Genomic DNA, 144,179 nt, shown 5'->3' on the forward strand with positions numbered 1-144,179 from the left:
ACAGCTTTTGAACGTTCTGAATTTTTCTTGAGAGGCGGTAGAGAAAGGTTAGAGAAAAGAAAGAGAAATAGGAAGAAAATCAAAGAGAATTGAAATTCATCCTTTTCGATTTGAGAATTGAACACGTAGGAGATTTAGAAAACCTTAAATGACGTGTTTAAGTTAAACTCATATCATTAAGCTACAATTACTCATAAAATTCTCTTTCTTACAGGCTAAGCATGGTTTTGTTTGAGTTAAACCGGGCCATTTAAGCTAATGAAAGAATTATTGGCCCAAGCTAATTAGTTCGTAGGATAAAATAGAGAAGGATGGAGAAGGCCAGAGAAACTTGGGGAGAAACATTCTTCTTGACAAGTAGACGAGAAGTCAGAAAAAAGAAAAAGGAAAATAGAAAGAAATTCAAAGGGATTTCAAATTCTTCCTTTTGGACTTGAGAATTGAACACTTAGGTGATTTAGAAATCCTTAAACAAGGTTCTTAAGTTAAACTAATCTCGTTAAGCTGCAATTACTCCTAAAATTCTCTTTTGTAGAGGCTAAACAAGGTTAGTTTGAGCTAAACTTGGCCACTTAAGCTAATCAAACGCCTAAGCTAATTAGTTCCTGGAACAAGATAGAGAAAGATACAGAAGGACGGGGAAAGTTATGGAGAAACATTCTTAAGTGGATAGAGCATCTTGTTGCCGCTGACAGGCGTTGATGAGCCGGATTAATGGAGAAACTAAATAGGGTGCTTAAGTGGATACTAGAGTCAAACATGGCCACTTAAGCTAATGAAATAATTAGTGGCCTAAGCTAATAAGGCCGGAGAAAGTTAGACAGAAACATTCTTATTGAGAGCTTAGAAGAGAGAGTTAGAGAAAATAAAGAGAAATAGGAAGAAAGTCAAAGGGCATTCAAATTCATCATTTTGGACTTGAGAATTGAACACTTACGTGATTTTGAAAACATTAAATGAGGTGCCTGAGCTCAACTAATATCGTTATGCTACTACAATTACTCAGAAAATTCTCTTTCCTAGAGGCTAAGCAAGGTGAGTTAGAGTTAAACTTGGCCACATAAGCTAATGAAAGAATTAGTGGCCTAAGCTAATTAGTTCCAAGAACCAAATGGAAAATGATGGAGAAGGACGGAGAAAGAGAGAAACATTTTGTTTTAGAGCTAGAAGAAAAAGTTGGAGAAAAGAAAGGGATTTTAGAAAGATAATCAAAGGGCATTCAAATTCATCATTTTGGACTAGAGAATTGAACACTTCAGTGATTTTGAAAACCTTAAATGAGGTGCCCAAGTTAAACTAATATCGTTATGCCACAATTACTCAGAAAATTCTCTTTCTTAGAGGCTAAGCAAGGTTAATTTGACTTAACACATGGCCACTTAAGCTAATGAAACAATTAGTGGCCTATATGCTAATTAGTTCGTAGAATAAAATAGAAAAGATTAGGAAGCACGGAGAAACTTTGGGAGAAACGTTCTTCTTGAGATGTAGAAGAGAAAGTTAGAGAAAAGGAAGAGAAATATAGGAAGAAAATCGAAGAGAAATCAAATCCATCCATTTGGACTTGAGAATTGAACACGTAGGAGACTTAGAAAACCTTAAATAGGGTGCTCAAATTAAACTAATATGGTTAAGCTACAATTACTCATAAAATCCTCTTTCTTAGACGATATGCATGGTTAGTTTGAGTTAAACCTGGCCACTTAAGCTAATGAAACAATTATTGGCCAAAGCTAATTAGTTCGTAGGACAAAATCGAGAAGGATGGAGAAAGTTTTGGAGAAACATTCTTCTTGACAGGTAGATGAGAAGTTGGAGAAAAGAAAGAGAAATAGGAAGAAAATCAAAGGGATTTCAAATTCTTCCTTGCGGACTTGTGAATTAAACACGTAGGTGATTTGGAAATCCTTAAATGAGGTTCTTAACTTAAACTAACATCGTTAAACTAAAATTACTTGGAAAATTCTTTTTCTTACAAGCTAAGCAAGGATAGTTTCACTTAAACCTGGCCGCTTAAACTAATGAAACAATTAGTGGGCTAAGCTAATTAGTTCGTTGAACAAAACAGAGGAAGACGGAGAAGGACGGAGAAACATAGAGGGAAACATTCTTCTTGAGATGTTGAAGAGAAAGTTAGAGAAAAAGAAAGAGAAATAGGAAGAAAATCAAAGAGAATTCAAATTCATCCACTTGGACTCGAGAACTGAACACATAGGAGATTTAGAAAACCCTAAATAAGGTGCTTAAGTTAAACTAATATAGTTAAGCTACAATTACTCAGAAAATTCTCTTTCTTAGAGACTAAGCAAGGTTAGTTTGAGTTAAACTTGTCCCTTAAGCTAATGAAACAATTAGTGGCTTATTAGTTCCTAGAACAAAATAGAGAAGGATGGAGAAGGACAGAGAAAGTTACAGACAAACGTTCTTTTTTTTGGGTGAATAAGTCATAAATAAAACAGAAGAATAAACAAGATTACAAGGGGCATGCCCCAGGCCCTACAAAGCTATACACGAGAGAAAGAAAAGCAAAGCCAAGAAAAGCACGACTGAATAACCAGACGCAAGATGTTCAAACACTACATCAAAGAGAAATAGCTATTGAACATCAGCGGAAGAACTAACTAAAATCAATAATGAAACAAAGTAATAGCTATGAGCCACCCATCCAAAAATATCAAACGCCAATAATGAAAGTAGTAACCAAGGTAACCCATCCAGAAATCACCGAAATCTGAATCAGCATATTCTTGAAGCATAGCCCACACGGAGTGTAACAGTATTCCTAAAGTGCGCTAGAGGAGAAACCTGCAATCTGATATATGCATCCAGCAAATAGCTATGAGTAACAAAACAGAGTCCCTAGTACATCCCACTAGAGTAGGCAAAATAAGTATGTAGTTATAGTAGGTGTAGAACAAAAAGAAAATAAAGGACAGCTTTTCAACGTTCTGAATTTTTCTTGAGAGGCAGTAGAGAAAGGTTAGAGAAAAGAAAGAAAAATAGGAAGAAAATCAAAGAGAATTGAAATTCATCCTTTTTGATTTGAGAATTGAACACGTAGGAGATTTAAAAAACCTTAAATGACGTGTTTAAGTTAAACTAATATCATTAAGCAACAATTACTCATAAAATTCTCTTTCTTACAGGCTAAACATGGTTTTGTTTGAGTTAAACCGGGCCATTAAGCTAATGAAAGAATTATTGGCCCAAGCTAATTAGTTCGTAGGATAAAATAAAGAAGGATGGAGAAGGCCGGAGAAACTTGGGGAGAAACATTCTTCTTGACAGGTAGATGAGAAGTCGGAGAAAAGAAAAAGGAAAATAGAAAGAAATTCAAAGGGATTTCAAATTCTTCCTTTTGGACTTGAGAATTGAACACTTAGGTGATTTAGAAATCCTTAAACAAGGTTCTTAAGTTAAACTAATATCGTTAAGCTGCAATTACTCTTAAAATTCTCTTTTTTAGAGGCTAAGCAAGGTTAGTTTGAGCTAAATTTGGCCACTTAAGCTAATCAAACGATTAGTGGCCTAAGCTAATTAGTTCCTAGAACAAGATAGAGAAAGATGCAGAAGGACGGGGAAAGCTATGGAGAAACATTCTTAAGTGGATAGAGCATCTTGTTGCCGCTGACAGGCGTTGATGAGCCGGATTAATGGAGAAACTAAATAGCGTGCTTAAGTGGATACTAGAGTCAAACATGGCCACTTAAGCTAATGAAATAATTAGTGGCCTAAGCTAGTTAGTTCGTAGAACAAAATAGAGAAGGCCGGAGAAAGTTAGACAGAAACATTCTTACTGAGAGCTTAGAAAAGAGAGTTAGATAGAATAAAGAGAAATAGGAAGAAAGTCAAAGGGCATTCAAATTTATCGTTTTGGACTTGAGAATTGAACACTTACGTGATTTTGAAAACATTAAATGAGGTGCCTGAGCTCAACTAATATCGTTATGCTACAATTACTTAGAAAATTCTCTTTCCTAGAGGCTAAGCAAGGTGAGTTTGAGTTAAACTTGGCCACATAAGCTAACGAAAGAATTAGTGGCCTAAACTAATTAGTTCCAAGAACCAAATGGAAAAGGATGGAGAAGGACGGAGAAAGAGAGAAACATTTTGCTTTAGAGCTAGAAGAGAAAGTTGGAGAAAAGAAAGGGATTTTAGAAAGACAATCAAAGGGCATTCAAATTCATCGTTTTGGACTTGAGAATTGAACACTTCAGTGATTTTGAAAACCTCAAATGAGGTGCCTAAGTTAAACTAATATCGTTATGCTACAATTACTCAGAAAATTCTCTTTCTTAGAGGCGAAGCAAGGTTAAGTTGAGTTAGCACATGGCCACTTAAGCTAATGAAACAATTAGTGGCCTATGCTAATTAGTTCGTAGAATAAAACAGAAAAGATGAGGAAGCACGGAGAAACTTAGGGAGAAACGTTCTTCTTGAGATGTAGAAGAGAAAGTTAGAGAAAAGGAAGAGAAATATAGGAAGAAAATCGAAGAGAAATCAAATCCATCCATTTGGACTTGAGAATTGAACACGTAGGAGACTTAGAAAACCTTAAATAGGGTGCTTAAATTAAACTAATATGGTTAAGCTACAATTACTCATAAAATTCTCTTTCTTAGACGATATGCATGGTTAGTTTGAGTTAAACCTGGCCACTTAAGCTAATGAAACAATTATTGGCTACTCACCCCAAAAAAAAGAAACAATTATTGGCCAAAGCTAATTAGTTCGTAGGACAAAATCGAGAAGGATGGAGAAAGTTTTGGAGAAACATTCTTCTTGACAGCTAGATGAGAAGTTGGAGAAAAGAAAGAGAAATAGGAAGAAAATCAAAGGGATTTCAAATTCTTCCTTGCAGACTTGCGAATTGAACACGTAGGTGATTTGGCGAATTGAACACGTAGGTGATTTGGAAATCCTTAAATGAGGTTCTTAACTTAAACTAACATCGTTAAACTAAAATTACTTTGAAAATTCTTTTTCTTACAAGCTAAGCAAGGATAGTTTCAGTTAAACCTGGCCGCTTAAGCTAATGAAACAATTAGTGGGCTAAGCTAATTAGTTCGTAGAACAAAACAGAGGAAGACGGAGAAGGACGGAGAAACATAGAGGGAAACGTTCTTCTTGAGATGTTGAAGAGAAAGTTAGAGAAAAAGAAAGAGAAATAGGAAGAATATCAAAGAGAATTCAAATTCATCCATTTGGACTCGAGAACTGAACACGTAGGAGATTTGGAAAACCCTAAATAGGGTGCTTAAGTTAAACTAATATAGTTAAGCTACAATTACTCAGAAAATTCTCTTTCTTAGAGGCTAAGTAAGGTTAGTTTGAGTTAAACTTGTCCCCTTAAGCTAATGAAACAATTAGTGGCTTATTAGTTCCTAGAACAAAATAGAGAAGGATGGAGAAGGACGGAGAAAGTTAGAGACAAACATTTTTTTTTTTTGGGTGAATAAGTCATAAATAAAACAGAAGAATAAACAAGATTACAAGGGGCATGCCCCACGCCCTACAAACCTATACACGAGAGAAAGAAAAGCAAAGCCAAGAAAAGCACGACTGAATAACCAGACGCAAGATGTTCAAACACTACATCAAAGAGAAATAGCTATTGAACATCAGCGGAAGAACTAACTAAAATCAATAATGAAACAAAGTAATATCTATGAGCCACCCATCCAAAAATATCAAACGCCAATAATGAAAGTAGCAACCAAAGTAACCCATCCAGAAATCACCGAAATCTGAATCAGCATAGTCTTGAAGCGTAACCCACACGGAGTGTAACAGTATTCCTAAAGTGCGCTGGAGGAGAAACCCGCAATCTGATGTATGCATCCAGCAAATAGCTATGAGTAACAAAACATAGTCCCTAATACATCCCACTAGAGTAGGCAAAATAAGTATGTAGTTATAGTAGGTGTAGAACAAAAAGAAAATAAAGGACAGCTTTTGAATGTTCTGAATTTTTCTTGAGAGGCGGTAGAGAAAGGTTAGAGAAAATAAAGAGAAATAGGAAGAAAAGCAAAGAGAATTGAAATTCATCCTTTTCGATTTGAGAATTGAACACGTAGGAGATTTAGAAAACCTTAAATGACGTGTTTAAGTTAAACTAATATCATTAAGCTACAATTACTCACAAAATTCTCTTTCTTACAGGCTAAGCATGGTTTTGTTTGAGTTAAACAGGGCCATTTAAGCTAATGAAAGAGTTATTGGCCCAAACTAATTAGTTGTAGGATAAAATAGAGAAGGTTGGAGAAGGCCGGAGAAATTTGGGAGAAACATTCTCCTTGACAGGTAGATGAGAAGTCGGAGAAAAGAAAAAGGGAAATAGAAAGAAATTCAAAGGGATTTCAAATTCTTCCTTTTGGACTTGAGAATTGAACACTTAGGTGATTTAGAAATCCTTAAACAAGGTTCTTAAGTTAAACTAATATCGTTAAGCTGCAATTACTCTTAAAATTCTCTTTTTTAAAGGCTAAGCAAGGCTATTGTCAGCTAAACTTGGCCACTTAAGCTAATCAAACGATTAGTGGCCTAAGCTAATTAGTTCCTAGAACAAGATAGAGAAAGATGTAGAAGGACGGCGAAAGTTATGGAGAAACATTCTTCTTGAGAGCTAGAAAAGAAAGTTAGAGAAAAGAAAGAGAAATTGGAAGAAAATCAAAGGAAAATCAAATTCATCATTTTGGAATTGAGAATTAAACACTTAGGTGATTTGGAAATCCTTAAATGAGGTGCCTAAGTTAAACCAATAACGTTAAGCAACAATTACTCATAAAATTCTGTTTCTTAGAGGCTAGGCAAGGTTAGTTAGAGTTAAACATGGCCACTAAAGCTAATGAAACAATTAGTAGCCTAAGATATAATTAGTTCCCTAAGATATAATTAGTTCGTAGAACAAAATAGAGTAGGATGGAGAAGGACGGAGAAAGTTAGAGGGAAACGTTCTTCTTGGGAGGTAGTAGAGAAAGTTAGAGAAAAGAAAGAGAAATAGGAAGACAATAAAAAAAATAAAATAAAAAATTTTGTCTTTTTGGACTCGAGAATTGAACACGTAGGTGATTTAGTAAACGTTAGATGAGGGGTTTAAGTTAAACTAATATCGTTATGCTACAAATACTTTGAAAATTCTCGTTCTTGGAGGCTAAGGAAGGTTAGTTTGAGTCAAACATGGCCACTTAAGCTAATGACATAATTAGTGGCCTAAGCTAATTAGTTCCTAGAACAAAATAGAGAAGGTCGGAGAAAGTTAGACAGAAACATTCTTATTGAGAGCTTAGAAGAGAGTTAGAGCAAATAAAGAGAAATAGGAAGAAAGTTAAAGGGCATTCAAATTCATCGTTTTGAACTTGAGAATTGAACACTTATGTGATTTTGAAAACTTTAAATGAGGTGCCTGAGCTCAACAAATATCGTTATGCTACAATTACTCAGAAAATTCTCTTTCCTAGAGGCTAAGCAAGGTGAGTTTGAGTTAAACTTGGCCGCATATAAGCTGATGAAAAAATTAGTGGCCTAAGCTAATTAGTTCCAAGAACCAAATAGAAAATGATGGAGAAGGACGGAGAAAGAGAGAAACATTTTGCTTTAGAGCTAGAAGAGAAAGTTGGAGAAAGACCAATAAAAATATAATAAGAGCTTCTCTCTCTAGATTCTAGAGAGAGAAAGCTCCCCCCGGTGGTGTATCACGGTGGTGAAGGACTGGTGTTGTTCTGGCCAGCTTGTTTAGCTCCTCTACCCAGATTCTGCGGGTGAGTGAGTGTTGATTCAGATCTATTAAGCCCTGGTTTGGGTGTTTGATGATCTATGTTCTTGTTTTGTTAATTTTGTTTGGAGTTCTTCGGTTGTTTCTAGAGGTATTCTTGTCCCAGCTTACTTCGGCCTCCATGGTTTATATTAAGTTGCGGTTGGCCTCATCTGTCAACCTCCGTTGGGCAAATTATCCGTGGGCCAGTGCCTGAGATGGAGTTTGGTCACTGTTGGTGGGTATTGTTGTGATGGTGGCTTTCTGTTCTTGTGTAAGCTGGTTGCTGTAAGGTAGGGCCTTGTAATGCCAACGGACTGCTGACGTCTCTCTGTGGGTTTGGTGTGTTTGTAAGTGTGTGCCTTAGTTGCAGAGGTTTGGTTATGAGCACTGGTCTGGGTTTTGATCTAGATTAACGTGCAAACCAAGCTCTGTTTCAGATGGTGCTGTGTTCACTAGCGTTGGGTTGATGTCCAACATCGTCGTCATGATGGGTTTGTTGGGTTGATGTCCAACGTTTTTTTTTTTTTTTTTTTTTTTTTTTCGTGCTTCGAAGATGGCTTCTACCATGGCAAGCTTGCTGCAGGTGGGGTCATGGTCTCTGGGTTTTACTCTGATTATCATGGTATGGGTATCTATTTTTAGGTACTAGGTGCCGGTGTCGTTGTTGCTGCAGGGTGGTGTTGCTGGCGGATGGATCTTTTGTCCGTTGTTATAATATGGGCTTCTCTACGGGCTGGGTTTTGCTCCGGTGCCGTTAGCTCTGTAAATTGAATTTTGGAGGAGATGAGTGGGGTCCACGCGCAGCATTGAAGTGTCGTGAATTGAGTTGTATCTGATTATTTGTTGATTTCAACTTTCCCGCCAATGTATGACAGGAAGGTAGAAATCTGAGTTGATTGGATGGTATCACATGGGAGAGAGGATAGCCCACGGTTTTGTTACAATCAGCACATGGTTTTGCTGCTGGTTTTGACTCAAGGTGGGGCCAGCCAATTGATAGGTGATCATGTTTTTGATTTTGGTCATAATATATGTAGTTTATATATATATATTCGGGTAGTGGCTGGCTTTGGAGCCCACATGTTTTGCTTTTGCTGAAGTAGTTTCTATTATGTTGGTGGTATTGTGAAGAGTGGACGGTGGGTCCCATTTGTTTGATTTTGAGGGACTCACGTAGGTGCCCATGGGTTTTTGTATAGGCCATGGGTTTTTTTGCTATTTGGCCGTGGGTTTTTTTTGCCCACGTTGGACTTTTGTTTCTTTGGTTTTTTTTTAGTGACCCAGTTTATTATTCTCAGCAGTTTGGGTTATGCTATATTGGGTTTGTCTAAGTGGGTTTTGGTGTGCTTATTTATTTCTGTTTAGCCACATTACAGCGGACTATTCATAGTTGATTTTTTCATTTTGATTGATCGTGTGATCCTCATGTGACTCGATACAAGGTGAGTTTTGAGCCATCTCCGCCAAGAGTGATTGAGGGGTCACTGCTTTGGGGAATAGTGGTTTGATGACTTGCTGAGTTAGAGACTGGGAGATGAGCGGGAGGATAGCTACCGGTTTATGGTAGCTTCTTGTCTTCATGTGACCCATCCTAATTGATTGTATTGCCACGCCTGACATGGAGTGAAGGGCACACTGCCGTGGGGTTTGAGGCTTGCGATCTACCAAGGAAGGGACTGGGGGATGTGATGTTTGATCTTATGTGATTTTTGACTATGTATTGGGCTGTTGCTGTGGGGCTATTGTTTTTGCGCTACAACTCCTAAGACCGTTGATTATGGCTACTACTCGTGCTAGCTTCATGTGACTTTGTCGGGATGTGTCGTGGGATAGATTTTTTCCTCTGTCATGGCTTTGGTTAAGTGGTAGGATGTCACGGCTGTGAAGAGTGGAAGGCTTACTGGACTCCATGTGCTCATCTTCGGTAGAGACTGGCGGCTTGTGGGGGTGACTATCCGTTTGGATCGGGCTTTTGGGTTGCAGCCTTGTGTGTTTGTTTTGTTATGTTTAAATAGCTTTGTGGTGTTGTTTGTACCTTTGCCCATATATCCACCCCTAGTTTGGGGACAAAAAGAAATACGGGCAAAGTTGGGGTTTTTTTTTGGTTTTCTGTTGTTCTTGTGCTTTCCCCCCATCTTTATGGGGGTACTTTAGTAGTTTATGTTGGTTATGTAATTTTTATTTATTTGTTGTTGGGTGTACCTGGGGTATGCCCCTTGTAAACTTGTATATTTCATTGTCTTTATTTTATGACTTACTTATCCAAAAAAAAGAATGTTGGAGAAAAGAAAGGGATTTTAGAAATATAATTAAAGGGCATTCAAATTCATCGTTTTGGACTTGAGAATTGAACACTTCAGTGATTTTGAAAACCTTAAATGAGGTGCCTAAGTTAAACTAATATCGTTATGCTACAATTACTCAGAAAATTCTCTTTCTTAGAGGCTAAGAAGCAAGGTTAATTTGAGTTAACACATGGCCACTTAAGCTAATGAAACAATTAGTGGCCTATGCTAATTAGTTCGTAGAATAAAATAGAAAATATGAGGAAGCACGGAGAAACTTAGAGAGAAACGTTCTTCTTGAGATGTAGAAGAGAAAGTTAGAGAAAATGAAGAGAAATATAGGAAGAAAATCGAAGAGAAATCAAATCCATCCATTTGGACTTGAGAATTGAACACGTAGGAGACTTAGAAAACCTTAAATAGGGTGCTTAAATTAAACTAATATACTCATAAAATTCTCTTTCTTAGACGATATGCATGGTTAGTTTGAGTTAAACCTGGCCACTTAAGCTAATGAAACAATTATTGGCCAAAGCTAATTAGTTCGTAGGACAAAATCGAGAAGGATGGAGAAAGTTTTGGAGAAACATTCTTCTTGACAGGTAGATAAGAAGTTGGAGAAAAGAAAGAGAAATAGGAAGAAAATCAAAGGGATTTCAAATTCTTCCTTGCGGACTTGCGAATTGAACACGTAGGTGATTTGGAAATCCTTAAATGAGGTTCTTAACTTAAACTAACATTGTTAAACTAAAATTACTTAAAAAATTCTTTTTCTTACAAGCTAAGCAAGGATAGTTTCAATTAAACCTGGCCGCTTAAGCTAATGAAACAATTAGGGGCTAAGCTAATTAGTTCGTAGAACAAAACAGAGGAAGACAGAGAATGACGGAGAAACATAGAGGGAAACGTTCTTCTTGAGATGTTGAAGAGAAAGTTAGAGAAAAAGAAAGAGAAATAGGAAGAAAATCAAAGAGAATTCAAATTCATCCATTTGGACTTGAGAACTGAACACGTAGGAGATTTAGAAACCCCTAAATAGGGTGCTTAAGTTAAACTAATATAGTTAAGCTACAATTACGTAGAAAATTCTCTTTCTTAGAGGCTAAGCAAGGTTAGTTTGAGTTAAACTTGTCCCCTTAAGCTAATGAAACAATTAGTGGCTTATTAGTTCCTAGAACAAAATAGAAAAGGATGGAGAGGGACGGAGAAAGTTAGAGACAAACGTTATTTTTTTTGGGTGAATATGTCATAAATAAAATAGAAGAATAAACAAGATTACAAGGGGCATGCCCCAGGGCCTACAAAGTTGTACACGAGAGAAAGAAAAGCAAAGCCAAGAAAAGCACGACTGAATAACCAGACGCAAGATGTTCAAACACTACATCAAAGAGAAATAGCTATTGAACATCAGCGAAAGAACTAACTAAAATCAATAATGAAACAAAGTAATAGCTATGAGCCACCCATCCAAAAATATCAAACGCCAATAATGAAAGTAGCAACCAAAGTAACCCATCCAGAAATCACTGAAATCTGAATCAGCATAGTCTTGAAGCGTAACCCACACGGAGTGTAACAGTATTCCTAAAGTGCGCTGGAGGAGAAACCAGCAATCTGATGTATGCATCCAGCAAATAGCTATGAGTAACAAAACATAGTCTTTAGTACATCCCACTAGAGTAGGCAAAATAAGTATGTAGTTATAGTTGGTGTAGAACAAAAAGAAAATAAAGGACAGCTTTTAACATTCTGAATTCTTATTGAGAGGCGGTAGAGAAAGGTTAGAGAAAATAAAGAGAAATAGGAAGAAAATCAAAGAGAATTGAAATTCATCCTTTTCGATTTGAGAATTGAACACGTAGGAGATTTAGAAAACCTTAAATGGCGTGTTTAAGTTAAACTAATATCATTAAGCTACAATTACTCATAAAATTCTCTTTCTTACAAGCTAAGCACGGTTTTGTTTGAGTTAAACCGGGCCATTTAAGCTAATGAAAGAATTATTGGCCCAAGCTAATTAGTTCGTAGGATAAAATAGAGAAGGATGGAGAAGACCGGAGAAACTTGGGGAGAAACATTCTTCTTGACAGGTAGATGAGAAGTCGGAGAAAAGAAAAAAGAAAATAGAAAGAAATTCAAAGGGATTTCAAATTCTTCCTTTTGGACTTGAGAATTGAACACCTAGGTGATTTAGAAATCCTGAAATAAGGTTCTTAAGTTAAACTAATGTCATTAATTCTTCCTTTCTTAGACAATGATTGGGCCGAAGGCCGATTGATATTAATGATTGGGCCAAAGGCCGATGGACATAAATGATCGAGCCGAAGGCCGATTGACATGAATGATTAGGCCGAAGGCCGATTGACATAAATGATTGGGCCGAAGGCCGATTGATCCAAGTGATTGGGCCAAAGGCCGTCTGCTGTAACTGTTTCAAAGATTGCTTATGTATTTATCTTATTTGATATTATTCACTAGGCTTTCGTTCACGCTCATTCATATACATGTAGGTGAGCCAAGGGATGTTCAAAACCAGCCTCGGTGAAATTGTGAGAAACAGTCAGAGTTTTGAGGAGTCAACCTAAACATCTCACGCACGAGACTGTTCACTTTTGTCCTTTGTTCATAGTTTTAGTTATGTTGGCGAAAACATTGGACTACTTTTATATATAAGTCTTGGGTTCGACTGACTTAAACTTATATGATCCTGTATGCACAATGTTCTGTGTTGGTATATATTTTGATGTGAGTTATTAGCACATAAATGTTTAGATTGTGATGGTGTGCATATAAGCACAGCTCTATTGACAAAGTTTTAAATTTGCTTCCGTTTGACCCCTTTACTCTGATGAGTTTTGTTTTAGTGGTTTGAGGCTGTAGGTAATCTCGTGATTACTAACTGGTTATGGCCTTAACCCATAGGGGCGAGTTCGGGTCGTGACATCAATGATATTTGCATGTTCACATAGCCAATACTGTGATGAAAATTAAAGTAATTAAATTTTGCTAAACGCACAAATTTGTAAGTATGATAACTGCAAATTTGAATGGATATTGTACTTACCAGCAATGCAATGACACACCCCGTAACTTTTTATGGAGTTTTGTGCAATGCAATAATAGAGTCAATGAATGTTGATGTGATTGCTTCTGGCCAATAATACTATTTTATTGATTTATGAGGTTCCACATACTTTATAAAAACTCACCCTATTGAATTCCCACTTGTTGCAAAAAATAGGGTAAGGCACAAGTACAATGTAATAATCATTGCTACATCTTTGAAGTCAGTTGGTTGCTTGCCTTTCATTGCTTTGACCAAGGCATTTTTAAGAACAGGACCAGTGAGCCTGGTATCTTTTTGGAATCTTCTCCTTAGGAATGCAGATTTTGGCGTTTTAGAGTATCTTAATGACATGGCTCATTTACATCCTTGCAAACCAAAAATTAAGGTCATGTCATTGGTTGTAAAGGTCAAGTTCTTTTTACCAACTGTGAATGCTTTTGTTTTTTCATTGTAGCATTGGATTATTGCAACTACATCATCATCAAATTTCCTAGATTTCCTTGGATCCATCCTTCTAGTGGTTAGAGCTTGGATCAAATACCAGAATGGTTTCTTTTGAAGCTGTACAAGTTGGTTTGAATTGAATTTAAGTGTTCGAAAAAAGGAGACAACAGATGAAAGGTTGGATCGGTATTGAATGCTGTAGTGAGCTTTCTTTCTTTGGAGTTTAATAGGTTTTTTCCCCCTTGAGCTTGTGTCTATTGAAGTTGGGGTACTCATCTTGACACTAGTTGCTTCATCACCCTGGACTTGTGTGTTTTGACAAGGAGTGTGTGGTGTTTTGCTGCTGGCTTTTGATCTTAGATCATAAGAAGATCGAGAGAGTTTCTGTTTCTTGCTTGGTGTTTCCAGTGTTTTGCTGCTGGTTTTTTATCTTAGATCATAAGAAGACTGAGAGAGTTTCTGTTTCTTGCTTGGTGTTTCCGGTGTTTTGTTGTTTTTACGTTTTGCTATTTTTAGACAATGATGAAAACATAAAGATGTCAACATTAAATCCTAGAGAAAATTGAACATGCCAGAGAAAATTACACATAAGGGAGAAAACTAAGGTGGCTAATTGTTTTCCTGTGGAATACATCTAGCCACAGAATTTCCATTGCTAGAGAAAATCAACAAAGCATCATAAACATGGCAGATAAATTTTCAATAATTGTTAAAATTACATATAGAAGTAAAATATAGCCAGAGAAAATTGAAAAAAAAAACATATATCTAGCAAGTACATAAAATGAATGACAGAGAAAAGTAAACATTGCAAGCGAAAGAAAATTTTCATTCCACAATTAGCAAGATAAAATAAACAAAGTAATGTAAATATGCCACTGAAAATTATACCACATTAAAACCAAGAATTGAACAAAATAAACATATTAGAGAAAATTACACATTCTAGAGAATATTACACATTCTTGAGAAAATTCCAGAGAAAATTTTAAGTCCATAATATTAAAATGCCAGAGAAATTTACATACACAAGCAGAGAAAATTAAACATGATAGAGACACACAAGGGAGAAAAGTGATGTAGCCGAGAAAATTACAACTTAGACACAGACAAGAGAGTAATAGACATTCTAGAGAAAAATACATATTCCAGAGAAATTTCAGCAGAGAAATTTATAGACAAAATCACATAAACATGTTCAAGAATAAGATCAAAACACAGAGAAATAACTTTTTTTCAAAATAAACATGTCAAAGAAAGTTCAAAGAAGAAACATAGATTCCAGTCTATAATATTAAAATGCCAGAGAAATTTACATACACAACCAGAGAAAATTAAACATGATAGAGACACACAAGGGAAGAAAGTGATGTGGTTAGAGAAAATTATAAATACCAGAGAAATTTAGACAGAGACAAAAGAGTAATAGACATTCCAGAGAAAGATAGACATTCTAATTAAAAATACATATTACTGAGAAATTTACAGAGCAGAAAAATTTATAGACAAAATCACAGAAACATGTTCAAGGATAAGATGAAAACAGAGAGAAATAGTTTTTTTCAAAATAAACATGCCAAAGAAAATTGAAAGAAGAAACATATATCAAGCAAAAATCAGAAAAATTCAAATACCAGAGAAATTTACAGATAAAATCACACAAACATGTTCAAGAATAAGTTCAAAACACACAGAAATAATTTTTTTCAAATTCAAGTAGCTTTTTATTTACGAAATTGAAACCCTAATTTATGAAAGGTTAATATAAAATGCAATTAACTGTGTTTCCAGAGAAAATCTAGTTGTATTGTAGAAAAACTTACCAGAGTTAGGATGAAACTTTAATGACGAGCTGATATGTCCTGAGATGAAGATGCGACATGACGAAGATGAATTGAGATGACGATGAACAGTGAAAACGGGGTCAGAGAAATTTGTGAGGAAGGAACGAGAATGATTTTTGCAGAAGATAACGAAGCTCTAATGTTGATGGTGGAGACGATATTGAAACGCTAGTTCTGCAGTTCTCTTGCTCGTGAAGATGGTTGGATGCTTGAAATGGAACTCAGTCGTCGGAATCAGTTTCGTCTCTGTGTTGATTTTATGAAGGGTATTTTGGTCCACAAAATAATTAAAAATGCACGCCATGTTGTTCAGGGACCTTATGCATGACTATTTTTTTTTTTTTTTGTGTGTTTTATCCTCTAAATTTCTATTATTAGGGACCTTAAAAAAAAATTCCCAAGTTTTCTCCTACCAATATATATCTATATATATACTGATTAGAAAAGTAATTTTATTATTTCTATTAACTTAAATCATACAAATTATTTTAATTCTATAAATTTTTATATATTTTAGATTATTAATTTAAATTTTTATTAAATATGTGAAATATTAGTTGCATTTTAAAATTTTAAATATATTTTTAGAACAATATCAATTTTTTAAAAATAGAATTTGTATATTAAATATTAAATATATTTCAATTAAATAAAATAAATTTAAAAATATAAAGATAAATTTTATTTTATTTTTGTTTTTTTTTTATTAAAAGAATGAGGTGAGTGTATGTGTGATGGATATAACTAGAAGAAGATTATAGTACTTCTATATATATATATATATATATATATTTTTGATCGGCAATATATATATATATATATATTATTTTATAAATAAAATAGTATCTTAGTATAAAAGATATATACTCCATTATTTTCTCATCTTAGATATATACTCCATTATTTTCTCATCTTTTATTCTCTATTATTTTTTTAGAAAAAAATTTATTCATTCTATTAGAGATTGTTTATATGATATTAATTTTTTTTATGTGTATATATATAATTTATATATCATACTGTACATATATGTGTATTTGTCTATACGGTAAAAAAATATTGTTTATCTTTTAACACCTGCAGTAATAAAATTTTAATTTCATCTCTGTATGAGAGAGAGAGAGGTGTGAGTATGTGCAAGGTGTATAAGTGAGTGTAAGAGTTAAGGGTAAAATCCGTTTAGTTTAATTTTATAATTATGATTTAAATGTGAAATTGTGATTTTAAGTGTGGAGTTATGAGTTGAGTTTTGAAAAAATAAAAATTTGTTTAGTTATGAGTTTTGAAAAAAATTTTGAGTTTGGAAAAGAGTTTTAAGTTGTATTTTGAATTTTAAGTTTTTGAATTTTGAGTTGTATTTTGAAATTTTTTTGATTTATTTCTTTTAAATATTTAAAAATGTTTAAGAAAATTTTATTTTTTATTTTAAATATTTTATTTCATTTTTGTAAATATTTTAAATTCAAAAAATAACTCCACACTCAAATCAGAAGTAAACACATAATTCAAAACTCAATTCAAAAACTATTTTTAAAACTCATAACCAAACACATAATTCAAAATTCAATTGAAAAACTTTTTAATCAAAATATTTTTTTTTATTTTTTTTTGAAAAATAATTTTTGTTATTTTTTAAAGTATTGGCCAAATAATTTGTTATGGTTTAGTTATATATGGCGATTGAATTTTTTTGAAATTTAAAAAAAATTAAATATTTAAAAAAATTTAAAAAATATTAAAATATTAAAAAAATATTTTTTAAATAAAATAAAATATTTGAAATAAAAAAAATAAAAATTATATATTTAAAAAAATACAGTGCACAATTGTATGAAATACAGTGCACATTAAAAACATACAACTCAAACTCTTTTCAAAATTCATAACCAAACAAATTTTTCTCTTTTCAAAACTCAACTCAAAATTCATAATTAAAAATACGACTCTACACTCAAATTATGATTTTAAAAAATAAAATAAAAAAATATCTTTTAAAATTTTTCTTTAAATAAAACTTTGAAAAGAATTTGGTTGTGAGTTTTGAAAAGAATTTTGAATCAAATTTTGATTTGTATGTTTGGTTACACATTTGGAAAAGAATTTTGAATTTTTTTTTACTCAGTAGTGTTACATGTACTAATTAGTGTACTAACTAGTATACCAACACTAGTTATGATATTATTATTGACCCTCCACTCATTAATAACATTACAAATACTAAACATATCTTAAATTATGTCACATCATCAATTGGTACATTAATTAATACATATAATATTATTCTTATTTATTAGAATCACAATTCCAAAAATAAACCCACATGCAACCGAAATCAATACAAAAAATGTCATTTTCTTGTATAATTTTTGTACTCTTTACTGTTGTTAAAAAAAAATCAGTGATTGTTAATAACTTTTCTCAAAGTCTACAATTACGTAATTCTCCCTTATTTTATTGGGTTGTAGTCAGCATTAAGTTGCCAGCGAGTACGAACATGTGGAAGACGCCTAATTGTGTATCAGGATCCTCTAAAGTGGGATTCCTTGAAGTGATCCCTGAAGTGAGTGATCCAACGGTTCAAAATAAAACTAGCCAAAACAACGTCGTTTTGGTTAGTAATTTAGAAAAAAAAAAAAAAAAACCAACAACAACAAAAAACAGAAATCAACTTTCTAGGTTTGCTTTAACTAGTTCGTGGGAGAAGGGACCAGAGCAAGAGAAGGGACAGAGCTTTGATTTTGAGTTGAGACTCTACTTCATTTTAGAAATCTTTTGATTCAAGTGGATAGTGAGTGGTTCTTGTTATTGATCTATACACTGATTTTTTTTTAACAACAGTCCTTGATGATGATGATGAGGAACATCCCTTGTTGAAGACCTTTTGTCACCGATTTCCTTCGCCGATCTCCATGTCCGTTGATCGGATCTGCTGATTTTGTTGCTCACTTTGATTTTAATGATAATGATGATGATATAAATTTGAATCAATCTTTGGTGCTCGTACTATGGGGTCTGTAAATATACATATATGCATATAGAAATACATATTTGAATCAATCTTTCTATGATGAAGATGATAAAGATCTGAATCAATTTTATTATCGAATCGATTTAATCTTCTTCGCAGGGTCTGTAAATATATATATATATATATATGCATATAGAAATACATATCTAGATCAATCTTTTGATGATGATGATGATGATACAAATTTGAATCAATCTTATTATCGACGAATCGATTTAATCTTTTGAAGCCTCTTTCTCATTTTTTTCATGGGTTTTCTTCAATCTTTTGATGATGATGATGATACATATCTGAATCAATTTTATTATTGAATCGATTTAATCTTCTTTTTTATTTATTTAGATTTCACAGATCAAAATCCATGATAATGATACAGTTTGAAGTCTCTTTCTCATTCTGTTCATATTTTTTTCTTCAATCTTTTGATGATGATAATGATGATACAGTTCTGAAACAATTTTATTATCAAATCGATTTAATCTTTTTTTTTTATTATCAAATCGATTTAATCTTTTTTTTTTAATTTATTTAGATCTCACAGATCAAAATTCATGATAATGATACTGTTTGAATCTTCTTTTTCACTCTGTTCACATTTTTTTTTTCTTCACTGTGTTTTTTTTTTTTTATAATTTCCCCCACCAAAACGATATATTTTGGCAAGGATTAATCTCCACCTTTCGTTCCATTAGTGAGACACGTGTCTCTAGCGATCACTCTAGAGCATCCTAGCGATCACTCTAGAGCATCCTAAAGCCCTAATTGTTATTGTTTTGTACTCTCCCAACCCAACAACGGCTATATATCAACCACCGCCGCCGCCCAACGGTAGATTTCTCTCACAAAATTGCAACGGAGACAAATGTTCCTCTTACAGCTTTCTATCCTCCTCTCTCCTCATTACGATTAAGCTCACATCCGCATGCAATTCTTCCGTCTCCTTACACTCGAATCCACTTTTGCCGATTCCGATCAATGTATTTTTCACCCAATTCGATTTAGGGTTTTTCAACCACTCAAATTCCACCCCCAATTATCGAATCATTAGGTTTTAGAGGTTTCGCGGTTGTCTTGATCAGAATCGGAGTTAGTGTTGTGGTTCTGTTACGATCGGTGACATGAAGATCGAAGAGTTGGACGAGGTTGAATCTGATGGAAGGAGTTACAATCACAGTGACGACCATGTTTCTGGAAGAATGATTGTTCGGGTCGATGCAAAGAGAGCGCTAGTCGGAGCTGGGGCTCGGATCCTGTTCTACCCGACCCTTCTGTACAATGTTTTCCGGAACAAGATTCAAGCTGAGTTCAGATGGTGGGACCAAATTGATCAGGTTTTGGTTCTAAGTCCCTTCATATATATATGTATGTATATTTGTGTATGTTGTTGTATCTGTTTTTTGTGTTTTCTTTGGTCTTGTGTTTATATCACTGTGATTGTTGCCGTATGTTTTAATTTCTGGAGTTGTTTTTGTTTGATCTGTTTGGTTGCTGGGAAAATGGAGGACTACAAAGAAAAAGAGGGATTTTTTGTGTTGTTTTAATGGGTGGTAGTTTAGTTGCTTTTTGGAATTGTTCTTCTTGATCCATTTGGTTGTTGAGAAAATAGAATTCCTATGTATTTCAGTTACTAGAGAAAATAAAGACCTTGTATGACTGTCACTGTATGTAATAGTTTCTGGAGTTGTTTTTCTTTGATCTGTTTGGTTGCTGGGAGAAAAAACAAAAAACAAAAACAAAACAAAACCAAAAAATTGAAAAGTGAAGTAGTTCAGTAGAGCTTTAAAATTGTTCTTCATGATTCATTTGGTTGTTGAGAAAATAGAATTCCTTTGCATTTAAGTTACTGGAGAAAATGTAGGAAAAAGATGGGATAATGGGGCCTGTTATTCTTAGAATTCTGATTATCTGAATTGGAGAAAATGAAGAGCTTCGTGAAACTTTGACCAATGCAACTACTTTACATTTCATTTTCTTGGTGTTCTTGGTGCACAGATGGAATGTGAGCTTAAATTAAAGGGATCATGATTTATTGATTTGAGTTTTTATTTCTATTTTGATTTTTAAACAGTATCTTCTGCTGGGGCGGTTCCATTCCCTAAGGATGTTCTGCAGTTGATGCAGCTTGGTGTTGGTGCTGTCATCACCCTTAATGAGCCTTATGAAACCTTGGTTCCAACATCATTGTACCATGTGAGTGATGTCGTCTGCGCTGATTCGGCGGCTGGGGATTGGGAGGTCACGGCTCAGGTCTAGGGATTGGGAGAACATGTCCATTTTCGCCACAATTGACAAGGTTAGTAATTTTACATACATAATATGTGCTATATATTTGCATATATACAAATTAATTGTGCCAAATTTAGTTGTTTGAATTCTCAACTTATATCTGTAGAATTTGATTCTCTTGACTATTCTTGTGTATGTATTTTTATCACCACAACGAAATAATTGTTGTATTTTTTGTCATATAAATTAAGTTCTGCCCTCAAAGTTGTCTTTTATGGAGCTGTGTGTGACTTAATTTGATTATCCATTTTTCCCATTCTGATTTATAAAATCCAGTAAACATTTTGTCGTTGGTAAGCAATATTGATCTTGTGACAACCCTGTTAATCATTGGTTTTGAATGTTATTTAAGTGCTTTGTATGAATTTGAATGCTTATTATGTGTTTAATATGATTTTTAGGTTCATATCTGTTAACCGTAGGAATATCTGTTGTGATTTCTGTTATAATCTGAAATTGAAGGCCTTAATGACGTCAGAAACCAAAATTGGCTAGTTTATTGTATGGTTTAATTTTTAGAGCGTAATGAGAAGTTTGATTAAAATTTGATTCAGATTAAATTAATTAGATTAAATCAATTAAATTAAGCCTTGATTAATTAGCCATAAGCTCTATTTAACTAACTTGATCCCTAATTAAGGCCCTAAGCTAATCTATGAGAAATGTTAATTAATCTCATTTAGATACAAAAATCTGCCGACAATTAAGTTTAGAGAGAGAGGAAACTCAATTTTAGAGAGAAGAGCTTGGAAGCTTGGAATTTTGCTTGAGAATTGAAGAATTGAGGAAGACAACTTAAGAAATTGCTAGAATTAGTGTTGTTGAAGACTTTAGGTATGTGTTTAAATTCCTAATTCATGAATTGAAGTCATCTAATGAGTGAATTCAAGAAATTATGTGATTAATTGTGTGAATTGAGGTAAGATTGTTGAAATTGAGATCAATTCATACATGCATGCATAATTTTGCATTTCATAACTTTGAGCATGATTTATATTATCTATTTTGAAATTAGAAGTTATATCATACATACATTCATAATTCATCAGGTTTTGAAGTTAAATTCTATGTTTTGAGAGTTTTGGAAAAGAATTTGAAAATAAAGTTAACTACGAGAGGAGGTTAGGGGTGAAAGTGTTTTCCAATGAAGATTATTAGTTGGAATGTGAGGGGGTTGGGTTATCGGAGAAAGATGAGTGTTATTAAGGATTTTCTAAGGAGTCATCAATCAAACATAGTTGTTTTCTAGGAATCTAAAGTAGAAGTGTGTTATAGGAGGTTTATGAAAAGTCTGTGGGAGTTAAACATGGGAGATGGGCTTGTTTGCCTTCCGTTGGTAGATCAGGGGGAGTTTTGCTTTAACCTTAAACACCTCGGGAGGGACAAATGTAAATTTTGGATACTTACAGAACTACTACGGGACTCCCGGTTAGAAAACTAAGTGAAAAAATGCACTTTTCTAACACTTAAGCTTGAAAATAGGCCATCGAGGACAAAATCGTGTAACAATCACGAGAAGGTCCGGGAAAAACCTCCAACACCTTGGGAGAGACCAACGTAAGTTGTGCAAACTTACTAAACTTGTCCGGGACTTTCGGTATGAAAACTAAGTCAAAAAAGGCACTTTTTTCATACTTAAGTTTGAAAATAGGCCATCGGAGTCCAAAATCGTGTAACATTCCCAAGAAGGCCCAGGGCACGCCTCAAACACCTCGGGAGGGACCAACGTAAGTGATGGAAACATACGGAAGTAGCACAGACTCTTGATTTGAAAACTAAGTAAAAAAATGCACTTTTTTCACACTTAAATCCCCACAACTTACCTTGGACCCTCCCGAGGTGTTTGGGGCATCTTCCGGTCCTTCTCGTGACTGTTACACGGTTTTGGCCCCCCGATGTCCTATTTCCAAGCTTAAGTGTGAAGAAAGTGTCTTTTTCCAATATAGTTTTCAAACTGGAAGTCCCACGCTAGTTCCGTAAGTTTCACAACTCACGCTGGTCACTCCCGAGGTGTTTGAGGTGTTCCCGGCCCTTTTTGTAAGTGTTACATGATTTTGGCCCCCCGATGGCCTACTTTCAGGCTTAAGTGTTAGAAAAGTGTATTTTTCGGCGTAGCTTTCAAACCGGGAGTCCCGTGCCTGTTCGTTAAGTTTTCACAACTCAAATTGGTCCTTCTTGATATGTTTGAGGTGTTGGGCCTTCTCGTGATTGTTACACGATTTCAGCCCGCCGAGGTGTTGGGCCTTTTTCGACCTAATTTTGAAACCGCAAGTCCCGCGCTAGTTCTGTAAGTTTTCACAACTTACATTGGTTTCTCCCGAGGTGTTGGAGGTGTTCCACGGGCCTTCTCGGGACTGTTAGAGGATTTTTGGCTCCCGATGGCCTATTTTCAAACTTAGGTGTTTAGGAAGTGCATTTTTTGACTTAGTTTTCAAACCGGGAGTCCCATGAAAGTTCCGTAAGTTTCCACTACTCGCGTTGGTCCCTCTCTAGGTGTTTGAGGTGTTCCCCGGACCTTCTCTTGACTATTACACTATTTTGCCCCCCCGATGGACTATTTTGAAGCTTAAGCGTGAGAAAAGTGCCGTTTCGGGCTTAGTTTTCAAACTGGGAGTTCCGTAAGGTCTCACAGTGTTTGATGTGTTCCCCGAGCCTTCTCGTGACTGTTACACGATTCTGGCCCCCGACGGCTTATTTTCGAGCTTAAGTGTCAAAAAAAATGCATTTTTCGATTTAGTTCCCAAACCGAGAGTCTCGTGCTAGTTTCGTAAATTTCCACAGCTTACCTTGGACCCTCCCGAGTTGTTTGGGGCATCTGCCGTTCCTTCTCGTGACTGTTACACGTTTTTGGCCCCCTGATGTTCTATTTCCAAGCTTAAGTGTGAAGAAAGTGTCTTTTTCCAACTTAGTTTTCAAACCGGAAGTCCCGTGCTAGTTCCGTAAGTTTCCCAACTCACGCTGGTTGCTCTCGAGGTGTTTGAGGTGTTCCCGGCCCTTCTTGCGATTGTTACATGATTTTGGCCCCCGATGGCCTACTTTCAAGCTTAAGTGTCAGAAAAAGTGTATTTTTCGACCTAGTTTTCAAACTGGGAGTCACGTGCTTGTTCGTTAAGTTTTCACAACTCAAATTGGTCCCTCTTGATATGTTTTAGGTGTTCCCCGGGGCTTCTCGTGATTGTTACACGATTTCGGCCCGCCGAGGCCTATTTTCAAGCTTAAGTGTGAAAAAAGTGCCTTTTTCGACTTATTTTTCAAACCCTAAGTCCCGCGCTAGTTCTGTAAGTTTCTACAACTTACATTGGTTTTTTCCGAGGAGTTGGAGGTGTTCCACGAACTTTCTCGAGACTGTTACAGGATTTTTGGCTCCCGATGGCCTATTTTCAAACTAAGGTGTTTAGGAAGTGCATTTTTTGACTTAGTTTTCAAACTGGGAGTCCTATGCAAGTTTCGTAAGTTTCCACAACTCACGTTGGTCCCTCCCTAGGTGTTTGAGGTGTTTCCCGGACCTTCCTTTGGCTGTTACACGATTTTGGCACCCCGATAGACTATTTTCAAGCTTAAGTGTGAGAAAAGTGCCGTTTCAGACTTAATTTTCAAACCGGGAGTCCCATGCTAGTTCCGTAAGTTCTCATAGCTTACATTGGTCCCTCCCGAGGTGTTTGATGTGTTCTCCGGGCCTTCTCGTGATTGTTACACGATTTTGGCCTCCGACGGCTTATTTTCGAGCTTAAGTGTGAAAAAGAGTGCATTTTTCGATTTAGTTCCCAAACCAAGAGTCCCAGACTAGTTCCGTAAGTCTCCACAACATACCTTGGACCCTCTCGAGGTGTTTGGGGCATCTCCCGGTTCGTCTTGTGATGGTTACACGGTTTTGGCCGCCCGATGTCCTATTTCCAAGCTTAAGTGTGAAGAAAGTGTCTTTTTCCAACTTAGTTTTCAAACCAGAAGTCCCGTGCTAGCTCCGTAAGTTTCACAACTCACGCTGGTCACTCCCGAGGTGTTTGAGGTTTTTCCGGCCCTTCTTGCTACTGTTGCATGATTTTGGCCCCCGATGGCCTACTTTAAAGCTTAAGTGTTAGAAAAGTGTATTTTTCAACCTAGTTTTCAAACCGGGAGTCTCGTGCCTGTTAGCTAAGTTTTCACACCTCAAATTGCTCCGTCCGGAGACGTTTGAGGTGTTCCTCGGGCCTTCTCGTGATTGTTACACGATTTCGGCCCGCCGAGGCCCATTTTCAAGCTTAAGTGTGAAAAAAGTGCCTTTTTCGACCTAGTTTTCAAACTGCAAGTGCCGCGCTAGTTCTGTAAGTTTCCATAACTTACATTGGTTTCTCCCGAGTTGTTGGAGGTGTTCCACGGGCCTTCTCGGGACTGTTACCGAATTTTTGGCCCCGATGGCCTATTTTGAAACATAGGTGTTTACGAAGTGTATTTTTTGACTTCGTTTTCAAACCGGGAGTCCCATGCAAGTTCCGTAAGTTTCCACAATTCACGTTGGTCCCTCCCTAGGTGTTTGAGGTGTTCCGCGGACCTTCTCTTGACGGTTACACAATTTTGGCCCCCCGATGGACTATTTTCAAGCTTAAATGCGAGAAAAGTACCGTTTCGGACTTAGTTTTCAAACCGGGAGTCCCGTACTAGTTCCGTAAGATTTCACAGTGTACCTCCCGAGGTGTTTGATGTGTTCACTGGGCCTTCTCGTAACTGTTACATGATTTTGGCCCCCGACGGCTTATTTTCGAGCTTAAGTGTGAAAAAAGTGCATTTTTCGATTTAGTTCCCAAACTGAGAGTCCCGTGCTAGTTCCGTAAGTCTCCACAACTTACCTTGGACCCTCCCGAGGTGTTTGGTGCATCTCCTGGTCCTTCTCGTGACTGTTACACAGTTTTGGTCCCCCGATGTCCTATTTCCAATCTTAAGTGTGAAGAAAGTGTCTTTTTCCAACTTAGTTTTCAAACCGGAAGTCCCGTGCTAGTTCCGTAAGTTTCACAACTTACGCTGGTCACTCTTGAGGTGTTTGAGGTGTTTCCGGCCTTTTTTGCGACTGTTACATGATTTTGGCCCCCGATGGCCTACTTTCAAGCTTAAGTGTTAGAAAATTGTATTTTTCGACCTAGTTTTCAAATCGGGAGTTTCGTGCCTGTTCGTTAAGTTTTTACAACTCAAATTGGTCCCTCTTGATATGTTTGAGGTGTTCCTCGGGCCTTCTCGTGATTGTTACAAGATTTCAGTCTGCCGAGGCCAATTTTTAAACTTAAGTGTGAAAAAAGTGCATTTTTCGACCTAGTTTTCAAATCGCAAGTCCCACGCTAGTTCTGTAAGTTTCCACAACTTACATTGGTTTCTCCTGAGGTGTTGGATGTGTTCCACGAGCTTTCTCAGGACTGTTACAGGATTTTTGGCTCCCGATGGCCTATTTTCAAACTTAGGTGTTTAGGAAGTGCATTTTTTGACTTAGTTTTCAAACCGGGAATCCCATGCAAGTTCCGTAAGTTTCCACAACTCACGTTGGTCCCTCCCTAGGTGTTTGAGTTGTTCCTCGGACCTTCTCTTGACTGTTACACGATTTTGGCCCCCTGATGGACTATTTTCAAGCTTGAGTGCGAGAAAAGTGTCGTTTTGGACTTAGTTTTCAAACCGGGAGTCCTGTGCTAGTTCCGTAAGTTCTCACAGCTTACATTGGTCCTTCCCGAGGTGCTTGATGTGTTTTCCGGGCCTTCTTGTGACTGTTACACGATTTTGGCCCCTTACGGCTTATTTTCGAGCTTAAGTGTGAAAAAAAGTGCATTTTTCGATTTAGTTCCCAAACCGAGAGTCCCGTGCTAGTTCTGTAAGTCTCCACAAATTACCTTGGACCCTCCCGAGGTGTTTGGGGCATGTCTCGTTCTTTCTCGTGACTGTTACACGTTTTTGGCCCCCCGATGTCCTATTTCCAAACTTAAGTGTGAAGAAAGTGTCTTTTTCCAACTTAGTTTTCAAACCGGGAGTCTCGTGCTAGTTCCGTAAGTTTCACAACTCACGTTGGTCACTCTAGAGGTGTTTGATGTATTCCCGGCCCTTCTTGCGACTGTTACTTGATTTTGGCCCCCGATGGCCTACTTTCAAGCTTAAGTGTCAGAAAAGTGTATTTTTCGACCTAGTTTTCAAACCGGGAGTCCCGTGCCTGTTCGTTAAGTTTCACAACTCAAATTGTTCCCTCCTGAGATGTTTGAGGTGTTCCTCCGGCCTTCTCGTGATTGTTACATTATTTCGGCCCGCCGAGGCCTATTTTCAAGCTTAAGTGTGAAAAAATTGCCTTTTTCAACCTAGTTTTCAAACCGCAAGTCCTGCGCTAGTTTCGTAAGTTTCGACAACTTGCATTGGTTTCTTCTAAGGTGTTGGGGGTGTTCCACGGTCCATCTCGGGACTTTTACTGGATTTTTGGCGCCCAGTGGCCTATTTCCAAGCTTAGGTGTTTAGGAAGTGCATTTTTTGACTTAGTTTTCAAACCGAGAATCCCATGCAAGTTTTGTAAGTTTCCACAACTCACGTTAGTCCCTCCTTAGGTGTTTGAGGTGTTCCCGGACCTTCCCTTGACTGTTACACGATTTTGGCCCCCCGATGGACTATTTTCAAGCTTAAGTGCGAGAAAAGTGCCGTTCGGACTTAGTTTTCAAACCGGGAGTCCCGTGCTAATTCCGTAAGTTCTGACAGCTTACATTGGTCCCTTCCGAGGTGTTTGATGTGTTCCCCGGGCCTTCTCATGACTGTTACACGATTTGGGCCCCCGACGGCTTATTTTCGAGCTTAAGTGTGAAAAAAGTGCATTTTTCGATTTAGTTCCCAAACCGAGAGTCTCGTGCTAGTTCCGTAAGTCTTCACAACTTACCTTGGACCCTCCCGAGGTGTTTGGGGCATCTCCCGGTCATTCTCGTGACTGTTACACGGTTTTGGCCCCCCGATGTCCTATTTCCAAGCTTAAGTGTGAAGAAAGTGTCTTTTTCCAACTTAGTTTTTAAACCGGAAGTCCCGTGCTAGTTCCGTAATTTTCACAACTCACGCTGGTCACTCCTGAGGTGTTTGAGGTTTTCCCGGCCCTTCTTACGACTGTTACATGATTTTGGCCTCCGATGGCCTACTTTCAAGCTTAAGTGTTAGAAAAAATGTATTTTTCGACCTAGTTTTCAAACCGGGAGTCCCGTACCTGTTCGTTAAGTTTTCACAACTCAAATAGGTCCCTCGTGAGATGTTTGAGGTGTCCCCGGGCCTTCTCGTGATTGTTACACGATTTCGGCCTGCCGAGGTCTATTTTCAAGCTTAAGTGTGAAAAGTTTTCAAACCGCAAGTCCCGCGCTAGTTCCGTCTGCTTCTACAACTTACATTGGTTTCTCCCGAGGTGTTGGAGGTGTTTCACGGTCCTTATCGGGATTGTTACAGGATTTTTGGCCCCTGATGGGTTATTTTCAAACTTAGGTGTTTAGGAAGTGCATTTTTTTGACTTAGTTTTCAAACCGGGAGTCCCATGCAAGTTCTGTAAGTTTCCACAACTCACGTTGGTCCCTTCCTAGGTGTTTGAGGTGTTCCCCAGACCTTCTCTTGACTGTTACACGATTTTGAGCCCCGATGAACTATTTCCAAGCTTAAGTGCGAGAAAAGTGCCGTTTTGGACTTAGTTTTAAAACCGGCAGTCCTGTGCTAGTTTCGTAAGTTCTCACAGCTTACATTGGTCCCTCCCAAGGTGTTTGATGTGTTTCCCGAGCCGTCTCGTGACTGTTACACGATTTTGGCCCCCGCCGGCTTATTTTCGAGCTTAAGTGTAAAAAAAAGTACATTTTTCGATTTAGTTCCCAAACCGAGAGTCCCGTGCTAGTTCCGTAAGTCTCCAAAACTTACCTTGGACCCTCCCGAGGTGTTTGGGGCATCTCCCGGTCCTTCTCGTGACTGTTATACGGTTTTGGCCCCCCGATGTCTTATTTCCAAGCTTAAGTGTGAAGAAAATGTCTTTTTCCAACTTAGTTTTCAAACCAGAAGTCCCGTGCAAGTTCCGTAATTTTCACAACTTACGCTGGTCACTCCCGAGGTGTTTGAGATTTTTCCTGCCCTTCTTGCGACTGTTACATGATTTTGGCCCCTGTTGGCATACTTTCAAGCTTAAGTGTTAGAAAAGTGTATTTTTCGACCTAGTTTTAAAATTGGGAGTCCCGTGCCTGTTCGTTAAGTTTTCACAACTCAAATTGGTCCCTTCTGAGATGTTTGAGATGTTCCCCGGGCCTTCTCGTGATTGTTAGACGATTTCGGCCCGCCGAGGCCTATTTTCAAGCTTAAGTGTCAAAAAAGTGTCCTTTTCGACCTAGTTTTCAAACCGCTAGTCCCGCGCTAGTTCCGTAAGTTTCCACGACTTACATTGGTTTCTCCCGAGGTGTTGGAGGTGTTCCACGGGCCTCCTCGGGACTGTTACAGGATTTTTGGCCCCCGTTGGACTCTTACAGGAAGTGCATTTTTTTAATTACTTTTCAAACCGGGAGTCCCGTGCAAGTTCCGTAAGTTCCACAACTCACGTTGGTCCCTCTCTAGGTTTTTTAGATGTTCCCCGGACTTTCTTTTGACTATTACACGATTTTGACCCCTCCGATGGAAACTTAAGTGCGAGAAAAGTGTCGTTTCGGACTTAGTTTTCAAACCGGAAGTCCCGTGCTAGTTCCGTGCGTTCTCACAGCTTACATTGGTCCCTCCCGAGGTGTTTGTTGTGTTCCCGGGCCGTCTCGTGACTGTTACACGATTTTGGGCCCCGATGGCTTATTTTCGAGCTTAAGTGTAAAAAAAAGTGCATTTTTCGATTTAGTTCCCAAACCGAGAGTCCCGGGCTAGTTCCATAAGTCTCCACAACTTACCTTGGACCCTCCCGAGGTGTTTGGGGCATCTCCTGGTCCTTCTCGTGACTGTTACACGGTTTTGGCCCCCCGATGTCTTATTTGCAAGCTTAAGTGTGAATAAAGAGTCTTTTTCCAACTTAGTTTTCAAACCGGAAGTCCCGTGCTAGTTCTGTAAGTTTCACAACTCACGCTGGTCACTCCCGAGGTGTTAGAGGTTTTCCTGGCCCTTCTTACGACTGTTACATGATTTTGGTCCCCGATGGCCTACTTTAATGCTTAAGTGTTAGAAAAGTGTATTTTTTGACCTAGTTTTCAAACCGAGAGTCTCGTGCCTGTTAGCTAAGTTTTCACAACTCAAATTGCTCCGTCCGGAGACGTTAGAAAAGTGCATTTTTCGATTTAGTTCCCAAACCGAGAGTCCCGTGCTAGTTTCGTAAATCTCCACAACTTACCTTGGACCCTCCCGAGGTGTTTGGGGCATTTCCCGGTCCTTCTCGTGACTGTTACACTGTTTTGGCCCGCCGATGTCCTATTTTCAAGCTTAAGTGTAAAGAAAGTGTCTTTTTTCAATTTAGTTTTCAAACCGGAAGTCTCGTGCTAGTTCTGTAAGTTTCACAACTCACGCTGGTTACTCCCAAGGTGTTTGATGTATTCTTGGCCCTTCTTGCGACTGTTACATGATTTTGGCCCCTGATGGTCTACTTTCAAGCTTAAGTGTCAGAAAAGTGTATTTTTCGACCTAGTTTTCAAACCGGGAGTCCCGTGCCTGTTCGTTAAGTTTCACAACTCAAATTGTTCCCTCCTAAGATGTTTGAAGTGTTCCCTCGGCCTTCTCGTGATTGTTACACTATTTCGGCCCGCCGAGGCCTATTTTCAAGCTTAAGTGTGAAAAAAGTGCCTTTTTAGACCTAGTTTTTAAACCGCAAGTCCTGCGCTAGTTCCGTAAGTTTCGATAACTTACATTGATTTCTTCTGAGGTGTTGGTGGTGTTCCACGGTCCTTCTCGGGACTTTTACAGGATTTTTGGCCCCTGATGGCCTATTTTCAAACTTAGAGGTGTTTAAGAAGTGCATTTTTTGACTTAGTTTTCAAACCGGGAGTCCCATGCAAGTTCCGTAAGTTTTCACAACTCACGTTGGGCCCTAGGTGTTTGAGGTGTTCCCGGACCTTCCCTTGACTGCTACACGATTTTGGCCCCCCGATGGACTATTTTCAAGCTTAAGTGCGAGAAAAGTGCCATTTCGGACTTAGTTTTCAAACTGGGAGTCCCGTGCTAGTTCCGTAAGTTCTGACAGCTTACATTGGTCCCTCCCGAGGTGTTTGATGTGTTCCCCGGGCCTTCTCGTGACTGTTACACGATTTGGGCCCCCAACGGCTTATTTTCGAGTTGAAGTGTGAAAAAAGTGCATTTTTTGATTTAGTTCCCAAACCGAGAGTCCCGTGCTAGTTCCGTAAGTCTCCACAACTTACCTTGGACCCTCCCGAGGTGTTTGGGGCAGCTCCCGGTCCTTCTCGTGACTGTTACACGGTTTTGGCCCCCCGATATCCTATTTCCAAGCTTAAGTGTGAAGAAAGTGTCTTTTTCCAACTTAGTTTTCAAACCGGAAGTCCCGTGCTAGTTCCGTAAGTTTCACAACTCACGCTGGTTACTCCCGAGGTGTTTGATGTATTCCCAGCCCTTCTTGCGACTGTTACTTGATTTTGGCCCCTGATGGCTTATTTTCAAGTTTAAGTGTCAGAAAAGTGTATTTTTCGACATAGTTTTCAAACTGGGAGTCTCGTGCCTGTTCGTTAAGTTTTCACAACTCAAATTGTTCCGTCTTGAGATGTTTGAGGTGTTCCCCCGCCCTTCTCGTGATTCTTACACTATTTCGGCCCGCCGAGGCCTATTTTCAAGCTTAAGTGTGGAAAAAGTGCCTTTTTCGACCTAGTTTTCAAACCGCAAGTCCTGCTCTAGTTCCATAAGTTTCGACAACTTACATTGGTTTCTTCCGAGGTGTTAGAGGTGTTCCACGGTCCTCTCGGGACTTTTACAGGATTTTTGGCCCCCTATGGCCTATTTTCAAACTTAGGTGTTTAGGAAGTGCATTTTTTGACTTAGTTTTCAAACCGGGAGTCCCATGCAAGTTCCGTAAGTTTCCACAACGCATGTTGGTCCCTCCCTTGGTGTTTGAGGTTTTCCTGGACCTTCCCTTGACTGTTACACGATTTTGGCCCCCCGATGGACTATTTTCAAGCTTAAGTGCGAGAAAAGTGTCGTTTCGGACTTAGTTTTCAAACCGGGAGTCCCGTGCTAGTTTCGTAAGTTCTGACAGCTTACATTGGTCCCTCCCGAGGTGTTTGATGTGTTCCCCGGGCCTTCTCGTGATTGTTACACGATTGCGGCCCACCGAGGCCTATTTTCAAGCTTAAGTGTCAAAAAAGTGTCTTTTTTCAAGCCGCCAGTCCCGCGCTAGTTCCGTAAGTTTCCACGACTTACATTGGTTTCTCTCGAGGTGTTGGAGGTGTTCCATAGGCCTCCTCGGGACTGTTACAGGATTTTTGGCCCCCGTTGGACTCTTACAGGAAGTGCATTTTTTTAATTACTTTTCAAACCGGGAGTCCCGTGCAAGTTCTGTAAGTTTCCACAACTCACGTTGGTCCCTCTCTAGGTTTTTTAGATGTTCCCCGGACTTTTTCTTGACTGTTACACGATTTTGACCGCCCCGATGGACTATTTTCAAGCTTAAGTGCGAGAAAAGTGCCGTTTCGGACTTAGTTTTCAAACCGGGAGTCCCGTGCTAGTTCCGTAAGTTCTCACAGCTTACATGGGTCCCTCCCGAGGTGTTTGATGTGTTCCCCGGGCCTTCTCGTGATTGTTACACGATTTGGGCCCCCGACGGCTTATTTTCGAGCTTAAGTGTAAAAAAAAGTTCATTTTTCGATTTAGTTCTCAAACCGAGAGTCCCGTGCTAGTTCCGTAAGTCTCCACAAGTTACCCTGGACCCTCTCGAGGTGTTTGGGGCATCTCCTGGTTCTTCTCGTGACTGTTACACGGTTTTGGCCCCCCGATGTCCTATTTCCAAGCTTAAGTGTGAAGAAAGAGTTTTTTTCCAACTTAGTTTTCAAACCGGAAGTCGTGTGCTAGTTTCGTAAGTTTCATAACTCACGCTGGTCACTCTCGAGGTGTTAGAGGGTTTCTCGGCCCTTCTTGCGACTGTTACATGATTTTGGTTCCTGATGGCCTACTTTAAAGCTTAACTGTTAGAAAAGTGTATTTTTCGACCTAGTTTTCAAACCGGGAGTCTCGTGCCTGTTAGCTAAAGTTTTCACAACTCAAATTGCTCCATCCAGAGACGTTTGAGGTGTTCCCCGGGCCTTCTCGTGATTGTTACACGATTTCGGCCCGTCGAGGCTTATTTTCAAAGTACCTTTTTCGACCTAGTTTTCAAACCGCAAGTCTCAAACTAGTTCCGTAAGTTTCCACGACTTACATTGGTTTCATCCGAGGTGTTGGAGGCGTTCCACGGGCCTCCTTGTGTTTGTTACAGAATTTTTGGCCCCGTTGGACTGTTACAGGAAGTGCATTTTTTTAATTACTTTTCAAACTGGGAGTCCCATGCAAGTTCCGTTAGTTTCCACAACTCACGTTAGTCCCTCTCTAGGTGTTTTGAAGTGTTCCCCGGACCTTCTCTTGACTGTTACACTATTTTCCCTCCCCCCAATGGACTATTTTCAAGCTTAAGTGCGAGAAAGGTGCCGTTTCGGACTTAGTTTTCAAACCGGGTGTCTCGTGCTAGTTCCGTAAGTTTTCACAACTTACATTGGTTCCTCCTGAGGGGTTTGATGTCTTCCCGGGCCTTCTCGTGACTGTTACATGATTTTGGCTCCCGACGGCTTATTTTCGGGCTTAAGTGTGAAAAAAGTGCATTTTTCGATTTATTTCCCAAACCGAGAGTCCCGTGCTAGTTCCGTAAGTCTCCACGACTTACCTTGGACCCTCCCGAGGTGTTTAGGGCATCTCCCGGTCCTTCTCGTGACAGTTACATGGTTTTGGCCCCCCGATGTCCTATTTCCAAGCTTAAGTGTGAAGAAAGTATCTTTTTCCACCTTAGTTTTCAAACCGGAAGTCCCGTGCTAGTTTCGTAAGTTTTCACAACTCACGTTGGTCAGTTCCGAGGTGTTTGAGGTTTTCCCGGCTCTTCTTGCGACTTTTACATGGTTTTGGCCCCCGATGGCCTACTTTCAAGCTTAATTGTTAGAAAAGTATATTTTTCGACCTAGTTTTCAAACCGGGAGTCCTGTGCCTGTTCGTTAAGTTTTCACAACTCAAATTGGTTCCTCGTGAGATGTTTGAGGTGTTCCCCGAGCCTTCTCGTGATTTTTACACGATTTCGGTCCGCCGAGACCTATTTTCAGACTTAAGTGTGAAAAAAGTGCCATGTCTGACCTAGTTTTCAGACCGCAAGTCCCGCGCTAATTCCGTAAGTTTCCACAACTTATATTGGTTTCTCCCGAGATGTTGGAGGTGTTCCACGGGCCTTCTCGGGACTGTTACAGGGTTTTTGGCCCCCAATGGCCTATTTTCAAACTTAGGTGTTTAGGAAGTGCATTTTTTGACTTAGTTTTTAAACTGAGAGTCCCATGCAAGTTTCGTAAGTTTCCACAACTCACGTTTATTCCCTCCTTAGGTGTTTGAGGTGTTCCCCGAACCTTCTCTTGACTATTACACGATTTTGGCCCCCCGATGGACTATTTTCAAGCTTAAGTGCGAGAAAAGTGCCGTTTCGGACTTAGTTTTCAAACCGGGAGTCCCGTGCTAGTTCCGTAAGTTCTGTCAGCTTACATTGGTCCCTCCCGAGGTGTTTGATGTGTTCCCCGGGCCTTCTCATGACTGTTACACGATTTGGGCCCCCGACGGCTTATTTTCGAGCTTAAGTGTGAAAAAAGTGCATTTTTCGATTTAGTTTCCAAACCGAGAGTCCCGTGCTAGTTCCGTAAGTCTCCACAACTTTCCTTGGACCCTCTCGAGGTGTTTGGGGCATCTCCCGGTCCTTCTCGTGACTGTTACACGGTTTTGGCCCCCCGATGTCCTATTTCCAAGCTTAAGTGTGAAAAAAGTATCTTTTTCCAACTTAGTTTTCAAACCGGATGTCCCGTGCTAGTTCCGTAAGTTTCCCAACTCACGCTGGTTGCTCCCGAGGTGTTTGAGGTGTTCCCGGCCCTTCTTGCGACTGTTACATGATTTTGGCCCCCGATGGCCTTCTTTCAAGCTTAAGTGTCAGAAAAAATGTATTTTTCGACCTAGTTTTTAAACCGGGAGTCACGTGCCTGTTCGTTAAGTTGTCTCAACTCAAATTGGTCTGTGTTCCCCGAGGCTTCTCGTGATTGTTACACGACTTCGGCCCGCCGAGGCCTATTTTCAAGCTTAAGTGTGATAAAAGTGCCTTTTTCGACCTATTTTTCAAACCGCAAGTCTCGCGCTAGTTCTGTAAGTTTCTACAACTTACATTGGTTTCTCCCGAGGAGTTGGAGGTGTTCCACAGGCTTTCTCGGACTGTTACCGGATTTTTGGCCCCCGATGGCCTATTTTCAAACTTAGGTGTTTAGGAAGTGCATTTTTTGACTTAGTTTTCAAATTGGGAGTCCTATGCAAGTTCCGTAAGTTTCCACAACTCACGTTGGTCCCTCTCTAGGTGTTTGAGGTGTTTCCCGGACCTTCCTTTGACTGTTACACCATTTTGGCATCCCGATGGACTATTTTCAGCTTAAGTGCAAGAAAAGTGCCAGTTTCGGACTGAGTTTTCAAATCGGGAGTCCTTTGCTAGTTCCGTAAGTTCTCACAGCTTATATTGGTCTTTTCCGAGGTGTTTGATGTGTTTCCCGGGCCTTCGCGTGACTGTTACACGATTTTGGCCCCCGGCGGCTTATTTTCGAGCTTAAGTGTGAAAAAGAGTGCATTTTTCGATTTAGTTCCCAAACAAAGAATCCCGGGCTAGTTCCTTAAGTCTCCACAACTTACCTTGGACCCTCCCGAGGTGCTTAGGGCATCTCCTGGTCCTTCTCGTGATGGTTACACGGTTTTGGCTGCCCGATGTCCTATTTCCAGGCTTAAGTGTGAAGAAAGTGTCTTTTGCCAACTTAGTTTTCAAACTGGAAGTCCCGTGCTAGTTCCTTAAATTTCACAACTCACGCTGGTCACTCCCGAGGTGTTTGACGTTTTGTCGGCCTTCTTGCGACTGTTACATGATTTTGACCCGCGATGGCCTACTTTAAAGCTTAAGCGTTAGAAAAGTGTATTTTTCGACCTAATTTTTGAACTGGGAGTCTCGTGCCTGTTAGCTAAGTTTTCACAACTCAAATTGCTCCGTCTGGAGACGTTTAAGGTGGGCCTTCTTGTGATTGTTACACGATTTCGGCTTGCCGAGGACTATTTTCAAGCGCAAGTGTAAAAAAAGTGCCTTTTTCGACCTAATTTTCAAACTGCAAGTCCCGCGCTAGTTCCGTAAGTTTCCACAACTTACATTGGTTTCTCCCGTGTTGTTAGAGATGTTTCTCGGACCTTCTCTTGACTGTTACACAATTTTGGCCCCTCAATGGACTATTTTCAAGCTTAAGTGCAAGAAAAGTGTCGTTTCGGACTTAGTTTTCAAACTGGGAGTCCCGTGCTAGTTCTATGAGTTTTCACAGCTTACATTGGTACCTCCCGAGGTGTTTGATGTGTTCGTCGGGCCTTCTCGTGACTGTTACACGATTTTGGCCCCCGACGGCTTATTTTCGAGCTGAAGTGTGAACAAAAGTGCATTTTTCGATTTAGTTCCCAAACTGAGAGTCCTGTGCTAGTTCCGTAAGTCTCCACAACTTACCTTGGACCCTCTCGAGGTGTTTGGTGCATCTCCCGATCCTTGTCGAGACTGTTACACAGTTTTGGCCCCCCGATGTCCTATTTCCAAGCTTAAGTGTGAAGAAAGTGTCTTTTTCCAACTTAGTTTTCAAACCGGAAGTCCCGTGCTAGTTCCGTAAGTTTCACAACTCACGCTAGTCACTATCGAGGTGTTTGAGGTGTTCCCGGCCCTTTTTGCGAGTGTTACATGATTTTGGCCCCCGATGGCCATTCTAGCTTAAGTGTTGGAAAAGTGTATTTTTCGACATAGTTTTCAAACCGGGAGTCCCGTGCCTGTTCCTGAAGTTTTCACATCTCAAATTGGTCCCCCTTGATATGTTTGAAGTGTTTCCCGGGCCTTCTCGTCGGACCTTCTCGTGATTGTTACAAGATTTCAGCCCGCTGAGGCCAATTTGCAAACTTAAGTGTGAAAAAAGTGCCTTTTTCGACCTAGTTTTCAAACCGCAAGTCCCGCGCTAGTTCCGTAAGTTTTCACAACTTACGTTGGTTTCTCCCGAGGTGTTGGTGGTGTTCCACGGGCCTTGTCGGGACTGTTACTGGATTTTTGGCCCCCGATGGCCTATTTTCAAACTTAGATGCTTAGGAAGTGCATTTTTTGACTTAGTTTTCAAATCGGGAGTTCCATGCAAGTTCCGTAAGTTTCCACAACTCACGTTGGTCCCTCCTTAAGTGTTTGAGGTGTTCCCCGGACCTTCTCTTGACTGTTACACAATTTTGGCCCCCGATGGACTATTTTCAAGCTTAAGTGCGAGAAAAGTATCGTTTCGGACTTAGTTTTCAAATCGGGAGTCCCGTGCTAGTTCCGTAAGTTCTCACAGCTTACATTGGTCCCTCCGGAGGTGTTTGATGTGTTTCCCGGGCCTTCTCGTGACTGTTACACGATTTTGGCCTCCTACGGCTTATTTTCGAGCTTAAATGTGAAAAAAAGTGCATTTTTCGATTTAGTTCCCAAACCAAGAGTCCCGTGCTAGTTCCGTAAGTCTCCACAAATTACCTTGGACCCTCCCGAGGTGTTTGGGGCATGTCCCGTTCTTTCTCATGATTGTTACACGTTTTTGGCCCCCCGATGTCCTATTTCCAAGCTTAAGTGTGAAGAAAGTGTCTTTTTCCAACTTAGTTTTCAAACCGGAAGTCCCGTGCTAGTTCCGTAAGTTTCATAACTCACGCTAGTCACTCCCGAGGTGTTTGAGGTTTTCCCGGCCCTTCTTGCGACTATTACATGATTTTGGCCCCTGATGGCCTACTTTCAAGCGTAAGTGTTAGAAAAGTGTATTTTTCGACCAAGTTTTCAAATCGGGAGTCCCGTGCCTGTTCGTTAAGTTTTCACAACTCAAATTGGTCCCTTTTGATATGTTTGAGGTGTTTTCCCGGCCTTCTCGTGATTGTTACACGATTTCATCCCGCCGAGGACAATTTTCAAACTAAAGTGTGAAAAAAGTGCCTTTTTCGACCTAGTTTTCCAACAGCATGTCCCGCGCTAGTTCCGTAAGTTTCCACAACTTACATTGGTTTCTCCCGAGATGTTGGAGGTGTTCCACGGGGCTTCTCGGGACTGTTACAGGATTTTTGGCCCCCCGATGGCCTATTTTCGAACTTAGGTGTTTATGAAGTGTATTTTTGGACTTAGTTTTCAAACCGGGGGTCCCATGCAAGTTCCGTAAGTTTCCACAACTCACGTTGGTCCCTCTCTAGGTGTTTGAGGTGTTCCCCGGACCTTCTTTTGACTGTTACACGATTTTGGCCCCCCGATTGACTATTTTCAAGCTTAAGTGCGAGAAAAGTTTTGTTTCGGAATTAGTTTTCAAATCGGGAGTCCCGTGCTATTCTGTAAGTTTTCAAAACTTACATTGGTCCCTCCCGGGGTGTTTGATGTGTTCCCCGGGCCTTCTCGTGACTGTTACACGATTTTGGCCCCCGATGGCTTATTTTCGAGCTTAAGTGTGAAAAAGTGCATTTTTCGATTTAGCTCGCAAATCGAGAGTCCCGTGCTAGTTCTGTAAGTCTCCAAAACTTACCTTGGACCCCCCCGAGGTGTTTAGGGCATTTCCCGGTCCTTCGCGTGGCTGTTACACAGTTTTTGCCGCCGATGTCTTATTTCCAAGCTTAAGTGTGAAAAATGTGTCTTTTTCCAACTTAGTTTTCAAACCAGAAGTCCCGTGCTAGTTCCGTAAGTTTTCACGACTCATGCTGGTCACTCCCGAGGTATTTGAGGTGTTCCCGGCCCCTCTTGCGACTGTTACATGATTTTGGCCCCCGATGGCCTTCTTTCAGACTTAAGTGTTAGAAAAGTGTATTTTTTGATCTAGTTTTCAAACCGGGAGTCCCGTGCCTGTTCGTTAAGTTATCACAACTCAAATTGCTCTTTCTTGAGATGTTTGAGGTGTTCCCCGGGCCTTCTCGTGATTGTTACACGATTTCGGTCCGCCGAGGCCTATTATAAAGTTTCAGTGTGAAAAAAGTGCATTTTTCGACCTAGTTTTCAAACCGGAAGTCCCGCGCTAGTTCCGTAAGTTTCCACAACTTATATTGGTTTCTCCCGAGATGTTGGAGGTGTTCGATGGGCCTTCTCGGGACTATTACCCGATTTTTGGCCCCCGTTGGCCTATTTTCAAACTTAAGTGCGAGAAAACTGCCGTTTCGTACTTAGGTTTCAAACCGGGAGTCCCGTGCTTGTTCCGTAAGTTTTCACAACTTACATTGGTCCCTCCCGAGGTGTTTGATGTGTTCCTCGGGCCTTCTCGTGATTGTTACACGATTTTGGCCCCCGACGGCCTATTTTCGAGCTTAATTGTGAAAAAAGTGTATTTTTCGATTTTGTTCCCAAATCGAGAGTTCCATGCTAGTTTCGTAAGTCTCCAAAACTTACCTTGGACCCTCCCGAGGTGTTTGGGGCATTTTCCCGTCCTTCTCGTGACTGTTACACGGTTTTGGCCCCCGATGTTCTATTTCCAAGCTTAAGTGTGAAAAAAGTGTCTTTTTCCAACTTAGTTTTCAAACCGGAAGTCCCATGCGAGTTCCGTAAGTTTTCACAACTCACGTTGGTCACTCCCGAGGTGTTTGAGGTGTTCTCGGCTCTTCTTGCGACTGTTGGATGATTTTAGCCCCCGATGGCCTACTTTCAAGCTTAAGTGTTCGAAAAGTGTATTTTTTGACCTAGTTTTCAGAACGGCAGTCCCATGCCTGTTCGTTAAGTTTTCACAACTCAAATTTGTCTCTCCTGAGATGTTTGAGGTGTTCCCCGGGCCTTCTCGTGATTGTTACACGATTTTGGCCCCCAGATGACTATTTTCAAGCTTAAGTGCGAGAAAAGTGCCTTTTTCGACCTAGTTTTCAAATCGGAAGTCCCGCGCTAGTTCCGTAAGTTTTCACAACTTACATTGGTTTCTCCCGAGGTGTTGGAAGTGTTCCCCGGGCCTTCGCCTTCTCGTGACTGTTACACGATTTTGGCCCCAGACGGCTTATTTTCGAGCTTAAGTGTGAAAAAACTGCATTTTTTGATTTAGTTCCCAAACTGAGAGTCCCGTGCTAGTTCCGTAAATCTCCACAACTTACCTTGGACCCTCCCGAGGTGTTTGGCTCATTTCCCGGTCCTTCTCGTCACTGTTACACGGTTTTGGCCCCCCGATGTCCTTTTTCAAAGCTTAAGTTTGAAAAAAGTGTCTTTTTCCAACCTAGTTTTCAAATCGGAAATCTTGTGCTAGTTTCGTAAGTTTTCACAACTCACGTTGGTCACTCCCGAGGTGTTTGAGGTGTTCCCGGCTCTTCTTGCGACTGTTACATGATATTGGCCACTAATGGCCTACTTTCAAGCTTAAGTGTTAGAAAAGTGTATTTTTCGACTTAGTTTTCGAATCGGGAGTCTCGTGCCTGTTCGTTAAGTTTTCACAACTCAAATTGGTCCCTCCTGAGATGTTTGAGGTGCTCCCCGGGCCTTCTCGTGATTGTTACAGGATTTCAGCACGCCGAGGCCTATTTTCAAGCATAAATGTGAAAAAAGTGCCTTTTTCGACCTAGTTTTCAAACCGGAACACCCGCACTAGTTCCGTAAGTTTCCACAACTTACATTGGTTTCTCTCGAGGTGTTGTAGGTGTTCCACGGGGCTTCTCGGGACTGTTACATGATTTTTGGGCCCCCAATGGCCTATTTTCAAACTTAAGTGTTCAGGAAGTGCATTTTTTGACTTAGTTTTCAAACCGGGAGTCCCATGCAAGTTCCGTAAGTTTCGACAACTCACGTTGGTCCCTCCCTAGGTGTTTGAGGTGTTCCACGGACCTTCTCTTGACTGTTACACGATTTTGGCCCCTCGATGGACTATTTTCAAGCTTAAGTGCGACAAAAGTTCCGTTTCGGACTTACTTTTCAAACCGGGAGTCCCGTGCTAGTTTCGTAAGTTTTCACAACTTACATTGGTCCCTCTCGAGGTGTTTGATGTGTTCCCCGGGTCTTCTCGTGACTATTACACGATTCTAGCCCCAGACGACTTATTTTCGAGCTTAAGTGTGAAAAAAGTGCATTGTTCGATTTAGTTCCCAAACCGAGAGTCCCGTGCTAGTTTCGTAAGTCTCCACAACTTACCTTGGACCCTCATCGGTGTTTGGGGCATTTTCCGGTCCTTCTCGTGACTGTTACACGATTTTGGCCCCCGATGTCCTATTTCCAAGCTTAGGTGTGAAAAAAGTGTCTTTTTCCAACTTAGTTTTCAAACCGGGAGTCCCGTGCTAGTTCCGTAAGTTTTCAGAACTAACGTTGGTCCCTCCCGAGATGTTTGATGTGTTCTCCGGGCCTTTTCGTTACTGTTACACGATTTTGGCCCCCGACGGCTTATTTTCGAGCTTAAGTGCGAAAAAAGTGTATTTTTCGATTTAGTTACCAAACCGAGAGTCCCGTGCTAGTTCCGTTAGTCTCCACAACTTACTTTGGATCCTTCAGAGGTGTTTGGGACATTTCCCGGTCCTTCTTGTGACTTTACACGGTTTGGTTCCCGATGTCCTATTTCCAAGCTTAAGTGTGACAAAAGTGTCTTTTTCCAACTTAGTTTTCAAACCGGAAGTCCCGTCCTAGTACCGTAAGTTTTCACAACTCACGTTGGTCACTCCCGAGGTGTTTGAGGTGTTCCTGGCCCTTCTTGTGACTGTTACATGATTTTGGCCTCCAATGGCCTACTTTCAAGCTTAAGTGTTAGAAAAGTATATTTTTCGACCTAGTTTTCAAACTGGGAGTCCCGTGCCTGTTCGTTGAGTTTTCACAACTCAAATTGCTCCCTGCTGAGATGTTTGAGGTGTTCCCTAGCCCTTCTCGTGATTGTTACACGATTTCGGCCCGCCGAGGCCTATTTTCAAGCTTTAGTGTGAAAAAAGTGTCTTTTGCGAGCTAGTTTTTAAACCGGAAGTCCCGCGCTAGTTCCGTAAGTTTCCACAACATACATTGGTTTCTCCCGAGATGTTGGAGGTGTTCCACGGGCCTTCTCAGGACTGTTACATGATTTTTGGCCTCCGATAGCCAATTTTCAAACTTAGGTGTTTAGGAAGTGCATTTTTTGACTTAGTTTTCAAACCAGGAGTGCCATGCAAGTTCCGTAAGTTTCGACAACTCACGTTAGTCCCTCCCTAGGTGTTTGAGGTGTTCCCTGGACCTTCTCTTGACTGTTACATGATTTTGGCCCCCCGATGGACTATTTTCAAGCTTAAGTGCGACAAAAGTGCCGTTTCGGACTTATTTTTCAAACCGGGAGTCCAGTGCTAGTTCCGTAAGTTTTTACAACTTTCATTGGTCCCTCTCGAGGTGTTTGATGTGTTCCCCGGGCTTTCTCGTGATTGTTATACGATTTTGGCCCCAAACGGCTTATTTTCGAGCTTAAGTGTGAAAAAATTGCATTTTTCGATTTAGTTCCCAAATTGAGAGTCCCTTGCTAGTTTCGTAAGTCTCCACAACTTACCTTGGACCCTCCCAAGGTGTTTGGGGCATTTCCCTGTCCTCGGGACTGTTGCACGGTTTTGGCCCCCGATGTCCTATTTCCAAGCTTAAGTGTGACAAAAGTTTCTTTTTTTCTAGCTTAGTTTTCAAACAGGAAGTCCTGTGCTTGTTTCGTAAGTTTTCACAACTCACGTTGGTCACTCCTGAGGTGTTTGAGGTGTTCCCGGCCCTTCTTGCGACTGTTACATGATTTTTGCCCCCGACTGTTGCATGATTTTAGCTCCCCGATGGCCTACTTTCAAGCTTAAGTGTTAGAAAAGTGTATTTTTCGACCTAGTTTTCGAACCGGCAGTCCCGTGTCTGTTCGTTAAGTTTTCACAACTCAAATTTGTCTCTCCTGAGATGTTTGAGGTGTTTCCCGGGCCTTCTCGTGATTGTTATACGATTTCGGCCCGCCGAGGCCTATTTTCAAGCTTAAGTGTGAAAAAAGTGTCTTTTTTGACCTAGTTTTCAAACCGGAAGTACTGCGCTAGTTCCGTAAGTTTTCACAATTTATATTGGGTTCTCCCAAGGTGTTGGAGGTGTTCCACGGGTCTTCTTGGGACTGTTACAGGATTTTTGGCCCCCGATGGCCTATTTTCAAACTTAAGTATTTAGGAAGTGCATTGTTTGACTTAGTTTTCAAACCGAGAGTTTCATGCAAGTTCCGTAAGTTTCCACAACTCACGTTGGTCCCTCCCTAAGTATTTGAGGTGTTCCCTGGACCTTCTCTTGACTATTACACGATTTTGGCCCCCCAATGGACTATTTTCAAGCTTAAGTGCGACAAAAGTGCCGTTTCAGACTTACTTTTCAAACCGGGAGTCCCGTGCTTGTTCCGTAAGTTTTCACAACTTTCATTGGTCCCTCCCGAGGTGTTTGATGTGTTCCCCGGGCTTTCTTGTGACTGTTATACAATTTTGGCCCCCGACGGCTTATTTTCGAGCTTAAGTGTGAAAAAAGTGCATTTTTCGATTTAGTTCCCAAACCGAGAGTCCCGTGCTAGTTCCATAAGTCTCCACGACTTACCTTGGATCCTCCCGAGGTGTTTGGGACATTTCCCGGTCCTTCTCGTGACGGTTACACGGCTTGGTCCCCGATGTCCTATTTCCAAGCTTAAGTGTGACAAAAGTGTCTTTTTCCAACTTAGTTTTCAAACCGGAAGTCCCGTGCTAGTTCCGTAAGTTTTACAACTTACCTCGGACCCTCCCGAGGTGTTTGGGGCATTTTCCGGTCCTTCTCGTGACTGTTATACGGTTTTGGCCCCCTGATGTCCTATTTCCAAACTTAAGTGTGAAAAAGTGTCTTTTTCCAACTTAGTTTTCAAACCGGGTGTCCCGTGCTAGTTCTATAAGTTTTTAGAACTAACATTGGTCCCTCCCGAGGTGTTTGATGTGTTCCCGGGCCCTCTCGTGACTATTACACGATTTTGGCCCCCGATGGCTTATTTTCGAGCTTAAGTGTGAAAAAAACTGTATTTTTCGATTTAGTTCCCAAACCGAGAGTACCGTGCTAGTTCCGTAAGTTTTCACAACTTACATTGGTTTCTCCCAAGGTGTTGGAGGTGTTCCACGGGCCTTCTCGGGACTGTTACAGGATTTTTGGCCCCCGATGGCCTATTTTCAAACTTAGGTGTTTAGGAAGTGCATTTTTTGACTTAGTTTTCAAATCAGGAGTCCCATGCAAGTTCCGTAAGTTTCCACAACTCACGTTGGTCCCTCCCTAAGTGTTTGAGGTGTTCCCCAAACCTTCTCTTGACTGTTACACGATTTTGGCCCCTCGATGGACTATTTTCAAGCTTAGGTGCGAGAAAATTGCCGTTTCGGACTTAGTTTTCAAACCGGGAGTCCCGTGCTGGTTCCGTAAGTTCTCATAGCTTACATTGGTCCCTCCCGAGGTGTTTGATGTGTTCCCTGGGCCTTCTCGTGACTGTTATAGGATTTTGGCCCCCGACGGATTATTTTCGAGTTTAAGTATGAAAATAGTGCATTTTTCGATTTATTTCCCAAACCGAGTGTCCCGTGCTAGTTCCGTAAGTCTCCACAACTTATCTTGGACCCTCCCAAGGTGTTTGGGGCATCTCCCGGTCCTTCTCTTGACCGTTACACGGTTTTGGCCTCCCGATGTCCTATTTCTAAGCTTAAGTGTGAAGAAAGTGTCTTTTTCAAACTTAGTTTTCAAACCGGAAGTCCTATGCTAGTTCCGTAAGTTTTACAACTCACGCTGGTCACTCCCGAGGTGTTTGAGGTGTTCCCGGCCCTTCTTGCGACTCTTACAAGATTTTGGCCCCCGATGGCATACTTTCAAGCTTAAGTGTTAGAAAATTGTATTTTTCGGCCTAGTTTTCAAATCCGGAGTCCCGTGCCTGTTCGTTAAGGTTTCACAACTCAAATTGGTCCCTCCTGAGATGTTTGAGGTGTTCCCTGGGCCTTCTCGTGATTGTTACACGATTTCGGCCCGCCGAGGCCTATTTTCAAGTTTAAGTGTGAAAAAAGTGTCTTTTCCGACCTAGTTTTCAAACCGCAAGTCCCGCGCTAGTTCCATAAGTTTCTACAACTTACATTGGTTTCTCCTGAGGTGTTGGAGGTGTTCCACGGGCCTTCTCGGGACTGTTACAGGATTTTTGGCCCCCAATGGCCTATTTTCAAACTTAGGTGTTTAGGAAGTGCATTTTTTGACTTAGTTTTTAAACTAGCAGTCCCATGCAAGTTCCGCAAGTGCCTGCCTTTCTGCTTCATTCTTCATTTCTAGCAGAGATATGAGTTAGGAGCTACGGGCTATGTAATTGTGGGAGGTAGATGATGATGGCAGGAAGTAACAATCATGGTGTGTCGTGCATGCTTCTTTTTCATGCTTACAAATCATGGTGTCTCAAGGACAGGTTGCTCAACCTGTTGGAATTTGGAACTTTCTCAACTACCCACTAGCATGCTTGCAAATCTGCTAAATCTTAAATATATAGGCTATTATCATCTATGAATTTAATACTGCTAATATAAATTTTTTATTTTCATGCTCTTCAATGGTTTTCTATGACTTGCAATTTCTAGAGTGGAGATGTATCTTGAAGATTCTAAAAAAATTAAGGCTCTGTTTGGTTGTGCTCTGTAATCAGTTTTCTACCCGTGTGTTGGAGCATGATGTTTGGTTTCGTTTTCAAATCAATTTTCTACACTCTGCATAGAGAACTCTGATGCACAGGCGCCTTTTTTGTCCACCCGGTTGTCCACCCGGTAGACCACCCGGATGACCACCCGGTAGACCACCCGGATGTCCACCTGATTTCCAGATTTTTTTTTTTTTTTTTTCTTTTTTTTTGCAATTGATTTACATAATCAGGACAAATATTTTCTGAAAATTTTTAAATTTTTTATGTGCTTTAAAATAATTTTGAGTTGTATGTTTAGTTATGAGTTGTAAATTTTTGTATCACATATCAAATGTCACATCAATAATTCCCCACTCAAATCAAACCTCTTTTCCAAAACTATTTTCAAAACTCGTTACCAAACAAATTTTCTACACTCAAATCATAATTCCATAACACACAAACTCAAAATACAACTCATACTCTCAAATCACATTTACAAAACTCTACCAAACGCTACCTAAATTTTCTTGAATTTTATAATTTCAGGAAGTTATTTATTCTTCTTCTTCTTCTTCTTCTTCTTCTTCTTCTTAACTCTTATTTTATTATTTTTTTTAAAGAAACCATTTTCCCAAGCATTTTGAAGTGGTGAGAATTGATATGATGTGTGGAGGCAGTAGGAAGTACAGGGAATTATGGAAGCTGGTTTCTTTGATAAAGGTGGATAGGGATGTGAACGGGGAAACACGAACAAGAAGGTGGATAATGGTTTCATGGAACATTAGAAGGTTGAATGACCTTGATAAACAGCAAGGTCTGAAGAACCTGCTCAAGGAGTGGAGGGTGGATTTCAGGGAAAACCTAGGAAATTATATGGTTGAGGGTGGAGGCTGTGAGTTATAAAATACTTTTTTATTGCATTTTCATATTAAAGTACAAATAAGTGAAGTTTGTTTCCGTGTACAAAGAGGCCATTTCCATGGCTTGATTCTTGAACCCGTGATGCCCAAGTTGCAATGAAAAAGCTTTACCACTGTGCCAAGCCCATATTTAAAGACTAATTTGATTGGAAAGGGAGAACGAGTAATCATAAACAAATAGACTTATCAAAAAGCAACCATAATCAATATGCCTAATGTCTAGCAGCTTGAGGGCAATTTGATTCATCAATCATGGTTATAATAATTGAATTTTGTTATTTGAAATGCTTAGACATGGTTCAAGATGTGTGTGGGTACTTATATGACACCCAACACATGGCGAGCCCTCTGGGTGCCCCATCATTATCATCATACTTCCATGTGACAAACCCCCGTGGCACCACGATGTCGTCACATGACTAATTAGGGTCGTATGCCTAGTCTAAGCGGGGTCATAGTCATACACACCACCAAGTATGGATACTTAGATTTCTAGTGCGGCTGTAGCCCTAGCAAGCGAGAGGTCCAAAGAGAATGAGTTAAAGCGTGAAGAGTCCGACGTGGCTCTAGCATATACAGTAGAGCCAAGCTTATTGCTAAGCCATAGCCCGCTTGGTAGCACCATGGTTCTGGAGCATCATGACTCACCTAGAGCTTTCACTTATCATGATCCTTCATACCATATTCTCATAGGGAATGGTTGGGAGTGACTATCTCCACACAATCACTCCCGCGCAGCTGCAACGTAGATTGGCCCTTGACTTGCTTATGTCTCCCCTATGCACTCACTCCATAAGTAAATGATCACTCTGCTCCTTGGATATTGGAGCAGAAGCTACATGTAGACAAGTGGCGAGTTGTGCTTAGCTGGATGAGGGCCCAAGTGGCCCTAGTCCACACAGTCACATGTATCCTTCTCCTTATAGTCAGAACCAGGTCCAAGTATGATAAAAAGGAGCAGTACTCTCTTGTCATAGCTGAACTGTCCTTAACTTATGTTTTCTATCAACCTATTGCTTCTCTCGAACTAGTGAACTTTGCATTGGACTCCGACCCCCTCCTTTTTCTCCATGTAGTTGATTCTATAGTAGCACTTGAATAAACTACCAAAGTATCACTTTTTCCTGCTAAAATAATGATTTCACTCATTTAACTTGGTAGAAAACATGAAATTGTATTTATTTGGTAACTCCCTAACTGTTGTTATCTTCTTCTAACTTTTAAGGAAATTTTATACTTGATATTGCGTGCATTCCTGATTTTTTTCCCCTCTTCGTCCTATTCTTCTTTGTAGGTTATTGCAGGTATTTGTGTATTGGTATGGCTTGTAAATATTGGTCATTTTCGTGATCTTGCTCATGGTGGTTTCTTACAGGGGGCAATCCACTACTTTAAGGTAATGATTTATGGATGAGTTTCCTTCTTTTCTATTGCATACATGTGCATATACATATATATTGAACAATGCTAGAAACAGCCCTTATGGTAAACAGTGTGTAAAAAGTGTATTGAAATGTGTATAAGTGTTTTGGGACATATGAAAAGTGTATTGGGATTATAAATATTTTGGCATTTTGTGGTGCTTTTTGACAGCCCTTGGGCTGTCATTAGCAGGACCCATATATATCTATATGTTTTTAGTATTTTTCTATTGAGGTTGTATCCTACGCTAATATGATGACTTGGTTGTTTTGAACAATTTAATTTAATTTAATTTTTTGAATACAATCACTGTCTTGAGGTGTGATGTTTGGAAATACTTTGATGGTGGGGGGAACAATTTAATTTTTTGAATACAATCACTGTCTTGAGGTGCGATGTTTGGAAATACTTTGGTTGGGGGGGCGCTAGATGCCTTTCTTTTACTCTGAAAGATATTCTGAAGCTGAAGATATGGATGTTCATACTTCATATTTATGATGATACTGCCTCCAAGTGATTGTCCAACCTTGGTACTTTTCATTGAACCATTGAGTCCTTTTACAGTGACATCTTTCTTTCTTTTAACAGCTTTTGGGCCAAGTTGCACCTATGTGAGGAGGTAAAACCATTGAAATATGATCTCATTGTTTTCATAATTTTCACGGCTGGCTTAGAGAGTATTTTGAACTTCTGTTTCCTTGGTCGATTTCATAGGAGCTAAATTTTATTGATGGCTTTTTGTCCAACTTGTATACTCCTAGTGTACATAGGTTGTTCCCTTTTGGCACCTTTAGTGGAAACTTTATCCATCCCCCTCCCCCTTCTGAATATGTTAGTACAGTGTTGTTATTGTTAATTGTTTCTAGATAGCCTTTGTTTCTGGAGGGATGAGCACGTTGGAAGGTGAAGGGCAATGACAGCAATCGAGGCAAGAGATTAATGCCTTCTTGCCAAGCCTGAAAGAAGAACTTTTTCTGGTTGAGGGTGATTCATATGTTAGGGTGGCTGAATGAGATTATTATTCACCGGCATGGTTGTCAAATTGCAAATCGAATCGTTAATCAATTTCTCAAAAAAATTAATTTTGAATCGAATCAAATCATGAATCTTTCACATCATTATATATATATATATATATATATATTTGAATATATATATATATATATATATTTATATACATATAAAATCACAAATATAGTGATTAAAATGAAAAAAATAATAATCTAATATAAATTTATGAATCACTATAATGCTATATATAATATATAATTTACTTAAAATATATTGTATTTATAATTAATTACTCCCTCCTTCCCATATTGATAGTCCAAACCAAACCAAAGCAAACGAAATCAAGTTTTAAGTCCCATCAAATGGGGTCGGTTGCATGAATAATTTTTCTTCACTGGACTCAATCCAAGGCCATTTCATTAGCGAAATTAAGGAGGTTTGCATCTCTATTTACTACACTAGTCCACGTCAATCTAGGTCTACCCCTTTCCCTAACACTCCCATCTACTGTCACTGTATCGCATCTCTTCACTGCTGCCTCTGTTGGTCTCCATTGTAAATGATTACTTTAGAAGGGGTAATTTTCGAAACTTTACAATTACTTTACATGGGGTAGTTTTCAAAACTTTCAAAATTAAAGTCTTTGACTTTTCAAAGTGGACATATATTTTGGGACAAAAAAAAGAAAAAGAAATAATGGACCAACAAAATGGGACAGAGGGAGTATAAAATATATAATTTAATTACTTATTTTGTAATTTAATTATTAAATATATATAATTTATATAAAGTATATATATAGTATATAATTTATATAAAATATATTGTACTATATAGATATTATTTATTAAAGCGTACGTGTGTATAACTACAGAATGTAATATAGATATGTAGCTATATAATATTATTAAAGGATTACGGAGACCCACAAAGAGACGAGGTAGGCAACAAAAACTTGCCCCCACACAACTTTTAGGTAACGAAGGAGAGAAGATGAGCATGGGAGAGTACCGAGAATCCCTAGTTTGATTTCTTTACATTCCTTTAGATTTTGGGTATGAAGAAGCAAAATTGCTGCTTGATTTTGTCAATGGCAGGTTCTTTCCTCTTCTTTTTTCGATTCCTCTCTTCACAAGCCATAGCTTGATCTTCAACATGTATTGATCTTTTCTTTTCTTTTTCTTTTTTCTGGTTAAAAGATGTCAAACGATTTCGTTTCAGACATCAAAAAATGAAATCTGAATTGTTTAGAATTGGGTGCATCGGTGATTCTGACAGATTCAAACGATTTAGAGTTCGAATTTCAATTTTCCGATTCCAAGGTGCGATTTGTATTGTCCTAAGCAGAAATTGTATTGAATCGTACGAATCATATCGCGAATCGTACGATTCAGACAACCATGTTCAATGGTTCTTGTCATCAGTCACCTTATAAAGGGGATTTTATGTAAATCCTTAGCTGTAGAATTGTTGGGTCTGTGGTCAATTAATAAGGTGGGTTCTATGCTTTAGACTTGGAAGACACTGGATCAATAGGAGAAACATTCCATGAGAGATTACAATTAGCCGTCCTCTTTAGAATCCAGACTGCTATCAACAAAGTTAGTTGTAAGGAAATGTCAAGTTACTTGGGAAGGTACATCTACATGGGGATCTTAATGCAATTCCTGGTGATGTTCCATCAACCGTGGTATTGAAAAACAAGGCATCTAAGAAGGGTTTTCATATTCTTCTTGAACTTTAAAAATCCTAAGTATTATACTTAAATATGCAAAAGGAGAAAATTTGTCCCCAATTGGAGGAAAAAGAAGACTGATTTTTGGTCAGGTGTCCCTTGTTTAAATGTTGCATGACCAGAAACATAAGTTTTGTTAGCATGTATAAGAAGAATAGAGTTGAATGGCTTGTCTAGAACAGAGACCAGCCTATATATTTATATTGATGGAGAATATATACAAAATAGGAAATAAATCAAGAGGAATAAAAAAATATAGGAATATTGCCTAATATCCTGTGATTTCAGCTAGCTGTTTAGAAGAGGAGATGAAGGATGGACTCACAATACCAATCCGATCCTTTTCTCGAATGACTCGAATGAAATATATGTCAACCTCTATATGTTTAGTCCCCTCATGCAGTAGTGAATAAAAGGATAACATAATGGCTGATTTGTTGTCACAAAACAAAAAGGACGGGGCAGCCTCCTCCAACCCCAACTCTGTAAGAATAGAGTGGAGTCATAGAACCTCGAATATACGTTGCGCCATTGCCTGATACTCAGCTTCAGTAGAAGATCTATACACAATTGTTTGTTTATTACTTTTCCATGGTATTAGATGATCACCATAAAAAATACAGAAGCCAGACGTGGAATGTTTATCAGTTCTAGACCTTGCATAGTCTGCATTAGTGAAACACGAGAGCCCTAATTGAATACCAGTTGTGAAAATAATCCCAAACCAGGAGAAGTCTTCGAATATCGCAAAATGTGATGAACATCAAGAAGCTGTGCATGTATAAATTGACTTGCAGCACTAACCGCAAGAGAAGTCTTCGAATATCGCAAAATGTGATGAACATCAAGAAGCTGTGCATGTATAAATTGACTTGCAGCACTAACCGCAAGTCAAATCAGGTCTAGTGTTAGTAAAATAAATGAGACGGCCAACAAGGTGTGATATGTGCTTGGATCCTTCAGTAACTCACCAGACTCTTGATGTAAGCTTGAGGTTAGGATCCATAGGAGTAGAAGCATATTAGGTTTGCATCCCAGCATACGGGTGTCTTGAAGAAGATTAAGAATGTACTTCATTTGGGACAATAAAATCCGCTGACGAGAGTGAGCAACATCACTATCCAGAAAATATTTGAGAGGACTCAGATCCTTAATATCAAATGCCTGACTCATATCCCTCTTGACTTGTGCTATGCCAACTGAATCATTACGTGTGAGGATGATATAATCAACATACACAAGCAGAATAATACACTGAACAGTGGAATTCCGGTGAATAAAGCATGTATGATTTGAGTGGCACTGAACATACCCCATGGATAAAATGACAGAGCTAAAACGGTTGAACCAAGCTCGAAAAGACTATTTAAGTCCATATAAAGACTTGTGCAGTCGACGAACTTTTCCCACACACTCCCCTCTACTCAAAAATTGGGTGGAGGATCCATATAAATAGTCTCAAGTAAGTCCCCATGAAGAAATGCATTCTTGACATCTAGCTGATGAAAAATGCCAATAATGAGAGGCAGCTAGGGAAATAAGAAGACGAACAACGGTAAGCTTGGCAACTAGTGTAAAAGTAGCCCCAAAATCATTGCCAAGAACCTAAGTAAACCCCTTGGCAAGAAGCCGCGCTGTAGCTATCCACAATGCCATTTGCAAGATACTTAATATTGAATACCCATTTGCAACCAACAGTCTTCTCGCCAGATAAGAGAGAGACAAGTTGCCAGGTCTGATTCTATTCCAAAGATGTCATCTCGGTTTGCGCAGCAGCTACTTAATTGGGATTCTGTAGAGCTTCTGACACAGAACGAGAAATAGTTTCTAACTTGAGCTTGCCAAGGAAGGAATGATAGGCAGGTGAAACACTATCATAAGAAAGATATTGAGAAATCGGATGATTAGTACTGCTAAGATAACCAAAACGATTCACGAGGAGCAGGAACCATAAGGGAAGAATTACCTAACTCACTTATCGGAGAGGCTGTTGGCAGTGGATGAGAACGATGAGAATACTTGCAATGGAGGAGGAGAAGGAGGAGGAACCTCATTAGAGCCAACCTCAACCTCATCACAAATGGTAAGAGGCCGAACACAAGAATCCTCCAATGGGATAGGAGTGATAGAGGAATCCTGCATAGAAGTGTAAGTACTAAAAAAAGGGTCCTTCTCATGGTGTAACAATAGTACCTACAAGGGCTAGGATCATAACATAGATACCCTTTTGACATGGTGGAATACCCTAACAAGATACTCCTAATGGCCTTGTCATCCAACTTAGTTCAAGTAGGACTTCTGTTTTGGACAAAACAAGTACACGCAAAAAGCTAAGGTAAGAGAGGAAAAAGAGTCCTGGTAGGATGTAAGACTTGAAGAGGAGCAAGACCTTGGAAAACACGACTAGGAGTGCAGATGCAATGTGGCAAGGATTGCATTATGCCAATAAGACTTAGGAACATTCATATCCTGAAGAAGACAACGAACCACATACATTATGTGACAGTTTTTGCGTTCAGCAATCCCATTTTGTTCAGGAGTACTGGGGCAAGTAAGTTGTTGAAGTATACTAGACTGATTAAGATGGGAATGAAAAGCATTGGAGATGTATTTCCCACCATTATTAGATCATATATTTCGAACAACAGTGTGAAACTGAGTTTTAACCATCTGAAGAAACTGAACAAATATAGGAAAAACACCAGATTTACTTGTAATGAGATAAACCCAAGTACAACGGGTGTGGGTCATTTAGGTCACATAATACCTATGGCCAGAAAAGGCGGGAATAGGTGAAGGCTCTCAAACATCAGAATGAATAAGATCAAATACACAAGGGGCACAGGACGTATGAGGAATATAAATAGTATGAGAATGTTTAGCTAACTCACAAACATCACATTGAAATTTATGAGCCTTACAAGCTTTATTAAATGGTGGAAAAAGTAAACATAAATACTGAAAGTTTGCATGACCAAGTACAACGGATGTGGTCATCTATAAATGTAGCTATTCTTTCAGTTGTTCCTATGATTTTCATGTTAACTTGGTATGTGTTTAGCATTACACCTTTCAAGATCCACATCTTCAGTTGCTTAAATACCAATCTGGCTTTATTGGCATCTAATTTATTCTTCTATAGTTGCACTTTTTCACGTGCAGTCATTTGAAATTATGGTCATTGATTTTATCATTTTCTGTCATTGTACTCATGCTCCTAGTTACATTTTACAGAATTTGTCTTAGGCTCTTAGCTGTGTTTGTCTTTCTCCCTGTGTAGTGTGTATCTGACTTAGAATCAGTACATTTCATCTGATTTTATGAAAGGATAGTCATTCGGATTCTAACTCATATCTATTTTGTGCATATGGCAATTTTTATGCTATTATTTTCTTTCTTTTGACCTTGGTATATGTTTCTCAGCTTTTGTTTCATTATATTTTCATGCCGAGTAGTGAATTCTACTTTCTCTGACCTAATTTACATTACCCATCTAGATTGCAGTTGCTCTTGCAGTTGCAGCTATTCCTGAGGGGCTTCCTGCTGTTGTTACTACGTAAGTGCTTTAACTGATGTTAATGATGAAGAACAATAAACTTGCACTCAACAAATTTTTTTTTGGGTTGCTTTCCCTCATGTATTACTGCCACCATAAAAAATATTGACTTTGACATGTATGACACCCGTGTTTCAGTACATTCGACAGAAAATTTGAAATTGGTGTGTCTTGGACATGTACTTTCTATACAAAATGCAGATGACTGAAATTTAGAATAGGGTGTCCTTGAGCATAAACTTAATTTTATCAAAGATGTGGGTGCCTTAAAACTGTAACATGCATACGCAATTTTTGTTTTATTTTGTTTGTTTGTTTGCTTTTTTTTTTTTTTTTTAAATGCGCATTTCTAGAAGTTTGAGGAGTGTATGATGCACACATCATGCCTTGAGATTCTTCTTATTATTGAAACTGAATAGAGTTCTCAGTCACTGCTAAGGACATGTTTATGTGAGCTATCAATAGGGTCCATCTTTGCTTCCCCAACTTTCCACTTTTCACTTTTTGCTTATACACACAGCTTTCCACTTTCTGTGATTTTTTAGCAATCCAAATTAATATTGGTGTGCTTTTATCTCATATAATGCACATTTAATGTTAACTTGGACCTCCAATACTTTAAGGAGCCTTACCAAACAAATTGTATTTTACAATCACGTCAAGTGATAACCAGTAGATATGGTTTTTGAGGATTCAAAATTGCCCATGAGTTTGTGATGCACTGTTTTTTTTGAGAGCTTGATATATATATATATATATATGGTCCCTTTTCCTGATAGCAAAAGCTTTTGGTGCAAGCATTAATGCAACCTAATATTGGAGCTTTGTTTATTGGAGGTGTCAAGTCTTGTTATATGTGATTGTTAGTGTCTATTTTATTATGTTTTGTTTGTTTTTGTGCACCCTATTCAGTTCAAATTGTGAGGGATCATCATTAACCGGTTAAACTTTTGGGGCAGCTGGTGATTAACATCTTTATAGCTTTTAATTACTCTCAACCTATTTTGCTAATTTTGATGATTTAAAAAGGGTAACGTCCTTTGAGCCCACAATTCTGATTTATCAATGATGGTTTGGCATTTCATGGATTAGAGCCTCTATTTCGTGCTGTTCTTTGTCAAATTGTATTTCTATGTAGTTTGCACAAAAATAGGTTTATTGCTAAATTTGATGCAGTTAAAAAACACAGCAGAGCAATTGCTGGGAACTATAATAAGCCAAATCTGCCATCGTGGTGGACCATACTTGGTTCGTGGATTTTACTAGGAGCAAAATTGAGAAAGAATTTTTGGTTGACAATGAATTGATGTTTGTGAGAATATTTAGCTGACACGTCTATGGATTCATCTGTTGTGCCACTCTATAGTACACCTGCTGCTATCCATGTTCCACAAAACAACATCAATGTGATGGACCCAGCTGTTTTGTACATTCTGTGGTATAGAGTTCTAGGCTCACATGTTGCATGATCTTGTGTATCTTGCAATAGCACAATATATAATGCTCAAAAGATTTTGAACCTGAAATATTTATCCCCCCCCAAAAAAAAAACCATCTTGAACCTGAAATGACTCGAACCTGAGATTTAAAAAATCAACATCTTGCATTTTGCCATGCTACTCTACAAATTTTTTCATATATTTTTTGCTTTAATTTTCTTTATTATTTCTTTTTAAAATATACATGAAAAACCATTTGTTGATTCTCAAATAATGAAAAAAATTACAAATTAAAATTTATATATATGCATGCTCTCATTTTCAAAGTTGATGCTCTCATTTTCAAAGTTGATGCTCTCATGTCACTTTCAGTCTACAACCCATTGTTATCTAACACTTACATTTTCTAGACAGCTACCATAGTAAATGTAAGCATTACTAGGCAGAACCAAAAAAAAGTGCACTTAGACTTGTTCACTATATTAACCACAATGCAAATTCCCAAAATGTGGCCTTAAAGACTGTTTCTTAACTTCACAGATTACTATACTCACAAATAAGAATCAATTCCTTAAGGAACTGTTCTTGAGTTGGAACCTTTAAATTAGCAACAGTTCTTGAGTTGCTAATGTCTGGTTGGGCTGCTTTAGTCACTCCATTGTTGCGTGAAACTTGCCCTTGAGTTTGTTGTCAGCATTTCCTTTGTTGTTTGAACTTATGCTTTTGACTTGCTTAACACTTCCTTAGCATGCCCTTACATCTTCCTTCTTTTTACAATTTTATAATTTGCAAAAATTGAACTTAAATTTCATTTTCTAGTTTCATTTCTATATTTCCACGATTGTATCTTATTGATAGTCAGCATCCGTATGTAAATTCTAATGAAGAATTTAATCCACGAGTCTATCTTCATATAGTCTTCAGCAAAATTCCACGAAAATGGATCGTGCTAACTCAAAGAAAGCTTCAAATAATACTATTTGCAAGCACTTAACACCTCAAGATTCATTGTTTCAGGTAATGAAAAATCAATCAACAGATCATGTTGTCCGTTGTTACAAAAAAAAAAAATCATCAACAACAAAGTCATGTAATTATTGCTTATGTTGTTGGCAGAATCAATAGATGTATGAACACTTATGTTGCCAACAATTAGACATCCATTGTCAGAATACTCATCAAATAATGGTGGTGATTCACCTTCTACCTCTGATTCCAGAGATAAGAATCTCTGTGCCAAAATATTTCACCTAACTTGATATGAAGATCTTCAATATTTTCCTTCATTTTTAACCCCAAGGGTTTGGCCTGGTGCATGAGGCCTGTGACTTGGGAGTTTGCTCCCTCCAAGGTCTCAAGTTCAAGTCCCTTCGACAACAAAACTCTTGGGCCACGGACTGTAGGGAATAAACCTGTTTCGGAAGGCTTGTTCGGGCTGTAGGGACATAGTCTGGTGCGCGCAAGCTGGCCCAGGATAATCTACATATCAAAAAAAATATATATATATATTCCTTCATTTTTTATGCGATCATCGCTTCAACAAGTTGATCATCTTTCCATCCTTTCCTTGTTCTTTCATTCATGGACTGTTTGTGGCTTCAAATGCAAGTTAATTAATCCACAAGAAGAGAAGATCAATAGATCTGACACCAACTGCTGCAGTGGTAAAACACTGCAGGGAGGTTGCTGGGAATATATCAACTAGCATTTGCTTTAAATTAACAACTAAGCATGAAAGGGTGCAAGGAAGAGTCCCAAAGATACATATATATATATATAGAAGGCATTACAACCCCATTATTGTCATCTAATGCTCACATTTTATAGACAGATACCACAGCAAATGCGGCTTGTTACTGGGCACAGTTCTTTTTGATAAATAAGAGGTAACTTTATTAGAAATCAAGTATCAAGATGATGCAAACAAATACATCCAAACCTTCAAAAACAGATAAACCTAAGCTTGTAAAGTATCTAGGCACACAATTAAAAGTCTACCAAGTCTTGTTCGCTATATTAACCACTATCTAAGTTCCCAAAATATGGCCTTAAAGACTACTACTTTATTTCACAATTAACCAATATGTTCCTTAAGTAGCAATCTTTCTTAGCACTGATTAACTTGTCATGTCTGGCCGGGCTACATAATTTTTCTATCTTATTTTTTGCTAAATAAATTTGGCTGAAAAATATGCATCTCTGTTTTTGAGCAGTGAAAGCTATCTTTGTACTTGATTCATCCCATTTTGTATGGCATATTTGACCATGCACACAGTTTATGGAATTCTTTTGGAATTTTAAAAAATGCCTTTTGTCTGATTCGAGTAACTTTTTGGGGTTGGATTATGTGGTTAAATATAAATTTAAAGGCAGGCTATGAAGCACAGATACTCCAAAACGGCCCCCGTACGCGTGTCGGATACGGATCCGATACGGCGGGATACGTATCAGATACGGCAAAGAAGTATCCCATATTTTTTTTTTATTTTTTGAATTTCGGATACATTTGGGATACGCTAGGATACTTCAAGATACGTACAGGATACTTTCGGGATACGGCGGGATGAAAAAATAATTTCAAAAACTTCTAATGGGGTTAAACTGTAAAATAACAAAATAATGTAAAATAAAACAAAAAAAAATCAACCAACCTCCAAGCCCTAGGTTCGCGAACAGTAGCAGCAAGAGGAGTCGTCGTCTCAATCGTCTCTATCGCAAGGAAGGTTCGCGAACAGCAGGCAGCAGCAAGAAGGACAACGAATCATCGTCGATCAAGTTCGTCCTCTCTCCCTCTCCATTTCGCTTCCTCTCTCTCTCCCCCTCGCTCGATCTCTTGGTCTCTCTCTCTCCCTCTCGCTTGATCTCTCAGTCCCTCTCTCGCTCGATCTCACTCAGTCCCTCTTGTTCGATCTCACTGTTTCTCTCTCTCCCAGTTCTTGTTTTGATTTTTATTTATTTTATTTTTTGTTTTTCTTATGTTTTGAGATATTAGGATAATAGTTCTGACTTTTTTTCTTTTTTCTTTTTTTTAACTCTTTTTTATTTAAAATTTAAATTTTCAGAATTTATGTTATTAGGTGAATTTTGACTCTTTTTGTAAAAAAATTTAAATTTTCATAATTTGTGTTGTTAGGTGAATTTTGACTCTTCTTTTTTTATTTTTTATTTTTATACATGCTATATTATTAAAAATTATAAAAATAATATTTTTTTACGAACGTATCCCCGCCGTACCCGTATCCTAATTTTTCAAATTTTGTCGTATCGCCGTATCTATATCGTATCGTACCCGTATCTCGTATCGGTATCCTTACTTCCTAGAAGGCAGGTAATATGGCAAATTGATGATTTAGGGTTTTGAAATTTGAAACTTAGACACATAAAGCGGGACTGCCACAAATGGAAAGTAAGACACATAAAATAGGACAGAGGGAGTATTATTTAACTAATATGAAAGTTCGTGATACTTTTGGCTTTATGTGCTAGATGAGGCTCTCCTTGCATAATTTTCCAAGAATCTATCATATACTGGATTGAATTTCACTTAGTTTTCAGGTCGTTGATATTTTTGTACAGTTAGCACAAAAAATACAGGGGTAAATGTTTTCTGGTTGTTCAGGTTGCCTGCACATGATATTTGTAGAAGCTTTTTGTGGAACTTCAGCATTATGTTTCCTTTAATTTTATTAGGTGTTTGGCTCTTGGAACAAAACGAATGGCTCGGATGAATGCTATTGTAAGGTCTTTGCCATCTGTAGAGACCTTAGGCTGCACAACAGTAATTTGCAGTGACAAGACTGGTACTCTGACTACCAATATGATGTCTGTTTCGAAGGTTAGCGCATTACTTTTTACAATTAGGTACATGAACACCTCTAGCTATCTGTATGTCTTCCTTGCATTGCTGTAAAAATGATAACATGTAATTTGTTAGGGTTGATGTTATGAAAGCTGATTCTTCAATATGGTTAGTTTATTTTATTTTGTTTAGTGCACTTCATTGTCAGGTTTTGATGTTTAAAATTGCTTTTTGAATTTCAACTTGTCAAGTAAATATCGATGTATTCCCTTTTTTTTTTTTTTGCAATTTCTTTTAGGTAATTTGTGTCTGTTGGAGACAGTTTTAGGCTGTGTTTGGAAGAGTTTTGGAACCATAGTTCTACCCCTATATTCTAGTATGATGTTTGGTTTGGGTTTTGGAAAATTAATTCCACCCCTCCTTTTGAAAACTCATTCCAAGCGGGTTTTTAAATTTTGAAATTTGGCCTACCGGTCAGACATTCGTCGTCCGGCCGATTGACTTGAACAGTGCAATTTTATTTATTTATTTATTTATTTTATTTTATTTTTTTGCAATTGGCACTTGTTTTTTTAAATATTTTTAATAAAACAATATTTTTGAAAAATTTTAAAATTTTTTATGAGCTTTTAATAGATTTTTTAGTTGTGTGTTTGGTTATGAGTTGTAAGTTTTTGTATCAGATATCATATGTCAAATAAAAAATTCTCCACTCATTTCAAAACTCATTCACCAAATAAATTTTCTACACTCAAATTATAATTCCAAAACTCACAAACTCAAAATACAACTCCTATTCTCAAATCATATTTAGAAAACTCTACCAAACGCTACCTTACTCAATATGGTTGTTTAGCGGACATTTGGTCTGCTTATTTTTGTTTGATTTATTTTGAAAATAATATAATTAAGATCGACACTAAATATTACAAGAGTGGCCTAGTTATAGGCTTAGAATATACTAATTATTTCCCCCCCCCCCCACTTCTTGTTGGTCTTCATTTTGTGTTTTGGTAATATACTCTTTGAATTTATGGATGTGCGAAACTTGCCCTTGCTACATTCCGTTTGTTTTCTTCCCTCCATTGTTGAACTGGTGCTGGTTTTAGTTTTTTTAAAGTCCCTTCGTTGTGTTTGTTCTTCTTTGTTTTGCACTTCTTCCTTCTCTTCAATAATTTTAATTCTCAAGAGGAACAAGAAGGTGAAAACTATTTGTTCATATTATGAAAGAAATTCCATATTGATGGGGACATTTTTACTTAATTCAGATTGCTTTATTTGATCATCGAACCCTGTTTTACCATGAGATGGAAAAACTTAATCTACCCTTTCTATTTCCTGCCTGTCCAGATATGTGTGCTTCATTCTGCACACCATGGTCCTCCTACTTCTGAATACAGTGTCAGTGGGACAACATATGCGCCAGAGGGCTTTATTTTTGACAGTGATGGGATGCAGGTATTTTTTCTCGAATAATATGCCTCCTAATACCATATATATTACGAACGACTAAATTCTTTTATCGGTAAATTTTTTCATAATTTTCTGCACTGTTGTGTATGCATTGCTTACATGTTGAAATCACATATTCCTTGATATGGTTTCCAGGCTAGCTTGTTTACATCATATTTTCATTCAAACCCCTCATATTGTATACTACTAAATTTTTTCTCTTCAAGTGCAATTTATGTCAGAGTTAAATGTACTCATCCCTTTATGACTTATAAAATGTTGGTTAATTGGATTGGATAGTGTTATAAATGTTCTTTTCTACTTCCTGTGTGTGGGCTTGTTATTTTTTAGTCTGCTTTGTCTTGCGTTTGCATTCTGAATTTGAGTTAGTAATTGTCTTGACTTGTCAACCTGTAGGATTTGATAATATCATCCTTCGATTTATTTATTTATTTATTTATTTTATTCTCATCTTGAAAGAAATGTGAGAAGTGGAATTGTTGTCTAATGTTAGACAGTGGTTACTGCTGTAGCTACTTAACTGTGAAATTTTTTTTATTCTTCCTTTATTTCTAGGGAAAATTACATGGACCTCCCTCAGTAATTGTTCAAATTACACTCAGCCCCACTAGTATGGAAAAATGACACCGGCTTCCCTTGAAAACTATTGCATTACACTTGGGCCCACGCCATTAATCAACCGTTAGTGAAGTGGATGGAATTTGCTCATGTCATCATATTTTAAATGAAAATACCAAATTTACCCTTTTTAATTTCTTAAATAAATAAAAAAAATTGAAAGAAAAATAAAATATAAAAAGAGAAAAAAGGGAAAAGTGTCCATGGCCAAAAGACCCCCTCCCAAAAAACAAGACGTCTACCCTACACCCCCAAAACCCTATCCTCCAAATGACTAATTTCTATCTTATAACCACTGCCGAACTAAAACGAAGAACAACTATCAACAACCACCACCTCCGCTTTTGCCTTTGCCACGTTGTTGTCGCCTTTGTCTCCCATCATGTTGCTATTGCTTCCCATCCCTCACCATTAGAAGTGGATGGAGTTTGCTCATGTCATCATATTTGAAATAAAAATACCAACTTTGCCCTTTTTAATTTCTAACATTTTTTAAACAAATAAAAAAAAATTTGAAAGAAAAATAAAATATAAAAAGAGAAAAAAAAAAAAGGAAAAGTTTCCATGGCCAAAAAAACCACCTCCCAAAAAAAGTCGTCTACCCTACATCCCTAAAACCCTATCTCCCAGATGTCTAACTTCTATCTTATAACCATTGCCGAACTAAAACAAACAACAATCTTCACCTCTGCTTTTGCCTCTTCCATGCTGTCGTTGCCTTTGTCTCCAATCATGCTGCTATTGCTTCCCATCCCTCACCATTAGGCCACTACTTCCCCTCCCCCATGATGTTGCCTTCTCTCTCTGGTGCGATCCAATCTCACCTAGCGTCCTTGTGACTTCGACTACCACACACCACGATATCATCACGTACTGCCTGGCATTGCATCCCCCTTCGCCACTATAACATTCTCACTAACACTCCCTTTTTCCTTTGGCATACCCCCCAATCATCATCAAAATCAAACCATAACGATCGTTGCATTGTGATTATGCCATCACTATTGAAGCATCGTGCTTGCAGACATACCATCACAATTGGACCAATGCAAACTAAATGTGTTGTTTCAAATCAATACAAACCAAATCTGGGTTTCAAATTAAATATTTTCTTTCTATTCTTATTTTCTTCAAATTTTTTCCCTTCTTTGTTGTTGCTGCTGCTATTGTTGATGTTGATGATGATGAAAGGAGGGTGATGATGAGCAGATTGTATGAGGTGATGGACGTATTGTAGGTGATGATAGACGGATCCTCTCTGTGTGTGTGTGTGTGTGTGTGTGTGTGTGTGTGTGTGTGCAATGGTGGCTGTTGGTTGTGGTTAGGGCTCCGGTGATGGTGACTATGGGTTGGAGTTAGGATTTCCGTGTGTGAGAATATATTGTGTATTTTCTATTATTTTCCAAATTAGGCATGATTGTGGTTGTACAAATTAGAGTCCTATTAGAGGTATGGTTGTGTTAGAGTCCTATTAGAGGCATAATTGTATTCTCCCTTTTGGTTTAGGATTTAGGATTATATAATCTAAGGTCTGATTGTAATCATTCACACATTGAATATACAAGATACAGAAAAGCTTTCAAGAATCTTACATGGTATCAAAGCCACCACCAGAACCCTAGAAATTGTCTTCCTCTTCAGTCTCTGTGTGAGTTGTGAGTCATCTTCCTCTTCAGTCTCTGGTTCTCAAATCTTCTCCTTTGATCGATCGAAGTTCCCTTGACCTTGGCGAGAACCAGATCACCGAGACGCAACTCACTCTTCCCCTTCACTCCTCTGGCACCACGTTTACGCGTCAGAGACATTGACGCTACAAAACCCTAGTGGGCACTACCAACCACGTCGTAATCTCCCTCTTCCTTGACTTCGGCTTCAATCTCTCTCTCTCTCTCTTCTCTGATTTGGTTCTCTTGGCTTTAGACTGGTTCTTTTGACTTCAATACTCTAGTTAAAAAAAAAAAAAAAAACTAGTTTTTATATTTTACATTCAGACCTAACACTCTTCTGATTATTACACTATGGTTTTGGATTTATTGGCCTTACCCCCATCAGATTTCTGTGTATTACCCTTCGACCCCTGTTTTGGCTATTTTGTTGAATATAGGGTTTATTACACTTTAATCCCTCAATTTTCTAGTTATTACGATGTCTCTGGCTTTTGATGAGTGTGCCTTCTATCATCAGAAGGGCCATTGGAAGTACCACTGTCCCAAGAAAGGACGTCAGCCTGTCTCATTTTTTCAGCAATCTCAGAACCACTTTCGGGCTCCTGCCACTGCGTATGTTGCATCTGCTCCGACTCTTGATCTTGACTTGGCTTCCTTGACTGCTCAGATTAGTCAACTTTAGCATATATTGTCCACCTCCCAGCCATCTCCATCTACTTCCGTTGTTTCATCTCTTCATTCAGGTTTGCTTGGGTCTTCTTCAGGTATCTTTTCGTCTCTCTGGCTTTTTGACTCTGGTGCCTCTCTTCATGTGATTTCCCGTCTCTCCTTACTTCACAATTGTACTCCTCCACCCTTTCCTATTACTGTCAATGTGGCTAATGGATCTGGTATGTCTGTTGTATCTGTTGGGTCTGTCCTACCGTCTGCTATGTCTGTTGTCTCTATTTCATCTGTCCTTTATGTTCCTCAGTTATCTGTCAGTTTATTATCTATCAGTCAGCTTGATGCCGCTAGTTTTGATGTTATCTTTTCTTCTGCTATCTACTCTGTACAGGATCGAATCTCTAAGCAGCAGATTGGGATCAGCCGTAGAATTGGAGACCTCTATGTGGTGGAGAGCTTGCATTTGCCTATAGCAACCTCTTTGACTGCGTTTTCTTCGTTTCAGTTAGATTCTTTGTCTAGTCCTTTCTACTTATGGCATTCTCGATTAGGGCATTTGTCTGCTGACCGCTTACGGTCTTTAGCTCAGTCGGGTATTTTAGGTAAAGTTTCTCCTAGTGAACTTATTGAATGTCGGGGGTGTAAAGTTGCCAAAATGACTACTGTCCGTACTTTGATCTCTGTCGCTGCTATTCGTTCTTGGCCTCTTTATCATATGGATGTTAAGAATGCTTTTCTTAATGGCCATCTCACTGAGGAGGTTTACATGCGTCCTCCCCCTGGCCTTCACCATCCCTCTGGACAGGTTTGTCGTCTTCGGCATGCTCTATATGGTCTGAAACAGTCTTCCCGTGCTTGGTATGAGCGATTTCAGATTGCTGTTACCGAGCTTGGGTTTCATCCTTCAGCTTCTGACTCTGCTTTATTTCTGCGACATGCCTCGGTTGGTTTTGTTGCTCTCTTGCTCTATGTGGATGATATGATCATCACTGGCTCGGACTCTTCTGCTATCTCTGAGGTCAAGCAACATCTCTTCCGCTTCGAAATGAAGGATCTGGGTCCATTACGGTATTTTCTTGGTATTGAGGTTGCTTCTTCTCCCAAGGGCTATTTTCTGTCTCAGGCTAAGTATGCTAATGAAGTCATTCATCGTGCTGGTCTTACTGATACTAAGGTTTCTGATACACCTACTGAGCTTAATGTGAAGCTTAACTCTACTAATGGTGTCCCTCTGGATGATCCCACTTTATATCGCGAGCTTGTGGGTTGTTTAGTTTATTTGACTGTTACTCGTCCTGACCTTGCTTATGCTGTTCATGTGGTTAGTCAGTTTGTTTCTGCTCCTCGCTTTACCCATTGGGCTGCTTTGGTTCGCGTTCTTCGCTATCGCAGGGGTACTATCTTTCAGGGCTTATTGTTGTCCTCTACTTCCTCTTTGGACTTGGTGGCCTATGCTGACTCTGATTGGGCTGGTGATATTACTGATCGTAAGTCTACGTCTGGTTTTTGTATGTTTCTTGGAGATTCATTAATCTCTTGAAAAAGCAAGAAACAATCAGTCGTTGCTCGCTCTACTGCCGAAGCTGAGTATCGTGCTATGGCTCATGCCACTGCTGAGATTGTTTGACTTCGTTGTCTCTTGTCTAATTTGGGTGTCTCTCAGTCTTTTCCAATCCCTCTCTACTGTGACAATCGCAGTGCTGTTCAGATTGCTCACAATATTGTCTTTCATGAGTGGACGAAACATATTGAGATTGATTGTCACTTTGTTCGCCAACATCTGCAGTCTGCCTCTATCTCGTTTCCTTTCATCCCTTCGGTTTTGCAACTTGCGGACTTCTTCACCAAGACTCACACTACCGCTCGGTTTCAGTTTCTTCTTAGCAAACTCTCAGTGTTTTCTGCTAAAACACCTTGAGTTTGAGCGGGGGTGTGAGAATATATTGTGTATTTCCTATTATTTTCCAAGTTAGGCATGATTGTGGTTGTACAAATTAGAGTCCTATTAGAGGTATGGTTGTGTTAGAGTCCTATTAGAGGCATAATTGTATTCTCCCTTTTGGTTTAGGATTTAGGGCTATATAATCTAAGGTCTGATTGTAATCATTCACACATTGAATATACAAGATACAGAAAAGCTTTCAGGAATCTTACACCGTGATGGTGGCTTTGGCTTGAGGTTAGGGTTTTGGTGATGATGTCTACGACATGGGGTTGGTTGTGTTGGGGTTTTAGTAGTGGGGGTTGGGGGGTATGGGGTGAGATGGAGGTGGTGGGTGCTGTGGGTCATGTTTGTGACAATGGCTGTGACAATTGAGTGTGGAAGGAAGAAGAGGTGTGGATGGAGGATGTTGTCTGTAGTAGTTGTTGTTGCTTTTTTTTTGAAGTATATGAGGGCACTGTGTTTTATATTTTCTGTTAGTGGGGTTAAGTTTTGTGGCCCATTAGAGGAGGTTTGTGTCATTTTTCCGTACTAGTGGAGCTGCGTGTATTTTATGCAATAGTCAAGGGAAGTCAGTGTAATTTGCCCTTATTTCTATTATGCTACCTGAACCTTTGATGATGTCTTGCGTTTGAGAGATTAAGAAATCACTTAAATTTTTTGAAATTCAGGTGGTCCTGAAGTCATGTTGGATTTTTAATGCAACTGCCCTCAGTTTGGTTCATTTGTTATTGTTGTTGACCAAAAGGTTGAGATAATGACATTAGCATTGATGCAGCACCTGAGATTTATTAGATTTCTAATCGGAACCTTCCTTCTTTTATTCATGTGTTCAGCCCTATGCAACAAGTCTGTTTTACAGTACAACTCGGACAAGGGGAACTATGAAAAAATGGGGGAGTCAACTGAAGTAGCCCTTCGTGTATTGGCAGAGAAGGTTTTGCAGTCAATTGTTGCTTTGTTTCAATTTTCTCCTGTCTATCATCAGCTTACTTGCTGTTAATTTGACTGTGAATTCATGTCACCGTTGTTTCCAGGTTGGTCTTCCTGGCTTTGATTCATACCTTCTGCTCTGAATATGCTGAGCAAGCATGAACGAGCTTCTTACTGCAATCATTACTGGGAAGACCAATTTAAAAAGGTTTGCTTCTACATATGGTAGCTGTTTGATTTTTTATTTGCTGAGTATGATGTACCCCGAATTCTAAGGAATCTAATGTTTGCAACACTTATAATGATTGTTGATGTGTGGCCAGTATGATAGACTATTGGCAACTTGGCTTAGCGTGCTCCCTTTCCAGTTTTTGCAGTGATTTTCCTCCCTTTTTCCCTGTTATTTGTGTGTTTGTTTGAAGAAATTTAATGTATAAAGAGAAATAGAGAATTGTATTATTGATTGATTGAATATTGATATACTGTCTATTACAAATAGTTCCTTATATAGATGTAGGTGTAGTGGATGGTGATAGTGGTGTAGTGGGTTAGGTTTAGTGGAGTAGGTGAGGTGGTAGTGGTGTAGTGAGTTAGGTTTAGTGGAGTAATGTATAAAGAGAAATAGAGAATTGTGTTATTGATTGATTGAATATTGATATACTGTCTATTACAAATGGTTCCTTATATAGATGTAGGTGTAGTGGATGGTGTGTAGTGGATGGTGATAGTGGTGTAGTGGGTTAGGTTTAGTGGAGTAGGTGAGGTGGTAGTGGTGTAGTGAGTTAGGTTTGGTGGAGTAGGTGAGGTGGTAGTGGTGGTAGGTGATGGTAAATTCTAACAGCCCCCCGCAAACTCAAGGAGGATAGAAACTAACCAACTTGAGTTTGAAGACAGGAACAAAACAAGAAAATACATAAAAAAAAGGAGAGGAGACACTGTATGGTCGTGTCAGACCGTTGGTGAAGACACTGTATGGTGGTGTCATAACGTTGTAGAGGACACTGTATGGTGGTGTCAAACCGATGTAGAAGACAGTTTATGGGGTCATGTCGGACCGTTGTAGCAGACAATGTTCTGACAGTTGTTGTGACAGTTTACAGAGTCTTGCTGGACCCTTGTAGAAACTAACCAGAATCAATGTCGGGACAGTTTACAGAGTCTTGTCGGACCCATAAAGGAGCTAACCGGAATCAATGTCGGGACAGTTTACAGAGTCTTGTCGGACCCATGAAGGAGCTAATCGGAATCAATGTCGGGACAGTTTACAGAGTCTTGTCGGACCCTTAAAAAGTCGCACCCTCAAAAGGTGTGCCCAATCTTTCAAAAGGCGTGCCATCAAAAGGCGTGCCCAATCCATAAAAAGTAGTGCCATCCAAAGGCGAGCCCAAGTCATAAAAAGATGTGCCGGACATGATGGCGAGGCACGTGAGTGCCTTGGCTGGCGCGCCCGTTTGTCGTCTGGCGTCAAGTGGCGCGCGATGCGCGTGGCTGCCTCGGCTATTTAACCAAGGTTGATGCTGAGGCAGAGGCAGACAAAAAACTTCTGAAAATCCTCTGAAAAAACTCTTCGTTTGCTGAGAGAAACTCGGTAATACTCTGTAACCAACCCGTCTCTGAAACACTCAGCAACATGGCCTCTTCTTCCCGTCCAGCTACCCAGAATATGGCCTCCTCGTCCCGTGGTCTGCTCACGCTCTTTCCAGAGCTGAATGAGTCCACAAGAGAAATAACTGGTGCGGTGGCCAGTGAACCTCAACCAAACACCTCTGGTTTTGCTCCGTTGAACTTTCCGATGCGGTCGGTGGAGCAAAAAATGGCGGTGCAAACTGATATTGAGGCCAATCAGTATACTTTGAAGTCATGTGTGGAAACCATGACTGCGGTCACAAACTTGTCGCACCGGCTGCAGAGCAGGACAAATGAGGTGCAACAGTTAAACTCCCAGCTGGCTCTGCTCCAACGCATGTATAAGGATGCGCGAGCAGAGATAAGTGTGCTAAAGGCAGAAAACAAGGAGCTGAAGCGGAAGGCCACCGTGATGTTCCGATTTGGAGGGCCGCCATATGCTGCAGTGGAAGAGTATGAGGGAGTCAACGTGCTTGGTGGACAAGGAAGTACTGAGACCGGACTGGCACGGGACACCCAAGATAAAAGTAAGAAGAAGAGACCTGCAGTAGAGTAGAGAAGAAAAATCCCACTGTGGGTGTTGGGTGTGTTATGGTGGTTTTTTTTTTTTTTTTTTTTCGTGTAAAATTATGATCGGGATTGATCCTGACATGAATAAAATTAGTGTGTTTGGCAAACTCGAATGGTAGGTGTGGTAAGGCAGAAAAATCAACTGGAATGAATTTTTTTTTTTTTTTTTTTTTTTTTTTTGTGAAAATAATAATAATAATAATAATAATAATAATATTAATATGGAAATCATGGAGTGGGCGGTGGTACAAAAATATTGTGTAGAAAAAGAGGGAGATGGTGGAAAAGAGAGGCCACTCATGTTATTAAAATAAATTAAGGAATTAAAAAAAGTGGTATTAGTTGGCGAAATAAATATATATATGAAAAAAAAGGAAAAGGATGAGAGCATTGGCGGAGGGACAGGCCCATGTGGCTGGCATGAAGTTGGGTCCATTGTGTTTTCATCATAAGAAGTGAGTGGGTGATAAAATAAAAGAAAAGAAAAGAAAATAAAAAGAAAGTTGGGTGGTGGAAAATTATTGTTTAGACAGAGAGAAGGCATGTGAGGTGTAAAGTGGAGGACTAACAAGAAGCACTCCTTTAGGGATACGAGCCCCAACTGCAGTGAACCTCTCAGGCTTCTTCAGAAACTCCACCACCTCCATGAAATCTTGCTTTGCTTCATCTCCACCAGCAACATCATCAAATGTCACTCCAGTATTAGGTTCCATCTGAAACTTGGCTTTTGACTGACCAAAGGCAAGAGGAAATCCAGGTCCACCAGGACCTCCTATTCCTCCAGATGACCGCCTTGAGAGAAGGAACAGACCCCCAATTAAGATTGGTGGGAAGGCCAAATTTCCAATTAAGTTGAACAATAGAGAACCTGAGTCCTCTTGAGCATTGTGCGCAGCAAAGTCAATGTTCTTCTCCCTGAACTTCTGAAGGAGCTCCTGGCTGAGTCCAGGGAGTTGGACCCAAACTCGTTGCACCCGATTCCCCAATTCTGGAGAAACAGCCTCAACAATAGCTATGGTTCCATTCTCAAATAAATCTACCTTTTTCACTCTGTCCTTGTCCAAGTACTCCAAGAACCTAGAATAAGACATCCTGGAGGAAGAAAACCCTTGGTCATCAGCATATGCATTCCCACCACCAAGTAAGGCAGGTACACTAAGTCCTGCATTTCCGAGTAACAACTTCAAAAAACCTCTTCTTCCTTCATGGTGCCTTTGGTCCAGAGATGCTGTTACATAATTTCTTTTTAATAACTTACCCAATGACAGAAGGCTAGAGGAAGAAAAAAGGCGCCTGCCATAGATCTCTTTGCCCAAACTTGGTTTAGTACTATGGGTAGATAAACCACTTCCCACTAGGCAAGCTGATGATGCTGCCATCTACAGTATTATCACCTGGAACAAGGTGCACAATAAAGAAGCAGATTATGAAGAAGTAGCAGCTTGAATCAGATGATTTGTTAACTGTGGCGGTGGATAAGGGCAAATATGAAATGGGTGGGGGTGTGGAGTAGCGCAGAGGAAAAACTGGGAGTGAAGGAGAGAGAAAGTTCTGCAGAGTTTTAATGGTACTACAATGCCAAATACCGAGCAAACTTTCCGCCTAAATTGGGCAACCTTCAGCGCAGGTGCGGCGCCGCCAGCGGGCAGCGAAGGCAAGGTTGCCGGCCGGCTGCCTGCCGGTGAGAAAACAAAATACGGGCCTAAATCTTATGGCTCTGATACCATGAAGAAATTTAATGTATAAAGAGAAATAGAGAATTGTATTATTGATTGATTGAATATTGATATACTGTCTATTACAAATGGTTCCTTATATAGATGTAGGTGTAGTGGATGGTGTGTAGTGGATGGTGATAGTGGTGTAGTGGGTTAGGTTTAGTGGAGTAGGTGAGGTGGTAGTGGTGTAGTGAGTTAGGTTTAGTGGAGTAGGTGAGGTGGTAGTGGTGGTAGGTGATGGTAAATTCTAACATTGTTTACGAAATGACAGCCAGTATTGATGAACTGGAAGCATAGACACTCCAACGGGGCACCTGTACACGTGTCTGACAAACTGTTGGACACACCTTAGGGTGTGTACCAATTTTTGTTGTGTTTATTTATTTATTTTCCCCTTTTTTTCCTGGTCTTGCAGAGGACATGTGTCCTTTTTTGACGTGGGGTGGACATGGCTGGCCAATAGAGAGGGAGAGGGAGAGGGAGAGGGAGAGGGAGAGGGAGAGAGAGAGAGAGAGAGAGAGAGAGAGAGGTCACTGGAAAGAAACTATTGCTGTATAAGCCTTCCGGCAAAGGTGGCTACAGGATAATCAACATTGTGGTTGTCAGTTTTAATGGAATTTAATTGTTATGTAAATGTTATGTTGATAAAATATTCATATTTTTCACATGGAAAATTAGAAGTATATTTTTTGCTGTGTTCTGGCCATGTATTGTCCTGCATTTCACGTGTCGGTGTTTTTGCATCGTATCGTATCCGTGTTGCGTGTTTGTGTCCGTGTCCATGTCGCCATCCTTAGATGATGCAGTTAGTATCCATTGGTTTTTTATTCTCCCTAATAATATTAGAAACTCTGGTGTTTGAACTGCATAGATAATAATAATTCTAAAATATTCAACAGTGAGAAAGATCATATTGTCATTCTTCCTTTCTTTGTATCATATGTTAACATTTTACATGTTTGAATGAGAGAAACTACATTTCAGTATACAATCATGGCAGTATAGTTGTTAGTCATCATTTGCCTTGTTATTTACAATATTGTCAACTTTCCAACTCTAGTTCGTACTGGTTGCTCTTGAATTGTTATTGTTATCAAATGTAACGGTTAATTTTTTTTCGTAGAGAAATGAAGAATGTGAGTTCGTTGTGTATGAGATTATGACAAGCTCTTGAGAAAAGTATACAATTTTGGTTTGATCTTTCATGTTTGTTTTCCTGTGGCATTGAGGCTGGACACAGGACACATATCAAGGCGATATGGACACACTTGACACGACAATTTTATTATTATTATTATTGTTATTATTATAAGAAATCAGGACAAAGACTCGGTAAGGATATGACAACAAATAAAATATATTTTAGGTGTGTAAATGAAAATAAAGCTTTTTCATCACTTTTTACAATTCAAATACATTTATATTTTATTATAACAAATAGTAAGAATTGTTTTCCCTATACCTACATATTTGAAAGGAAGTGTAAACAGAAGTCCGAATATCTATCTTAGAAAGCTTTATTTATAAACATAATTCGAAGTTTTGGACTTCAGAATTCCAAAAATTAAAAGAAGTTTAAAGCAGAAATAAATTGGTATAAATGTAATTTGTTTTTATTATATAATTGAGTAGCAAGTTTTTTTTGTTATGCAATATGTTTTATGTGTCTTTATGGCCATGTGTGTCCCATATGTTTCCAGTGTGTCCCGGTTCTAAAAAGTTCAAAAATAATAGGTTACTTTTGGTTGTGGTTCAGACATGGGTCAGGGAGTGTGTCATTGTGCATGTTAAGGATGCAGCTCAATATTGCAGAGATAGAGACTTCTAATTTTCTTTGTCAAAATTGGTACATACACTTTTATTTGCTAGAGTTGTAGTGATGTTCCAAAAGGTACTTGTTCGATTAAACATTTAGTGGTGCGTTGATTGATTCAATATCCATGAACCTAGAAAAGAAGGTTGAGAGTTGAATTGAACGTAAAACAAAAAATTCTTGGAGTTCTTGATTGGGATGTATTTCACACAGAACGGAATGAAGTCTCAATAAATGGATCTTGTAGATCTAGTGATAAACATTTGCGTCGCTTAAATTTTTGATAGCTCCTTGTCAAATCATGCTTGTGAATCTATACCCTGCAGGTCTCTCTTTTGGAATTTTCTCATGATCGGAAGATGATGACTGTCCTTTGTAGTCGCAAGCAGATGGAGATTATGTTTTCAAAAGGTGCTCCAGAGAGTATCATTTCTAGATGTACGAGTATCCTCTGCAATGATGATGGTTCCACTAGTCCACTAACTGCAAATATTCAAACTGAGTTAGAGTCCAGATTTCACAGGTTGGGTTTGCTTCCCTCTATATTCATACCAAGAACTTTTACCTATTTACATACACCAATACATCCACAAGCACATAGATATAGCTGTTTATATTTATATATATCATATGTATGCAATTATGTTTTTTGACTAGTATGGGTTTCAGCCTTACACAAAACAAGAAGGCAGGCTAAAAGGTACAAGGGTTACACAACTAATTACCCTCCCTTCTTTAAAATCTAATAGCAAGAAGACTCACAAAACTCTTAGTTGTTCCCAACAGTGAAGCATAGACACGGACATGGGACAAGGATACAACACGACACAAACACGTTGACATGGCAAATTCTACAAAAGTAGGACATGGGCACGGTTCGGACACGCCACAAATAATTATATCTTGATATTATATTATCTAGGAATATATTTATATTATATAGTTATATATGTGCGTAATATATACAAAATTAAATAATTACTTTATACCAAATAAATTTTGTATCTAATTCTCTTACATTTTTTATTTTTCATTTAATTTTATGTGAAACTTCTATAGGACATTTCTTAATAATTATACATTTCTTTAAGGGCATTATAAGATATTTTTGTGAAATTCTCAAACTTTGAATATCATGTGTTAGCAAATGTTCAAGAAGTGTTGGTCTCATGTTTATTTTCCAGTGATAGACATGGCCAAGAAGTGATGGACACATTACAAAATGATTGTTGGACACTTGTCCGTAGGCAGTGTTTTAAAAAGTTCTAGGCGCATCAAGGCGCCAAGGTCACCTGGAGCCTAAGCGTCGAGGTGCGAGGCAAGGTGCGCGCCTCACCAAAGCGAAGCGCAAGTTATAGAAGTTAAGCAAAATATTAATATAGCACAATTTTCAACATAAGTAAATATTTAATATGCATATTATTAATTTTTTTAATAAGAAGAGAAGAAGAAAAAAAATAATTAATTTTTAATATATATATATATTATTTTATTTATTTATTATATTTTTTAAATAATGTGTTTCAATTAATTTTTTTATTTTATTTTATATACATGTGTATTTTTTTTTATTACTATGTATAAGTATATATTATATTTTACATATTATCTATAAGTATATTATATATTATATAATAGGTATTGTATAATATTATATTATATATTTTATATTTGAATCAATTATATTTTATATATTATCTAATATCTATAAGTATATTATATATTATATATTATATAATAGGTATTATATAATATTATATATATATATGAATTAGGAAGATAAAGAGAGAGACAGAAGAGAGCGAGAGAGAGATCGCGATCGCGAGAGAGACAGAAGCGAGAGAGAAGACGACGAAAGAAGAGAAGAGAAGACGAAGCAGAAGAGAAGAACCAGAGAGAGAAGAGAAGAAGAGGAGAAGAGAGCAGAACCTACGTGGCGTGGTATGTACTCGTCGCGTCTTCTTCTTCTTCTTCTCCACTGGGGTTTTTTTTTTTTAATAATGTTTTTGCTCTTTTGACTCACGTTTTGAAAATTTTATACTGTAAATGTGATTTCATCCCATGTGGGTATCCACACAGAACGCTGAGGCGCTCGCCTTGCGCTTCGTAATAAGGCGCTCGCCTTATCGCCTAGGCAGCGCTTCCCCTATGTCGCCTCGCCTCACCAGGCTTGAGGCGCAAAGCTGTGCCTTGCCTTGCCTTGAGCTTAGGCGTGCGCCTAAGCGCGCTTTTCAAAACACTGTCTGTGGGGATGGCAATTTAAACCCAACCCGACGGGGACCCGACCCCGATTTAAGCGATTTTTTCCCAAAAAATATCCCCAACGGGACGGGGATGGTATTCGAAAATCAATCCCCGATCAATTTCGGGCCGGGGACGGGGATAAGTGTCCTAGCCCCGTACCCCGCCCGTCCCGTCCCTGTCCCCGTTCATCCCTGAAGCAAAATTACTATTGTACCCCTTTATATATATATAAACCAAAACACTTCTCTTTCTCTCTCAGTCTGTCTCAGCTCTCTCCCTCACTCACGTCTCTCATCTCTCTTTCCCTCACTGACTCAGATCTCTCTGAGTCTCACCACAACTTCTTTCATCTCTCTCTCCTTCACTTACTCAGATCTCTTTCATCTCTCTCATTTCTTATCAGCATCAACATCATCTAGATCCACCACCACCACCGATTTGAACAGATCGGTGAAGCCACTGATCTGAAGCCGCCACCACCACCACCGATCCCTCCATTGCCACCGATTTGAAGCCACGACCATGACCAGGACCGTGAAGCCACCGATCGATGTCTTGATCAACGGACAGTTTGTGAAGTGCCCTCTCTCTCTCTCTCTCTCTCTCTCTCTCTATACATATATATTTGTTATTGATTGATGTACAATTTTTTTTTTTTCCAAGTTGTTATCTATATTATATCTATTGTTGTTGATGAACAATATTATATCTGTTGTGTGTATGTGTGTTGAACAGATCTGTATACATACAGATTATTTTTTATTTATTTATTTTTTTTTTGTTCTTATGTTTGTATGTGTGTTGAACAGATTTGGCGAAGATTTTTCGGGGTCGGGGAAACCTGATTAGGGGACGGAGCGAGGGAGGTGAAGGGTTCCCCGTCGGGGATCGGGGCCGGGGCCGGGGATTTTGTTACTGTCGGGGATCGGGGACGGGGAGGGTCATCCCCGGCCCCGCCCCACCCCGCCCCGTTGCCATTTCTACTTGTTCGAAATTTAGATTTTTATTTTGAATTATGGAAACATAGAAAAGAGTGACCGCGTCTGACATGGAGAGTCTCCTTAGAATGTTCGTGCTTCTTAGACTCCCAACAATCCAATAATTGTAAGACCATAGCAGGCATCACTCAGTTCACACATTATTAGTGGGAGTCGAGGAAGCGGTGGGAGAGTGAGAGCATATAGAAGTCTCTAAGGTTGGGAGCACCTATATAGAAACATTTAATATATTAAATATATAAATATATTCTAACAATTATTTTTTTCTACATGATTGTAATATGTGTTAAATATGAATAAACATTAGAGATTGATGTCAACTACAAATTGTCTTTGTTAAGTATAAATAAATATTGTGTAAATAGAAAGTACTAGAATAAGGTTGAGTTGTTTTTCTTCTGTTTCTTTGAGATTTGTATGTTTGAGAGGTTCTATCTTATTTGGGAGCGAGTTTCGTCTTTGACAGAAGTGAATTTCTTACTTAATAGGCCGGAATTCAGTTTCTCACCAAAAATGCCAAACAACATGCTCCAATTGTGCAATTGTGTGAATTTATGGATATCAAGGCTATTAAACTTGACAAACCTAAAATATGTGGATCGTGTACATTATATCTATAATATTTCTTACCATTGCTTGCTTTAATTTTACATCAAATTTAAAAGAACCCTCTACATTCCTTGATTGATTTTTTATGTCAATTATAAGTTTATTGTACTGGTCAAATCATCTTAAGCTTCTCCATATTGAAGTTAGGAATGTTACATTTGGTTTAGCTTCCTTTTTCTAATACTACTTGTTTGAATGTACTTCACTTCTCTGAGATAAATTTGTAGAAGATATGAACACTTTTGCATATGCTCAAATGCTTGTAGAGTAGATGCCTCATAGCGTGAAAGTTTTATGGTGGGCACATTGAAGCAGATTTTTTAAGTTGTGCAGCTCATAGAAAAAATATGACAGTCTTGAGTCTGCAACACCAGAGATGGCAATGCAGGGCTGTGATGTTGTAGTTGTGATTACAGGTTTCAACTTTGAATTACTTCTGACTTCCATATCAAGGATTGTCTTCATATGTAGGTAGTGACTTCGAAAGCCTATCAAAAACCAAATAGAATCCATGAATGGGCAACCCTTACAACCCATGTTCAGAAAGTTAAAAAATTTCAAAAATAAGAAATCTAATTTATGGGCAAAATTATAAAAGTTTCTTACCTCCGTATAGGTAACCCTTATCTGATTATCTATCTATACTATTATATTAAGTGAAGGTTGGATTTGGTGTCCAAGCTTTTGCTTGCTTCTCCTTATGCCATGTGTCTCTCATTTCTCTATTTAAAACAAAAAAGTTACATAGAGATATGCACAAGACTTGAAACTTTGACCTTGACTTTAGGAAAGAAAGTCTTACCACTTAAGCAACACACATTGCAATATTAATTTCTTTGTTATTTATTTTTACTTTTACTTACTTGAAGTGCACAAGCATTGCATATGCTATCTGCTAATTCGATTACATTGTAAAGACCTAATATATATAGGCTTGAAACCCAAATTTAAAGTAGGAAACTAAATCATAACATTATTTGGAAACCTAATCTTTAGTAAAATGAGTAACTAATTAACTATCAATAAAAAATAAATATAAAATTACAAATAAATAAAATCTCCATGTTATGTTCCGCATCATTATGTGCATTCGACTTGAAATTAACCAATTTCCAAATTCTTTTGCTTATTTAATTTTTCCTTTTGTTGATATTATTATTTGTGTCATTCTCCCCTTGTTAAGGAAAAAAAAAGAAGAAAAAAAAAACATAAACAAAAACAAAGGTAGCATTTGGTTTAGTTTTAGAATCATGATTTGAGAATGGAGTTGTATTTTGAGTTTGTGAGTTGTTGAATCATGATTTGAAAACCGAAAATTTGTTTGGTTATGAGTTTTGAAAAGAGTTTTGAATTTTTGAAATGAGTTTTGAAATAAGAAAAGTTGTTTGGTTATGAATTTTGAAAAGAGTTTTTAAAACTTAATTAAAAAACTTATAACTCATAACCAAATACACAACTCGAAATTCTATTGAAATTTCTATTCAAAGCTCATAACCAAACTCTTTTTAAAATTCAACTCAAAAAAATAATTATTGAAAAAAATATATATATTTTAAAAATTCAAAAAATTTTGAAAATATTTTTTATTTATAATATTAAAAAATATATATTTAGCTAGTGCTTTAAAATTACTTTTGATTGTATATTTGATTGAAATTTTTTTAATTGTTTTGTTTAAAAATGTTTTTTTTATTTTTTAAAAATTACTGTGACAAATTAATTTTTATTTAATTTTTTTTGTTAATTTTAAATAAATGGCCAAATAATTTGTCATTTTGCTAAAAAAAATAATTTCTATATTTAAAAAATGGGAAATGCTAGAGAGCTCTAAATCTAGAGCTCTAATTTGAGCTCTAGTGATGTGTCCAAGCAAAAAAAAAAAAAAAAAAAAACAAGACAAGGCACAAACATCACATCAGAGTGGGTCCTACATTCCCATTAGAGCTATTAGAGCTCCTATATTAGAGCTCTAAAGCATTTTTGTTAAAAAATATCAAAAACAAATATTATTATTATTATTATTATTATTATTTTTTCAAATAACAGGAGGCAATTGCAAAAAAGAAAAAAAAGCACTGTTCCGGTCAACCGGCTGGACGTTCGAGAGGATGTCTAGGCAAACAACCGAGTAGACTCAAAAATTCAAAAACTCTCTGGTTACCAAACATGTTTTCAAATGTGTTTCGAAATGTGATTTTGAATCATATTTTGAAAACTATAATCAAACAGAGGGTTGGAATATGAGGGCGGAATCATGATTCCAGAATGGAACCAAACAGAGCCAAAAACTCAAACCATGACTTTTGAAGCACTAGAGTAAATGAATCCACAACTTTTGTGATTGCATTCATGGTAGGGTATTAAAATTACGAAGTTGAGACTACAATTTTATTAATTATTTATTTATTTTAAGTTTGGGATTGCAAGGAAGACAATGGTTGATTTTTCTTTACAATTGTATTACTGAATTTGTGGCATGACAAAATGAATCGTCAGTTTAGTTGTAGATAAACATCCTTGGATTGATTAGTACGTTGAAGAGCATTAAGATGCTCATTCACTTTGGTTTCCTTTGTCTTCATGATTCCTCCTTCAAATTCAATATTTGATTCCACCACACCTTAATCTGTTTTTCAAACAGAAGGTCTTCTCGTTACAATTTTAGCCTTTTCTTGGGTGAGTATGGGAGCAAGTTCATACTTGGATTCTCACAGGCATTGCACCTAGGATTAGAATTGCCAGGTTTGCATCACACATTTACCAAGAGAGCTAAATTCTCTTAAACTTGTTCTTTATTAAATTAAATTTTAATTACTGTCCATAGACTTTAGAGAACTCTTCCTAGTGGGATTTATCTACCTATTTGGAAACTAAGACTTTTGGCTTGTAAAACCTATTAAAAGCAAAAGAGACCCATGAATAAAATCGATTTACATAACTTGACCAATTGGGCGACCCCTGCAACCTGTCTAAAAATTTCGAAAGGTTACCAAATACTCCCAACTACAAACATAAAATATAAGGGTGTAATCGGTTTGGGGTGGTTGGTTTTTAGCCAAAATGATCACCGAACTAATTGTGTCGGTTGTGTTTACTAAGGAACCAAAGCTAACTGAAGAGGTGATAAACTGAACCTGTCATTTTGTATTCAGTTGGTCGTTTCGGTTTTGTAGTTTGTTGGTTTTTTTGATTAGCAAAAGAACTTACAAATAAAAAATTGGCCTACTCAACATTGATAAAAAACCTCCAAGTTAAACATTGTTTAATTCAATAAAATAGTAGTTTCTACATGCATTAAAACCACATTAGCTAAAAAAAAAGAGGTTAAACATAATTTGTTAGATCAATACAAAAAATTGCAAATCATTAAAAATCACATGGAGCTTCAAATTGCAAGAAATCTCTTTTCCCCTTCATCAGCTAGTGAAGTATAGTCTCAAATTTTTCAAAATGGGGGGCTCTGTTTGGAAGAGTTTTGAAAATGTATTTCTACCTCTTAATTTGTGCGTGATGTTTGGTTGCCGTTTTCAAAAATTAATTCTACATCCACTTTTGAAAACTCTATCAAAGGGGGGAAAATTTGGGCTAACTGATCGTCCTTCTGGATGTCCGGCCGGTTGACCGGTACAGTGATTTTTTTTTTTTTATATACAATTGGCACATGTTATTTTTTATATATAAATAAAAAAAAAATCATAATTTTTAAAATTTTTTTATGAGTTTTGAATAGAATTTTAAGTTGTGTGCTTGGTTATGGAGCTGTAAGTTTTTGTATCAAATATCATATGTTACATCAAAAATTTCCCACTCAATCCAAAACTCATTCTCCAAACAAATTTTCCACACTCAAATCATAATTTCAAAACTCACAAACTCAATATACAACTCTTATTCTCAAATCATATTTAGAAAACTCTACCTAACGCTACCCAAAATTGGAGACTAGGGATTTTAAAAAATTGGGCTTTTAAAATTAGGGCTTACAATTAAGGACTCAAAAATTAATAGATATAAGTAAAACAAGGGTTTTGAAATTACCTTAGGATGACAGAAATAATCATTCACTGGTGAGGAAGAGATGTCAATTGAGTCGGAGACATCGAGTAATTGATGTGAAATCTGAGATATCAATGAAGAAGATCAGTCGCTGGTGAAGGAGAGACCTTGAGTAGTCAAGGTGAGATTTGAGATGTAGATGCAGATGCAGATGTGAGATGTCTACAAAGAAAATAAGTCACTGGTGGGCAAGAGATGTTGAGCAGCCGTGGTGAGATTTGAGATAGAGATGGATTTGTGAGATGTTAATGGAGAAGAGGGAGAGTGACATTGAGAGAGAGGTTGGCTGGATACACTGCAAGACAGACAACCAGATGAGGCATCATCTTTCAACCGTAGTCTCTAAGAGTGAGACAGGGAAATAAGGACTGAGTTGAGGCTAAGTAGTGAAAGGGATGATTGGGTTAATGGTGCAAGGGTGGATGGTTGGGAATAACATAGACTGTGGGTTTTGGTCAGTTTTTGTTTTAAAAAAGCAAAAATGAACTGACTGGTCTGAGAATAGAACTTACCAAAACTAGATTTTTCGGTTGTCGTTTTATTTATTTATTTTTTATTTTTTGGGATAAAACTTCCAGTACTTATAAATTATCATATAGGAAACTAACTTTATTAAAATAATTATAAAATGAGACTTTACCAGGCCGGAAAAAACTGATTTTTACTTGGCTTGAATTGATCCCTAGTGAGTTAGAATTGAAACCAACCATTTTCCAATTTTTGCAGATTTTGACTTTTATTTTAACATGACATATGCATATAGTTCTAGCCTTTTATTGTAAATGCTGGTACTGTTTTATAGTGTTGTGTCCCCTCACTCATTTCTTTTTGTCTGCTTAATTAGTTACCTTTCAAATTAAAAGTGTGTTGAACCTTACTGATGGGATTCACCTAAAGTTTTTATTTTTATTTTTTTAAATTTTTTTTTTTAAATTACATTTCTCAATAGTTCGTTCTTGAAATGATTATAATCTTGGACACTTTTAAGTTGTGCTTGTGTTGTAATGGTACACTTGGGTCTTCTAGCTGTTAACTACTTCATTTTTTATTTTTTTATTCCACTTTTAACCCTTAATTTCATTTTGTGTTTTTTGTATGTGGCCTTAATGAATTGCAAAGTTTGTTCTTCGTGCCCTTTATATTTACTTTTGGCCTCACCTTTATTCTATGCAAGCGTATTACACAATTGAAAAAAGGTTATTCCTAATTGTTGCTACAGAAGACCTAACACTCGGCATAATTTTCTCAAAGTTGCTTGCTCAAAACGGTCAAACTTGACCTACAATCTCACGTTTGGCAGTCACAGCTTTAACCACTTCATCAAGCAATGGCCCCTAGCATATAGATGGAGTTTAACCTCAGTTTTGGGAAGGAATATTTTTTAAAACTAGATGTGTAATCTTTGATATCATGTGGCTCTGACAGACGTGGATTAAGTGAATCCTTTGTATTATTATTATTTTATTATTCATATTTTTCATGTATATAGTATATATTGAATATTCCATACCTTGTATATTTTTAAAGATTGAAATTTTAAATCAGACCAAAATCTGACATTAAGCTGAAGTTGGGAGGAATTAAAAAACTGAAACATTAAATTATGTTCAAAGGTGGAAGAGAATGACTCTTGATTGTATAAAGAGAAATCCAATCTGTATCTGTGACATGGATTATTGATATCAGGAGACAGTTAGATCCCACTGATTTGATTTTCGAATTTTGCTGGTTGTTCGTGTGCTATTCCATTGTAATAATCATGATGTTGGCCAAATACAGACAATGGTCCTCTGTTTGATTGGTTACTGGTTTGGTTTCTCACATAATATACTGGTACCTTTTATAATCATTGTCAATCCTTCTGCAATTTTTTATATCTGTTTGACTTGCGCATCATTTTACCTGTTTTTTTAGTCCTAATCAATAATACGAGTTTCTTAAGAGAAATATGGTTTTTTGGTTTTTTTTTTTTTTTTTTTTTGTTATATGGCTATTTCTTTGTTTCTTTTTTATTTTTATTTTTTGTTTTTATCCCTTGGCCTTATGTGTAGATATGAATTTTTTATTGATCAGTTTTGCAGGAAAGGAAGCCTTACGATGTCTTGCTCTAGCCTTGAAAAGGATGCCCATGGGTCATCAAACTGTGTCCTTCGACGATGAAAAGGACCTTACATTTGTTGGGTTGGTATGTTTTTTTTGGGTATAGTTTGTTGATTGGTATTGTTGGTGAGTCTTAGGCATCAAGATTCTTGCAACAAGTTTTGTGTGATTTTCCCGTCATCATTCGAGTAGGTTGTTACTACTTTCTACTAAAAGTGGTCATTTCTTCAATCAGACGAAAAGAACAAAAGAAGCAAAAATGAGTGATTTGCATGAATGCTTCATTAATTTAGGGGAAACTATCAATCAGTGGGAAGTGGGGCAAATATTTACGAAAGGTTGGGTGTTTTTATGGGGTGCAAATTTTATTGTGTTTGTTTTCACAAGAAATAGTTGTACCCCCATGTATTTGTAAATTTTTTTTGTCAACCCTGATTGGTAATTGCCCCGTTCATTTATTATTGAGACCCCATGAATGTGGCTACCCTTCACTATGAAGCATTGTACTTGTTTGCAAGTTGGCAAGCTTGGTAAACTGTTTTCATTGTACTTGTTAGCGAATTCATCAAATTTAGGTATCCGTGGAAATGTTCTAGATCTTTCCGCTATGGAGAAAAAAACGAGTGGTATATGTATATATGAGATTATGTCATAAATTTCTTAGTAAAAGTAGCATCAAGTGTGATATAAATTTGAGTAAGCTTACAAGTTACAATAACTATGTATCAGAAGCTCCTGCCACTTAGATGAGATCCAATTGAATATTTTTGAAAACCTAGCGTAATATCCATTAACTTCTATACTAAAAAAGTGCAGACACGAACACGTGATACGGTATGGACATGCCAACATAACAATTTTTAAAAAAATATAAGACACGATACTTGAGAAACACACAAATTTATGGTTTTCTATATTTATTTTATGTCATTTATAAATATTTCACTCAAATTTAATAAAAGTATATAACATACCTTGAATTCTAAAGTTTAAAGGAGAATGGATTAATAGGCATAAATTTATGTTGTTTTTCTTTTTCTTTTAAATTGAAAGTTATTTTGTTGAAACGTATAATGTGTTTCATATGTGCCTAAGCAATGAATGCGAGTCCCTCAAATGACTTTAGTCTAAAAAAATTATAAAAAATAACAGCACATGTTTGGACTTGTGTCTTTCACGTGTTAGGAAGTGTCCGGTCAGTGTTAGTATCTAACATGCCACCTTCTTAGAAGTGTCCATGCTTCTTAGCTTATATTTTTATTTATGTATGCAGAAACACACACATGGTAAATCATTTACTTGTATGTGGTGGTTGGTGGAAATTTCTTATTAATTCTCGCAACTACTTACCACAAGTCCATTAGTGGTTCTAAAAAGCATTCAGTTTGTAACGTAACGGTTGGTTTAAGGATGGCAGATTTGGATATTGACTGATTTTCCGGTGTGAACTGAAATCGCTCCTGAACCGGCTGGTTTCTGTTACAAACCAGTCCGTAATGGTTTTTCAACATATCTGAAATAAATTTTTTTTTTGAACCTTACTTTATTATGTATTTAAAACAATCATTTTAGTCATCCATTCAGCCATGTGGTGTGGAGAGTCGGACTAACCAATGATTGAGTACTTTCTGTTCATGGGTATAATTTATAAGGCTTATTTAAAGCTAGTGGGATGGCTGTTGCTTGAGTAACTAGCCGATGTGGGACTCTTGAGTGTACATTGTTAGATGTCACTTGATGTGGGATTGAAAGACAGGTTCTTACTCTCACAGGTTTTCATACTGTAGAGCTTCAATCGATGAAAAGGGGCCATTTTTTTTTTTATTAACATTAATTTTATTGGGTCATACAGTATGAAAAATATATTTTTAAATGTCCCAATATTTATTAAAAATATGACCAGTTAAGATTAAAGTCATCTGAAGATGTGTATTATTGAGTTTTAGGTGAGTTGCTGATCCCGGTATGTATAGCTGATACTCTCGATATCGTTACACCACGATCGTTACCGTTATGTGTCTCAATACTGCAATTTAGAACCATGCGTCCAGCATGCTATGGTTGGTAAGAGAAGAGAAGAAAAGGAAAGATTGAAAATCCCTTTGCAGTATGATAACATTAGGAAACTTGGCGTAAGGCTGATTATAAGTGGAATTGCAGTGGGTTTTGGTTATGGAAATTTGTGAGGGTTAGGTTGTAGAAGATAAAAGAATGCTTTTGGGGTTTGTAGATAAAAAATGTTGAATTTTTGTTTGATTTCTAAATTGTATGGTTGCAGGATTAACAGAATTGACTGCTGAAAGTTCCAGGGAAGCTGTTATTTTATGAGATTTAATTGTTTATTTGAAGGCTAATAAGTGGGGTAATGGTTTTGGTGTGATTGCTGCATGATTGGGGAATGTTTTGGGTCTGTTCTGGTTAGTGATGCACTTGGGTGGGGTTAGTTTGGCTTTATACTTAACCTAGAACCGAACTGACCATCTATGGTTCTCCAACATTGGAATCGAGAACTGGGCCGTCTTTTGTAAACCAAACCAAATGATTTCAAATGTCTTTTTGAACTGCAGGCCTAATGATTTTAAATGTCTTTTGGAAAGAAACTTGCCTATAGCTTTGCCCTAACTCTTGCAAAATGGGCCAATCTACAAGCATAACCAACCAATTAGCCCAAGGGAGAGAATATCTTTTTATGACTTGTGGAAGTGAAGCCATTTTTCTTCTAAATCAATGTCAGACTATCAAAGTTTTAAAGTCATTATTGAGGCTCTCTACAAGGTGAGGCTAAGGGAAAATGCATTAAGGCCTTGATTTTTAGGCAACACTTTCCAAAATCGCGCATCAACTGTCTAAGGCATGCGCATCAACTGTCTAAGGTATATGCGCCTTAGGTGTGCCTTGTATGCATCTTGCACAAAAAAAACATATGAGAAGTGCACATATGGAGAGTTTGTCTTGGGCTGTTGTTAAACTTAGTCTCCTACATGGTTTAAACATAAAAGAAAAACCTCTTTTGTAACTATATTTCACGGGAAAAATCAAGTAAATGATCAACCAAAGAAAACACAATCCTAAAGCTTAAGTAAGAAGCTTAATAATTAAAGTTTAGAATGTCGATTTCAACTTCGATAACCGAGTAGGACAGCTTGTACACACCTCGACTAGGACAGCTTGTACAAACCTCTTTTTTTTTTTTTTTCTTCTTTCTTTCTTTTGATAACCGAGTAGGACAGCTTGTACGCACCTCGACGATAGTGAAATGTTCAGTGCATTGAGGAGAAAAGTATTTACACCTTTATATTTAAGTTTTAATACTTTTTAACTACTTTAAAATATTTTATTTATGTCCTAAATATAAAAATTTGAAATTTGAAATGCTAACACCTCATTATCTTGAGGCTTACACCTCACCTCATGAGGGCTAATTTGCCTTGCATTACGCATTTGCCCTTAAAAACTTTGGGAACAACTAATATAATGAACAACCTTGTTCATATCATATTATGAATGCTGCAAATATGAACCACTCTAAAGCTCTATTAATTTGGCATGGTGGCACTAAGAAATATTTTGTTTAAATGTGACCTAACAGCTTTTGTCATGATGATGTGTTTTTGTAGAGCTGCTCCAAACATAAACAACATGCAATTAGATTTGCTTTGGTCATGGTGAAATTGTGTCATTTTTAGAGTTTAAGTTGTTAATCTGTCAAGTTTAAATTAGTTGTTTCCAGAGAGTGAACGAGAGCTGGAGAGATAGAGGAAAGAGCTTGATTGATGAAGATGGAAGGAGGGCGGAAGAGGAAGATGATGAGGGTTGTACCAGGTCCCCAACACAGGAAATGATGGCTCATGATGGTAGACTGCTGTTGGAGTTGGAGAAGATGTTGGGTGATGGTGGCTACTGCATGTAAGTTTCAGAGGCAGGTGTGATGACCACCGATGGTGAAGTTGGTGGTGGCCACTATTGACTTTGTTAGGTGGTGGTTTGAGTGAGAGAGAGAGAGAGATCAATGCCAAAATCTTCCTTGGTAGTTTCAGTATTTTTGTTACCTTTCAAAAGGGCATCAAACTTGGAAGAAAGGCTTTTGCTATTAAACATGTTAGTAGATTAAACAAAGAGAACTTATGGCTTTAAGGAAAGGAAGGATCATTTCTGATACAAAGCTGATGGTCATACTATTCTAATGAAGAACTACTTCAGAAAACTTAGCCTAAGGATACCTACACGTGGAATTGTGGTGGGTCATGGTCATGGAAAGTAGTTAGGGTAAGGGATTTAGGATCCTAAAAGGTCGATGGCAGCTTTTAGGATTTGTACATGAAAATGTGAGTTTTATTCTTGTGGCTGCAAGATTTCAGAATTGGCTACTGAAGGTTCTAGGAAAGTAGCTATGTATGAGATGTAATTGTTAATTTGTAGGCCAACAGGTATAATTAGGGATTAGGCTTGGTTAATGCTTGATTGGGGAAGGATTTTGGGTTGGGAACTGGGATTGTGAGTAGTAACTTTGGAACAGTGTTTTGCTTCCTTTGTATAGAGAAAGAGGAAGATTGGGGAAGGGTTTGGAACATGGACGAATTAACCGTAACATGATTGTATAATGTCTAGGGTGCACTCCATATGAAATCGCTGATTTGCCACTTTTCTTCTTGGCATGCTTTGTATCACCCACCCTTTCATTTGTTTAGTTGGGTTGTATCTAGAGAAAGGAAAAGAAAGAGGGAAGGAGAATTTATTAGAAGTTTCAAATGGTTTTCTCTCAAATGAAAAGATATTTGTAGGGAGATAAATAAACAATGTAAAAGCACGTAAAACAAGTTTTAAATGCTTTACATTCTCTTTGAGACAGTCATTATTGAACTATGATTGGTTGATCAAATTTTGTTCTATTAATTTTAGTTTCTCCCTGTTGAGCGTAAAAATAATCGATCTTTTGGATTTGGATATTGTCTTCATGTTGCCATTTATCTTCTTGTTCTCTTACTCTTTTTTATGTTCAATAAAATTAAAGGTCGGAATGCTTGACCCACCAGGAGAAGAAGTAAGAAATGCTATACTTTCATGCATGACAGCTGGCATAACAAGGTAACTTAAATTATCAATATTAACTTTTTTGTAATATCATGTAATCTTTTTTAATATTTTAAATATTCAAGGGTACTTTTCTAACTTGAGAGGCAACTTTAGAGTACTGCAGAATCACTGTGTCAAAAGATAGGTGCTTTCGATCACATGGGAGATTTTGGTGGACACTCTGCTTCTGAGTTTGAAGAGCTTCCAGCACTACAAAATGCAATGGCATTACAACGCATGACACTGTTCACCCAGTATACTTGACACTTGATAATTCTTTAGTCATTTTACTTTTTTCTTGAGAATTTTAATTTTTTGAATTATATCTTGTAATTCGGGCATAATTTTGCTGCTTGTTAGGGTTGAGCCATCTCATAAAAGGATGCTGGTTGAAGCATTACAACACCAAAATGAAGTGGTAGGTCTCCTGAGTCTCAGTTATCAGAATGATTGTATGATCCTGATGTCCAGTAGGTCTGAGTGGGAGACAAAATGTACATCAGCTGAAGGGTCATTCCCCTAGCACAAACAAATTGTTGCAAGCACAGCAAGACTGTTCGCACAACATCTAAAGACTATAAGCCTAAAAACAGAACTTTTTTTAATCCTAAACTTTGTACTGAATTGATATAATAAATATAAATATCTTTTGTTTTGTGTTCTAAAAAAAAAAAAAAAAAAACTGACATCATGGTACAGCAATATCCCACTGTTAACACGTCTGCCAATTTGCAAAGTTATTCTTAACCGTTCTCGAAGTATTGATTCTAAACCTCACATCTTCCCCAATAGCTTTCATAATCAAAGGGCCATTTCTTTTTTGGGTGAAGATTCTTCTATTTCTTTCCTTTCATGGTAGACTGCAACAGCCATTAAAAGCTTGAAAACAGCAGTTAGGAAATTATCCTTCTTACAATACTGGACTGTCCAAAGAACCTCCTCCCCCCAGCTTTGAGGGTATCTACTGATCTCATTTTTCTGAAGCACATTATCCAAATGAGGGAAGTAAATGGGCATTCCAAAAATAAATGCTCTGAGATTCTTCTGGAATGTTACAGACCACATTTAGGTTCAACTGCCATCCCCCATTCCTTTAGCCTATCTTTAGTGGCCAATCTTTCTTGGCATAGGAGCCATAAAATAAAAGCACATCTTGGAATGTTCTGAGAAAGCCAAATGGTGTTATGTCATCTCAATCTCACTCTCACTCTCACTCTCACCACTTCAATATTTGCTCTCATGGCTATATTTATTGAAACTAGTGAATTGACCTACTGTGGTTACTCTCTCTCCCCGTAAGTTAGCTTTCATCTAGTCACAATGTGGCTGATCATCCTTCTACTTGGTATAGTATTTAGGATCTCATGAAGATTACATCAAGGTACATATGATACTGTTATGCTGATATATTGTAGCAGATCTATTGTAAAGCAGTTTTTTAGTGGTGATCTATGCATGTGCATGGGTCAGTCCCAGCTCAAAGGACGGATGGGGATACTGTGGCACAATGAAGACATATCGTACATGTAGTAGTAGCTGAACCTAACGTTGGTTTTGCATACATATATATGTCATTCGTGAGTTAGTTTTTTGGGGGTGAGAAGTGTCATGAGTTTAGTTTTGTCAGGCATGCATTGTTAGACTAAACTCTAAGATTGAGTCCACTTACTAAACCCTTTCTGCATCTGCTAACCCAATGGTTATAAGTCTCTCCATCTAGTTTCATTCTGCTTGGAGTGGATGGGTGGGGGTAGGTAATCATAGTTTTGTTTCTTTGTTTCTTTGTTTTTGTTGTTGTGACCATAGCCAGAACTGTCCCTATTCCACTGCGTTTGGATTTCTTATCTTTGTAATTTTTCAGAAAGTAGAACAAATCATAACTGCGCGCATGTGTATTCTGTTTAAATCAAGAGTTGAATTGAGCTCAGCATGCCTTGTTTTGGCTCAGGTCCCTTTTAGTTGGATGAATTGGGTGTTGTTTACTGGGCCCTTGTCTATGCTCATCAGTTAGTCAACTTTGACAGCCCTGCTTGAATATGATTGTGTTCATAGGTACCTTGTTTTGGCTTGCTTATCTGATTTAAGATGGTTCATAGTCATCCTTGTGGAACTGTTTTTCAGTATCAACTCGCTTGCTCCAATTTTCCATAGCTATTGCTTGCCCTTATAAACGGCAATACTCACTGGTGACACAACTCTTCTTACACTATTTGTTTAGATATTGACCAACTGTTTGTGCAAAGCATTTAGGTTTCCAGTTTCTTTTTCAAATGTGTTTTTCCTGCTCTAGAAATTAATTGTAAACTATATGATTGTAAGGTTGCAATGACTGGCGATGGAGTAAATGATGCACCTGCACTAAAGAAAGCTGACATAGGAATTGCCATGGGATCAGGCATAGCAGTTGCCAAGGTATTGCCTGGTGGCTCTCCCTTTTCGAGCATTTTATTTAATATTTCTTTGTTTGTTCAAAAAATAAAATATGGGTCTCAAAAAAACTTCTGCAAATTTATTTAATATTTCTAGGCTATATGGCAGGTGTTAGTAACATGGCCTCTTTTTTTTCTTGCTTTTTTTCTTTTGTTCCCTGACATAGTTCCCATGATAGTAGCACCAACTCTATGGCTCTCAAGAAAAACTTCGGCAAACTTATGCCAAAGTTTAGTACTTAATGATTATATTGTTTGGAATCGTGATTATTTGAGCAACTCAATGTAAGCAAGATGAACACATTTGTCTCACATTTGATAAAGCTTCAGTAGGTATTCGTTTGTATTTATTTGTGGCTTTTGTTTCTCAAAAACAAAAAAAATTAACGTAAGATATTTTGTGTCATTTCTACTCTTACCAATTTTTCTGTAACACCCCTAAATAATTAACATTTGACAAACCCAGATTACTCATCAATGTGTTCTAAATTTCCATTGATTTCCGTCGTTCGCATATGAACAAGAACAATAGCATCTTGACCAACATAATGACTAAATCTCCACATTTGTATTTCATAATATACCCATGAGATTTAGAAAATGCTCCACATGCAATTATACATTCAACACTTTCTAGAATGTGAATCTATGGCATGTGATGAGAATAATTAAGTAAACTAGGTACAAAATAATGTGCCATGGGCTACAAGTTCCAAGGCTTATGCCAGGTTACATGGAATGGTTATCAAATCCATACAAATATAGCCCTTGGCTTGTCAAAAACAGAATACAAGTAACTGAGTCCTGCGCTCCAAAAGTCCCCTATGCCCCTACTTCGGCGGGGTCACAGCATCTTTACCTGTCAGCGGTTCCACTAGGGGTGAGCATGAAGCCTAGTAGGGAAATCTTGTCAAAGTATATACATTTTAAGCAATCATCATGAGATGGATGCAAATGCCATGTCATACTCAAAAATGTAAATTTTTCTCATTTTAAAATCTCATGCAAGATGCTTATTCGAAAACATAATCAATTCAATGATTTCATTATATAATCAAGGGGTGGTAAATACAATTTAAATAATTTCTAAGCTGGTGTCTGTAAGTAGGCTCTCAAGCACCACCAAAACCACTTTACTGGCTCTTAACCGGAGGGAACTTGGTGCCTACTCTGCATGAGTTTTTGGACTTTCACCATAGACCTCAAGCCAACTTAGTTCTCAACTGTACACCCCCTAACCACACTTACCAAACGTATTTATCCCAACACAACTCAAAACGAAAGTTTGTTTCACAAATACTTCTTTTCTAAAGTGTAACCTCGACAATGCCAATTTGAAAAGCAATGAGAATGAGATGAGATGACAAAACAATTTATCAACATTTTGCAAAGTTCAATTTTCCTCAATAATTTCCAATCTCAACGTCACAGTTCTCAATTGTGATCAAATACCACATCTCTACTCATTATATGTATACACAATATGTTCCAAGAGATAATAGCAACACATCATCATATGTATTTTCTTTCTCATATAATCGAAAAAATTTCAATAGGATAATCATCCTTTCAATTCTTTATCTTCTCAAAACAAGCATAACAACATACTATTCTCATAATTTCTCAACATCAGTCTCTCTTTCCCATGGGTTTTCAACAATGAGAATGAACGTGCCAATTTCTTCATCATTTCTCAACAATGAATCTCAACAATGTATAATTCCACACAATCTCAACTTTTTCCCAAATTTCCAAAACCTAGGGTTTTCACAAAAATTAGGGTTTCTCATTTTGGAAAGATTTTTACAAAAATAGAGCTCCCAACTATCACATACGTATTTTCTTATGGATTGAAGAAAACATTTGAGAAAAACCCTTTTTGAAAATAAAAAATCTTCCAAACCCAACCCTAACTCAAACTACACAATTATTTCATCAAAATGGCAATAGATTTGTTAAAACATATATATAACTCAAAAAAACTCCCTACCTCAAGCTCTAGGAGAAAGATGAGAGAAAAGCCCTAAAATTGGCTGTGTCGAAATTTGATCTCTACCGCACAAAGTGAAGCTCTTGAAATGCTCTCCAAATTGGCCTCAAGCACTAGGGTCTAAAAAGCTATAGATTTTCCAAGAACAAGGAAAGAGTGAAGATTTTTGGGTGAGGGTTAGAGATAGGGGTCAAAAAGGTGAGATTCTCGAAATTCAGAGTTCGGACCCAATCATTTCCGCATGTGCGAGACCTCTTCACCGCACGTGGGGAGCTCTTCTCCGCACGTGTGGAAAACCACCTCCGCACGTGCTCCATAATAGCAACACGACGATGCCCAATCTGATCTTTTGCCTCCTCTATAAGCTCAAAAGAATGACCTCCTAGGAAAAGAATGACCTCCTAGAGGAGGCAAAAGATCAGATTGGGCATCGTCGTGTTGCTATTATGGAGCGAGGGCAGGGCCTTCACAGAGCGGTTTGTGGTTATGAAGTTGGTTGGCTCTGTGTGATGCTTCATAAGGTATCACGAGAACCAGGTCGTTTGGCCTATTTGGCACGCATCATCGGTGGATGTCACAGTGTGGCAGCATAGGTTTGAGGGAAAGAGGATGGGGGCTCTTCGTTCTAGATTGTGGTTATGACCGGTAGCAAAAGAGAACAAATCTTTGTACCAGAATTTGGTTTTGAGGATGGATGAGAGGGGTTTGCTTTGGTCATGTAGGGTTTTGCCTTTTGGGATGGATAGTTGAAATAGAAGAAGAGACTGGGCAGTATGGGCGGTTTGAAAGAGGTGTTGCTGGTCGGAAGAGCACCTCCTCAGCATGGAGACAAAGGAGATGTAGTGGTAAAGGGGGGAGCAGAAGAGGGGTGGTTTCAAAGGTTAATGGCTCATCGGAGAGGTATCTAAGTCCCATTACTATGTCTTTTTGCCACGGTCTGGATTTGGAGCTGGAAAAAGACTTATTGCCACTTTTTCAAAATCAAAACCTGGTTCTAATGACTAGCCAGTGAGATGAGGAAGGGGATTTGTGGGGCTGATGTGAGGCCTGGGCCAGATTTGAACAGTGGTAAAGGAGGTCAATGGGCTGATATGTGTGAGGACTTGCCTTTAGTTTTGTGCCCATTAGCTGTGGATTCAGGGGAGCTTCATGAGGATGTGTACGATGGGACTGTCATATAGCCGGTGGCAATTGGTTTTGAGGGAGATGAACCTCCTTCTTTGGGTGAGGTGTCTAAATGGGTTTTACGTCAGATCAACGAGGTCAGCCGAATGCTTGGTGTATCGTTTGAAGGGTATGGGGAAGAAGGCATGAAGTTGTTTTCTGCAATTGAAGCTTCTTGGAGAGGGAGTGGTTCTTTGGGTAAGGAGGTTCAGGTTGTGGGTCAGAAGGGGAAAGGGGTTAGGAACTGAGAAATCTAGAGTGCATAGTTAATTATGCCAAACGCCTAAAAGGATGAGGTTGGGCTATGAGGAAAGGTCGTGGTGATCAATTACTGTTGCCATGCAGTTAAAAATTTTATCCTAGAACATGTGTTGTTTGAATGACAGAAGGGAAGAGGGTTTTGATTCGTTCTCTTCTAAGGTGTGTGATGGTGGATGTATTATTGTGTTTTCAGGAGACAAAAATGGAATGTATTGATGAGTAGGTGATCCAAGAGATATGAGGGGGGTTGTTTTGTGGAGTGGACATATTTGTCGTCTATTGGGGTGGCCGGGGGGTTCTAATGGGCTGGGATCGGAGGGTGGTGGTGGTGGTGGTGGAGGAGATGGGTGGTTTTTCACTGTCATGCCCATTTCATTGTGTAGAGGTTGATTTTCGGTAGGTGTTCACAGAAGTGTATGGACCAATCAGGCAATCAAAGCGGGATCTTTTTTGGGAGGACTTGTATAACATTGCTTATCAATGGGCGGCTCCGTGGTGTGCAGGTGGTGAGTTTAATGTGGTGCGGCGACTGGAGGAGAATTTGGGGTTGACTCATTCAGTGGGTTCGACGTGGGCTTTCTCATCTTTTATCGATGAGCTGGAGATGATAGATTTATCAATGCAGGGAGGGAGTTACACATGGTTTAGGGGTTGAGTGTTATCTTGTCTCCACCGATTTTTGATCACTAGGGATTGGGAGGAACATTTTTTTCAGGTGGTTCGATCGAGACTATCGCGTCTTGTTTCTGATCACTGGCCTGTTCTGTTGTATATGGGGGGGGGGGGTTTAGAGTGGCCCAGTGCCTTTTTGGTTTGAGAATGTGGCTGCAGTCAAAAGGTTTTGTGGGCATAGTTTGGACCTGGTGGGAGGGTTATATTGTGTCGGGAGATCCTAGTGGGCGATTGGCCCAAAAATTAGAGCTTCTTAAGGCAGATCTGAGGAGATGGAATGAGGTATTTGGTCGTGTGGAGATTTAGAAGGCAAATCTTTTAGCCGTGTTACAGGGCCTAGATTGAAAGGAAGTTAAGGGGGGCTTGTTGAAGGAGGACTTAGTTGCTCAGGAAAAGACTAGGAAGGAGTATGGTCATGTAGTTCGCATGGAGGAGATTAGTTATCGTCAACGATCTAGATGCTTGTGGCTGAAGGATGGGGATTGGACCATAGAGTTCTTTCACCGCATGGCAAATGCTTATCGTCAGGCTAATCAGATAAGGAAGCTGTGGATCAATGTCGTGGTTTTATTTTAGGTGGAGGAGGTGAAAGGAGGTATAGTGAGTTTTTATTAGCATTTATTTCGAGGAGATAGAGGTGATTGCAAACCTGGCTTGGATTGGGTTCAGTTTGATGCCATTTCGGAGGCGAATGTGTAGATGCTAGAGAGACCGTTTTCAAAAGAGGAGGTGGTAGAGGTATTGCAGGGTATGCCTGGTGACAAGGCATTAGGGCCTGATGGTTTCACTTTACGTTTCTTTCAGTAGTGTTAGGGAGTGATGAAGGCAGCGGTGATGGCTATGTTTAAGCAGTTCCATCAAAGGGGGCAGTTTGAGAGGAGTCTTAATGCGACTGTTATTGCTCTGATTCCAAAGAAAGGAGGGGTAGAGGATATTTGGGATTTTTGACCTATTAGTTTGTTGAGGAGTGTGTACAAGCTCTTGGCAAAATTTCTGGCTAATAGGTTGTGGGGCATTTTGGAGGAAGTGGTGTCAGAGTCTCAAAATGCTTTTGTGGGTGGGCGGCAGGTATTAGATGTTGATGTGGTCGCTAACGAGTGTGTTGACTCGCGTACTTGGCAGGGGTAGGGAGGTATTATTTGTAAATTAGATATTGAAAAGGCATACAAAGTTGGAAGTTTCTGTTGTATGTGCTGGAAATGATGCGTTTTGGGGAGTTGTGGAGGAAGTGGATTTAGTTTTGCATTTCTACAGTTTAGATGTCGGTTATGGTAAATGGGACACCATGTTTGAATGTGTTCCACATCGCCTGGAGTTGTTCCATCTGTGCAAGTTATAAAATTCCAGTTTTGCCCATTTCTTATTTGGGCTTACCTCTGGGTGCTTCTTTTAAGGAGAAGAGGGTGTGGGATGGAGTGGTGGATTGGGTGCAGAGGCATTTGGTAGTTGGAAGCGACAATATTTATCGAAAGGAAGGAGAATCACATTGATCAAGAGTGTTCTATCTAGTATTTTGATTTATTTCATGTCGATCCATGTGATTCTTGTATCAGTTGCGAAGAAGTTGGAGAAATTGCAGTGGGATTTCTTGTGGAGAGGAGGTGAAAAGGCTTTTCATCATCACTTAGTAGCTTGGGATCGGATTTGTGTTCCCAAGGCTATGGGGGTGTCGGGGATTTAGAGCTTAGTCTCATTTAATCTAGCTCTTCCGAGGAAGTGGTGGTGGTTTGTGGTGGAACAGGAGCGGTTGTGGAGGAAAGTGGTGGGGCCAAAGTATAGGTTGGGATGGGGGAGTGATATATAGGTGAGGTGCGACAGTCACATGGACGGAGTTTGTGGAAGGGTTTCGGTCGGGGGGAGTTTTGGAAGAGGGTTTGTTTTTGGATTGGGGTGGGGGTTGGGGTCAGGTTTTGAAAGGATGAGTGGTGTGGAGTAGAAACTCTAGCTACGAGGTTTCCTTCGATTTTTCCAATTGCCCTTGATGAGGAGGCGACAGTGGTGTCTTATGCACATGTGCAATAGCAGGTGGTAGTTTGGAATGTTGGTTTGCGTTGTGAGGTGTAGGATTGGGAGTTGGGGCAACTGGTGGATTTGTTGGGTTTTTTGAATGGCCTTAGATTTTTTTGGTTGGGTGGGGGGAGGAGAAGGGCAGGATACTTTGGGGTGGGTATGGTGGAACTCCAAAGGGGTTTGCTCAATGTCTTCTTTTTATCATTCGCTTGTGGGCGGGGATGGTGCTCCATTTTCGTGGAAGAGTGTTTGGGTGATGGGTTGTCCGTCTTAAGTCGCTTTCTTTGTGTGGACAGTGGCTTTAGAGCGTATTCTAACTATTGATAACTTGATTCGTCTTCGTCTTCGTCGTCATATTTTAGTTAATTGGTGTTGCATGTGCTGTGGGGATACGGAAACAGTGGACGATGCCATTGTTCAGTTGCTTCACATCTATGGATGGCCATTGTTGCTCTCTTTGGTTTGGGTTCAACCAGGGTTGACAGCGGAGGTGTTGCAAACAGAGTTTTAAAAGGCTTTCTTGAGGCTCGCCTCGCCTTGAGGCTAAGGTAAAACGCATCAAGGCTTTGATTTTTAGGCATTACTCTCCAAAGGCTTGCGCATCATAGTTTGAGACATGCGTCTTAAGTGCGCTTTTTACGCTTTTTGTGCATAAGCATGTGAGGAGTATGCACATGCAGAAGTTGCCTTGGCCATTTGTTAAACTTAGTCTATTAGATTGTTTAAACATAAAAAATTAAAAAGAATCCATTTTTACAACTATATTCTACAGGAAAAATTAAGTAAATGATCAATCAGGAAAAACACAGTTAATGGTCAAGTGAGAAGCTCAATCACTGAAGTTAAGAATATTGATTTCTCTTTCTATCCAGTAAAATGTTCAACGCATTAAAGCGAAAAGTATTTACACATTTATATTTAATTTTGTTTTTATTTTTTTAACTATTTAAAAATATTTAATTTATTCAGTAAATATTAAAATTTGAAATTTGAAATGCTTACACCTCAACGCCTTGAGGCTTCCGCCTTGCCTCATGAGGGGTAAAACGCCTCAAGGTACGCATTCGCCTTTAAAAACTTTGGTTGCAAAGTTGGGTTGGGGGAGGGTTGGGAAGAGACGTTGGAAGGTGTGGTTGCTTGCGGGCCACTGTTTGATGTGGTTGATTTGGTTGGAGCGGAATAAATGTACCTTCACTAGCATGACTCGGTCGGTTCCATGGTTGGAATGACATTTGCTTACTGTGTTACATAGTTGGATTATGGTTTCAGTAGATCCAGATGTGCTGACCTTTGTAGATTTTATAGAGGATTTGATTAGTTAGTTATTTTGGGTTTGCTCTCTTTTTAGGTAGCTTGTTAGCTAGCCCTTTAGTTGGTTTTTGTATTCGTTGCATGACTTTATGCTTTTTTATTGAAGTTTGATCATTTCTCAACCCCCCAAAAAAAAAAAAATGTGGTGCCATAACCTGATGACTTCTCTAACATCACTTAATTCTAAGAGGCATGTAGTTTCTGTGGAAGATTCTCCTTTAGATGTATAATGAGTAATAACACAGTTTTGGTTGCTTAATTAAGAAGCTATCTCGACATAGAAATTAGATCACGTAGTTTTATTGTTAAAATTCATGTATTATTGATTGATATGTTTTTTCATATACTGTCTATTACAAATGGTTCCTTATATAGATGTAGGTGTAGTGGATGGTGGTAGTGGTGTAGTGGGTTAGGTTTAGTGGAGTAGGTGAGGTGGTAGTGGTGTAGTGGGTTAGGTTTAGTGGAGTAGGTGAGGTGGTAGTGGTGGTAGGTGATGGTAAATTCTAACAGCCCCCCGCAAACTCAAGGAGGATAGAAACTAACCAACTTGAGTTTGAAGAGAGGAACAAAACAAGAAAATACATAAAAATAAAAAAGGATAGGAGACACTGTATGGTCGTGTCAGACCGTTGGTGAAGACACTGTATGGTGGTGTCATAACGTTGTAGAGGACACTGGATGGTTGTGTCAGACCGATGTAGAAGACAGTTTATGGGGTCATGTCGGACCGTTGTAGAAGACAGTTTACGGGGTCATGTCGGACCGCTGTAGAAGACAGTTTATTTGGGTCATGTCGGACCGCTGTAGAAGACAGTTTATTTGGGTCATGTCGGACCGGTGGAGCAGACAATGTTGTGACAGTAGTTGTGACAGTTTACGGAGTCTTGTTGGACCCTTGTAGAAACTAACCGGAATCAATGTCGGGACAGTTTACAGAGTCTTGTCGGACCCATAAAGGAGCTAACCGGAATCAATGTCGGGACAGTTTACAGAGTCTTGTCGGACCCATGAAGGAGCTAACCGGAATCAATGTCGGGACAGTTTACTGAGTCTTGTCGGACCCTTGTAAAAGTCGCACCCTCAAAAGGTGTGCCCAATTTTTCAAAAGGCGTGCCATCAAAAGGCATGCACAATCCATAAAAAGGCGTGCCATCAAACGGCGCGCCCACTTCATCAAAAGACGTGCCCGACAGAAAGCGTCGAGCCATCAAAAGGGGCGCCTGACACGCGGCGATGCACGTGATTGACAGAGCGCGTGTCGGCCTCGTCGTCTCTGTCTTTATAAACCAAAGCGAAGTCTGAGGCTTGGAAGCATAACAAACCAGTTGAAACCTCTTCGTTCTCTGTAACATTCTGTAACCAACCCTGCTCTGAAACACTCAGCAACCCAAAAAACATGGCTTCTTCTTCCCGTTCAGCTACCCAGAACATAGCCTCTTCTTTCCGTGGTCTGCTCACTCTCTTTCCCGACCTCAACGAGTCAACAAGAGAGATAACTGGTGCGGTGGCCTGTGAACCTCAACCAAACACCTCTGGTTTTGCTCCGTTGAACTTTCCGATGCGGTCGGTGGAGCAAAAAATGGCAGTGCAAACGGATATTGAAGCTAATCAGTATACATTGAAGTCCTGTGTTGAAACCATGACTGCGGTCACAAATTTGTCGAACCGGCTGCAGAGTAGGACAAATGAGGTGCAGCAGTTAAACGCCCAACTGGCTCTGCTCCAACGCATGTATAAGGATGCGCGAGCAGAGATGAGTGTGCTAAAGGCAGAAAACAAGGAGCTGAAGCGGAAGGCCACCGTGATGTTCCGATTTGGAGGTCCGCCATATGCTGCAGTGGAGGAGCAGGGAGTAGTGATCGTGCCCAGTGGAGTGGGAAACACGGAGGCAGCACCGGCAAGGGCCGCCCAGGACGGAGGCAAGAAGAAGAGACCGGCGGCAGAGTAGAGAAGGGATGTCGGTGTGTGGCCGTCTGCAGAAAAGAAAACAAAGCCGTTGTTTTTGTTTGTGTTTGTTTGTTTGTTTGTTTGTTTTTTTTTTTTTTTTTTTTTTTTTTTTTTATGTGTAAAATTGTGATCGGGGGTGATCCCGGAGATGAATAAAATATGGGTTGGTGTGCAAATTTGTAATTTTTTTTTTTTTTATGTTTGTTTATTTTTATTTTATTTTATTTTATTATATATATATATTTTTTTGTTCTGTTGTTGTTGAAGAGCATGGTGATGAGGAATAGATAATGAAAAAAAAAAAAAGAAAGGTGGGAAGAATAATAAAAAATAAAAAATGTATTAATGGGGAAAGCATAGGCGCTTGGTGGGTGGAATAAATGAAGGCAAATGATGGAGATGACAGACAGCATATTTTTTTTTTTTTTTTTTTTTTAATTCACCACTCCCTCTCTCTCTGGTCCCTTTTTTTTTGTTTTTTTTTTGTTTTTTTTTTTTTTCTCCATGTGGAAAGAAGAAAAAGAAAAAAAAATATATATATATATATTTAAAAAAAAAGTGGAAAATGTGATGATGGTGTTGGGTGGAAAAGATGTTAAAATATGTTAAAATGGAAAATATGTTAAAATAAGAATAGTGAATGGGTGGCCCGAGGAGGTTCAATGCATGTGCTGATGTATTTATTTATGTTATTTGTTGTTGGTGGGTATTGTTTATTTTATTTTATTTGTTTTTGTTAAAGCTGCCGAGAGAGTGAGAGAAGGAAAGAGAGATGAAAAAAGAGAACCATGGTTAGGCCAAAGGTTTTGCAGATCCTTCTGATGGAGGTGCAGCTGTAAAGGCGAACTTGCATTGGCTCACCAAGAATGTGCTGTGAAATGGTGTAGCATCAAAGGTAACAAGATCTGTGATGTGTGCAGGCAAGAGGTTCAAAACTTACCAGTCACACTTTTACGGATTCGAAGTGTTCGAAATCCAAGTACTGGAGTAAATAGAACCCCGCAGATGGAAATTAATGGATACAGGGTTTGGCAGGAAGTGCCTGTTCTCGTCATTGTCAGCGTGCTTGCCTACTTTTGTTTTCTTGAGCAGCTTCTGGTTGGAAAAAAATTGGTACCAGCGCGGTTGCCATATCTCTTCCATTTTCTTGTGTATTGGGTGTCCTTGCATCCTTGACCTCATCAACAAAGGGCAGGCAAACATGCTGTGTGCATGGAAGAAGAAGATGGCGCAAGTGGCGAAGCCGGACTTGGCGAAGAGGACGGAGGTGAGCTGAATGAGCCAGCTCGACTCGCTGGTGAAGCCGTGGACGACGGCGACTATTCCGATGATTCAGTTATGGGATTTGTGGCAGCGGATGGAAGGTATGTGTAGAGGTCCGGCGGGCGGCCAAGGCGAGGCTGCCGCCCGCCGGTGAAGCAGAATGACTAGGTTGTTAACTTTGCTCTGATACCATGTTAAAATTCATGTATTATTGATTGATATGTTTTTTCATATACTGTCTATTACAAATGGTTCCTTATATAGATGTAGGTGTAGTGGATGGTGGTAGTGGTGTAGTGGGTTAGGTTTAATGGAGTAGGTGAGGTGGTAGTGGTGTAGTGGGTTAGGTTTAGTGGAGTAGGTGAGGTGGTAGTGGTGGTAGGTGATGGTAAATTCTAACATTTATCAATCTTCACATGGAAATTCTAATCACATGATCTAATTTGAAGTTTTAGTAGCAATCGGTTGGCCTTCTGATCTTTGGAATGGGAAAAATTCCAACATCTAATCACCCACATCTTTAAATTTCTAAGCTAGAATATTCTCTCTAATGACACACACATGCACACCAGCATGCCCACTTGTTTATTGAAATTTCTCCTGAATTTTTAGACTATAAATTTCAGCCGGTTAGCAAAGAACCTTTGAACATTTCCATATGGTAAAATACATTTGTTTTCATGTTTTAGGCAACTTATTTTATTTTTGCTGATAAGTACTAAGTTTTAGCTAACTATTACGTCCATCTTGTTGTACCTGGTGTGGGTGACTGTCACTTGTCTCATTTGAACTTGTTTTGGCTGATGGTAATATGCTGGATGTCTTCCAATTGTAACTCGCTGCCCCTGCCGTTTTCCAGGGTTGGAAAAGGATGACTGAAAAGCTATAGTTGATTTTTGTGAATAATTACGATTTATCAGCCGGTTTAATTTAGTTACCTACTTGTACTAGTTATAGAGATTTGATTATTACTTTATTCTCTTTCATAGATTGTCTTCTGACATGAATGTTTCAGACATTAGACACTTGTGAATTATGTCTATGTGTTTTTATTTATGTCCATATTAGAATATGCATCCGTTGAGAAGGGATACATATCTTAAATACTTTTATGTATTGCATATTATATAATATTGTTATATAAGATACTGTAAATTATTAAAAAATGTATTTCAAAGTAAATGAGATTCAAAAAAATATAGAATTTATATCTCACATTCGTGTGAGAAGCTGGAAATGTTTTTTTATTAGCAAATTCTTCAAACATCATATGAAATTAGAGGATCCAAGTTTCTAAATTGGGTACGGGTATTGGACACATCCCATACCCTTACCTTTGTCATATTTGGTGGACACGGCCCACGGGTACAATGGGTTAACTAGAAGAGTGCATGTAACACATTTTAGAGATATCTCTAAAAAGATCCCAATCGTGCTGGTGACACCTAGGCAGTCCATGTAACAGTTCTAAAATGTTTTGCTCATGGTAATATGGTCTGGTCATCATATATATATGAGATGTTGTTTAAATCTCTCTTTTCATTACTTGCATTCTTTCTACATAATTGCTATGCTCTTTTGTGGCTTGTCTGCTATGCTCTTTTGTGTCTTGTCTGCTATGGTTTCTACATAAGTGCTCTTTTATGGTTTCTATATAAGTGCTTTTACACATCTATTAAACATTTTCTCTTATATTGTTTGGATTTTCAGAGTGCTTCAGATAGGGTTTTGGCAGATGACAATTTTGCTACAATTGTTGCCGTAAGCTTTTCTTATTTCGTCTTGATGAGTAGGAATTTTATTTCCTTGGCATGTTTGTCTTCTTTAAGTCAGAAAAAATCTCATGGTTTCAATCATCTCAAGAATGAGTCATATCCAAGCAGGCTGTTGCAGAGGGAAGAGCTATATACAATAACACAAAGCAGTTTATCCGATGCATGATATCTTCAAACATTGGTGAAGTTGTTTGTATTTTTGTGGCAGCTGTACTTGGAATACCTGAAACTCTTGTTCCTGTGAGTATATTTTCTTACAGAATATGATCTTTTGTTTAATTCACTCTTATTTGTTGAAGTGTACATGTAAATGACTCGTCTGATTAGTTCTTGTTTTCAACATAAAAGTTGGTGGCATGGCATGCATATTTTTGTGTGTGAAAACCTGAACATAATTTAACATAAATATAGCCATATACGGAGACTATTGCTTGGTGCTATGGCATACATTGGCTATCAGGCATGACATTGTGAGTTGGAGTTTAAGGGCAGCCGCCTATGCAAATAATGGCAGAAAATAGGTCTGTATTTAGTCCACCATTCCCAGCACCTTGCATTGGCATGACCATTACTGGGTTCTCCTATTTAGGTTTCAGTATAAAAATGCATGATGCTTGATTATCTGCTATACGCTCATGGTCCCTTGTGTAGAAAGTTTACCTTACCATGACCAAACTGGTGACAGTGGCGATGATGCATTTGTGAGGTGTAAGGAACGTAACGGTTGTTGCAACCAGAGCTGTGAAATTTCACACTTCTCGTATAATTTTGCGAAGACTTACCGATACGCATGTTTTTATTTCAGAATCATATTTGTTTAGGTTTAAAATGGTTTTTTTTGGGGATTTAGTATAGTTTTTATCCAATGTATGAACTGAATTTTGTACTTTTTTTTAAAGTCTCTATAAAGAAAGTTCACATTTTTCACTCAACATTTAATGATTTCATCCGTGATACATTTATAATGCACTACTTTACTGTTATTTGTTTTGTTATTAATAGTTTTAAACTAGTGATATTATGTTGTGTTTCAAATTTGCAGGTTACATATGTTTAATAAATAAATATGAATACAATTATTATTTTATTGAAAAAATTAAAATCATATGATTCATATTTTTCAAGTTATATAAGTAAACCAAGCCAAACCAAGCCAAACCAAAGTAACAAATGGAGTCAGTTACATGAATTTTTGTTTTCCATTCAACTTTATCCAAGGCCATATTGTTAGTCAAATTAAGGAGATTCATATCTCTATTTACTACACTAGCTCACGTCAATTTAGGTCTGCTTCTTCCCCTAACACTTCCATCTACCGTCACTGTATCGCATCTCTTTACTACTGCCTCTATTGGTCTCTGTTGTATACGACCAAACCATCGGTCTGCTTCTTCCCCTAACACTTCCATCTACCGTCATTGTATCGCAACTTTTTACTACTGCCTTTGTTGGTTTCCGTTGTATATGACCAAACCATCTCAATCTATTTTCCCTCAACTTATAAAACTTACAAGTTAAAACTACATACAAAAATAATGTTCAATAAATAAAAAACAGAAGTTGATAGAAGAGAAAATGCGCAAAAATGTGTTGGCCATTGTTATGTAACAATAGTAACGGCCGTGAAATTCAATAATACCTCTATAGGAGCCATAATGAGTAGTGGTAACTGCCCATACAGTTAGGGAATAGCATTACGTAACGATTACGACCTATTTTTAGAACACTAACTGTGACATAAATAAAATAAATTCATCCATATACTTAAAAGCTATGTCCTCATTCTATTTTCAAATCTGTTATTTTATTGGATATTTTTATGTTTCCTTGATGTCATAGCGAAGTAAAGTTGAGTGATTGATTTTTCTCTTCCAGGTCCAGCTGCTCTGGGTAAATTTAGTTACTGACGGATTGCCTGCCACTGCTATTGGTTTTAATAAGCCAGACTGTGATGTGATGAAGGCTAAACCTCGTAAGGTAATCAAATCGATGTCCTTTATAACTTTGTGGTCTTCTGCTATTTGATTACTTTTAGTCACTTTTAACCATTCCGTATAATACAATTTACAACTGAACTATGATATTTGTTTTTGTTAAATTAATTTGATCTCTATGTGGCTGCTAATGTGTGGTGCTTGTAAAAGGCACAAAAAAAATAGAGAATTGAAACCTTACAACCGTTTGAATTAGAAAAGGTTGTTGTAAGACTCTGAACCTCTGTTGCTTTTCTCTCCTTGGTAACCTAATGAAGCATAAGTTTGATCTAAGAAGCATGGATACGGAGACAAGATGCAGGGATTCTAAAAATTTAGGATACGGACACACAGGAAATATGGGAAAAAGATATTTTCATACATTTTTATTCACTATGTATAAAAATATAAATTTAGGATACATAGATTTGAGAGATATCGATGTATATGTGGGCGTATTTTTATTTTTTTTCTACTTTTCTCCTCAAATCAGCTTTCTAAAATTGTAAGAAAAATCTACGAAGGTGTTCTGAGTGTCCAATCACAAGACATGTGTCCATGAAGTATCTCCAACGTATCCTACAGAAAAAGTAATAATTAAAAACATTAACACGCTACATGGTGTGTCAGACACGTGGACATGTGTGTACCCACCATGTCGGTGCCTCTTAGAGTTTGATTAATCTTTCTTCGTTTACGAATTATGTAAAATCCATTGGTGCTTCAAGATGGCAGAATGTCCCAACGATAATAGGGTTTTACAATAGATAATTTTATTTAGACCTATGTTTCAATGGTTTATGCTATCTATTGTCTTTAAAAAATTCAAAATTTTATAGAATTGTATGATTGTTGGTCTTTGAAGGAAATTGTTTGATTTTAGATAGCACTTCCGGAAAGTTTTTATTTTTATTTTTCTATTTTTTGTGAACTGTTCCTGCAATGTTAAGAGATGTGATTGATTTATTTATTTTTGAAAAGTGAAAAATAGACGCTGTAAGCTTCTGTCTATTATGCATCATAAACAAAACAAAACTTTTGGTTAATGCTAGTATTGGACCTTCCATTGTGTTTGGTATCAAGAATTGTGTTCCATGGGCTTGTCACATTACCCCCGTGTTCAGACCATGAAAGATGATATAGTATAGGCCAAAGTGTGGACACTGCTACTGTTACCAATGGAAGAAGAGAGGAACAGAATGAAACGTGGTCAAAGAGAAAATTTCATTACATGGTTGGAATTTATCATTTTTGGAGCTGGAAACCTAGGTTGAATAGGTTGCCAAAGGCAATCATAGTTGTGATGGTGATCTAGACTTCTCCATACAGGTGCAGCTGTAAGAAAATGTTTGAACTATAAATAATTTATTGGCAAAATTTACAAACAAAAGCTCAAGTTTTCTATGTTTTTAAATAATATAATTTATTGTTTATATAGCAAAATAACCTCTAATATTATATATGCTTACGACTTCTCAGCCACCATTGAGTCTGTAATACTGACACCAAATCTGAACAAGCTGACACTTAACTTTGTCCTTGTATCCCAATATTGTCCTCGTATCCCAAGCTTTTGAATTAGAAAGCTTATACTATTAGATTTGCACTCACATGTGTTTAGTTGTGGTTTTGTGAAAACATCCATATTGTTTATACATCATTTTCATATTGTTTTGATTTTTTGGTGAAAACAGTTGTTGGCACATAAATTTTAAACCAAATTTATGTTTAAATTTCAAATACAGTCAATGACACACATAGAGCCTACAATAAGATTGTTGTAGGCAATCACTTCCCAAAATGATTAATTTGCTCCGTTGAGGTATATAAATAAAACAACGTCGTCTCTTAACGACGTTATTCAAGATGCTCAAATGACACGTGGAGCCTACAAAAGATGACACCTGTAGAGCCTACAGCAAGGACACCACACAGGATGAAACCCCAAAGATCAATCCGGTTAATCAGATATATGATTAATCAGATAGCGCTGTTATTCAAAATTCAAATAGGCGCTATCATTCAATTTGAAATTCAAAATGAAGATGAAGCGTTCCTATCACCTGATGGCCCTCCATAAATATGAGGACCATCACACAAGACTGAGGGATCAAAAAAATCATAAGTGGAAAAGAAGAGAGAGAGAGAAAGAAATTGAGAGCTAAACAAATCGTTACAAGAAAGAAGAAGAGAAGCTTAGAGAACTCAAGAGCCTACGCTAATGGCGATGAATAGGTAAAGGGTTCCAAACCCAAACTGTATTTTGTATTCGAGGGTTCAAAACCCATAACAATCTTAATAAAATATTTCTTTTTTTAAAATTGTCTTTTGTTGTTTATTTTGTTCTTCATTAATCGGAGGTTTCATTTGTATAAAATGTGTAATTAACGATCTGAAATACAGATCGGAAATAAGAACCTGCTATTCAAATAATCAACACTGTTTAGTCCAAAAACTAAACAGTGGACATTTGTAACATAAATTTTGAAATGTGTTGAAACACTTCATGTTTTAAAATTTGTGTCTACAACAGTTTTCATGTTGTTTCCTAAAAACTGGGTTGCTTTTAGAAAATTTTCCTGGAAAATAGTTTGCCAATTTTTCTTTGTTTCTTGGAAAATGTAAACTGATAGCAACAAACGAACACAACCAATCATGCCTATAGGTATCCTTGTACATGTAAAATAGCTGAAATGACTCACTTGGTTTTCCTCTATTTAGATGAACAACCTTAAATGCGCTCAATGTTCTTTCTGACATGGAGAATAGAGGAAGTTAAATTTACAAAAAGTTGAAAATTTCTTGTGGAGAAACTAACTCTTTATCTAGGTTGACTTTATCAAGGTCAACATGGAATTGTAGAAATGATTTATAAATTTCATATGGTAGGAAATATGATACGGATGTGAGACACCGATATGACACGATATAAAGACAACACCATGATAATTTTCCAAGAAATAGCGTACAACACTACCAAGGACGCAACAAAAAATAAATATACATTGAAAAAAAAATAAAAATTCCTTTCATTTTTTATACTGAAATACATATATCTTTTGTTAGCTAAACAATAAAATCACTTTTCACATTCTACATATTAGAAAAGAAGTGCAAACAAAAAGTTCAAATATCTATTTTAGAATGTTCTATTCACAAAAAAATTGGAAGGCTTTGTTCTTAAAATTTAAAAAATTTGAAAGAGCGGGATTAAGTTATATATCCGCATTGTTTTTATTTTATTATTGGATCCCAAGTAATTTTCTTCAAACTTGCAGTGTGTTTTGTGTGTGTCTTAAGCAATGGACATGTGTGTCTCCCAAATGTTCGAAGTGTGTTTGGTTTAAAAAAAATATATATGTTGGACAGGTTTGGATAAAAAATATGTAGGACAGGTTTGGATGAGTGGCTCACATGTATCGGGGAGTATGCAATGAGTGTTGATGTCCAACGTCTATCATTTTATTACGAGTGTCCATGCTCTTAGGTCATAAGAGTTAAAAGTATTTAGCCTATCACCTTAACTTTAAAAAAAAAATAAAAAATAAATAATGATAATAATAATAATAATAATAATAATAAAGGAAATGTGTTATAGCTGTTTCAGCAAGAAGCTGGTGGGGTGCATTTTAATTGTGAAAGATTTTCCCAATTCTGTTTTGAGCATGGAAGAGCTTTGACATGATTGTAGTTCAAGTATTTGAGTTGAGAAGTTGAATACCTTAAATTATTTCCTGGTAAAGTCTAAAACCATCCTATTTTCATGTCTTTTACAAAAATTACACTTGTAAAGTCACCTCTATTAACTAAAATCTAATTGAAGAGTAAATTTATTTGTTGATGGTACCTTCTAGTGGATTGTCTTAAGAAATATGTTGTAGCATATTAGTGTTGGAATACATACTCGTATCAAGTTCTTCCACAAATTTAAGATGTGAACTCGTGCCACACAAGAGGTTGCACTTTGTATAATATATGCATTAGTACGGTTGAAAACTTGTTGCATACTAAAAATTTCTGAAATTTATCTTTTTATATTTTTATTCTTGGTGCATTCTTCTTCTGTATACGAACTCGGTGGATCTGCTCTAACCCTCAAAAATAGGAAGAAAAGAAAAGAAGAGGGGGTGGGGGGTGGGGTGGGTTTGATACCCCCAGCCTCCATTTGTTTAAAAGCATATGTGAGGGTACGAAAAGTTGTGTGTTAAATTTTTTCCTAATAGTGGGCCATTTTCTGGGCAGTAGGGTTCATGGCGATTGCTGCTAGGGTATGGTATGTGCTCTGATGCCATGTGAATTTACAAACAATATGTGTATTATCTCCATAAACAACGATTACAAGCTCTAAATATATATACCAAGAACTAAATACTAATTAGGAAACAAAAATTAAGCGTACTAATCTCCCCTCAAAATAATATTACAGTTTCCACAATTCCATAATGATGGTTCTTTGTTTCTTGTATAATTCATTGAATTGTGAATCTAGTAGTACGTTCGAGTGTTTTTTTTTTTCTTAGAAAGGGAAAAACTTTCTTATTTCTATGATTTTACTTTTTTGTTTGTTTGAATGTGCAGGTTAATGAAGCTGTTGTCAGTGGTTGGCTATTCTTTCGTTATCTAGTTATTGGAGGTATAGTCTGTTAGCACTTCTTTGTTTTTCACCTTGTGGTCCAATTTGCAGAATGCTTCTTACAGCATACCCATGAGAGAAATTTGGATGAGTATTTCACATGTTCACTATTCAAGTTTTGCAAAGATCAATAGCAGGAGGTTGATTTTAGTTCAATTTTTTGAACTGTTGTATGACTGAATTATTTGGTTTTTGTAGCTTATGTTGGACTTGCCACCATTGCGGGATTCATATGGTGGTTTGTTTTTGCTGATAGTGGGCCTAAATTACCAAATGTTGAATTGGTAAGTTCTATCTCATATTAGACTACTGTGTGATATTTGCTGCGTTTGTTTTTGGTTTTGTATGACATCAAACCATGCTTTTGAAAGTCACCAACTTTATAAACTCAACAAAATTTGACTTCAGATTAGTGTGGATCGAACTACATACAGGCAAAACAAGGCGATGGCACCCTTGAGTTCACTAATTTCACCCACATATATATTTCTGTACATACATGAAAGATGAGAAATACGTTGTTTTCCATTATTGGCCTCTCGTGTTTTTTAATTTTTTAACAAATTTGTTTAGTGGCCTCTCCCAGTCTCTTATATCTTGTAGGTGCTCCACTGATTCTATTTTTTGTGTTGATAAATTTTGAAATTATCATTGGGTTTCCTAATTAATAACTACCTACATTGGTTAATTATGATTTGTGCCTTTCTCTATCTTCTCTATGTTTTTATGGATATAAACTATTAATAAAATACATATATATACACGCATGCTACTCTGTTTCAAAGGGTTTGGCTGAATGGTTGGGTTGAGCAAGGGGAAGGGGTTGAAGGGTACGTCAATTTGGCCCCCTCCCAATATAAATCCTGGTTCCACCCTTGCAGATTAGATGTCTTAATATAAACAGATCCAAATTCAAAGAAATACATTTTGGAAGAATAGTGAAATATTTGACCAAATTTCGGAAAATCCAGACTTAGAATTTAGACAGAAATGTCTTGAGTTTTATTTTATTCTTATTTAAATTCAGGCTAAATCCAATAGAAAATTCAGCTAAAGATATTTAAGAATTTAATTCCCACTTTAATCCATAAAGTTGGAAATTCAGTAAATATCAGATTAGGATTGATTTCAAAATTGGCTATGTTAGAGACTTGTCCCACGTTGCTTCTTTAAGCCATCCAAGCTTGGTTCATGTGGCCTAGAGGTTTCTTCACCTATAATTAATTAATTTTGAGTTAGATGTCTCCAAATTTGTTACAAGCTGACTGAAAAAATGTGGTTAACCTTGCATCAGTGTCCCTATTATGAGTTGATTTATCGGTTATACACATATTAAAGCGATGGTCTACAAATTTGAGGACAAGTTTATGTTCACACTTGGCTTGACATATTGTAAATGGAATTGCTTCACTTTCTTCTTTTTGGCTTCCCTTTATATAATTTCTAATGGGCAAATTACATATACCTCCCTCGAGGTTTACCTAAATTATAGATACCCCTAAGGTTTCGAAAATTACAGATACCCCCTCCCCCCTGAGGTTTATATTTTCATAACAAATTGCCCTCTGAGGTTTATATTTTCATATCAATTTGCCCCCTAATTTGTTATGCAAATAGTACCTTCAGGGGGGTATCTGTAATTTTTCAAACCTCAGGGGTATTTATAATTTTGCTAAACCTCAAGGGGGTATATGTAATTTGCCCATTTCTAATTGTCAATATATTTGTATTTGATCTTTGAAATTGCTATGACTTTACATCTAGCTGTGAAAATATTCTAGCTGCCGTCTGGGCTGTGTGTCTTTCAGTTTCTATTCAGAACCAAATTATACAATAAGCAACCATGCAGAGCTACGAAGCGTGTGTACAGGTATGTGTATTGGTACGATACCGGTGAGAGTCGATATGGTAAAATCTAAAAAAAGTAGGGTACAAGTACAGTTAGGTCCGATTATAAAAACATATTTTTATTTTTAATTTTGAGTAATGTAATACAAAAATTAGTTTAATGCTTTAGTTTGTTAAGAAGATCCAACTTACAATTCATATTTAATGGCAAAAAGTAAAGGTATAAACAAAAATTACTTGTCATTATATTAAATAACTTACAAGTCATAACTTAGTTTTAAAATCATGCTAAGCTTAAAAAAAGAACAAATAAATAATGTCTAATGAAACTAATTTTACCTCTATATAGAACAAAATATTGTTTTGATTGAGGTATGGTATGGCTTCAGTACATACTAGGTGTGTCTGGGGTACGGCAAAAAGTAAGAAGAAAAAATTTGGTACATTTTTCATGTACAATATGCATGAAGAAGTACCATACGAAGTACAAATACCCATGGTTGATAGAATCATATGATTCACGATTCGATTCATACGATTAGATACAAGTTTCAAAAAAAAAAAAAAAAGATTCGAATTGTGCTGTTGAATAAGAAATTGATTGAATCGTACGATTCAATTTACGATTCACTATGATTCATTGTGATTCACTACGATTCATTACGATTCACTACGATTCAGTTCTATTTTTATTTTTGTTTACATAATGCATGAAACAACGTCGTTTTCGCCAAACTATGAAGATATATTGAAGAGATACGTGGTACAGGTACAATATGTTTGTCGAAATACCCATGTTGCATAGATACAGAGTAATATAAATAGAATTTTCGATTCTGCAAGTTTAAAAAATGGTTTGTTCTAAAGAATGTATCATTCAGTCTTTTACATGATGGAATTAAATGGAAATTTTAAATTTGGTTTGAACTTAATTATTATTATTATTATTTTTAAAAGGACTCTGCTAACACTGCATATGTCTTTTTTTCAACAATAAGCATTCGGCATTTTATTGTTGATCCCATGATCTGCATTGACAATGGTTTGATTTTCTGTTCAACAGAATTATTGGTTGTGCATGCCCATAAATTATCCTTTTTCTACACTAACATTTTGTACTACACTATCTCAGATGAATTTTGACACTTGTTCAACGAGGGATACAAGTTATCCATGTAGTATATTCAATGATCGGCACCCATCAACTGTGTCAATGACAGTGCTTCTTGTTGTTGAGATGTTCAATGCATTGAATAATCTCAGTGAAAATCAATCTCTCCTGTAAGTGTTCACTTGAACCTCAAACTTCATCTCAACTTTGATACTGTCTCTGTCCCCAGATCGATTCATTTGAATGCTGAATGTGTGACATGTAAAAACATGGTTATAGCTAGTTTCTTGGATTTCCATCTTCTTCCCATAAGGTACTGTATAAAATCAAATCAGGGAAGAATAAAGATTTTTAGGCCTTGTTTGGTTTGTGTTTCTCAAAAAATTTTGGGAAAAATTCTCTACAAATAAGTTTTCAAAAGTAATCAAACCAAACAAATTTTTCCAAAAAATTTTTTCAAAACTTGTTTGGTTTACAAATTTTCTAAACAAATCTCTCCCTCATATACACATCAAATCAATCACTTTTTGCAAAACTCTCTCTCAAAATAATTTTTCAAAACATCTTTTGAAAAAAAACCAAACCAAACAAATTTTCGTACTTTTTATCTCAAAACATGTTTCTCAAATACAAACCAAACAAGGCCTTAATTTTTCACTAATACAAGTGGCCATGAAACACTTTTAAAGGTGATAGATTTGGAATACTGCTTTTCATTAAGATACTACTTCTTGGCTTCTTAGAAGTGCAGCAAACTAAACTGCATGAAGAATACCATTGAAAATAGTGTTTGCAAAGCAAAGTGTAGTTTAAAGGCTTTGAAAGAACAGAATTGACCACTTGTAAATTTGGCTGTTCTGTTTCTCCTAAAAAATATATATATATATATTTAAATAAACAAAAATAAAATAAAATCTCAGCTGTTCATTTGACCCAATGTTTCCACAACCAAGCACATTCACACTTGCAGGTCTGAAGACTCTGCACACACACAATGCCAAAACTTCCATCCTTTCAATTGGCCTATTTTAATGCATTTAAGATGCTGAAATCCTCACACTCCCTTCCAAATGTAAACAATTTTCTTCAAATCGGGAAGTTTATTGTTGGAATTCTGTTTGTTCTTTGTACTATATATTTATAGATAGAAGGTGCAGAGATCAAGGCTTTCTTTAAAATTCCTGCTGTATTTGTTGACCAATGATAGGTTCAGAGTCAGCTATGTTAACCATCTTTTATAATTTCAAGCTACTATTATAAGTGAAAGTCATATTTTTGCCTTTCATTCTCAGTTGTAGATGTTGTTGTTTATTCAAACACTGAAAAAGAAAATAAATAAATACCACTAACCTGTACTTTATTTTTAGTGTTATCCCGCCCTGGAGTAATCTGCGGCTTGTTGGTTCAATTGTACTGACCATGCTCCTTCATATTCTTATCTTGTACGTGCGACCTCTGTCTATTCTTTTTTCCGTAAGTGATTTATCTTCTACTTCTATCTATTTACTGCAATTTCTTTTATATGATTCGACTTTTTTGCCCCCTTACATAAGGTTGTTAATTAAAATATTTGAATTTTGTGTTGCAGGTGACGCCATTGTCTTGGGCTGAGTGGATTGTTGTTTTGTATCTTTCATTTCCTGTGAGTAGTTTGATTACATTCCTTGTTTGCTGATGTTCATATTCTCTCTTTGAGTATCGGCGCTTATTATCTTGCCATGTTGGTACATCTTCTGCTGCTAACTGCGTTATGATATTGTTAAAATTAATAGGCAAATGACATGAATTGCTACTTTTTTCTTGTTATTGATAGAGAGTGGTATTCTCTGCCCCTGTCAAATGTGTTGCACATGTGTACCTGATTACTGCATTTCTCTATTGTGGGTTAGTTTCCCTTGGAATGTAGGTGTTTGGTGTAGCTTATAAGCTGCTTTTATCACCTTTTAACTTATATTAAGTTAAAAATGAGTATTTGGGGTAGCTTAATGGGATCGATTTATGGCTTAACACAGCTTATTTTGGCCCCAAATAAGCTGTTTATTGCAACCACTGAAAGAGGTGCTTCTCGGCTTATAGTTTATGCAGAAAGCTGTGTTAATGGGTGAAATTATTTAAACATCCCTTGGATTTTGCAAGAATTACAGCTGTGCCACTATATGAATATCCCAACCATTCATTTCACTGCTTCTCTCCCTCATGACTCTCTCTCTCTCTCTACTCATTTTCTTTGATTCTTTCGACTTGGCAACATGACTTGCCGACAACTACCGAAGATGGGTGACGATGCGGCCGACAACTTCTGAAGCTGGGTGACGACAATCAGATATGTGTAACGAAGGCAACTCGTTGCCTAGATGACAAGCACCTGAACTTGTTGATGATTTTGTTTCAGTTCTTTACTATCTTTGATCCCTTTGCTACAGATTTGGGTTTGATGATTTTGGATCACAACCACCAAATAGATTTCGATTTTGATTTGTACTTTGCTTTCTACGATGGTGGTTGTTAATCTGTAGCAATTTATGGAAGAATCCAATCCACAATTTAGGGTTTTTGTAATGATTTTGAGAAGAAAAAAATCCAATTTATGGATTAGGGTTTTGTGCAGTTCATGATGCTCTAGTCATGGAACAACGGGAATTCAATCGATGTTAAATCAGACCCAAAAACTATTGGGTACATGTATAGTACATGTCACGACCCGAACCTGCCCCATGGGTTAAGGCCATAACCGGCCAGTAATCACGAGATTATCTACGACCTCAAACCAAATAAGACAAAACTCATCAGAGTAAAGGAGCCAAACGGAAGCAAATTTAAAACTTTGTCCATAGAGTCGTGCTTATATGCACATCATAACATTCCACATTTACATATGTTAATAACTCACAACAGAAAGTATAGTAGCATAAGGTTCTGTGCAGACAGGATCATTCAAATCTAAGTCAGCCAACCAAAACTATACACAGACGTATACCAAAGTCCTCGCCAACATGACAAAAATACACAGAATGGCAAAAGGGCGAAGACGTGTCTCGTGCGTGAGACACAAGGGCTGACTCTTCAAAACTTTGGTTGTTCCATACAAACTTCACTGAGGCTGGGTCTAGACCTCTCTTGGCTCACCTACAAAAACACATGAATGAGCGTGAGCGAAAGCCCAATGAACAATATCAAATAAAGAATATACATTGGAATAATATACCTCAAACGGCCTTGGGCCCAGTTTATATTACTAACTAATACACACATACATAGACATATGTAAGTTAGGTAATTGCGGGTTCCAAACACATCATACGGCCTCGGGCCCAATTCATTAGTATCATTCAGGTCAAACTGGTCTTTGGCCCATTCATACTTTCATGTCAAACTGTTATTCGTGTCAAACTATCATTCGTATCAAACTGTTATTCGTGTCAAACTGGCCTTTGGCCCATTCATTTATTCATGTCGAAACGGCCTCTGGCCCATTCATTCATTCATTCTTGTCAGAACGGCCTCTGGCCCATCCATTCGTTCTTGTCAAAACGACCTCTGGCCCATCCATTCATTCTTGTCAAAACGGCCTCTGGCCCATCCATTCGTTCTTGTCAAAACGGTCTTTGGCCCATCCATTCATTCTTGTTAGAAAGGCCTCTGGCCCATCCATTCGCTCTGTCAAAACGGCCTCTGGCCCATCCATTCGTTCTTGTCAGAACGGCCTCTGGCCCATCCATTCGTTCTTGTCAAACGGCCTCTGGCCCATCCATTTATTCTTGTCAGAACGGCCTCTGCCCCATTCATTTGGTATAGCAAACATTGTCCACCAATCGAATCAACGAATCTTATAAAACTTACATGGACGTAAGCAATTGGACAATAACATATTTCAGATATCTTTGTTAAGATATTACTCACAGTGATCGGCTGGTTGATTTGGCCTGGAGCTTGACCCTACACATCACATAACACATATGGGTCACAACCGATTCAATCCGTTCTTTAATTCACATATTCCTCTCTAGGCTTTATTCTTATTCTTCTAACTCAATTATAATGCTCAATACATGCCTAAGAGTACTTAGAAGTGACAGAGAATGGAAAACGAAACTCAGAATGTCTTTTCAAAATTTCAGAAAACAGGGTCCCCGCTCGAGCGAACCCATGAGGTCTGCAAAAGTGCTGGATGCATCAAAATTACGCTCGAGCGTGAAGTCTTGCGCTCGAGCTGAAGGTCTGTCTACATAGCTCCCCGCTCGAGTGTGAACTTCCCCGCTCGAGCGGACATCCAAGTCTGCAAAAATACTGGAAGCACAAAATTCACGCTCGAGCGGCGGTTTCCCCGCTCGAGCGGACATCAAATTTTTTGGGTTTTCCAGAACATGTTCTTGAGCTCCAACTCAACATTCAATGGTTCTAGATGCATGCTTTTGGCTCAAACTTCACATAATCATATACTAACACGGTACCAACACCAAATTACAACACGATGGAGCTCAATTTCACAAATTAATCACATGCATGGCTCAAATTGACCCAAACTCATCACCAACACATTAACTTTAAACATTCAAGACCAATTCCTCCATGGTTTGTACTTGCATGTGGAGGACACTCATTATTCTCAACTTAATTGGTGAAGAAATGATCAAATATATGGACTTAAACCAAAAATTCAACATGGATCATACACATTGTGCTCAAACATGGAAATTTATAGCAATTCCTTACATGCATGTGTTCTATGACTTTCAATTCAACAAAACCAATTCATTTCTGTTACAAATGGTACAAATGATGCTCCAAATCATGAAGCTACACAGAACTACTCATGCATGTAAGGTTTGATGCTCCATTCTTCATATTTAACATGCTACATGCTAGAACACCCAAAATTGTAACAATTATGTACATGCATGTTCATTTTAACTTCAAATTCAGCTCAATCTTAGCCATGAGCTACCATACTACTTGATTTCACAAAATTACATACTCAATTCATAAATCAAGAATTGATTACTCACCTAGGAGCTTCAAACACTCAATGTTCTTTGAGTTTTAACTTCCAATTTCACAATCTTGGATCAAAATGCATAACTCCTCCTCTCTCTCTAGAACCGGCCCTCTCTCTCCCTCTCTAGAGAAATCTCAGCCCAAATAGATAAAAGAGAGGAATTGAGTGCGTTGTGCCCTCTTATGTAAGTCCCACTAGTCAAAATTATTAATATTAAATAATTGGGCACTTAATTGATCGTTCTAAATCTAATTATTTTGATTCGAATCAATTTTCAATCAAATTTCACCGTAGGCTCTAAAAATTATGCCAATCACGATGGCGCAATCAATTTCAGGTTCTGTGGCCGATAAGGCCTTCAATTTAAATTCCAAAGCAGATAATCAAACAGATATTCCTATGGTGAACAGATAGAAATTCAAAACCACATATATTCATATAAATGGCACTCAAAATCATATCAAACACATAATCATATGCATAAGGAGGATCAATTAGCATAATACGGAACAGGGGTATCACAGTACAAATTGTAAAGAAACATCCCATTATTTGGCAAAATATAATCTTACTGTGAGACATGTTCTTTGGAAGGAAAGCTTTCCTCCATAGCTTACCCACATATCCAGATTGCAGTCTTCCTGTGTATAAAAAAATTATGAAAATAGTTCTGAAAATGAAATTTTGAAAAAAAAAAATATTTTTCACAATTTTTGCATTTCTTACAAGGGCAAAATGATAATTACACAATGAAAGGTAGTATACAACTTATTCTAACAAACACTACCTTCCAGCTTAAATGTATAATCTAACATCTACACCAAACAAGCTAACAACTTCTATTTAAAGCTATAATCTAATAATCTAAAAACGGCCCCTATGTAGTAAAACTGATGGACGGCTAATATGTTACTTTCCCATCCATAATTGAAATGTAGGGGATGTATATACCACATTATTATGGAGAAGCAATCTTGTTATTTACTTATTTATTAGACATGCCTTTGGATCTAAATAACTCATTCGACACTTGTCTTAGAAAATTTAAAAATGAAAATCATCAACAACAATCTCTAAGTCAAATAGTTGGGTTGAATTTATGTTTATAGTTCCATTGTAGTGTTTACATTTAAAAGACTGGCATTGAAGGATGCCTTGCTCTATGATTGGAATTAGCAACATCTTTACATTTAGTACCCAGACATTAACGCCAAATTCTATTTACTTGTTGAATGGGTTGTGAGAGTTAATAAATAGGGAATTTCTTCAATGAGCCTCAAATATGGTGGTGGCTTAGTTAAATTTTCAAATCACACTTTGTTTTATGGATAAAATCTCATTAATTACTTTTCTTTGTTTCCTTTCTAGTTGTCACCGTGTCATGGTAGCTTCTCTTCCATTACTCAGAATAGCTTTAATGATGTCTTCAACTGATAATTTTCACCCCTTTCTTGAATAACTTCAGCTCTTTTCCTGAATAGCTTAGTGAAACCTACAGTAGCAAGTAATATCTTATATGTAGACTATTTTGTTTAATTGTTTCTGATTTAAATATAATACACTGCATCACTTTCTGTTTCATATTTGGATCTCTTTCTTATTTGACATTACTTACGATATTGTCAACCTGGCATAGGTTAATTATAATTGACGAGATACTGAAGTTCTTCTCAAGAAATACAAGTGGTGAGGTCATCTTAATTATTTTTTTTCCGATTTTATTATTATTATTATTATTCACATGCTTTGTGTAAATTGTACTTACATGTGTGTTATATGGACTCTTTTATTTTCCCCGACCGTGCCCATGGAATATAATAAAGGTAAGAGTGCCATGTGTCCAACATGTCCAACACCTGTAAATTTAGACACTTGAATCTTCTAATTTTTTACGATGCTTGAAAAAAAATGAAACTTACATTTGCTATTAAAGACACATTTCTAACCTCACACATGGGTTAGAGACGAATATCACGTCTCTTAATCATATTTAATTTCATGTACATTTCTACATAATTTAAAACATCTTATCTAAGTATATTATATTATATGATATGTTATATATATATGTGTGTGTGTGTGTGTGTGTGTGTGTGTGTGTCCATGATGTGTCTCCATATGTAACTTTTGGACACATCTTGATATCCTAAGATTAATGGTTGTGAATGTCCAACTTTTGGACAGATACCTGCACCCGATACTCATATCCAATTCCATGTAACATAGACTACACCCTTAGGTTTCTAACAATCACAACACCCTCTTATGTTTCTGAAAAAACAATTTTCCCTTGTGATGATGATTGCAACAGAAAATTTACATATTTTATTATTCATAGTAATTCTTACTTTGTTTGAGGAAAGCATTTTGTAATTAAAATATTTTTATGAAATTTTTTTTTTTTTCATAAAATGTTTTCCTATGTCTAGTTGCGACTTTGAAACTAATGTATTAGTTGTTGTATTAGTGTTAGTGTTAGTGTTAGTGTTAGTGGTAGTGGTAGTGGTAGGAGGAGGTGGGGCAGTTGGTGTTGATGGCGGTGGGGTGGTAGTCGGGTGAGGTGGAGGTTTTGGCGGCGGAGGTGGTGAAGGTAATGTTGGCGATGGTGGTGGTGGAGATGATGGTCGGGTTTTTGGAGGTGATGATGATGGTAATAGTGTGGTTGTGTTGGTAAGACTTAAGTTCGGAAAACGTTTTCTATCTTTTGAAATTGGAAAATAATTTTTTCCCAAATGAGCTTGTTTTCCATTGACCGCCACAAAACATTTTATGTTGCTTTTGCTTTCTGTAGTATCTAACTCTAGAAAATACGAAAAATATTTTCTGCCAAAACAAATGGAATGTTATTCCAATCCTAACTCACATTGAGTCATCAAGTTACTCTGTCCTAACCCCATTAATAGTGATCACCTCTAATAGTCATTGCCGATGACTACCACCCTATGAAGCATCGACACTTCAAAATAAGTGTCGTATCCGTGTCGGACACGTAGACACTTTGGGGACACGTATGGGACACACCACATGGCGTGTCGCCTTATTTAATTAATTTATTTTTAGGGAATACTTTGGGGACATGCTAAATTGTCTATTTCCCCATTTTATTTAATGCTTGTGATGAATATGAATGTTTATTATTTTTTTCTTAAATTTAAATACTTAATAGATCATCCATAAAAAATATAAACTGTAAATGTTAATTTGAAAGTGCTTTTAAAAAAAAAGAGTTAGAGTTAGTTTTTCTTAATGTTGATTGATTGTGAATATAATATTAATCTAGATAGCAAATACATATATATATATATATATGAAAACATATTTTACTGTCGTGCCCGTGTTCTCATAATTTTGAAATTGTCGTGTCCCGTGTCTGTGTCCATGGCCGTTTCCGCATCCGTGTTTGTGCCCGTGTCAACGCTTCTTAGCTACCACCCAATCAACCATCTCTAAAGTAGACCCATCTGTGTGTGTGTGTGTGTGTGTGTGTGCGCGTGTCTCTATCCATAACCCATTGCCATGCAAACCATCACAGACCACAATTTATAACCTACAGACAACCTCGTCCATAATAGTCTAATAGCTAATCCTGTTCAAATATATTTTGCCTCGTATCAAGCTACTTCTATTGGGAATTAGATTATATTAATTTCACCCTTGGGAGGACAGGTTGTCTTACATGGGATGAGATTTCTGATGCCCGCTTTGAGTGTTCTATGTCCACAATAATCAAAAGATACACTAACATATTTTGATGGTTGTTCTTCTTGTTGTAGGAGCACGATCCAAGTTCAGAGTGAGAAGAGCTGATATACTTCCAAAGACAGAATTACATAATAAATGACAAGTGGAATATGTACCAAATTTGGCGCGACGTTCAGGTTGGCCTACTAACCTACAGTTTGTTGTGAAACACCATTCAGTCATGTTTCTCTCTTCTGCTTTCATCTACATTGTGCCGAGGAACTACCTAAGATGTTTCCAATACAACCGCACAGACTACTGCGAGTATTCTCGGATCTCATAGACTACTTTTCTCAAAATGCTGTTTGACAATAATTTATAGAATTTAAGGGGTTTTGGTTTGGCATAGAACAAGTACTACTCACGACCGCCTTCTTGTATACAATTTGCCCTCAAAATACATGGTCCTGAAGTTACGGTGAAACAAACATTGTTCAGATTGATTTTTTAAGTAGTTGAATCTTTGTCCATGACTCAAATTCTCGTTGCCAGAGGTTGCTTTTTCTTTTTAAGATAATGGAGGTTCATGGGCTGCCGAAGATTTATATTTTATTTTATTATTACAATGTATTACATACTAATGAGTCACAATAACAATATATGTCATTATTACAAAGAAAATTGCCACCCAAGATTGCTCATAAAGGTTCAAGAGACATCTACCTTTTGAACGTAGCAAAGTTAGTAGTGTTGGTGAGATATGCTGGCTAGTAGTAGTTGTATTGTACCAGGTTGATTCAGCAGCCCTCAAACTGCCAATCTTGAAACTTGGCAGTTGGTTGAAGATGGCAGTTTCGAACCAGCTGGATGGGTGAGTTGGATTTTTTTGGCTTTGTGAATTTGATTACACTAGAATTTTGGCCTTAATTTAAATAAAGAAAAAATCAAAGTGCAAAGTACACCAGTAGTCACTTTATTAGGAAAAATTTGTCCAAAATCCCTCCCTTGAGCCATTCTTTGTTGAAAGGAACACTAAAACAATTTTTATTGTGTAAAGTCCATTAAGATAGATTTTTCTTTCAAAGACACCAATATTGTACAGGTGCATTTTTATTGACAAATTTACCTTTTTAGTTGAATTCAGTAAACATTTCTGCACAAACAAATATGATCTCTTCTTCTTCTTCTTCATCTTCTTCTTTCTGATGATCGTCAACATCAATTTCAATGTCATTATCGTTGTTGCTGTCGTTATCATCATTATCAGAACCAGTGGGAGGAGAAGGATCAAGTCGAGCAGTGTCGATGGCCCATTGGACCAGTTTCTGCACTCCATCTTAATCCACTCCATCATCACTTGCAATTGTTCTGTTACTTATTGGGACGCAGTCAAGGATCAGAAGAAAAAAGAAAAGCGAAGAAGAGAGGTCTTGAGAGCAGTGAATTGAGCAAACAGATCATATTTGCTATAGTTGATGTTGCTATCAAAGCTGTGACCTTCTTCCCATCATCACTGTGATCGGTTGTTGTTTCATATTCTGTTTTTTTTTTGTTACTGTCCTGTTTAAGAAGACAATAAAATGTTACTTTGATAGTCAGTAAAATGTTATTGTGAAATAGAGTAAAAATATTAATTTTATTAAAAATTAAAATACTAAATTAGTCACTAAAAATATTTTGATAATAGTAGTATGTGTTAGACTTTTTAAAGAAAACTTTTTAAATTTGTTTTTAATGCATTAAAATTTTATTATAAAAGAGTTTTGACCAAATTTTTGACTTTATTTTGGCCATTGTTGTTTGAGTCATTTATAGTTTCAATTGGCTCTTGCTTGTTATCTTGGAAGTGAAATGGAGAGGTAAGACTAAAAAGTGATCTGTAGTAGAAGGGATGAGATCAATTCTCTTTAAGTGTTATTCTAACAATTAATCATTAATTTTTGCAAATAAAATTAAAATAATAAATAAATAAATAAAATTCAATTGATTCAATTTTAATTATGAATTTATGATTGTCTCAGGTTGGTTTATAATTTACAATTGTGTCATTTGAGTCATTTATAAGTGTTGGCATTTTTTAAAATAAAAAATGAACATATGAGTGACGTGTCATGCTTTTAGGAGTAAAATTGTAAATTTGATTAACTCTATAAACTAACTTCAATTAATTTAGTGACTATTTTCTATCAAAATCCCAAACTGGTGATGTCAATTGGACTAATTGTGAGCATTAAATGACATAAAGGGACAGAATTCCGGACTACGAGTGCAATTAGAAACCAAAAAAAAAAAAAATACAATTGGACAAACTGTGAGCATTAAAATGACATAAAAGGACAAAATTATGGACTACAGGTGCAATCAGCAACAAAAAAAAAAAAAAATACTAGCTATTAGGGTAAGTTGGGTGGCCAGTAATTTTCCACACGAATAATCCTTCCTAGCTCAAAAAAAACTTGGCTCGAAAGGGCTCTAATTTTTTTTTTCTTTTTCTTTCCCTCTTATATCGCTGAAATAGAGGAAAGAAGAGAGAGAAGAGAGAAGAGAGAGAAGAGAGAAGAGAGAATAGGGAAGAAGAGGAAGAGAAAAAGAAAGAGACAGAGAGAGAAGAGAGAGGGAAGAGAGAGAGCACCCATCACCAGCGTCGCTATCACCAACACCACCATCATCTGTGTGTATACACAGATCTGTGTACCCTTCTCTCTCTCTCTCTCTCTCTCTCTCTCTGTATCTCTCTCTCTTTCTCTGTATCTCTCTCTCTCTATTCTAAGTTATGGAAGAAGAAAAGAAAAAAAAAACAGAGCAAGAACAGATACAGGAAGATGATGATGATGATGATGATGATGATGATGTGTTGTTGTTGATGTTGATGCTCTCTCTCTCTCACAACTCAAATTGGTCCCTCTTGAGATGTTTGAGGTGTTTCCCGGGCTTTCTCGTGATTGTTACACGATTTCGGCCCGCCGAGGCCAATTTTCAAGCGTAAGTGTGAAAAAACTGCCTTTTTCGACCTAGTTTTCAAACCGGAAGTCCCGTGCCTGTTTGTTAAGTTTTCACAACTCAAATTGGTCCCAAACCGAGAGTCCCGTGCTAGTTTCGTAAGTCTCCACAACTTACCTTGGACCCTCCCGAGGTGTTCGGGGCATCTCCTGGTCCTTCTCGTGACTGTTACACGGTTTTGGCCCCCCGATGTCCTATTTCCAAGCCTAAGTGTGAAGAAAGTGTCTTTTTTCAACTTAGTTTTCAAACCGGAAGTCCCATGCTAGTTCCGTAAGTTTTCACAACTCACGTTGGTCACTCCCAAGATGTTTGAGGTGTTCCCGGCCCTTCTTGCGACTGTTACATGATTTTGGCCCCCAATGACCTACTTTTCAAGCTTAAGTGTTAGAAAAGTGTATTTTTCGACCTAGTTTTCAAACCGGGAGTCCCGTGCCTGTTCGTTAAGTTTTCACAACTCAAATTGGTCCCACCTGAGATGTTTGAGGTGTTTCCCGGACCTTCTCATGATTGTTACACGATTTCGGCTCGCCGAGGCCTATTTTCAAGCTTAAGTGTGAAAAAAGTGTCTTTTTCGACCTAGTTTTCAAACCGGAAGTCTCGTGCTAGTTTTGTAAGTTTCCACAACTTACATTGGTTTCTCCCGAGGTGTTAGAGGTGTTCCACGGGCCTTCTCAGGACTATTACAGGATTTTTGGCCCCCGATGGCTTATTTTCAAACTTAGGTGTTTAGGAAGTGCATTTTTTGACTTAGTTTTCAAACCGGGAGTCCCATGCAAGTTCCGTAAGTTTTCACAACTCACGTTGGTCCCTCCCTAGGTGTTTGAGGTGTTCCTCGGACCTTCTCTTGACTGTTACACGATTTTGGCCCCCCGATGGACTATTTTCAAGTTTAAGTGCGAGAAAAGTGTCGTTTCGAACTTAGTTTTCAAACCGGGAGTCCTGTGCTAGTTCCGTAAGTTTTCACAACTTACATTGGTCCCTCCCGAGGTGTTTGATGTGTTTCTCGGGCCTTCTCGTGACTGTTGCATGACTTTGGCCCTCGACGGTTTATTTTCGAGCATAAGTGTGAAAAAAGTGCATTTTTTGATTTAGTTCCCAAACTGAAAGTCCCGTGCTAGTTCCGTAAGTCTCCACAACTTGCCTTGAACCCTCCTGAGGTGTTTGGGGCATCTCTCGGTCTTTCTCGTGACTGTTACACGGTTTTAACTCCCCAATGTCCTATTTCCAAGCTTAAGTGTGAAAAAAATGTCTTTTTCCAACTTAGTTTTCAAACTGGAAGTCTCGTGCTAGTTCCATAAGTTTTCACAACTCACGTTGATCACTCCCGAGGATTTTGAGGTGTTCCCGGCCCTTCTTGCGACTGTTACATGATTTTGGCCCCTAATGGCCTACTTTTCAAGCTTAAGTGTTAGAAAAGTGTATTTTTCGACCTAGTTTTCAAATCGGGAGTCCCGTGCCTGTTCGTTAAGTTTTCACAACTCAAATTGGTCCCTCCTGAGATGTTTGAGGTGTTCCCAGGGCCTTCTCATGATTGTTACACGATTTCGGCCCGCCGAGGCCTATTTTCAAGCTTAAGTGTGAAAAAAGTGTCTTTTTCGACCTAGTTTTCAAACCGGAAGTCCCGTGCTAGTTCCGTAAATTTCCACAACTTACATTGGTTTCTCCCGAGGTGTTGGAGGTGTTCCACGGGCCTTCTCGGGATTGTTACAGGATTTTTGGCCCCCCGATGGCCTATTTTCAAACTTAGGTGTTTAGGAAGTACATTTTTTGACTTAGTTTTCAAACTGAGAGTCCCATGCAACGGGTTTGTAATACCAGTTAAATTCATCCAGAGAAATTTTTCTATGGCAGAGAAAATTCTCTGTGCATTGTGTTTTGAAGCTTCAAATTCATCTAGAGAAATTTGCCAATAGTAGAGAAAAGTACTGTGTGCATTGTGTTTTTCAAATTTGATAATTGTTTTGTACTAACACAGTGCATTACAGATTGCATGATCATATAGGCACCCTCTTTGGCACGGTACGAGTTAAATTTCTCTGTGAATTTCTGGTAACTTCATACCAGTCAAATTCATCCATAGAAGTTTGCCAATAGAAGATAAATTTACTATGGGCATTATGTTTGTTGAAATTTGCATTGTGTTTTGTGAGGTCCAATTCATCCAGAGAAATTTGCCAATAGCATTGAAAATTACAGTGTGAATTGTATTTGTTTCAACATACAATGGGTAGTCTGTTTATAATACCAGTCAATTTCATCCAAAGAAATTTTCCACTAGTAGAGAAAATTATCTGAGCATTGTGTTTTGAAGCATCAAATTCATCTAGTGAAATTTGCCAATAGCAGAGAAAATTACTGTGCGCTTTGTGTTTTTTGAATTTGATGATTGTTTTGTACCAACACAAAGCATTACAGATTATATGATCACATAGGCATCCCCTTAAGAAGATACGAGTTAAATTTCTCTGTGAATTTCTGGTAACATCATACTAGGGAAATTTCTGCAGACAATTTTCTCTATGTGGATTGTGTTGACAATCACAATAAAAAAATATATATATATTTAACCATTGATAGGTATGAGATTTACATTAGTAAAAAAAGGATATATACATATATGTCAAGCATCATTATTCCTTCAATGTATGAAAAAACAAATTGAATGGTTGATCATAATTATATTGTGTACATTGTCTTCCTTGCACTAGTTTCACTATTACACTTTTGGTTCTTTTTCTGGAGGTATTTGAATTGGTTTTGTCCATGACCGGCCAACTTCGGTCACAAATTTCTCTATGATTTCTGCCCTCATCAACCTTATGTCCCTCATCAACCTTATGTCTTGTGTGGACAATTTTGAGCAGATAGGTTTATGCTTGCTATATTGTCTCATTATATAGCACACAAAGAGGTCACAATTCATACTGCATACAAATTATAGGTATAGTTAGTTATAAGAAACACTCAAATCAGATTATCTTATTTATAGATGTTGTATGAAACTTACGAATCACTGTCTTCTTGTGGAGCATTGTTGACATACTCAAAGTTGTAATTTGTGTTTTGTGAGTTTATCAATTTGAAAAAGGGTTGTGATTGTGCCTCTCTTTTAAGGCAAGCTTTCAAAAAATTCTCCACATACTCTTACTGCGAAAAAATAATTTTTAAGTACCAGAGAAATTTGCGGACAAAGCAATGGGATTCTATGAAAAATATCATCACATAAACATTATGATGGGATCACAGAAATTTGCACTTGTTACCAATTGTTTTGCATCTTTGACATATTTGTCTTCTGCATCATCCCTCCTTGGCCTTAGTGAGTTGTAGAACCTCCATAAATTGTCTTGTTTGTCGAGGACAAGTAAAGTCTAGTGATTTCTATGTGTTGACTTCTTATTACCCCCAATATTTATTAGGAAATAGAGGAATCTGTAGTTCCTCCATGTTGTTTCAATATGCTTGTCAAATAATGAGACTCGAAAAGTTTGATTTTCCGTCATTTTGATAAAATTTTGTGGTTAGAGAAAATCAAAAAATGGTTATGTTATGAGAGAGTTGAAATGATAGGAATTTAAGAAATATACAGACAGAGAAATTTTAAATGCACACAACTAGCCAGAGAAAATTAGACTAGTGACACAACTGGTTTCAAGAAGTATCTTAACAAGAGAAAGTAGTAAGTAAATTCCAGAGAAAATCAAATAAAAGAGTAGTAACATACTAAGCTCATGGATGTGAAAAAAAATGAAGTTGGCTGTTGTCTTTCTCTCATTTGGTCAGTAAAAATGATCTCTCCATAGCCATCAATGGCCTGAAAAATATAATTTATAATTGTAATATTGGTTTATAAAGGTTGATTTGCAGAGAAATTTTGATGAAAGACTTACATTGTTAGCAATTTCTTTTTGCTTTATTAGGTTTCCAATGCCTTCGAAGGTAATGAGATTCAACTCACTTGTCCAGATTAAAGCCCTACAAGAAGAAAAAAAAAGGATTTAATAGTTGTTAATGCAATATAAGTTAGTAAATTGTTATTTGTTATCTTTTATTTTATTTGTTGTACTTACTCAAGTTCAGACACATTTGATATGTGCTGCAAGATGTCTTTTACATGATCTTTTATCAATCTTGAAATCGGTAGAGTTTGCGGAAAAAACCAAGATTTTCTGATGCTTATTGGTTGAGGCAAGACGTACACATCAACATCAAGTGCTTCTTTGTCTTTCGTTGTAACAACCCTCACCTTACTCTTGTCATACTTGCATACATTCATGCATGATCTTGCCTTGTTATATTGTTTTGAAGGTTTTGTCTTGTCTTGATTTGCTTAAAGTTGCTTGCATGATTTTGTTCTTTGCTTGGTGTGTGTGTGGCCGAGGTTGCCTTGAGCTTAGTTCGCCTTTGAACCTTTGTACTTAGAACTGTTTTGAGACCTTGGTCGACCCCCACCTTCATCTCGGGCATTTATTGTCGAGATGTTTTGCACTCAGTGAACCTTGCCCGCAGGCAGGTATGGCCTAGGCCGAGATGTGGCATACCCCGGCCAAGGTGTGGCACAGCTTAGTCAAGCGTCGTCCTCCCTAGCCGATGTTTTTGTTATCCTGTTGCCGGATCCTTGATTTGAGCCGATGTCATTCCTTGCCGATGTGTCTTACCCGAGCTTGCTGCATACGCTTTGTCAGAGACTTGTCTTATCTATCAATCACCTTTTTGAGTTGAACCAACCCGGCAGCGCCACGTGTCCGAGCTGATTGTTAAGACAGCCGGCAGACCTAGAAACAAATCATTTTTGTCTCAAATCTTTGTTTTTAGAGAGAGAAGCTCTAGAGGAAAGGAAGAGAAGTTCTTGAGTGAGAGCAAGTCTTCCAAGCTTGATCTTCGTGGTTTGATCCGTTGGATTCGAGTTTTGAGGTTTGAATCTTGATCTACTTTGATTGTTGTTGTTGATCATCTAGCTGCATTGCATGATCGAAATCGTTTTGCATGTCATGCATCGATTTGAAGTTGGTTTTGGAAAGAGAAATGGTTTTCATATGTTCTTGAAAGAAAAATCTCGTTTTGATCCGAAAGTTTGGAGCGAAAGCTACGTTTTTGTGTTTGTGCTTGCATGACTTTCTTGTGTGGGTACCCAGGTCCACGTTTTGAACTCATGGCATGAAATCTCAGATCTTTGTAACAAGTTTTGACCTTGCATTCATCTTTCTCATGATCATGTTCATCATGAACTGCATGTGCTTCAAAGGGGAAGCCAGGTTTCCCCGACTTTGTTTTTGGATAAGGCCAGCGGGACCACACCTCGGCGAGGGTGTGTGGGACCTCGGCAAAGACCTGGTTGGTACCCTGTGTGTTTTCATGAGACGGGAGCAGTGTTTAAACTCCCAGCATGTTTTGCTTTGTTATCGACTTGGGTCTGGCGAGAATGCCGAGATCATTCGCATGTGTATATGAGCTTGTTTTGAGAATGTGATTTGCCATATGATTGTAGGTCCTTGATATTTGCTTTGAGCCTACACCCGTGGAAGACTATGCGAGTGGTATTTCTAATAAAGCTATGCTACACTTGTTTTTGATAAATCTTGCTTTGTTTTGCTTTGACGAAAGTATTTGCTAAGCATGAATGAATAGCCCTGTTTTGATGTATCAAGTTTAAGCCTTGTTTCGATGTCATTCTTGAAAAGTCCCTTGTACTGGAGGACTCTAAACTTTCCCAGTACCAAGTACACAAGTCCCTTGTGCTGGAGGACTCTAAACTTTCGCAGCCCTAAGTACAAAAAGGATACGGTCCTTTCTTGGAAAGACTATGTTGTTAAATCGGGCTACGGGCCTAAGTAACACAAGTTCCCTAATGTTAAATCGGGCTACGGGCCTAAGTAACACAAGTCCCTTGTGCTGGAGGACTCTAAACTTTCGCAGCCCTAAGTACAAAAAGGATACGGTCCTTTCTTGAAAAGACTATATTGTTAAATCGGGCTACGGGCCTAAGTAACACAAGTCCCTTGTGCTGGAGGACTATAAACTTTCGCAGTACCTTTGAATAAACGATTACGGATCGTACAGTCCTTGTTTTGATGAGCTTGATGTGTTTCGCTGATGTCGGTAAGCATCCCTTGATACTTGTAATATTTGATTGATGAATACGGTTCATCCCTTGTTTCGCTGATGTCAGTAAGCATCCCTTGATACTTGTAATACTTGATTGATGAATACGGTTCATCCCTTGTTTCGCCGATGTCAGTAAGCATCCCTTGATACTTGTAATATTTGATTGATGAATACGGTTCATCCCTTGTTTCGCCGATGTCAGTAAGCATCTCTTGATACTTGTAATACTTGATTGATGAATACGGTTCATCCCTTGTCTTGATAGAGTTTGGTGTGTTTGTTTTGAAAGACTTCGGCTATATTCATGCAAACCTTTATTATTAGTACCATTCACTGAGTATTCAGGCTCACCCTCTATATATATATATGTAGGTGTTGAGCAGGACGTCGGCGACGCCTAGACTGTTTTGAAAGCTTGTTTTGGATTCGTGCTTATGTCGGCTTTGTTTTTGTATTTACGTCGGCGATGCCATTTATTTCATGTCGGCGAATCTTGAAAATCATGCTTCTTGGCTTGTATTTGCTGTATTTTGTGTATGTCGGCTCAAGAAGCCTTTTGATCAAGATGTAACACACATTTTGCTTTGTTGTATTCAAGTTGTAAAGTTAATTGGAAATGTTTGGCATTGCATTTGATCTACGCACAGCTCTTATGGACTACTCGTATTTTAGATTATTGCTTCCGCATTTGAGAGCCCCGTGAATTATACTCTGATTGTGTTAAGTTTTTTGAAAGTTGGCCTTCGGTAATTGCGGATTACTGGCCATCACAACACCAAACTATTAGGGGTGGTTTGGGGTCGTGACATTCGTGGTTCGCTCAGTTTGCTTTGCAACTTGTTGTCCCACTTGCATTCCAACTATACATAGTGAAAATCAAACAAGCCCCAAAAATCGAATAAGAAAATAAATAGAGAAAACCAAATAAGCAGTAGAAATCAATAGAAATAAGCAACAGAAACTAATGTGTTCAGAGAAAATTACCATTGATAGAGAAAATTATAATAAATAGAAATTTCTCTGAGTTGTGTTGACACAAGGACATAGCTTTTTGTGGCTCAAGATTTTCATTGACCTTGTGGTTGAACTTGTGTTGGTGTTCGGTATGGTTGTGATGCTAGTTGGACAGATAGTTTTTGAACTTGTTCATGCAATTTAGCATATTCATTTTCAAACTCCGAAATTGAATACCTCAACTGTTGGATTGTTTTTGTATCATCTTCTTTTTGAACCTCCAACATCCTTAGTTTCATTTGGATTGTGCTGTCTCTTTCTTAAAGTTCTGAGTTAAGTGATGTCAAGGTTCTTATTGCAATATCCTTTTCTGCAAGTAATTCATTCCAATTTCTCTCTTCTTCTATTTTAGATTTGGAAAGTGCCTTTAGTCTTTGACGTAGATCAGCAATTTGGAAATCCTTTGATTCCTCAGATTCTTGAGGCTGATGTATTGTTGAGCCACAAATGCTATCACGATGTTGGTCCATTGGCTCATTATGTTCTTCTTCATCACTTTCCTCATTGTTTTCTTCATGCTGTTTAGATTGAGTGCCTTCATCTTCTTCTTCATTGTCTTCTTCTTTCTGTTCATTTTCTTCTTTGTCTTTTGCTTCTATCTCTTCACTTTCTTCTCTGGCTTCTGCTTCTCCACTACTTGCTTGATCTTCTTGTCCATTGATGGCTTCGTGTTCTTCTATGTTGCCTTCTGCTTCTTCATTCCCTCATTCTTCAAATGAATCTTGTAATGTCTCCTTGAATTTGACAATTGCATTTTTTGATTCTTTCTTCGTCTTTTTACCAAGATAGAATTCCTCTGATAGATTTTTGACTAGCTCCTTTGTTATCTATCTGTAATAGGAGGCTCTTTTATTAGAGAAATGTTACAAAATTCACTGAGAGAAAAAATTCAAAAAAGGAAAATAAAATTCATCTAAATGATACTAATGGGAAACAAACTTCAGAGAAAATTGTATAGGCAAGAGAAAATTACAGACAATGAGTTAATTTTATGAGGCAAAGAAAATTATGAAACAAGCAATATAATTTAGATATCAGAGAAAATCAATCAAGGCATATAAGTTAATGTTTTACTATAATTGTGTCAGACAAATTTGGATTCCAGAGAAAATTCATGAGAAGGGTAGAAATAAACAGTGTTAATCAAAGATGCAAGGCACATAAGTTATGGGCCAGAGAAAATTACACACAAGGAGAAACAATTTTATGAAACAACCAACATAATTCAGATATCAGAGAAAATCAATCAGGGCATATAAGTTAATGTGTTACAATTGTGGTCAGAGAAATTTGGATTGCAGAGAAAATTGATTACAATGGCAAAAATAAACCAGTGGTAACCAAAGAAGAAACATAAATTGATAGTTCAGAGAAAATTGATCTCAATCAATCAAGGCACAAGGAGGGAAACAAACCAGTGGTCAGAGAAATTTGGAATTTCACTGAGATTTCAGTGGCGATAGAAATCTATCCTGTCGAGGTGCAAGAGAGTAGACTTGTGTCTTCTGCAGCTGTTTCGTCAAAATTTGCAAGTTCCACTTGGTAGATCTTGGGAAGTCAGTTGTGTTATTATCTTCCAAGTCAGTGATATTTGCATGTTCACATAGCCAATGCTGTGATGAAAATTAAAGTAATTAAATTTTGCTAAACACACAAATTTGTAAGTATGATAACTGCAAATTTGAATGGATATTATACTTACCAGCAATGCAATGACAAACCCTGTAACTTTTTCTGGAGTTTTGTGCAATGCTGTGATAGAGTCAATCAATGTTGATGTGATTACTTCTGGCCAATCATACTGTTTCATTGATTCAAGAGGTTTCACATACTTTATAAAAACCCACCCTATTGAATTCCCACTTGTTGCAAAAAAATAGGGCGAGACACAAGTACAATGTAATAATGATTGCTACATCTTTGAAGCCAGTTGGTTGCTAGCCTTTTATTGCTTTGACCAAGGCATTTTTAAGAACAGGACCAGTGAGCCTGGTGTCTTTTTGGAATCTTCTCCTTAAGAATGCAGATTTTGGCGTTTTAGAGTATCTTAATGACATGGCTCCTTTACCTCCTTGCAAACCAAAAATTAAGGTCATGTCATTGGTTGTAAAGGTCAAGTTCTTTTTACCAACTGTGAATACTTTTGTTTTTTCATTGCAACATTGGATTATTGCAACTACATCATCATCAAATTTCTTAGATTTCCTTGGATCCATCCTTCTAGTGGTTAGAGCTTGGATCGAATATCAAAATGGTTTCTTTTGAAGCTCTACAAGTTGGTTTGAATTGAATTTAAGTGTTCGAAAAAAGGAGACAACAGATGAGAGGTTGGATCGGTATTGAATGCTGTAGTGAGCTCTCTTTCTTTGGAGTTTAACAGGCTTTTTCCCCCATGAGCTTGAGTCTGTTGAAGTTGGGTACTCATCTTGATGCTAGTTGTTTCATCACCTTGGACTTGTGTGTTTTGGCAAGGAGTGTGTGGTGTTTTGCTGCTGGCTTTTGATCTTAGATCATAAGAAAATCGAGAGAGTTTATGTTTCTTGCTTGGTGTTTCCGGTGTTTTGCTGCTGGTTTTTGATCTTAGATCATAAGAAGACTGAGAGAGTTTCTGTTTCTTGCTTGGTGTTTCCGGTGTTTTGTTGTTTTTACGTTTTGCTATTTCTAGATAATGATGAAAACATAAAGATGTCAACATTAAATCCCAGAGAAAATTGGACATGTCAGAGAAAATTACACATAAGGGAGAAAACTAAGGTGGCTAATTGTTTTCCTGTGGAATACATCTAGCCACAGAAAATTTCCATTGTTAGAGAAAATCAACAAAGCATCATAAGCATGGCAGAGAAATTTTCAATAATTGTTAAAATTACATATAGAAGTAAAATATAGTTAAAGAAAATTGAAAAAAGAAACATATATCTAGCATGCACATAAAATGAATGACAAAGAAAAGTAAACATTGCAAGCGAAAGAAAATTTCCATTCCACAATTAGCAAGATAAAATAAACAAAGTAATGTAAACATGCCACTGAAAGTTATACCACATTGAAACCAAGAATTGAACAAAATAAACATACCAGAGAAAATTACACATTCTTGAGAAAATTTCCATTCTAGATAAAATTTTAAGTCCATAATATTAAAATGCCAGAGAAATTTACATACACAAGCAGAGAAAATTAAACATGATAGAGACACACAAGGGAGAAAAGTGATGTGGCCAGAGAAAATTATAACTTAGACACAGGCAAGAGAGTAATAGACATTCCAGAGAAAAATACATATTCTAGAGAAATTTACAAAGCGGAGAAATTTATAGACAAAATCACATAAACATGTTCAAGAATAAAGAAATAACTTTTTTTTTCAAAATAAACATGTCAAAGAAAATTCAAAGAAGAAACATAGATTTCATTCCATAATATTAAAATGCCAGAGAAATTTACATACACAACCAGAGAAAATTAAACACGATAGAGACACAAAAGGGAGCAAAGTGATGTGGTCAGAGAAAATTATAAATACCAGAGAAACTTAGACAGAGACAAGAGAGTAATAGACATTCCAGAGAAAGATAGACATTCCAATTAAAAATACACATTACAGAGAAATTCACAGAGTAGAGAAATTTATAGACAAAATCACAGAAACATGTTCAAGGATAAGATGAAAACAGAGAGAAATAGCTTTTTTCAAAATAAACATGCCAGAGAAAATTGAAAGAAGAAACATACATCAAGCAAAAATCAAAGAAATTCAAATGCCAGAGAAATTTATAGATAAAATCACACAAACATGTTCAAGAATAAGTTCAAAACACACAGAAATAAATTTTTTCAAATTCATGTAGCTTTTTATTATGAAATTGAAACCCTAATTTATGGAAGGTTAATATAAAATGTAATTAACTGTGTTTCCAGAGAAAATCTAGTTGTGTTGTAGAAAAACTTACCAGAGTTAGGATGAAACTTTAATGGCGAGCTGATATGTCCTGAGATGAAGATGCGACGTGACGAAGATGAACTGAGATGATGATGAACAGTGAAAATGGGGTCAGAGAAATTTGTGAGGAAAGAATGGGAATGATTTTTGCAGAAGCTAACGAATCTCTAATGTCGATGGTGGAGACGATATTAAAACCCTAGTTCTGCAGTTCTCTTGTTCGTGAAGATGGTTGGATGCTTGGAATGGAACTCAATCGTCGGAATCAGTTTCATCTCTGTGTTGATTTTGTGAAGGGTAGTTTGGTCCACGAAATAATTAAAAATGCGCGCCATGTTGTTCAGGGACCTTATGCATGACTATTTTTTTTTTTTTTTTTTTGTCTTTTATCTTCTAAATTACTATTATTAGGGACCTTAAAAAAAATTCCCCAAGTTTTCTTCTACCAATATATATCTATATATATATATATATATTAATTAGAAAAGTAATTTTATTATTTATATTAACTTAAATCATACAAATTATTTTAATTCTATAAATTTTTATATATTTTAGATTATTAATTTAAATTTTTATTAAATATGTGAAATATTAGTTGCATTTTAAAATTTTAAATATATTTTTAGAACAATATCAATTTTATAAAAATCGAATTTGTATATTAAATATTAAATATATTTTAATAAAATAAAATAAATTTAAAAATATAAAGATAAATTTTATTTTATTTTTGTTTTTTTTATTTAAAAGAATGAGGTGAGTGTATGTGTGATAGATATAACTAGAAGAAGATTATGAGGGGTCATGACCTCTCTGTCACTGTGAAAATTTTATTTGCCATAGTACTTCTAAATATATATATGTATATATATTTTTGATCGGCAACATATATATATATATATATATTATTTTATACATAAAATAGTATCTTAGTATAAAAGATATGTACCCCATTATTTTCTCATCTTTTATTCTCTGTTATTTTTCTAGAAAAAAATTTATTCATTCTATTAGAGATTGTTTATATGATATTTAATTTTTTTTATGTGTATATATATAATTTATATATTATACTGTACATATATGTGTATTTGTCTATACGGTAAAAAAATATTGTTTATCTTTCAACTCCTGTAGTAATAAAATTTGAATTTCATCTCTGTATGAGAGAGAGAGAAAGAGAGAGAGAAGAGGTGTGAGTATGTGCAAGGTGTATTAGTGAGTGTAAAAGTTAAGGGTAAAATCTGTTTAGTTTAATTTTATAATTATGATTTAAATGTGAAATTGTGATTTTAAGTGTGAAGTTATGAGTTGAGTTTTGAAAAAATAAAAATTTGTTTGGTTATGAGTTTTGAAAAGAATTTTGAGTTTTGAAAAGAGTTTTAAGTTTTGAAAAGAGCTTTAAGTTTTTGAATTTTGAGTTGTATTTTCAAATTAACGTTTAAGAAAATTTTATTTTTTATTTTAAATATTTTATTTCATTTTTGTAAATATTTTGAATTTAGAACATAACTCCACACTCAAATCAGAAGCAAACACATAACTCAAAACTCAATTCAAAAATTATTTTTAAAACTCATAACCAAACACATAATTTAAAATTCAATTAAAAAACTTTTTAATCAAAATATTGTTTTTATTTGTTTTTGAAAAATAATTTTTGTTATTTTTTAAAGTATTGGCCAAATAATTTGTTATGGTTTAGATATATATGGCGATCGAATTTTTTTTGAAATTTAAAAAAAATTAAATATTAAAAATATTAAAATATTAAAAAAATATTGTTTAAATAAAATAAAATATTTGAAATAAAAAAATAAAAATTATATATTTAAAAAAATACAGTGCACATTAAAAGCATACAACTCAAAACTCTTTTCAAAATTCATAACCAAACAAATTTTTCTCTTTTCAAAACTCAACTCAAAATTCATAATTAAAAATACAACTCTACACTCAAATCATGATTTTAAAAAATAAAATAAAATAAATATCTTTTAAAATTTTTCTTTAAATAAAATTTTGAAAAGAGTTTGGTTGTGAGTTTTGAAAAGAATTTTGAGTTAAATTTTGATTTGTATGTTTGGTTACACATTTGGAAATGAATTTTGAATTTTTTTTTTATTCGGTAGTGTTACATGTACCAATTAGTGTACTAACTAGTATATCAACACTAGTTATGATTTTATTATTGACCCTCCACTCATTAATAACATTACAAATATTAAAAATATCTTAAATTATGTCACATCATCAATTGGTATATTAATTAATACATATAATATTATTCTTATTTATTAGAATCACAATTCCAAAAGTAAACCACATGCAACCGAAATCAATACAAAAAATGTCATTTTCTTGTATAATTTTGTACTCTTTACTGTTGTTAGAAAAAAATCAGTGACTGTTAATAACTTTTCTCAAAGCCTACGATTAAGTAATTCTCCCTTATTTTATTGGGTTGTAGTTAGCATTAAGTTGCCAGCGAGTACGAACATGTGAAAGGCGCCTAATTGTGTATCAGGATCCTCTAGAGTGGGATTCCTTGAAGTGATCCCTAAAGTGAGTGATCCAACGGTTCAAAATAAAACTAGCCAAAACGACGTCGTTTTGGTTAGTAATTAAAAAAAAAAAAAAAAAAAAAACAACAACAACAACAAGCAGAAATCAACTTTCTGGGTTCGCTTTCACTAGTTCGTGGGAGAGTTTGAGAGAGAGAGAGAGAGAGAAAGAAGGGACTAGAGCAAGAGAAGGGACAAAGCTTTGATTTTGAGTTGAGACTCTACTTCATTTTAGAAATCTTTTGATTCAAGTGGATAGTGAGTGGTTCTTGTTCTTGATCTATACACTAGTGCTTCACAAATCAGCCCTTGATGATGATGATGAACATCCCTTGTTCAAGTGAGCTATGGAAGACTTTCTGTCACGACCCCATTTCACCCCTAGTAGAATGGTGCCGTGATGGCTAGTAATCCGAGATTACCGAAGGCCAACTTTCAAAATTCACACACAATCAGAGTATTACATATGGGGCTAACATGTGCGGAAGCAATAAATTCAAATCCACTAGTCCATAAGAGCTGTGCATAGGTCGAATGAAATGTCATACATCTTATCAAGGTCTTACAACTTGGATACAATAAATGAAATACAAAATACATCTTGACCAAAAGGCTTCTCAAGCCATCATATACAAAACACAATAAATTACAAGCTAAGAAGCATGATCTTCAAGATGCTATAAAAAATGCGAATCCAAAACAACTTGCAAAGCACATCTAGGCGTTGCCGCCGTCCTGCTCATCACCTACATATATATAGAGAGGGTGAGCTTGGATACTCAGTGAATGGTACAAGTAATAAAGGGTTTGCATGAATAATATCCGAGATCTTTATCAAAGCGATACACATTATATCTTGCACAAGATCAAAGACAAAACGAGTTCATCTAACAAGTCTTTCGAGGCTTCCAAGTTTCAAGGGATGACATTAACAAAGGTTGTGCTACAAATGCTTATAGTCCCCTAGCACGTACGGACTTTCAAAGGTTGTGCTACAAATGCTTATAGTCCCCTAGCACGTACGGACTTTCAAAGGTTGTGCTACAAATGCTTGTAGTCCCCTAGTACGTACGGACTTTCAAAGGTTGTGCTACAAATGCTTGTAGTCCCCTAGCACGTACGGACTTTCAAAGGTTGTCCAAAACAAAACTTATACTTGATACACAAAATAGGGATAATCATTCATGCTTGATCAAATACTTTTCAAAACAAGGCAAAGCAAAGCTTATCAAAACATGATAACATAGCTTTATTAAAAATGCCACTCACATAATTCCTCAACGTCGGGGTCAAGCGAGAGTCCAAGTCCTACAAACACATGGCAAAGTTTATTGAATGCACTTTCAAACAAGCTTTACATGAATGCAAATGATCTCGGCATTCCTTCAAAACTAAGTCGAGCCGAAACAAAACACTGTTTCTCATATCGGGAAAAACTTGCTGGGCACCAACCAGGTCTTGGCCGAGGTCCCACACCTCCTTACCGAGGTGTGGCCCCCCGATGGCCACATTCAAGGAAATGAAGTCGGGAAAATCTGGGTTTCCCGTTCTTGAAGAACATGAATGCAAAGGTCATAACTTATCATTACAAAATCTGATATTTCATGCTATGAATTCAAAAACATGGACCTGAGTACCCATACTTGAAGATTTTATGAAAACAAACGCAAAAACATGAATCTTGATGCAAGCTTTCGGATCAAACAAGGCTTATGAATACCACTTTCTCTTTCTAAAACCAAACTTTAAATCGATGCATGGCTTACATATCGTGCTCGATCATGCAATGCAGCTAGTTGAACAATAAGAACAACAAGAGTAGATTAAGATTCTAACCTCAAAACACGAATGAAACGGTTTGAACTCTAAGGAGCAAGCTTGGAAATCTATTTCCTCTCTAAGAACTCATTCTCCCTCTTCTAGAGCTTCTCTCTCCTCAAGAACAAAGACATATAACAAATGATACATTTCTCTCTCTGCCGGCTGATTTAACACTCAGCTCGGACACGTGGCAACGGCTGGTTGGCTCTACTAAAAAAGGCGACTGAGTGAAAAGACAAGACCATGACAAAGTGTGTTCAACAAGCAAGATGGCATAGGCACTCCGGCAGGTAATGATCTCGGCTAAAAACAAGGCATTGGCAAGTAAGGGAACATTGATCTCGGCTAGGAAAGACAACACTCGGCCTAGCTGTGCCACACCTCGGTCTAGGTCGCACCAATCCAGGAACAAGGTCACTAGGTACAGGGATAACATTTCGGCTTAGATAATGACATCTCGGCCAATATGCCAGGGTGAAGGTGAAGGTCAATCAAGGTGATCCCAAGATGGTCCTAGGCATAAGAGGCTCAAAGGTGACCTAGGCTTAGGATGACCTCGGCTATACACACCAAGCAACAAACAAAGCATAGCAAACAACACTTAAGCAAAACAAGACAAGATCCGTAATGCAAGTTTAACAAGATGAAAACATATAATTCCCTGGATGAACAGCAAATCTGGAACCATGAGATTCCTGCAGAATCTTTCTTTTCAACTCTAGAATGTCGGCCACGCACAATTTTCCTTCAAACTTAAGTACCTGATTTTCAATAGTGTACCCTGACATCGGCTTAGTGATAATCTCATCGACAACTTTCTTGAAGAATCCGTCTTTCATTTGTCTGGCCTTTACTTCCTCTGTAACGGTCGGCTCCACTGAAATCATGGTCAAGCATTTTTTTTTGTTTTTTTGGGTAAGTAAGTCATAAAATAAAAACAATGAAATTTACAAGTTTACAAGGGGCATACCCCAGGCACGCCCAAACAACAAATAGTAATAAAAAACATATATAACCAACAAACTACCACTACACCCCCTAAGAAAGGGGGTAAACAAGAAACTGAAAACACAATAACCCAACTTTGCCCATATATCCTTTTTGTCCTCAAGTAACCCCTACCATCAGAGATAATAGAAGGGAAACTCGAGGTGGATATATGGGCAAAGAAATACAAAAATATCACAAAGTTAAGAAACAAAACACACACACTAGCAAAACAACAACCCTCAAGCCGAAACAAAGATGATGATCAACCCTACAAGCCCCCAGTCTCTACTGTAGATAAAAACATGGAATCCAGTAAGCGTCCCACTCCTCACAGCCGTGACATCCAAGCCACTTAACCAAAGCCGGGACGGAGGAAAAGATATATCCCAAGAGAAATCCCAGCAAAGTCACATGAAGCTAGCACGATCAAAAACCATATGCCACGGACTAGGGAGTTGAAGTAAAAGACAATAACCCCTCAGCAACAAACCAATACACAGCCAAAAAAATCATGAAATCAATCGTCACATCCCCCAGTCCCTTCCTTGGTAGATCACAAGCCTCAAACCCCACGGCAGTGTGACCAGCACTCCATGTCAGGCGTGGCAATACGATCAATTAGGACGGGTCACATAAAGACAAGAAGCGACCAGAAAACCGGTAGCTATCCTCCCGCTCATCTCCCAGTCGCTAACTCGGCTGATTATTAAACCACTATTCCCCATAGCAGTGACTCCCCAATCTGTAATGACCCCAAAGTGCGTATAGGAAGTAATCCTTATTTAATTAGGGGTTAATGTGTTTGCTATCGGAATTGAAGAACGATCCGTTGGGTTATGCCTTTGAAACTAGAATTTGTGACCTTTACCAAAGAATCTGGAACTTTTTCCCTCCGCTCGAGCGGAGCAGTAGGCGCTCGAGCGTACTTTTGGGGTTTCCAGCAAATTGTGCAGACGGCCTGAGATTCTGGGAGTTGTGATTTTCCGCTCGAGCGGGGGAGTTGACGCTCGAGCGGACGTCTTTGTTGGTCTTCGCGCTCGAGCGCAAGGTTGGGCGCTCGAGCGGGTCTCCAAGTTGAGTTTAAATTTCTGAGGCTCGTAGGTTCGTTTTGGGACATTTTTATTAGTAAATTTAGAACCTCCTTATCTTATTTTAGAGTATTGGTTGAGGTGGTAATATGATGGTAAAGTAAGATTGGACCAAAAGCTTGAACCAAAAGCTTGAATTAGAATGATTTGTCTGCGACCAGCCGTCACTCTTTTGTCCTTTTCTTTTTCCACACTTTAAATTTGGATGTGAGGTTAGAACCATTGGAAATCTTATTTCCGGGGCTTCAATTTGGACACAAGAACGACCTAAAACGGAGTCCGGATGGAAGAGTTACACCTGTTTGAAGTTTTGGAATCTGTGCTGAGAACAGGTCCGCTCGAGCCGAAATAAGGACGCTCGAGCGGAATTTTCGGGACAGCAGCTTTAAAAACGGGATTTTGGATCATTTCTTATATTTTCTTCTTTCCTCTCCCTTCCTTCTTGCCTAAGTCCGAAACCCTAACCCTCAAACCTTTGATTTCATCTATTTTTACCAACAATCCATCATGAATCGTGCATCAAGGGTGAAGAAGAAGTGAAGATCAACTTTTCCAACCGATTAGATTTTGGGATTTCGAGAGGAGGCATTCAATCTAGCTTCTTTGCTTTCAATTTCGAGGTAGGGGGTTCTCTTAGCCTTGAATGTTTATGATTCAAAGTGATTTTGTTGGAACCTTGAGATTTTATTGACATTTTGGAATCTTGAGTTGATTATGGGATAGGGACACTTATGGCTTCATGTTTATGCACAATTGGGGCTTCCACTCCACTTCACAAGAATGTTGAATGTTTTTTTAGCATATTGGCATATAGTAATTGTTGATTTGGCGATTTCACTAAGAAAAGAGGAAAACCCCCAATTTTCTTGGAAACCCTAGGTTGATTAATGATGATAACCAATGAATTGGCTCGAGTTGAAAGTAGAGTAATGAAATTGAAGTATTGAATTATGTATGTTGAAGTTGAATTAGAATTTGGGAATGTTTGAAAATTGTGTTTAGAATTGCGAATGAATTTGTTATAAATGGTAGAATTCATGCTATCATGTAAAGGAAAAATTAGGGAAATAATCTATTAAGGATATAGATGATATGAACTTGGTTTTAGAAGGTTGATATGGAATTCAAAGATTTATTTTGTATTATGTTAAATTACAAATGGTGTTCATGAACTAAATGATGTTGTACTATGATGAATTATGTTTGAATTACGTGACTTGTGTAGGATTAGCTACAAGGACGGACCACGCACCTGAACACTGTGAGTAGTAGTACAAAAATGTATATTTTATCTATTGTTGATAATTATTGTTACTAATGCTTTGTTCTTTGTAAGTGTTATACGAACATCTATGACAATTGGAATTCAATATGAACTGACATGAACACTGAAAGATTCGCGTACATCGGTATGATTTTGGAATCCTTTATTCCTAATCCCTTTGTTATTTATAAGCATCCTTTGTGCTTTCTTAAAGTATAAGTGGAACTGATGTTCATCTTCGAAGAATCAGAATAATTGGAAAAACTATGTGAATCCATATGAATCTGAAGTTGTTTGGTTGTGTTACACATGAATGCAAAGGTTTAACATCCTTATGTGACTACATAAGATTTATGACTTAATGAATGTTTACAAGTTTACATATGTTTTAAGCTCAAGTCTGTTACAAGATTACGTATGTTATAAGTCAAGAATGTTACAAGTTAATATATGTGACAAGTTCAAGTATGCACAAGTTTAAGTAAGTTAAGTATGTTATAAGTTCATGTATGCTACGAGTCCAAGTATGCTATAAGTCTATGTATGTTACAAGTCCAAATATGTTACCAGTATACGCCTGTTACAAGTTCACGTATGTTGTAAATTCAAGTATATTTCAAGTATGGTCTAAGTATGATTTCAGGTAAATTACAAGTTCAAGTATGTTTCAAGTATGGTTTCAAGTATATTACAAGTTCAAGGATGTTTCAGGTATGTTTCATGTATATGTTACAAGTTTAAGTATGCTTCATGCCATTTTCAAGGGCTTTAATGCCAACATGTTTACAAGGGCTTTATGCCATTACAAGTTACAAGGACTTTATGCCATTACAAGTTACAAGGGCTTTATGCCATTACAAGTTATGAGGCTTTTATGCCATTACAAGTTACAAGGGTTTTATGCCATTACAAGTTACAAGGGCTTATGCCATTACAAGTTATGAGGCTTTTATGCCATTACAAGTTACAAGGGCTTTATGCCATTACAAGTTACAAGGGCTTTGTGCCACATGTTCAAGGGCTTTATGCCACACGTTCAAGGGCTTTATGCCATATGTTTCAAGGGCTATATGCCAACATGTTTAAAAGTTTAATGCTATGATATTCAAGGGCTTAAAGCCGTTATGATTCAAGCTATTATGTCTCAAGCTATTATGTTTTAAGACTGGGCCTAAGGCCGTTATGAAATTAGCACAGAATCAGACTAATTATGTAAACTTTGCATTTCTATATATGCGTTGATATGTATTATGGTTCAAGTTATGCATCATTTTATTTATGTATTACTATTCACTGAGCCTGGCTCACCCTCTGTTATGTCTGTTTCTGTATGTCACCAATCAGGCGGTCAGTCCTAGCCAAGACGCCGCTTCCTCTAGTCAACCTTCATATGTTCAGGCACTGTTTAAGTCATTTAATTTCCTAAGCTGTCAAGATGTTGGTTCGCTTATGAGTGTCTATGAGTGTCCATCCAAGGTTGTTGTATTTACCTTTCATGTTTGTTTTTTTTGTATACGCCCGACTTTAGGGCTGGAACTATAAATGTGTATGTACACACTCTGGGATATAGTTTGGAACTTTATTTATCTGGTGTAATGCATGTGATGAATGAGATCCTGGCATGTAGGAGTAGCTCTATGGAGTTTAATTGTTCATTATTATTTATCTATTTATTTTTTTTGTGCTTCCGATAAGACCCCATATGTTATATATAACAGGTTAAGTGTCCGTTACTGAAGTGGTCATGCCCAAACTTCTAGGGGCGAGTTTTGGGCGTGACACAATCACTCTTGGCGGAGATGGCTCAAAATCACCCTCATATCGAGTCACATGAAGATCACACGAT

The 144,179-nt window shown here is 37.6% G+C and overlaps 1 protein-coding gene across 1 annotated transcript; it reads left to right on the top strand.

Moving 5' to 3' along the window:
* Nucleotides 1–19,188: 19,188 nt before the first annotated feature.
* On the top strand, nt 19,189–121,080 carry LOC114284713 (calcium-transporting ATPase 3, endoplasmic reticulum-type). The gene is given in 26 exon segments (XM_082903540.1): nt 19,189–19,755; nt 20,493–20,717; nt 47,701–47,802; nt 54,072–54,130; nt 59,260–59,404; nt 60,719–60,826; nt 60,960–60,994; nt 66,554–66,671; nt 66,772–66,793; nt 66,796–66,875; nt 72,721–72,917; nt 82,375–82,486; nt 87,413–87,486; nt 87,558–87,728; nt 87,835–87,892; nt 89,794–89,886; nt 102,235–102,285; nt 102,408–102,539; nt 104,175–104,276; nt 108,851–108,905; nt 109,104–109,189; nt 111,886–112,034; nt 113,232–113,337; nt 113,453–113,506; nt 118,497–118,546; nt 120,634–121,080. Coding segments are annotated over 24 exon segments (2,220 nt in total). The 5' UTR covers nt 19,189–19,755; nt 20,493–20,621; the 3' UTR covers nt 118,512–118,546; nt 120,634–121,080.
* Nucleotides 121,081–144,179: the final 23,099 nt, after the last annotated feature.

This window comes from Camellia sinensis, chromosome 13, assembly GCF_055761805.1.
Source record: "Camellia sinensis isolate YWXY chromosome 13, ASM5576180v1, whole genome shotgun sequence".
Classification (NCBI taxonomy): Eukaryota; Viridiplantae; Streptophyta; class Magnoliopsida; order Ericales; family Theaceae; genus Camellia; species Camellia sinensis.